This window comes from Tamandua tetradactyla, chromosome 3 (assembly GCF_023851605.1).
Source record: "Tamandua tetradactyla isolate mTamTet1 chromosome 3, mTamTet1.pri, whole genome shotgun sequence".
NCBI classification, from domain to species: domain Eukaryota; kingdom Metazoa; phylum Chordata; class Mammalia; order Pilosa; family Myrmecophagidae; genus Tamandua; species Tamandua tetradactyla.
In genome coordinates this window covers 193548614-193682980 of record NC_135329.1, presented here as the reverse complement: position 1 = coordinate 193682980, position 134367 = coordinate 193548614, and the positions used below count along the sequence as shown (strand labels likewise).

The following is a 134367-nucleotide window of genomic DNA, read 5'->3' as shown; positions in this document are numbered from 1 at the left end:
GGTGTGGTGGTGCCCCAAGGGACCAAGGCAGATGCATATGTTGTTTTCTGCCCTCGGGCTGCAGCAGTTTTCCTGCTGGCTTCTATTAGAAGACTTAAAGAAACAGTATGTGACTTAGGCTGCTATGACAAATACCACACATCGGGTTGGCTTAAACAACAGAAATTTATCGTCTCACTGTTTGGAAGCTAGAAGTCCAACATAAAGGTATTGACAGGGTTTGCTTTTTCCCAGAAGCTATGGCATTCCAGCAATCCCTTGTCATATGGTGGTCTCTCTTTCTCTCCTCATGTCCGTTCCTCTAGTTTTCACTAACTTCTAGCTTCTTCTGATTTCTTCCTGTGTCTTTCTCTGACTGACAGCATCCAAATTTCCTTTCTTCATTAGGCGTCCAGTCATAAAAATTAAGGCCCACTTTGACTCAGTTTGATCACCTCTTAAATAATAACTTGTTCAAAAGGTCCTACTGACAAATGGTTTCACAACCACAGGAATGCAGATTAAAATTTGAACATGACTTTCGGGAAGATGTGATTCAATCTGCAACAGTGTGCCCTCCCGCCCCCTCTTTTGGAAGCAGATGTATCAGAAAATCTTGGTCAGATCGCAGAGATAATGAAACAGACACTTCAGTGATCACACCCAAAAAGGAATATTTGTCTTGGAAAAATAGTTGGGAAAGTCACAAATGAACAGCTCTGGCCCTCAACAAGCAAAAATCTGTAATCACTGAGGAATGGGAGAGTTACCACATTTTATCGCAGAATTTCCAGTTCTCAATAACAAAAAAATTACAAAACATGCAAAGAAACAGGACAGTATGGCCTATTCACAGGAGAAATGAATTTGACAGAAACCATCCCTGAGGAAGCTGAGAAATTGGAATTACTAATCAGAGATGTCAAATCAACTGTCTCAAATAGGTCAATAAGCTAGTAGAAAACATGGGCAATTAAATAAATGAAATTAAGAAAACAATGTATGAACAAACTGAGAATATCAAGAAAGAGATAGGAATTATAAAATGGAACAAAAAAGGAAATTCTGGAGCTGAAAATACAAAAATTGAAATGAAAAATTCACTAGAGATTTTCAATGGCAGATTTGACTAGGCAGAATAAAGCACCAGTGAACTTGAAGATAGGACAATGGAAAATTATCCATTCTGAGGAGCAGAAAGCAAAAAAAAAAGGAATGAAGAAAAATGAACAGAGCTAACTACAATAATCAAAACAGCATGGTACTGGTACAAGGACAGACATACAGACTAGTGGAATTGAATCGAGAGTTCAGGTATCAACCCTCACACCTTTGGCCAAATGACGGTTGTGTGGTCCGGGAATTGAACTTGGATCTCCCGTATGGAAGGTGAGCATTCTACCACTAAACCACCCGTGCACCCATCAAATGATCTTTGACAAGGGTGCCAAGTCCACTCAGTGGGGAAAGAATAGTCTCTTTAACAAATGGAAAGCCATATGCAAAAGAATGAAGGTGGATCTCTCCCTCATATCATATATAAGACCTTAAAATGGATCAAAGACCTAAACATAAGAACGAAACTATATAAAAACTTCTAGAAGAAAGTATAGGGAAACATCTTTAGGACATTTTGTTAGGCGGTGGTTTCTTAAACTACACCAAAAGCACAACCAACAACAAAAAAATAGATAAATTGGAACTTCCTCAAAATTACAAACTTTTACACATCAAAGGACTTCATCAAAAAAAGTAAAAACACAACATATAGAATATGAGAAAATATTTGGAAACCATAAATCCAATAATGGTTTAATATGCAGAATATATAAAGAACTCCCACAACTCAATAAAAAAAAAGACAAGTAAAAAAAATGACAGAAAGATGTGAACAGACGTTTCTCCAAAGAAGATGTACAAATGGCCAATAAATACATGAAAAGGTGCTCATTAACCATCAGGGAAGTGCAAATCAAAACTACAATGAAATACCATTTCGTATCCACTTGAATGACTATTACTTTAAAAGTGCTGGAGAGGATGTGGAGAAATAGGAACACTCATACGTTATTGGTGGAAATGGAAAATGGTGCAACCACAGTGGAAACAGTTTGGCAATGCCTCAGAAAGTTAAGCATAGAGTTATCATGTGACTTGGCAATCCCACTTCTAGGCATATACCCCAAAGAACTGAAAGCGGGGACTGAACAGATACTTGCACACTGATGTTCATAGCAGCATTTTTCACAATTTGCCAAAAGGTAAAAGTAATTCGAGTGTCCATCAAGAGATAAACAAAATGAGGTATATACGTATAATGCAATATTATTTGCCCTTAGAAAGGAATGAAGTTGTGATATATGTGACAACATCGGTGAGTCTTGAGGACATCATGTTGAGTGAAATATGCTGATACAACAGGACAAGTATTGTATGACTCCACTTACATGAGGTGTGTGGAATAGGAAGTTTCATAGACAGAAAGTAAAATACAGTTTACCAGGATTGGAGGGGGAGGCAATGGGGACTTACTGCTTACTGGATATAAAGATTCTTTTTGGGATGATGAAAAAGTTACGGAAATAGTGATGATGGTTACACAGTATTATGAATGTACTTAATGCCACTGAATTGTACACTTAAAATGGTTAAAGTGATACATTTTAAGTTATGTACCTTTAACTACACACACACACACACACACACACACAAGCACCAGGAAAATATGGGCTCTGAGCATGGTTTGTTCAAGACTCTGGTTGTATTTCTTTGTAATTCTCTGAGTTCTGCCCTCTGTTGTGAATTAGTGTTTGTTCTTGAGCTGGCAAAACGGTGGCCTACAGTCGCTGAACAAGCATCCCAACTTTCGCTCTGATTGGCTCCTCTTATGTCCCATACTTATCCCCTGAACCAATCACTGCAGCAATGACAATGATCACCAGGGACAGGGTAAATTCTCTCCTTTACCCCTTTGCTTCTACTTTAGTCCCCAATTGCAAGTGGATTCTCTTGGAGGACTGTGAAGAGATGCCGATTCTAGCGGCAAGGGATAAAATAGATATTCTTACAGCCATTTTGTGCTGTACATGTTCTTGCATAGCATCCATGTCTACAACAGAGTCTTAAGAGTTGTGTCACCCCAAAGAGTCTCCTGCATTTTGCCAGTTGACTGGCATTAAGTCTGCCCTTGTCACAACAGACTTTGTGGCTTTGAATATTCTGCATGGAATGGAAAAATGTTTTCCCATTAGGATCACTTTTTTTTGTGATCCTTAAAATGATCACTTAAAATCATTTTAAGAGAGAGAAGTTATCAAAGGGATGTGAGGTAGTAGCAGATATGTTGGGGAGGTCGACTCATTGGAACAGTCTCAAGTGGACAAAATTTTATTCCAAGCTCCTCTATAAATACCGTTCCCCCTCCTTCAGTGATGCAGTCTTTCCTAATATGAAGTGAGACATTGTTTTCAGCTCTTGTACTCTAGATCCACCTTCCCATTGGAGATAATAGCAATCGCTGCCATCACCACCATGTTCTTCCATAGGGACTGCTTCCCCTTTACTCCTCAAGCACAAGGGCAGACCAGACCTTTCTCTAGTATATCTGTGATTGTCTGGAATGTTGACCTGGCCTGACTGAGGGCTTAGCAAAAGTGGAAGGGAATTATACCCAGAGAGGAACTCGAAACTAGGTATTAGACACGGCTGCTCTTGGTTCTGGTCTTTCTCACTGGGTCATTTGCAGGAGCCTCCCTGTCCAGTGACTGTAAGATAGCAGGAGCCATCTTTCCCCATCCCCTCAGCTTGCTTTTGCAGTTAGACCCCAGAGTGTCCCTTTTCTACCCTGTCTCCTCAGGCACCATGTTTTGCCCTAGGAGCTGCCTTTTCCTGGATGATTAATAGGGGGGATGTCCATTCTTTTCAATGACTATCCCATCTACTAATCCTTTCAAGTCTAGGCATCTTCTAGCCTCATCAGACCATACTAGACCAACAGCAGTAAAAGCAATGCAGGGCAATTGAGTCCTTACCCTCTCCTGCTATTACTTAAAAATGATATGAGAACCCAGGAAGGGAGCATTACTTAGCTTAAAGAATCTGCTTACCAGGTGGAATTGTAGGCATGAGTGACATGATTGGTCTGGCATTTATGGTAGAGGAAGGGCTTAGAGTTCCACAGATGGGTACTAATTTCAAACAACAGAGGATGGTTGGGAAAACAACAACGTGCAACAGACCAGCCTGGCTGTGTGGGAGTGAAATTTTCAGACATACCTTAGGTATGAGTGTGTGGCTGAAATTGATAGACGCTCTGAATTGTGGCAGTGTCTGTAAATCCTAGGAGATATGTCTAACGTCATTTATTCCACAACCATTGCTTGAGCAATTACTGTGTTCCTTGGCAGAGGCTACAAAGATGAATCATTAATGTCCCTGCTCTCTAGCAGCTCATGGTGAAGTGGGAAAGACTTGGAAATACATCATTACAGGACAGTAGTGTTCATGCCGTAGTGGACAAATGGTTAAAGTGTCAGAAGAGCAATGCCAGAGACCAGTCATTAGCTGCTGGGAGCAACTGAGGCAGTTTCTCAGAGAAGCTGCCCTTCATTCCTGAGAGGGGAGCCACAGAGGCTGTTAACCCCCAGCTGTCCCATTCACTCATTGTCCCAGCTCAAGGGGTCTCCCAGCCAGACTCCAGGGATGATCTCATGCCCCCAGCCTCAGGGCCATTCTAATCATCCGGTCATTGTCAGAAGTAGAACCAAGGAGTGGCTGGAGGGGAAGGAAGAGATTTAGTCCTCCCTCTAAATCCTCACCAACATCTCCACCAGGTCCAAAACCACCCCCAAAGAAGCCTACAATATAAGTAAAAATTATATGCTTCTGTCCACAGCTTAAGTGCACCATTCCACCTGCTCTCCACCAGATTGCCCCAAGTCCCTCCTGCATTGATATTCTGAAGTTCCCACTATATGAAGTTAAGTCCTTTTTCCTTTATTCATGTCAGGCAAATTGGAAGCTTTCAAAGATGCTCTATTAGAGAATTTAAGGGCTAAACAAATGGAAATAAATGCAAGAATAGGAAAAGAATAAAAATAATTGTCCATAAGAGTGGAGAATTCAGATAATGGACCCTTACCTCCAGTCTCACGCCTGGCACCCCTGCCTTGGACAGACAGACCCCAGGCATATCTAATGTCCTGTGGGCTCTTGGCTTAATTTGTTCTTCTGTAAATGAAGACATGGGTGGGGCCCAGGGTGGAGGTGTGGTGTGACTGGTTTCCCTATTTCCCTTTGTTCATCAAGTTCCCTCTGTTAAGTCTCTTCTGATCTCTGAACCACAAGCTCTTACGGTTGGACACTCCTGGCCTCAGGTAGGAGCCATCTCTGTTTGCTAACACTTTTTTGGGGGCAGAGGGGCTTGGTTTGACAGTATTTTAGGAAATGCATCCATATCTGTAGGACCTGGGGATTTCTGTTACATCGCTGGCATCCTGCCTTCTCGTTGGTAGTCCATGAATTCTTTGACCTCCTTCATGGCTGCAGTGGGCAATAGCCTCCCCTTTATACCTTTCCTTTCTGTGGGGCAGAGGCTTACAGTTCCCCAATTAGATATTTATTGCTTTGCTCTAAGACTTTGTCATCTGTGAAAATGCAAATACTGGCAGGGAGTAAATGTATGTAAACATATGAATCCGAATGAATTTGTCGTGGAACCTTAGGCCTGGAAACAATTTAGAAGTTATCTACTCCATCCCCCTTCAACTTGCAGATAAAGAATGTGAAATCTATCAAGGTAAAGGGACACACCTAAGATCACACAGCTTATTAATGACAGAATCAGGACTGGATACTAGGCGTCCTTTTTTCAAATCTGGGGATCTTTACAAAGGTTTTCAGACTGTTCCTTGGGGAGCCCTGAGAGTTTTGGGGAGCCTTCTCAGAGGCTGCCTGGATAGAAAGAGCAGCATGTTGTCCCCCATAGCAACTGAGCTTTTATCTGTTTTTTCATATTGAACTTCTGGTAGGATTTTGTTTCAACAAAATGTTTCACAACAGGAAAAAAAAGGTTTGAAATCTGCTGAATTATTTTGCGGATGTTTAAGACATGATTCTAGAAGCCAAGATCATAACTTCAGCCTCTCAAATGCTTAAAATTCCTTTTGACAGAGAACCGAGATTTTTATTGCTCATTATAAGCACTTAAACTATGCTTATAATGGGATTTGTTATAATCACTTCCCTTTCCTAGAAGGTTTTAAGAAGGGGATAAAAAAAAAGACTCGGGGGAGAACAGAAGGGGGAGATAACATAGAAAGGGAAGACTGGGAATGGATTTGCCTTCTTCCATCTGGCCTACTGCTGACCCTCGCCTGAATAGGTAAGCTGACTGAGTGCCCCCATTTGCATGCCCAGCCATGCCTGAGGATGGAGAAAGCTAACGGGGGCACTGAAGTAGAGTTGAGGCAGTATGTAGGGCCAACCAAGGGCAAAGGCTTTCTCTATATTCCTTCCAACCTCATATATTCAGAAGGCCTCAAGGCTACAGAAGGTTGGCAATACCCTCTTAAGAAGCCCAAGTTTGGGGTGGCGGTAGGAAGAGGGGATGTTCTCTGGGTGCCAAATCAATAGAGAAGTGAAAATATCCCAGCAACCATTTTCACATCCATGATGAGAGTGACTTGAATCGGAGTTACTAAAGCACATTTCTTTCCTTCTAATCTTTCAACTAGACCAAACCATGACTATTATCATGGAAAACGTATGGAATATTACTGATCTGTGGACGTATTTTGATGAAGAATTTCTGAATGGCACTGGCATACCAATTATAGATTCCAGCCCTTGTAGGACAGAAACAGAGATACTCAATAAGTATGCTGTGACTGTCATCTATGCCCTGGTGTTCCTGCTGAGTCTGCTGGGAAACTCCCTGGTGATGGTGGTCATCCTATACAACCGTGTCGGCCGCTCTGTCACAGATGTCTACCTGCTGAACCTAGCTATTGCCGACCTGCTCTTTGCCCTGACACTGCCCATGTGGGCCACCTCCAAGGTGAAGGGCTGGGTTTTTGGCACGCCCCTGTGTAAGCTGGTCTCGTTGCTGAAAGAAGTCAACTTCTACAGTGGCATCCTGCTGCTGGCCTGCATCAGCGTGGACCGCTACCTGGCGATTGTCCACGCCACCCGCACACTGACCCAGAAGCGCCACCTGGTCAAGTTTGTATGTCTGGGCATCTGGGGACTGTCTCTGCTCCTGTCCCTGCCTGTCTTCCTCTTCCGCGAAGCCTATGACCCTCCCTTTTCCAGCCCGGTCTGCTATGAGATCCTGGGTAACAACACAGAAAAATGGCGGATGGTGCTGCGGATCCTGCCCCAGACCTTCGGCTTCGTCCTGCCGCTGCTGGTCATGGTGTTCTGCTACGGGTTCACCCTGCGCACGCTGTTTGAGGCCCACATGGGGCAGAAGCACCGGGCCATGCGGGTCATCTTTGCTGTGGTGCTCGTCTTCCTACTCTGTTGGCTGCCCTACAACCTGGTCCTGGTCGCAGACACCCTCATGAGGACCCGCATGATCCAGGAGACCTGTGAGCGCCGCAACGACATCGACCGGGCCCTGGACGCCACCGAGATTCTGGGCTTCTTCCATAGCTGCCTCAACCCCATCATCTATGCCTTCATTGGCCAGAAGTTTCGCCATGGACTCTTCAAGATCCTGGCCATCCATGGCCTCATCAGCAAGGAGTACTTGGCACACTATCACATTACCTCTCACACTTCTTCCTCTGTCAGTGTCTCTGCAAACCGCTGAAACCATCAACGGAAGACTAACCCATCCTCACAGCCTGAAGTGTGGGGGATGTCTGACTGTGGACAGATATTATCTGGGTTTGGGAGGAAAGCTATAGAATGTGGAGAAGTTAGGGATTGATGTTTTTAGGGGCCATGCCTGCCTTTTGAGTAAGTGCTGAGATACCTCCAAGGAAGGACAGACTTCCACACTTTCATATAAAGGAAGCATCATCATTTCTACTGAATTCCTGTAATTTTGACCCACATATTCAGTAATTAACATGGCCACATCTTTCAGTCTGAATTTGACATTAGAGCAAAGAATTTAGGGCTGAAGATGTTTTCTTTTGTGGGTTGGACTTTCTTGTTGATCCTCTCAAGATCATCGTGTCAGCCACTGAGCATCTTCTAACCAGGCTGCTTGGCAACTCCTTGGGCTCTGGTCAGTGCTAATGGAGCTGTTTTCACATCTTGAGTATGTTTTGGGGTCTGCTAGGGATAGTGTGACAAGCATGGCCTAAACATCAAATCATCAAATAACCCTGTGATGGAGCTGGGAAACATTTTCCCCATATGTGTGATGGGTGAACAAGAGCTGAGAGAGATTGGGAAACTAGGCCTTTTGCATGAGAGTCTCTTTTACCCCATGACCAACATCATAGAACATGTTGGGTGTCATTTCTGCTTGAGGCCCTGGTGGGCCTCATTTGGATGGAGATTAGCAGTTTTAGCCCTTGCCTTCTTGGTGCTTCCAATCTGACATGGGCTATTGGAACCATTAGCCGTACAGTCAGACTTTTCTAATAAAATTTTTTGTCCCATGTTTGCCCCTGTGGAAGTATCTTTGGTGTGACATTGAGGACAATGGTTGTATGGCATTGTTGGCTGTTCCTGCAGTAGAATGGCCATCTCTCTGGGTTGACGGGCAGTTTCCTGGGCTTTAGCTCCTGCTAGGATAGTCTCTTGGGGCACAGAAACTAGTTCATTCCCATTTACCCCAGGCTGAGAGGGATCCCTTTGTCCCTAAGTAATGAGATGTTATTCGTCATCTTAACCTAAACATCTCCTGATTAGGCCTTTCCCAGCTACTTCTAACTACATTAGCTATCTCCCTGCCTCCATGCTCTCACAGTACCCTGCACTTTTACTTTTGCAATCCTCATCACACTTGATCAGAGTTATTTCTTTGTCTGGTTTTTTTTTTCCTTGAAGGCAAGAACCCTGTCTATTTTGTTCACCCATATCCCAGTGCCTAACACATTGCCTGGAGCCTATTAATTGCTCAGCAAATATTTATCAAATGAATAAATGACTGCTAAAAAAAAACTCAGACTGATTTACACATTATCAACCAAAAGTATCCTTTTATCTGTGTTGCCCAGCACTCTCACCCTCCTGCTATATTTGGAAACATAGATCACTAATCAGGTTGGCCTTTGTAGTTAACCAGATTTTTATCTATTTAAAAATGTTGCAAATAAGTATTGAAGATGTCTGGGCTCTTTTTGATTGCAAATGACAGAAAACGAAATAAACAAAACTGAGACTGTGTTGATTTAAATAGGATGGGGAGGTATCAGGGATGGCTTGAAGTTGGGAATGGGATCAGGCTGAGAGGGGAGATTTAGACCAAGGGTGATTCTGGGATCAGGAATTGAGTTTGGGGTCAAAGATGAGATAGGGGGACAGTTTGAGATAATGGGGGGGGGTCAGAGAAGGATGAATGTCAGGAATAGGGGGAGACTTGGGGATGGGATGAGTGAGATTTAGGGATGCAATGATGGGTCAGAGATGGGGAGATTCCAGAAGGGTTGGAACGAGGAATTGAGGTTTAGGAATGGGATGAGTGGGGGCGGGTGTTGGCGAGTCCCAGGGAAGGGACGTCGGAAATGGAGTGAATGTCTGGGATGAGATGGTGGCTACAGTGCTGGAGGAAAAAGACACTACTGGTAGGGCCACCTTCTTTCCTGCAGCATTATCTAAGATGTTCTTTCAGGACTCAGGACCAGGGTGTCTTGACCTGTCCAGCTTAAGGGTCTTCAGGTAGGGTGATAGGGAAAGGTGTGAAGGGCTCAAGTCCTAAGAGATGAACCTGTTTCTAGAGAAAAGACAGAAGAATGCGGAGAGAATCCAGACATGGGAAGGCAGGCTGTGAACTGGGCTTGCGACACTCACTCTCCTCTCCTTTCCTTCCCTCCCCTACTCTCTCCTTCACCTCCTTTCCTATTTACCTTAATATCCATCTTTCTTCACCCTGGGCTACCTCAAGACAGACTTCTCCCATTGGGTCTGGGAGAAATACAAATGACTGAAAAATTTAAGAGGAGATGCTCAGCCTCACTAGCAACCTGGGTAATGAGAATCAAATGGCAATAATTTGGGATATTATTGGCAATATTTTTGGGTATTATCCCAAAAAACTGGGAGTGTTTTAAACAGGAAGGAGTATAGTCAGAAGTCCTTTCAAACAGGTGCAGCACTGCTCAATAAGCTATTTTAATGCAATGTATAATTCTCTAGGTATGGCTCTAAGGCATAAGTAATTTGGATTTCAGACTTTTTAAAATGCCAGTGTTTTGGTATTAAATAACATGGCATTTTGGAGTGTTAAAATTTGGCATTTTAATCACTAGCTAGGCTGAGGATTGTATGTCTGGTAAACGTCAAGGAAACGGTTCATCTCAGAGAGAGACTCACGGTCTATTATGGGCCTGGAATCCGATGGAGGGTGAATCTTAGGAGAGGAGAAGGTTCAGAAATGGGAGGGGTTTGGGGGTAGGATTGGGGTCAGGTAAGGGGTGGACACCAGGGATCAGGTGCGGGACAGGAGTTGGGATGAGAATATAGGTTTTGCACAATACTTTGCTGATTTAAAATCTTTTAAATTTGTTTTGTAGTCTTGGTTAAAATGTTCCAACATCCAAGTAGTTATGTCAAAATCTATCATTTTTCCCTATATAAGTTCCCCTTCTGAAGAACCACAGCCTCCTGACGGGACTCTGCCCCCTTTCCCAGTGGCCTATTACTTGTTAATTCCAGCAAAAAAAAGGACTTGATACCCCAGATTTTACTCCATAGGGGTTTAAGATTGTCCCTTTCCCAGCAACGTACTTTTTAATAATCTTTCAGAGGCGGAAAAGCCTTCTTTCTTGGAGATCTCCTTCCTGGAATCTTCATTCTTTTGCTCCAATCTGGACAAGTTATTCTCATAGACTCACACAAAATAAAATGACTGTCTGCTTTTTTGGCATAAAGCTGTGTCTTTGAAGTCAGTTGAAATGACCACTTACCAAGAGTTCTGGTGCTATTTCCATGCTGAGGTTTGAAGCCCCAGAGATTTCTGGGCTGGACCCAGAAAGCCAAGTGGGTCTAACAGCTAAAGTCTCACTGTCACTGTTTTGATCCATTCCGCTGTTCTGTTTTCAAACCCAAGATCTTTCTTCCATTCCTGGAAGTAGAAATAAAGAAATAAAACTAGCTAAATAAAAAGATAAACAGAATATGTTAACTCAGACTTTTTAAAATGAGTTTTTCTTTTTTTTATCTATGTATTGCTCAGGCACTATTTTAAAAAATGCAATAATTTTATAAAGCTTACTATGAAAACCAGTAGCCTTCCTGCTCCACACTCCTCAAGCAGAGGCCACAACCTTCAACTCTCATAGCAGTTTAATCTAATAGTGGTCTACATATTTCTATATACCGCGCTTATTCTGCTAGTTCTTGATTTTTTTTTCTCCAGTATTGAATATTACTGATTGACTTTCTAATTTGGCTTATGAGGATTTAATGATCTCTCAACTTCCTCCCTGCTTTCATGCCTGCCCAAGAAGACATAAATAATGTCTCCCCCACTCTCCTAGGATACAAATACCACACTTTTTGTTTAAAACAGCATTCAGTGTTTTCATTATAATAAGTATTAAACATTATTCACAGTTCTGTATAACATTTACATTTCTTTCTTTGGATACATTTTCTTTTCTTTGAAATTAATTAATCTGGAAATGTGGATTCTGGGAAATTTTCTTATATTATTTATTTGACACTTTTCTGTTGCTCATTTTCCTTGTTCTCTTTTTTAAAGGATTCCTTTATTCAGGTTAATTCTCTAATTTTCTTACCACTTTTGCCTATTTTTCAATATCTTTCTACTTTCCAGAAAGTTATCATCAATTTTATCTCCCAACATTTTCATTGGAATTAAAAATTTTTACTGTCATATTTTAAATTTTCAATAGCATTGTTTTTTTTTTTTTTTTGGTTTCTTGATGTTCTCTTTTACAACACCCCATTCTTGCCTCTTAGATGTAATATTTCTTCTTATCTTTTTGAGGATATTATGGTTTTTTGGGGGGGCAGGGGGAGATTTCTTCAGCTCCTTTCATTGTCTTTTCTCCCCTTTGTTCTGGTCTCTATTTTTCATTTTCAAGACTTCCTTAAAAAATCCGGTGGTCCTTTGATGTATGTTCACATTTAAAGTAAAGTACTTTAGAAAGAGATTCCTCGATGTGTACGTGGTTGGAGCTTGTTGATTGACAGCCTTCACTGCAGGAGTCATTCGGGGAACTGCATTTTGTTGAGTGGGCCTTAGCATTGGTATCTGTAGAGCTTTTTCAGTTTCCTAGAACTGGAATCCTCCAGTTTTTTCTCAGGGAGTTTTAAGCCTGGCTTGCCAGGTTTCTTGACGCCAAGGAGAGGATAGCTACTCAGTCACAGCCATTATAGGGTTGTACGGCACAAACCAGTGCATCTCTTGCCTTCTGCCATAGCTACTCAGCTTTCAGCCAGGGAGTGGCAAACTGTAGTCCTTGAGTCAAATCGGGCCTACCATCTACAATTGTAAATAAAGTGGTATTGGAACAAGCCAAGCACATACATTGACTTATTGTCTATGTCTGTTTTCATGCTACAATGATAGAAGTGAGTAGTTGCAATAGAAACACATGCCTCACAAAGTCTTAATGGTTTACCACTTATCCATCTACTTTCTGACTTCCACTCAAAATATCTCTCATCTGTTATTTTCTTTATCCTTGAATTTTGTGGGATTATAACCTTAAAATTCCCTTTAGTATAATATTCAGTGGATTTTTGAGAAGGGGCAGATATACAGATGTACACGCATTCAACCAATCCTTTATTTTTGAAATGAAGTTCTACTAGATATTTTAAACCTACTTATTTAAAAGTGACTTCAGACTGCTCTCTTTTCTCTAGTTCCTCAGGTGTGAATTCTACCATTTGCTATGTTGGCTGACTGTTGATTATAGTGGTTATTAGTGCTTTGCAAAGTTTGACTGTGAATTCCATCTTTTGAAGAACATTTTAAAATGAGAATCTCACCTGCGCCTGAATTATGAAGTCTGCAAAGGGGCCTTGCTGGGGCTCTGCAGGGTTGCACGGTTCAGATCAGTGTTGTCGCTGTTGTCATTTCCTAACCCTGAGTTCCTACACCACACCAAAGGACAGATTTGGTTCCTCACCATTTGCTGCTCAAGCTTGAAATTCTGGATTGACTCTGAACATGTACCCTTTTTCCTCCATGGCCTAAGGCAGAAAGCTCACACTGTGGCACATCTCAGAGCTGGCAGATGTTTTCTCTATCCCCATTCAAGGGTGGGCCAGTTCTTTCATAGTTTCTGACTTTTTGCAGGAAACCCAATTCCAGCATTCCTGTGGGGGCAGACTATTTTTGGGTGGGACCTTTTTTCTCATGGACAGGCACCGGGAATCAAACCCGGGTCTCCAGCATGGCAGGCAAGAACTCTGCCACTGAGCCACAGTGGCCCCCCCTGGGTGGGATCTTTTGATTAGGTTGTTTCCATGGAGATTTGATCCTGTTCATTCAAGGTGGGCCATAATCCGCTTGCTGGAGTCCTTTAAAGGAGAGACATTTTGGAGAGAGCTCAGAGAAGCTGAGAGGGAAAGAAAAGCCCCCAGGAGAAGCCAGAGAGACTCACAGGAGCTGACAGAACCATCCTGAAACCAACCCAGGAGAGAAGGGCCAGAAGACTTCACCATGTGCCTTCCCATGTGACTGATGATCGCTGGTCTTTCTTCAGTGAAGGTATCCTCTTGTTGATGCCTCAGTTTGGACATTTTATGGCCTTAGAATTGTAACTGGTAACTTAATAAATCCTCTTTGTAAGAGTCAGTCCATTTCTGGTACATTGCATTTCAGCAGCTTTAGCAAATGGAAACACTTCCCATGTCTGTTCAGTCCACTATCATGAGTAGCAATCAGCAAAAATTCAAATAGCATATAAAACAAAACACAAAGCTTCCCTTCCTTTCCTTTATTTCCTTTCCTCAAGGAAAATCATTTTAAAAATTTTCTGCCAGTGAATTTTAATTACCAATCTGGAGGATACATGGACCAGATTTCTAGTTAACTCACTGTGTGTGTGTATGTATTAGAGGTGAATGACCCTATGTTTCCAGAATTATTACCCCCTTCTCTTAACCAGACTCAAGTCTGGGGGATGGGAGAAGTGAGACATAGAAGGTACATGGGAAGGAGCCTGTGAAGAAATCCAGTCACTTTCTACACGGGAAAGAAATTGAGTTGCCCAACAGAAACCTAAGAGGCCACATCCGTGTGTTTCTTGGTTCCCATACTGTAAACAACAAGGTTGTCTTCCTGAAAGAGCTGGCTTTGTTCCAGCTTTGAAAGTGTTGAAGGGGTCGGGGAGACAAAGCAGGTAAAGGGCAATGGGCCATGCAGGGCTCCCCATTTTGCCGTTTTCCTGGAGTATTTCTCTTCGCTGGGATCCTGCAATACTCAGCATGTACTGTCCCCTGTGCCCATTTGCCAAGGCATTTAGAAAACACATGTTAATAAGTATGAACCAAGTACCAATTTACCTCATTATATATCTAACACTCATTATGTATCCAGCTTTGTGCTCGATCCTTAAAACAAGGGCTTGTACTGTAGAAAGAACCTGAAGGGGACAAGGAAAACTTGTAAACAGAGGCTGTGTGAGGAGTACATTAAACTTTCTGTAGGATCAAGGTGACTGGAACAAAGAGACCTTATCTGGGGGTCCTAGTGTGCCACAAGCTGAATCCAAAGATTTGGAAAATGCCTCTAGAAAATGAAAAAGAAAGAAAAGAAAGATTTAGTAGCTTTCTGATCTTGAGCGCTCACTTAAACTTTCTGAACCTCAGTTTCCTCTTCAGTGAAGTAAGGTTTGATTAGGCAAGCCCCTTCCAGTTCTAAGAAGACAACATGCTCTGATCCTAAGAGCCTATGGGATGTATAGATAGTACCATAGCTCTGAGTGAGCGTGATATGAAACCTCTATATTTCCTCAGATTGTGATCATTAGTAAACAAATCCTTCATAGAAGCCCAATTCTTAGTATATGCATTTCTAGGTAGCTGGCGACAAAGTCTGATGCAAGGAGTTCCTCCCCACCCGCATTTCAAAAGCTCTCTCCCTGGTCTGTGGGCAATTCATTCTTTTGGAGTAGGCATGCCCCTTGGAAAAAAGGCAAATGCCCCTAGGTTGAGGAAACACTTTTCTTTCAGTCATTACGCTTGGAAGGGAAATGGGTTTTTGGAATCATTCTCTCACACAGAATAACCTCTCTGAGCCTTCAAAGTCATGAACAGACCTGCCTGCCATAACTGGACACATCAGCTTGGCCTCTCGCTAACTAGGGCATCCCTGTGCACTTACAGGGTGACACTCTGGGCTTTGGAGCAGCCTCTTAGAATGTAACACTGAAGTTTAGAGGAGTTTTGAAAGATCAGGAGAGGGAGGCAACGTGGGATTCCTGAGCACTCTGGGGAAAGGGAAGAAAAAAAAGAACTGATTCTTTGGATTCACTTTCCCCCAAATCTTCACTTCCATCTGAGTTCTATTTTAAATTCTACAACATAAGAGAAGCCCTTATCTATACCATTATATGTGTAATGTTTTTTACAGCATATATATCACACTTCCCCACAGGAGCAATGAAACCTTTCTCTGAAGCCTCCCAGCAGATATGTCCTCCCACCTCATTGCATAGCACAGGGTCTATCCAGTGGCCAGAGGAATGGATTGCTATGCAGGCCTTAGGCCAGCGCCGTTCAGCAGAAACAAATTGCGGGCCATGCATGCGAGCCATGTGTAATTTTCAGTTTTCTAGTAGCCACATTAAAAAACATTGTATTTAACTCACTATATTCCATATATTATCACTTCGACATGTACTTGGTATAAAAATTGTTAGTGAGATATTTTAACTTGGTTTAATTCATACAAAGTCTTTGGAATCCAATTTTATACGTGTATCATCTAAGTAGAGCGCATCTCGATTTGGACTAGTGACATTTCAAGTGTTCGGTGAACCAAATGCGGCTAGTGGCTGCCGTATCGGACAGTGCAGGATTCATCAGTTGGAGTGGAATGGATGGGCATTGGGAAGACAACCTCAAAGAAGCCCAGGTGACCTTCTATTCAGGTACAGCCCCTCCGCTGTCCCTGGATCCATCCCCTCCCTCCCCCTTTTCTACTCAATGTCGGTCTTGCTCTGCTTTTGCTCCCCTCTCATTCCACCCTGTGTCATCATCTCCCAGTCATCCAGCTCCTTCCTCCAACCTATGCACTTGGGATTTTTGAACAACACTTCCTCTCTGTAGCACTTGATGCTATTCAGATCATTTCTTCAGTTTTTAAAAATTATTTTTTAAATTATTGAGCCATTTCTACATGCTAGGCCCTCTTCCAGTGCTTGAAAGGGAGCAGGAGCAAAGCATTCATAAATCCTTGTCCTTATAGAGCTTAAATTCACATCTCTCTTCTTTTTAGAGATTATAAATAATAAGGCTTATTGTAAAAAAAAAAGATAATTTATTTTATAAAAAATTAGAAACTTCAGATAAACATGATAATAAATACTTGATGCTGCCACTCAGGGATAGCCACTAGTTATCAGAGCAGATAACATCTATGACAGATAACATTGAATTGCGTATCCTCCAGTATCTTGTTCTATGCATAAAAAGCTTTGCTTTTCATTATTTTTTTTAGAAAAATGAGAATATGGTATTTCATAGCCTGAGTTGTTTTTCACTCAATACAATTTGTTTTGTTCTAACACCATAGTTAAACTCCTAAGAAATTCCACTATTTCAAAATTGTCTGAAAGGAGACAAAAAAGGTTTTATAAGTAAGAGAGTTCAAATTTACAATAACAGTTTTATCCACTGGGTAGGTTCATCATGATAACTATTGAAAATAGTTAAGTCTATGATTATAAACCCTTAACATCACTGGGCATCTCCAGAGTTGATTAGGTTGATTCTTTGTTCAAAAGGATGGCTTTCTCTCCCTTATCACTTGTTCCTGGCCCTGTAATTGAAACAGACCTTCTTTTTTTTTCAACTTTTTTTTTTATTGTGTAGTATAACATATATACAAAGCAAAAAAATAAAAGAGCAATAGTTTTCAAAGCACTCTTCAACAAGTAGTTACAGAACAGACCCCAGAGTTTGTCATGGGCTACCATATAATCCTCTCATATTTTTCCTTTTAGCTGCTCCAGAATATAGGAGGCTAGAAGGCTTAAGTATTTTCTTATCATCACAATCGACTTCTTCCCCCTTTTTTTTGTGAAAAATCGCACATATAAAAAAGTTATAAATTTCAAAGCACAGCACCACAATTAGTTGTAGAAAATATTTCAGAGTTTGACATGGGTTACAATTTCACAATTTTAGATTTTTACTTGTAGGTGTTCTAAAATACTGGAGACTAAAAGAGGTATCATTACATTGAATCGTTATTCAGTATTCATATTCATTTGTTAAATCCTATCTTCTCTGTATAACTCCACCATCACTTTGATCTTTCCATACCTCTCTTTGGGGTTGTTTGGGCTATGGCAATTCTAAATTTTTCATATTGGAAGGGTCTGTCCCTAATATGGGGTAGGGAGATGGAACTATCTGATGGAACAGACCTTCTTATGTGCTCCTGTCTCTTTTAACACCCATCTGTTCTGAAGAACAAGGGATTGGGGATTGTGGCAGGCAAGAGTTTCTTGCTTTGATGGGGTTATACTTTAAATTCTATCTTATATCCAACTCATGCTGGAGGAGAAACACCTGCTCATTGTAAAGTCCTTTTCATGTTAATAGATATTTATCTGCAGCTGTGTTTACAGCCATGCGGTATTCAGTTATTTCACTGAATAACTGAATGATAGATGGACCATCTATCATTGAACCAATCTACTCTTATAAACAACAATGCAGTGAATATCCTTATACTGAAAACCTTCTGAATAACTATAATTGTTTTATTAGGACAAATACTTAGCAGTAGTATCTGAGTGAAAAGATGTACATGTTTTAAGCTTTGGATGCTTATTACCAAATTCATTCATTCAACAAATATTTAATGAGCACTATTTGCCTGGCCCTGACATAGGTAGTGGGGATACAGCAGTGGTCCAAGCAGATAGGGACCCTGCCCTTCTGAAGCTTACATTCTTGTGTGTGTGTGTGTGTGTGTGTGTGTGTGTGCACGCGCACGCATGTGTGTGTGTGGGGGCGAGCATGAGGGATGATGGGAAGTCAGCAAACAAATAAGCACAAATATAATGTCAGTTCTTTGACTAAAGTAAAGCAGAGCAAGGGGGTGGGGAGTGATGGGAGCTAGATGAGGCAGAGAGGGAAGACTTCATTGGTAGGGTGGCATTTGAGCAGAGACAGGAAGGAGGTGAAATATCTGGGAACAGATCCTATCAGGCAGATGGTCCAGGCGGTGCAAAGGCCCTGAAGCAAGACTGCTCTTGGCATGTTTGCAGAATGAGGAGGCTGGTGTGGCTGGAATGTTGCCATTGGGAGAAGCAGAGGTAACTCTGGGTCACACAGGACTTCTAGGCCAAGGATGGAGAACTACGAGAGTTTTGATCAACCTGGCTGCTGGGTAGAGAACATGGGCAAGGGAGACTAGTTAGAAGGCCATTTTAGTTGTTCTGGGGAAGAGATGATGGTGTCTGGAACTGAGGTGATAGTGGAGGAGGTGGTCAGGTTTCCACTTCCACCCGTAGCTGAGTTAGAGTGTCATTTCCCCAAACACCACACTTCCTCCTTCTTGAAGTTCTATTTTCCCCAGCCTCCTGTTTTCCTTTGGTGTCTTTGGCTTCTTCTTTTCAATCTCTTTTGAAGATCCCACTTCCTCTTTTTGTCCCTTAGTGTTGGGGCATTCTTCAAGATCCTGTTCTCTCTGAATTCCTGTTCTTTCTCTGTTATTCGACTTCCATGGGTGATGTCATTTACTTCTGCAGCTTCAAATGCCGTCTTTGTGAGAAAGAGCTTCAAAAATATGTTTCTAGACTAGCCATTTATCCTGGGCTTCAGATTTTCCAATGCATATTGACATATCTACTTGCACCATCACTTTCACACTGTCCAAATGGAAGCCAGTTGCAGTTATGCTTCTACCCACCCCTGTTCTCCTTCAAGCCATTTGTCTAAGCTATGAGTTGAGGAATCATATCTTATTCCATCCCTATTTTTCAACTCCCTCCCATATATCCAAATGATGGTCAAGTGCTATTAGTTTTCCTTTACGAATCTCTTAAACTCTCCCTGTCATCTTCTTCCCCACTGCCATTACTTTGGGTCTTTCCCCCTTTCAGTACCTCTGAATACCAGCTCAAGGGAGCAGTCTGATTTCATTATTTATCTGCTTAAAGCCAAAGCTCTTGGGATAAACTTCAAATGTTTTAGCACAGTGCTTCTGGCTGGTTGTGTGTCTGGTTTGACCTTACCCACTGGCTTAACCCCGTGTCCTATCTATCTCATCCCACATCTAGAACGACCTTTGTTTTGGATATACTTGATTCCTTAAATTTTTTCTAATACATCATGATGCATGCCTTAGTCTAGATTCCTTTGGTTCTAAGTAACAAAAGGAACAAAAATATGCTTTAAAGAGCCTGAAGCCAAAATGGAATTTTGTGGAGGGATCCAGAGTTATCTAGATCCCCAGGTTAAAAGATTCTAACAGTGACCAGAATCAAAAGCAGGAAAGTGGCTTTGTTCTCAGGCTCTCTGTCTTTGGAGCCACTGATTTCTCCTCTCTACTTCAGTTAGCAGATCTGTCTCACTCCTCTTTCTAGGCAGACCAGCTTTCTCTACTTCTTTTTACTCCAGGATCCTCCACACTACTTGAGTTTACATCACTTCAGTACAATTAAAGAAGTAACAACCCAGCCTCCAAATTCTGGAAAAGCTATTCCTGTTGGCCCAGCTATGGCCAGGGAGTCAGCATCATGCAGAACAAATATAGCTTAGGGAAGGGAGGTCTGCAGTACTTCCAAAGAAGTCTCTAAACTCTCACCACTGAGCCTTTGCAAAGACCTCTCTTTCCTGGATTCCCATGGCTGCATCTTAATTGGGCTAAATTCTATTCATTCCTCAAGAATTAGACCCTCCCGAAACCCTCTCCAGGCTGTTAAGGGCTCCATTCTTTGTTCTCATAACACCAATGCATAACTTAATTCTAAAATCACATTAGGTTATGTTAATTGATTTCTTTCTTTCTCCCCATTTGAAATTGGGGACAGACACTGAGTCTGTTCACCTACCCCCCCCCCCCCCATTTTTTCTAGAGTCAGGAGAAGAGACAGGTCTAACATGGGGATAGATTCAACTTTTGAATGAATGAATGCAACAGCTCATTAGTCTCCAGCCAGCAGATGAAGGTGTTTTTCTGGACGATATTTAAGGATATGATGGGAAAGGAAAAAATATTCCAGCTGGCTGATTCTGAGGTAGCATGACCCTCACTTTTCATCTGAACCCTCAGTAAACTGAACAGTTTAGGATTAATTTTCTACAAGTTTATAGGGTCCTTTGTGACTGCCTAGATGAAGACTGCCTGATCTGACTTACGAACCAGTGTAAAAACAAAAATGGCAACGGCAGGGCAGGGCAGGTTTTAGCATAGCGATTTTATAAATATCACTACCTCTGTATGGCAAGTAAGTTGATGGAAGCTATGTGCATTTAGTATTAGCATTAATGGTGAGATAGTCATTTGAACTTTTAATTGCTATGATGGAGTTTAGCCTGAATGACTATGTCTGTGAACAAAATAACCTATGGAATATAATTAAATATTTAAATAAATATTAATAGCTAACCTTTATTGAGAGCATGCTGTATTCTAGTTACTGGTCTAAGTGCTTTATATGTATTAACTAACTCATTTAATCCTTAAAACTACCCTGTGAGGTGGGTTCTATAATTAGTTCATTTTACAAAGGAGGAGATTGAGGCATGAGAGATTAAGTAACTTGAGTTGGGATGCGCATGTAGGGAGGGATCTGGTCCCAGCCTACACTCTTAACCAATCACCCATCTAGGAGTATAGCCTGGTATCTCTCTCCCAATACTTCCTTGTTAGTGGTTGCTATTGAAGTTATACCTCATTTCACTGTTGTTTTTATAGAGCTTTTTTTTTTTTTTAATAATCCTTTGTGTTCCTATGTTCTTGGGTAAAAAAAAATAAGAGGAAGCTCTTATCATGCCCATGTTTACTATGAATCCAGCTCCACATGTTCCAAGTGTTTCCCTGCCTCCAATGATGGATGGAAAGACATGAAGGAGTAGCTTCTGAACCTCCCTTGGAACCTCTACTCCTGGGGATTCTTTCCTCCTGAAAATTTATTTCTAGGCATAGAAGGAAAAGGTCATTGGCCAGTCCTATAGGCTTAGGTTTCCCCGTGACTTGAGAGGGGGTTTCCTTGTTATAGCGAAGAGGGTAACGAATGCGGAACCTGGAGACCATGGGACAGTGCTGTTCTGCCACTCACACTGCACAACCTTTGGCAATTGTCCAACAGCTCTGGGCCTCAAGTTGCTCATCTGTCAAAAGCAGCCAGTCTAGAAGTGGACCTCCAAACTCCCTTCCACCCAGACAGTTTAGATTTCGCTAATTGATTCACCACTCACAGAGGCTCAGGTTTTACACTGTACAATTCTAGGGAGTGCCGTTTGCATAGGGTATGGTGTGAATAATATACTCATTATGTGTTTATGTCCTAAATTGAATTAGCAGAATCTTCCAACAGAGAGCTTTTGTGCAACTCTGAGCCTTGCAGAAACTGCCTAGGAGACACACTTATGCATTTATGGGAATTGTGTTGGGCATCTGGGTGACCATGGAGTTGGGCAGGGGTCAGCAGAGATAGCCAGAGTGTCATAGCCAGTTGTGAGGTCTAGCATAGTAAGTCCTTTAGTGTAGCGATGGATATCAACATAAGTCTTCTAGAAATGCTAACTTTACTTTTACTGTAGTCGAAGAAAGAAGAAAAAAACATGGGGCAGACCACCTTGTGAGAATCAAATGTTTGGTCCCTGCTCTTGGTGAGCTTGGTACAGAGTCAGCTTTGATGGGAAACTGACCCTGCTATTTAGGGTCAGGGATCAGGGGAACATGTCTGGCATCAGACTTTGCAAAGCTCTGTTGGGAAATCAGTGATCTGTCTGTCTTCTCCGGGAAGGTACCTTGTACGTGTCTTTGCGGGGGGGGGAAGGGCTTTGAGTTTGGGTAGTGATCTCTTCTCCTCCCCACTTCCTCTCTCAAACCTCACATCTTCTCTACCTTGGGCAGACAGAATAGTCAGAAGAAGTCTCCAATGCAAGGCCACCTTCCTTTGGGCCATGACTAGGGGCAAGCAGGAGTTGGGGGTCTTGGAGAATAGAAGTATACAGAAAGAGAGAGAAGAAGTAGGACAATACATTTATGGGAAAGAATCACAATTCTAATTCCCAGAGGGTATTCTTTATCTCCAGTTTGGCTAGATCTGCCACCATTCCTTCCATCTTCTGGGTCAGTGGGGTTTAAACTTGAGCCTCTATCAGAGTCACTTAGGGATCCAGATTTCCAGGACCCCTCCTCAGCTATTCAGATTAACCCTCATCCTTACCCTCACCTTAAGCTGGGATGGGGAATTGGATATCTTACATCTGTCCCTCTAGATCTACTCTCTACATTTCTCTCCTTTGTGTTCTGGGATGCTGACCTATATAGAGTAGCTCATTGGGCCCACTTACCCTCTGGTTTCTGAGCTCAGCTTATGGGAATCCTGCTAAGAGATTGTTGACTGGAGGGTGTTCTCTGTGATCTGTCCCCACTGATTCCTGTGGTTGATGACTTCTGTTAGGCAGCCCTCATCACACAGCTCTCTCTGGGTTCCTGTAATGGATTCCTCACCTTAGAACTTTAGTAAGGATAGTAACTGTTCCCTATTGTTATTGGCCTTGGGGTAACGCACTATTTATTATTATTTTTTATTACTTTCCCAAACCCTTCCCAGGTGCTTATTAAAGGTACACTTCTTGAACTCTCACTGAGCTTACTAAAACTCTCTCCCCTTGCCCAGGTCAAGCTTGCCTTCTGGCTCCTTCCAGGACCCTGATGGATTCACGGGTTGCCGGAAAATCTACATTTTAAGGAGGGAGTCCATTTTAAACAAGGAGAACTTTTAGAAATGCTGATCCATGGCTTCAATACTGCCCAGGTTTTTTTTCTCCCCACTATTGTCAACAAGCCCCTTTGTTGCTTAATCCATCTAAGATCATGGTGATGTTTTCAAAAAGCAACTTCTTCACTAGGAAATGAAGGCTACAATAGAATAAAGCTCTTCAATGGGAGGATATTAAGGCATAGAAATGGACAGGCTCGTATAGCCCAGCTTCCTTGTCTGCAAGAAGGTTGCATCCACTGGCCTGGCAGATACTACCACCCAAGCGGTCAGATTCAACAACTTCAATTTTGGAAAAATCCTTCCCTAACCAAAGAAATTGAAACAGCGAAAAACTGTACAAATTAGCATGACTGTCACCTCACCATTCAATTCCTTTCTCCATTGAGTTCTTTCTCTTTTTTTCTTTTTAAGCAAGCAGGCAGAAAACTTGAGAACTTATGTAAGAGAACATGTGATCACTCTCGCAAAGACAGAGGCAAGGGAGGCCAGAGGCCCCATCGACTTCTAACTCTTGTTAATAGCTTGGTAAAGGTCTTCCCAGACACTTTTCTAAACATTTACAGACCCACATATATTATTATTTTTTTTACACAAGTAGGTAAGCCATTTACTACATATGCTGTTCCACTTTCTTTTTACTTTCAACATTATTTTTAAAGATCTTTCCATATCCATTTAAACAACTACCTTATTATTTTGATTGTTTTGAAAACAGCTTATTGAGCTGTAATTTCCCTACCCTAAAATTTTAGAAATTTTTCAAGTAAATTTAAATTTTCAAGTAAATTTAGAAAACTGTGCAACCATCACCACAATCCAGGCTTGGAATATCTCCATTAACCTTAAAAGAAATTCCATGCCCATTTGCAGTCACTCCTGGCCCCCCCCCCCCAATCCCATGCAACCACTCATCTGCTTTCTGTTGTATGGATTTGCCTTTTCTGGATATTTCATGGAAATAGAATTATACAAGATGTATTTTCTGTGTCTGGCTTCCTCCACTTTGCATAGTGTTTTTAGCCTTGCTGTTTTTTAACTGCTGCATTGAATATATTCCCTGGTGTGGATGCACTGTCATAATCTATCTAATCAATTCTTTATTGATGAACATTTAGGTTGCTTCTAAGCTTTGATTTTTATAAATAATGCTGCAATGAATATCCTGTGTATGCTTATAAAGTATTTCTATAGGATAGACACAGGCTGTCTACCTACATGGATATTTCTGTAAGCTAGAGTTCTAGAAGTGTAATTCCTGGATCAGAGCCTGTGTGCATTAAAGCTGATTTGATCAAATTGCCCTCTTTAAAGGTTGTACAATTTACTCTCCTTCCAGTAGCGGATGATGACATCTAATCCAGTGTTTTCTGATCTCAAAACCATAGGATGAGAAAGCCTCCACTTGACACCCTATAGTGGCTGCTCAAAATGACTGGAATTCTCCTTTTATTCGGTTTAACTTTCTCTTTTTATATTTCCTTATTTTAACGATTAAAGCACTTTTATTGTGAAATAGAACATACATCCTAAATATTGTAGAAAACTTATGTTCATAGCTTGAAGAACAATAATACAATGAATCCCAGTTATCCATTGTCTCTGTTAAGAAAGAGAACATTATCAGCACCCTCCTAAGTCCCACTGAGCTCCTCCCTGATTGACTGTAACCCCTCCCTTCCCCCAGACTTAAATAAACATCATTCAAACCTTTGTGGGGTATCATTTCTTTGCTTTTCTTTAGAGTCTGCACCTATGTTTGTGCAGAGGATTTGCACTGAGTCAACTTAGCTAAGCTGGAACTTTGACCTTCGAATTCTTTTCCCTGCATAGTTCCAGGTTAGCAGGGACCAGAACAGAATTTCACTGTGGGATTTGGAAGGTAAGTCAAGGCACCAGACACTGATGCCCTCTATTGCTTACCTGAGGGCTCATCTTGTTGGCCTGAGTGGCAGCTGGGTCTGCAGCCCTCCAGCTCTTGAGGCAGGTGTGTGCTTAACTTCAAGATTCAAGGCCCCCTTCTTGACCAAAAAGGGGAAGAGAGATATGGGACAAAACAGTTTCTGTGGCAGAGAGATTTCAAACAGAGTCGAGAGGTTTTCCTGGAGGTTATTCTTACGCATTATATAGCTATCCCTTTTTAGTTGATGGTTGGAATGACTGGAAGGAAGTACCTGAAACTGTTGAGCTGTGTTCCAGCAGCCCAGATTCCTGAAGACAATTGGATGAAGATACAACTTTTATAATGTAACTATGTGATTGTGAAAAGCTTGTGTCTGATGCTCCTTATATCCAAGGTATGGACAGATGAGTAAAAAATATGGATAATAAATAAATAAATAACAGGTGGATATGGGTTAAAATAAATTGGGTAGATGGGAATACTAGTGGTCAATGAGAAGGAGGAGTAAGGTGTATGGTATGTATGAGCTTTTTCTTTTTTCTTTTTATTTCTTTTTCTGGAGTGACACAAATGTTCTAAAAAACGATCATGGTAATGAATATATAACTATGTGATTGTAATGTGAGCCATCGATTATTGATTGTACATGTGCCAGTTTGAAAGGATTATGTACCCTAGAAAAGCCACGTTTTAATCCTGATCCGTCTTGTGGAGGCAGCTGTTTCTTTAAATCCCTATTCAGTACTGTAGGTTGGGAACTTGATTAGATTGTCTCTGCAGAGATGTGACTCACCCAATTGTGGGTATTAATCTTTGATTAGAAGGAGATGTGACCCTACCCCGTCCAGGTGGGTCTTGATTTATTCACTGGAATCCTTTGAAAGAGGAAACATTTTGGAAAAAGCTTGAGAGTCTCAAGAACCATGAGAGCCCATGCATCCAGAGACTTTTGGAGATGAAGAAGGAAAATGCCCCTGAGGGAGCTTCATGAAACAAGAAGCCTGAAGAGAAAGTGCACAGACATTGCCATGTTTGCCATGTGCCTTTCCAGTTGAGAGAGAAACCCTGAACTTCATCGGCCTTTCTTGAGTGAAGGTAACCTCTTATCAGTGCCTTAATTTGGACATTTTTATAGCCTTGTTTTAATTTGGACATTTTCATGGCCTTAGAACTGTAAACTTGCAACTTAATAAATTCCCCTTTTAAAAGTCATTCTGCAAATCTTAAAATAAATTGAGTAGAGGGAAATATTGGTGGTCAATGGGAGGGAGGAGTGGGGGTATGGTATGTATGAGTTTCTTCTTTTTTCTTTTTATTTCTTTTTCTGGACTGATGCAGACATTCTGGGAAATGATCATGGTAATGAATATACAACTATGTGATGATATTGTGAACCATTGATTGCACACCAAGTATGGAATGTTCATATGTTAAGAATTTTTGTGTTTGTATGTTGTTTGATTTTGTCAATAAAAAATAAATCAGAAAGCCATTCTGTTCCTGGTATATTGCATTCTGGCAGCTAGCAAACTAGAACAGTATACCATGCATAGAATGTGTGAAGATTTCTCAATTAAAAAAAAAAAGAGACAAGGTCCCAGTTTTTCTTTCTGGCCACCTACAACTGATTGGGCTTGTCTAGCTGGTCCACGCAGGTTCCAGCTTGTCCTTGCTCTTCCCTACTTCATGTCCCTCTTCCCTTCCTGATTGCCTGTCCTGCCAGCTTCTGATCCCACTACCAGAAACAAGTAAACTATTAGCTTGACAAAGGCTGTCTAACCAGCTCTCACAATTGTGTAAGGTAAAATCCCTACAACAAATTCCTCTTCCTGGTGGTTTTGTTTCTTTGATTGCACCCTGACTGATACAGCCTGTGTCCTCAGTAGAGGTTTTGTTTTGTCTGTCTTTAGCCTTTATGGTGGATTTTGACTGTCTGTCTCTTTAACTGTTCTACTTGTCAGCTCAGAATAGGGACAGCTCAGAATAGGCTGGGTCCCTAAACCTTAACCTGTCCCCACCTCTATCAGGATAATCAAGACTCCAATAACCCCAGCACCAGGCACAAATGAGTTTAAACACTGAAGAAGTGGACTGGTCTTAATTGTGTGAGTGGGATGCTCTGAGAAAGTGATATGTATTTTCCCACCTACCTGTCACGTGCCTGAAATGTCACCATTAGAAGCAAAATAATTGGCAAAAAATGAACTGAACTAGGAATTTTTATTCTAGCTGTGCCACTATACAACCATGAGATTTTGGCCAAATTGCTTTGCTCAAGCCTCAGTTTGCCCATTTAAGTATTGGAAGGGTTGGCTGGGGGAGTCTCTGGGTGGCTTCCAGCTGTCCTATTGCATGGTGGCATGGTTCCTCATGAGCTTAAATGGGACATTTAAGCAGGGGTAGTTCTTGATACCACCTGGAGGCTGTCTTGACCTAACGCATTGAGGGAACCCATTCTGCAGGCGCTTGGGAGGGACTGTGGTACTGAGAGAAGTCATAACATTGGGGGACAGAAAAAAAAGGATAGCTGGTGTTAGTTATGGAGGAAAAGAAATAGGTAGAGGAGAGCATCTCGAAGCAGGAAGGGTTATCTCAAATAAGCAGGCAGATCTAGGCAGGAATAGCTGAGCCCTGAGGCATTGGGACTCAGACTGGAAAACATCTGAGAGAAGAAAGAAATCAGATCTCAAAGGCAAGTTCTGGATTTGTGTGATCCTAATGGTAACTTTGTTGGTAAATTAATTTGTGCTGAGACTTGTCCTTATGACAGAAAGTAAGTCAGAGAGACAGATCTTAACAGAGTTCATCACCTAAGTACGATTCGGTCTCTGACTCATTTCTTCCGGCTTTTTACCTCTTCTCTTTTCTCCTTGGAGAACCAGCTTTCCTCCAGCCCTTGTTAGAGGAAAGAACAGTGTCTGAAACCAAAAGGAAACTTCATGTGGTCTCCTCCCAATGAGAAGTCATTCCAGGGAGTCATCTGGTTGGGCCACCTACTCAGACAGCACATCTCCCTTCCCTCTGGCAACTCAGCTGTTTGGGAAATACACATTCCCTTGCCTTTCCCTCCTGCTGAATCAGAAGCTGTTCTGAAGGTTTGGCCACAGCAGTAGAATCATGCCTGATCCTGAGCTTAATACAGAGCCCGGCATAGAATGAGCATGGAGCAAGGGGCTCTGTTGGATTAATCCTGACTGCATAACGGAAAGCACTTTCATGAGCTATGAGTGAGAGCTACTTGTCCCCTTCAGCCCTTCAACTTAGCTATTTCTTCTCGCCTCTCTGGAGAGTCCTCTGTATAGCCATGACTGGAAAAATGATTTCCATAATTGAATGGTCAAATAGTTGTTATAATGAAGGGGACTGGAACTTGGTCAAAGTTTGGTAACTGTCAAGTTCAGTTCTTCTTGCCATCTTACTTCTTTAGCAGACCAGTCAGGACTAGAGCCCCTCCTGACAGTGACCTTCAAAGCAGGCCCTAGGAATGTGAGCTCTGCCAGGTTCTTTGTTTTGCTCATCACTATGTCCCAAACCCTCGATAAATATTGTTGAAGACATCGTTCAAATCCTTTGATTCTCTAGGTGACATAATATAAATCATTTCCCCGTTCTGCACTAGCCCTCTCTTGTCAAACTCTGAATGATGGGGGTGTGTGTTTTGGAAGTGGAGAGGAGAGAGTGAAGAGAGACTGAAAGTGGTAGTTGGTGGATGAACTCAGGAGAGGTCTTTCCTTATCCTACCTAATCCAGCTGATTTAACAAATATACTCAACTCTTCTGTGTCTTTTAAGTCCCATCTTTGACACTACTGATGTCTGTTTCACCCAAGAACATGAGAAATACTAGATGACTCCAGAACACATTTCCTTCCATGGTACAGGGTCAGCAACAAGAGGCTTGGGCTGGGGATGGGACTGGGGTAGGGGGCTGGAGGTGGAAAGGCTAGCTCTCCTCTCCATTCTAATTCTTCTCTCTATGAACTTCATAAATAGCAAAGGGATTTACTTATTGTTTATTAAAAAAAGCAACAACACCTCATTCCAGACCTCTGCTCACCCTTTCTCGACCTCTTTGTAGAAATTTGTATGTTTCTGGTTGCAAATAACAAAATAACCAACTACAAGTGTTTTCTAAAAAAGAAAAAACACATTTAATTATCTTAGTTAACGAGAAGGTATAGGTAGGCAGTTCCAGGATTGGTTTAGTGGCTCAAGTTCGCATTTTTTGACTCAGGTTTTTTAATGCTTTGGCTCCATCAGCCTAAGTGTCTAAAAAAAAAGCATAAGCACTTTTTGCCTCATTGTCACAAAGTGGCTGCCTTAGTTCAATATATTATATATATGATCATATTCAAAGTCAGGAAGCAGGGATGTGGCCAAGGTGGAAAAGAGCTCTCCATGTGTGCATTTCTTCTCACTCTTTTTAATCAGGATGACTTTCTAGAAGTCCCCTGATCCCAGCAGAGTTTCTTTTAAACAGTGTGCTAAAGCCAGCTTTTTACTGATCATGAAAGCAGATTATTATAATTTCAGGAATTTTGTGAGCTGGTTGCTAAACACAACCATCCTTGAAATTGGCTATAGCGGGAGCACTGGCAACATGAAAAGTAGCAAATGTTACAAATCAGGACATTTTCCATCCCCCCCCCCCCAAGAGCTGTCTACCAGCATGCATTATCTTTAGATCTTACTAATCAATATTGTGGCCACTTCTAGCATAAGGGGGTCTTAGAAAGTGAGTACTGTCATTTTCAGCCTCTCTCAAGGGAAACGGACTTTGCTAGCAAGGAAGGAAGGGAAAAGGAATGACCACTGGGAAGCAACAAATGGCCTTGGTCCTTAATGGTCCAAATGGTGGGTACCTCTTATAGTCACTTACAAGAACATCTTTAAGATGTCTCAGAAAACAGAGTACTGTGGGCCCAGTGGCAGAGTGGACAGACTTCTAGCAGTTGGAATGGTAACTGGTGTAAGGGGTGGGGCACTAAGGCGACTTTCTGAATAAGGAGATAGAGACCTGGTAAACACATAGCCTCAGCTCTTTCCTATAACCACAAGAAGGGGTTACCTGGACACAGGGGCATGGAACAATCAGTGGACATGAGGTTTGGATGGGAGGCTTGGAATGGGATGTGACAGGGGTAGAAGGTCTTAGAGGGTAGTAGAAGTGTTCCCTGAAGAAGAGCCAACAAATGAAGGCCTGCTTTCCTTGGCCAAGTACTCCTTGCTGATGAGGCCATGGATGGCCAGGATCTTGAGGAGTCCATGGCGAAACTTCTGGCCAATGAAGGCATAGATGATGGGGTTGAGGCAGCTATGGAAGAAGCCCAGAATCTCGGTGGCGTCCAGGGCCCGGTCGATGTCGTTGCGGCGCTCACAGGTCTCCTGGATCATGCGGGTCCTCATGAGGGTGTCTGCGACCAGGACCAGGTTGTAGGGCAGCCAACAGAGTAGGAAGACGAGCACCACAGCAAAGATGACCCGCATGGCCCGGTGCTTCTGCCCCATGTGGGCCTCAAACAGCGTGCGCAGGGTGAACCCGTAGCAGAACACCATGACCAGCAGCGGCAGGACGAAGCCGAAGGTCTGGGGCAGGATCCGCAGCAACATCCGCCAGTTTGCTGTGTTGTTACCCAGGATCTCATAGCAGACTGGGCTGGAAAGGGGAGGGTCATAGGCTTCACGGAAGAGGAAGACAGGCAGGGACAGGAGCAGAGACAGTCCCCAGATGCCCAGACATACAAACTTGACCAAGTGGCGCTTCTGGGTCAGTGTGCGGGTGGCGTGGACAATCGCCAGGTAGCGGTCCACGCTGATGCAGGCCAGCAGCAAGATGCCACTGTAGAAGTTGACTTCTTTCAGCAACGAGACCAGCTTACACAGGGGCGTGCCAAAAACCCAGCCCTTCACCTTGGAGGTGCCCCAGATGGGCAGTGTCAGGGCAAAGAGCAGGTCGGCAATAGCCAGGTTCAGCAGGTAGACATCTGTGACAGAGCGGCCAACCCGGTTGTATAGGATGACCACCATCACCAGGGAGTTTCCCAGCAGACTCAGCAGGAACACCAGGGCATAGATGACAGTCACAGCATACTTATTGAGTAACATGGTTTCTGGCCGGCATGGGGCAGAATCTGGTAGGAGAGCAGGCAGGCCAGTGCTGTAGCTGTAATTGCCAAAATATTCATTGAAGAGTTCTTCAGTCAAGGCATCATCCCAGTTAATTTCTTGCATTTTGGAGGTAGCTGTATATCCTGGCCTATAGAAGAGAGACGAGAGTTATTGCACAGTAAAGTTCCCATAGATTCTAGCCTATCCCCCGCCCAAGAGTATGGGATAGGATTATTTGCACTGGCTTGCATATTACATGGAAGTGACTTCCACTTCAAGTGTGTAAATATGATGATCTAAAGTTATGAGACAAATTGGATGATAAACAGCACATCTCACCAAAAAACCATAGTTCCTTTCAAAATTGGATGTTCTTACCCTTCCATCATCCTAAAACACTGTAGAAATGACCCTTGGATGATCTCTACAGAACATGTTGTTCTATCACCTCAGTGGTGCGCATTTGGCTCAACTGTCATGCAGTTGTCAATCTGGTTCATTAAGGGCAGAATGCAGTTGGGTTGTGTCCAGAGAAAAAGGTCAAGGTTTGACTATAAAACCAAGGGATGAATCACTAGGCCCAACTTTCAGAAGGTCATTTTAAAGTGTGTTCTGGAAAACAGCTTGAGTGATGGTGGCACAGAATTTCAGAATGTTTAAGAGAAGATCCTTTAGTAAGTCAATACAGCTCAGCCCAGGGTTTTTATATCAGGAAGGAGGACTGCTTGGGGAGTATTTGGTTTGGAAACTGTATTAAAAATGATAAGTAGGGGCGGGCCGCGGTGGCTCAGCGGGCAAGAGTGCTTGCCGGCCGTGCCGGAGGACCCCGGTTCGATTCCCGGCCCCAGCCCATGTAACAAACAAACAAAACAAAAACAAAATATAATAAAACAAGAAAATGTTTAAAAATGTTTCCCTTTCTTCCTCCCTTCCTTCCTTCTCTGTCTTTCCTTCCTTTCCTCCCTCTCTCTTTAAAAAAAAAAAAAAAAAAAAAAATGATAAGTAGTTCCCGGTGCTTGCCCATGCAAAAAAAAAAAAGAGAGCTAAGCAGATAGCTGACTGACTGATTTTCCAAGTAGGTAGGAACCTAATGGTTATTTTGAAAGCTCTGAGCTGCCACGCAGCGGTAAGTATACCTGAAAGAAGCCAGTAGCCCTGCAGGCAAGCCCGTGGTCAAGAGCAAATAGGTTCAGAGGCTTGGGGTTATGTCCAGTGAAGCCATGAGGTTGGGGAGGGGGGGTCCTCTCTAGGAGCATATGGTCAGAGATGCTCTAGGAGAAGGCCCACCCTGGACAGTGGATGCAGGGCACATTAGGTGCAGACAGGGTGTAGTGCCCCAAAGTGAGCATAGCCATTCATTTCTGAGCATTGACTGGGGCAAGGCAGGGTGGGGCCAGCTGTAGAAATTGCATTAGCAGGAAAAGCAGCAGCAGCAGAACATGTGCACAGGTGGCCCAGCAAGTCCTCATTCCGGAGAGTCCATTGCTCAACTATGCAGGGGCGGGCTTGGGACCCCACCCCCAAGCATGAGGGATATGGGCTGGAGATTCCAGAGGGAGGCCATGCCAGTCAGGAATAGAAGACTGAGAACTCAGAAAGGAGAACCAGGATAGGGCTGTGACCGCCAGCCATGGTGGGAGGGTGGGGAGTGGGGTGGGAAGTGATTTTTGGTTGTTTGTTTGCTTGTTTGTTTGTTTAGCAGTCTCCAGAGAGGATGATGGGTTGTTGGTTGCAGGGAGAAACCAAAGGCAGGGAAAGGACTTTTCTGAGTTCATCTGCTTTGGGCCAGGCAAGGACATGGTCCCTCTCATTTATTACAAACAGATATTATCAGCCCCCATTTACAGGTCTGAAGACTGAGACTCAGGGAGGTTCAGCAACCAGTCTGTGGTCCCAAGTGGAGCCAGGATTCCGACTAGGTGACAATGGTTCCACATATCACGTTATTTCATTGTGTAGCCTTGCTTCTTAAAAAGCCACACCTCCCTGTATGAAATATATTTGCAAGCTAAGTGGTTGAGATAGTTTTGTCAACTATTCATGGTTCACTCACATCCTCGAATGCCCTGTGCATTTCTTTCTCTGGCTATTCCCAGAATGAAAGTACCACCCTGGCAGCCTTGAACTGGCTGCCTCCTCCTGACCATTCAATCAAGTTCTCAGTACCAAGGAGGTACTGAGATTGAATGAAACTGCCAATCCCACAGTGACACAAAATAGTTGAGAAACTACACAGGTGGGATGAATTCTAATGTATTGCATGGAAATGCTATAGAACTGGACATTCACAAGATCTCATATATTTAAGACAAGCTCTTAACAATAAAAATGGGTTTTTTTGCATGATCATTTCAATATAAATCCAATGGTCTTTCTCCCATAATTATAATCCACAAATACTGGCATTTATCCCAGGGCAGGAGGATCAGCAGTGGCTGGCCCACTCTGCAGACCCAATCCTAGCCAAGGTGGGGAGAGTTGACTGGGGTCTGGGAAGCTACAGGGTCAGGGGAAGAGAGTTGGCAGTGAGTGGTCCTGAGTGGTTGTCAGAGTGGGGTATAATGAAGAAGGCAGAAGTTCTCCTTTCGGGGACAGGGAGACCTGACCAATGAGGATGGAGAGACTGAGGGGTTGGGGCACCCTCTGGGGTGGAGATCGATGCCTGGTATCAATATTGGCTGGGTGTCAAGGGGGATGGAGACCAGAGACACCCTGGGTGGTGGGAGAGGTGGGTGCTCTAGGACTTACCACGATGCTGGGCTTTCCTCCTGCACGGCACCTCCAGGAGGGCAGATGTGACGAATAAAAGGGTGGCAGTGCTGTGGAAACAGAGTGCAGGAAGTTAAGTGGTGGATTAGATTGCTCAAGTCAGGGGTGGAGCTCCTGAGGGTGTGGGAGACTTTTTATAACCCTGAATAATTAATTATCAGGTCAATTCTTTGATAGATAGTAATTTTATGGACATACAGCATTCATATTGGGTAGGGACCTTCAGGATTTTCCAGCCAGTCCTTCCATTACATAGATGGGGCAACTGAGGCCCAGCAAAGGACTTGGTTTGTCCAGGACTGCATAGTTTCTCTCATCTTTGACCTGATCTCAGCAGTTCTGGCCCCTTCACCTGACCTCTGACTCTTCACACTCCAGCTGCCTTGGGCTTCCCCGTGCTTATCATTCAGTAGCATCTGTTGCTTTCCCATCTCTTGAGGGACTTAACTCATTAAGAGAACAGAAATGTTACATAAGCTTCTGATAAGGCTGGTAGCTTTCCTCCTTAGCCCTAATGCCTTTATCTTCCATGCTGCCCCTGGGGAACCCTCAGTGCCTCCCTCCCAGATTTCTTTTTCATGCCTTATCACTTTGGAATCCTACTCCCAGGTGGGGGTCTTCATTCTTATCTTTCCTTGTCTTTCACTTTCCCAATCATCCGCCCTGACCACCTGCCCCTCTTAGGGCCTTGCTATTCTTTCATGGGATTGGGTTTGAGGACCAGTACTCTGCAGCAGCCACCATCCTTGGTGACTAGACCATCGAGTTTGGAAAGGAAGCCCTCTGGTAAAAGCTAAAATTCAACCCAAATCCAAACACATTTTAGAAAACAGTGTTGGGTGATAATTAAGATTATATTTTGCCACATCTGCTGTTGATCACAAATGAAAGGATACATTGGGTAGAGCATTGAATACGAACTCACAGCCCCTTCTACTGCCCTGCCCTGGCTAACAAGGCATCAACCCTCACAATTTCTCACCCTCTCTTGCTCAATGCATCCCAGAGCCCAGAGAGTCCTAAATGCCTTTGGCAAACTCACTAAAGTCTTCTACCTCCGCTCTCCCCTCCTCCCCGAGGAAAGGATTTTTGAGCCCAACTCTTTTGCCAACATTCATGTCAGTTAATTGACACCACTCTCTTTTCTAGGTGGGGAAACAATACACTGACTCCTGGCCAGTTGATAAAACCAGAAAAGGCTCACAACCCATAGAGAGAGGAAGTTAAGAACAGTGGTTAAGAACTTTGCTAACTGAGCAGCTATAACACAAGTTACTTACCCTTTCTGAGCCTCAGTTTACTCATCTATAAAATGGGGCCTATTCCAGAATCCAACTCATTGGGTTATGGAGAGAATAAAATGAAGGACTACCGGAAAAGCACTCAGGATGCACTTAAAGCACAATGTTAGCTTTCACTGCTGTGATTATTATTGTTAAAATAGTCAGTGAACAACATGATGCCTCTCTCATGGCATCCCCAATCAAAGGAAAGTAGTGAGTCTGCCTTTCTTTCCTCACATTATTTTTCCTTTCTTTCTTGCTGACTTTTGAGGCTAACTTTGATTGCTCTTATCTGGATAACAACAATCACATTAGCCATAATACTGAGTGCCTGGACAAGGTGCTTTTCAGAATTTGTATCATTGAAACCTTCAAAACAATTCCATGAAATAGGCCCTTTCTGGATGAGGAAACTTTAAGACTCAGGAGGTTAAGCAACTTACTGTGGTGACGCAGCTGAACTGGGTTTTAACCGTTTTCTCCCCTCCTAATCTTAAATTTTATATTCTGTCCACAGGAACAAGGGGCCCGGACCCCAGCCTCCATGCAGGTTCTTGAGTCCTGATAGGTACAGGCTTTGTCCCACATGGCCACATACAGTGGGTGCGGGAAGGGGAGCTGAGATTTGACATTTCCCCATCCACCTCTTGATTTTCATTAGGTTGATTTAATTTCCACTAGGGCCAACAAATGCATACGGATGGTGGTGTGAATCAGAAACTGGCTTTCAATCCTAGTTCTGCTGTTAATGGTCAGGGTGAACTTGGACAAGCCATTTCTTTTTGGACTTTAGTGTGCTGGCAGTGAAGAAACTGTTCTAGGTCTGGGCTGTCCAGTATGGGAGTCACTTGTGGCTAGTTTGATTTAAATGAATTCAAACAATATAATAAAAGTTCAAGACCTCAACCACACCGGTCACATTTTAAGTGCCCTGTAACCAGATGTGGCTATGGTTAACTTACTGTAATTACTACTTTAACCACTACTATTACTATTACTTCTACTGTTCTGTTAAATAGTCTCTGCTTCAAGTCTTATTCCCCCTTCGATATAGAGCAGATAGAGAAAACTTCCATTATTCCAGAAAGTTCTGTGGGACAGCACTATCTAGGTGAAGACAGCTGTCTTCAGCTCTAAGGTTCTACGGTCCACCCCCCCAGTCCCCAGGGGATGCAGAGGATGGGGCTGCAGTTTCCAAGTCTCTCCCATCAGAAATCTGTCCCAAGCAGTACAAAGACTCAACGTCTTACCTGCTGTAGCTGCTGCAGCTGCTGTAGCTCTAACTGAGGTTGCCGCTGATACCTCTGCTGTGACTCAGACTCTGGTAAAGACCAGGGCTGTTAGGAAAAAAGTGAAGCAGACTTTATAGGGAAACTTCTGACCCTGGGCTGCAAAGGGGGAAATCCAGGAGGCCCACCAGGAAAGGTGTTCCCACAGAGGAATAGTGAGGTCCGTCCTGGGTCTCTGACTCCAGTCAAGGCCCCGCCTGCTGATCCTGGGATGAGTGCTGGGGATGGCCACACCTCTCCCCTAAGGGCTCCTACAGGAACCTGCCCACCTTCTGCCTCTGAGCATTTTGACCCTGCATCTCCTCCTTCACAGGGAAGATGTAGGCAACCTTAGCCCTCTGGAAACTGATTTACCTTAATCTGCACACACAGTTTCTTCCTTCCTTCCAGTGTCAACAGGAAATGTCTCCCTCCATCTGTTTGCCGCGAACTCCTTCACTTGGCTCTGGGATCCATTACCTCTCAGCCTTGAAGATCCTGACTCCTGTCCACTTTGTCCCTTCACTGGTTCTTTCCTGTTAGCCCTGAACTTACTTATGTCTTCCTTGCCCTCCCTCTGTCCTAGGACCCCTTTAACTACTACTCACCAGTGTCTTCCTTTTCACTGGCAAATGTCTTGCTGAAGTAGTTAGCAGTTGCTGTCTTCACTTCCTCACCTTCTGCTTGCTTCTCAACCCACTGCAATCAGGCTTCTTCCCCCACCGTTCCTCTGAAACAGCTCTTGCCAAGATTTCTAATGATCTTCTGGTTGGTAAATCCAATAAACCCTTTTCCTAAATAAAAACTTTTTTAAAACTTTAAAAATGAAGCATTCACTGTGTAAAGCATACAAGCAATATGAAAATCATAGCGAGTAAAATCTGAAAGACCGTCTTTCACCCCCCAATATCTTTCCTTAGAGGTCTACAGCTTGACAGATACATTTTCCCAGACTTTTCCCCATGCATAAACAAACATTTTATTTTCTTTCCTTAATAAGAGTGAAGTTTTTCTAGTTACATTGCACTGTACTTTATTGGGGACCTACTCCACATCGGTGCCTGTAGATACAGCTTACTCTTTTCAATGGCTACATAGTATTCCATGGTCTGGATAATTACCTGAAAGATGAATATTTAGGTTATTGCTATGAGCATCCTTGGATGTAAGTCTTTGGAACTTGTACAAGTGTTTCGGTGGCTTAAGTATAATTTGGTTGGGCCATATTTATGCATGTTTAAAGTTTTGTTAAATCTTACTAAACTGAATTTCAAAAAGACTGTGCCAGTGTACTCTCCCACCTTCATTTTATAAAGGATCTGTTTCCCTGTATAATCGCTACTAATGTTGTATATGCTCAATTATGTTTTTTCAAATAGGTAGGAAATGATGTTCCTTGTTTAATTTTCTTGATTATTGATTGAGTGTCAAGAAGGAGTATCTTTTCTTATCTCTATTTGTATTTTTTTCTTATTTCCCCCTTTAACTGGATTGCCATTTGTCATCGATATGTAGGCACTCTTTATATAATTCGGGGATAAATTTTGAATATTTTTCAGTTGTGTTAAAATATTTTCCTCTAGGCTGCTGTATGCTTTGAAACGGCTACTTTTCAGTCTTATCTTCCCTGATAACTGTATCATTTCATTCCACTGATTCCATCTCTTATTTTCCCCTAACCAATCTTGGTCTTATTTGCTGCTTTATTTCTCAATCCATGCCTCAGATATTGGTGTTTCTCAGGGTTCTGCCTCGGTCCTCTTCTCTTCTGACTGGACCCTCTCTCCCTCGGTGAGCCCACCTGCCTTGATGGCTTCAGCGACCCCCTGATGTGCAGTGTCTCCCACACCCAGAGTTCACAGCAGCCTTCTTGCCTAAGCTCCAAGCTCTTACATGCAATTACTTCCTGAAATCCCCCTAAAGTCCTGCAGATGCTTCAAACTCAATATGTAGAAAACCATGACAAAGGTGAGTTTTCTCTGGAGTTTCCTTTCATTCTTTCCTTTGCCAGAGCTAGAAACACAGAACCTCCTAGCTCTGCCTCACTCTGCCTCTGCACAGAGGTATCTCCTTAATCTCTTTCTCCCTTCTTGTTTTGACTATAGATAAATTGTTTCTTCCCTAGGAGCTCTGGTCTCTTTCCTCATCTGATTTTTTTTTTTTTTAAATTAGAGAAGTTGTAGGTTTACAGAAAAATCATGCAGAAAATACAAAGTTCCCTGATACCCGCCCTCCCCCCCCAATACCAACACTTCGCTTTAGTTAACCTCTCTCTAGACTGTATTCTTGCTCTCTTCATGGAACAGTTCATTCTCTTTCACCTAATCTACTGTATGCAGTAGCCATGTAATAGTTGTGGGTTCTGTAACTGGGTTGCCTAGTTAGGATCCCAGCTATGCCACTTATTGCCTGTGGACTTGGACAAGTTATTTCATCTCACTGGGTCTCAGTTTGATCATTTGTAAAATGAGGATAATAAAAGCATCTACTGCACAGAGATGTTATCTAGCTTAAATGAGTTTATAAAGCACTTAGAACAGAATTGGCATTGTCAGCAGCAGCTGCCGTTGCTACTATAACTACTATTATTACTACTATTATGTCTACTATTTTCTTAAATGGTCTCTGTCTCAAGTTTTTTCCCCCTTTGATCCACCTTCTACTCTGCCGCCAAAGGGATGTTCCTAAAGTGTGAATTTGATCATGTTCTTCTCCTCTTAACCTTCAGAAGCCCCTGTTGTCCTGAGGTCAAGTCAAATTCCTGAAGTAAGCAACCTGCTGCCCCTCGGTATGACCCCTATTTACTTCTCCAGTCTCATCTCAGGCCCTGCTCCTGACCCTTAACTCCAGCTGCAGGGAACCACTTGCAGTTCCCCAAGAAGTTGTTCTGGTTCCCCTTCCTGGCCTTGCCAGGCATTTCCCCTTTCCTGGGAAAACCCTCCCCCACTTCTTGGTCTGGCCCACTCTCCTTTCTCCTTCCACAACCAGCTCAGTCTTCACCTCCATGCACTGCACCTCCGTGCGCTCTCTGTGCCCCTCCGCACTCCAGGTTTACCTCTCTAATGGCTTTACCCACTGGGTTTTTTTTTTTGGGGGGGGGGGCGGTGGTGCATGGTCTGGGAGTCAAATTCGGTTCTATCACACTGGAGGCGAGCATTCTACCACGAACCACTTGTGCACCCTACTCACAGGGTTTTGAAAGCGTCTGTTTGACTGCTTCTCCTCCCCATCCTGAGACTTTTTTTTTTTTGCATGGTCAGGCACTGGGAATCAGATCCAGGTCTCCGGCATGGCAGGTGAGAACTCTGCCTGCTGAGCAGAGTTCTCCCTGCTCAGATTCTTGAAAGCAGGGATTAAATTTATCTCTGTATCCCCAAACTAATCATAACGTCTGGCATATTACAGGTGCTTCAGACATTTTTGTTGGGCACTGAATGAACCAGCAAAATGTGGGAAACTGATGTTATACTAGGGGCATCTGAGTGACATCTGCTTTAGAGAAATAATTATGTTGCCTGAGTTTCCTGTGCACTCTCAGGCTATAAGCACAAATGAAGTCATCAATAACTCAAATTGCCCTGGGTAGACCCCACCTGCTCCTGCAGGGCTTCAGTTCCCTGAATGGTGCCCCTCAGGGCTTTGGGAAAATTTGTTGGTGGGTGTTTCCTACATGCTTCTTTTGGGCACCCTACTATTTGCTGTCACTAGGCATGTGCCCTGGAGTCACCACGGAGGAACTGGTTCCCTTGCTGTACCACAACTCTGAAGACGTCTATGGAGATGTTTGTGGTACCAGCTACTAAAGGGTCCCCTGAATCTTAGGAGCGTTTCCAATTTCTCTTTAGAGTTCCACTGCATCTAATGGGCTTGGTGGGCACTCTTTGAGTTTTAAGTTGGCCAGGGGCACTGCTGACCACAGCAGTGGCCTTCCACCCCCTACCCAATAAGGGGAGAAGGTTAAGCTCCCCCATTGCTGGCCCCTGACTCCTTTAGGATGATTTCTCTCCCAAGAGCATCCTGTCTCCTCTTTGAAAACAGGCTTCTGCTAGGCCTAGTCATCAGTTCATCAGTTAGATCTTGAACTCCATGATGAAACTCCTGCCAGAAGATGATTTCTTCAGCTATCATAAGAACTCTGCTCTAAAAGAATCTGGCATGTCTGACTTCAAGAAAGGAGCTGCTGTCCTTTGTGGCAGGGGCGATTCTACTGTCCTGATTGCTCTGGAAGCTCCAGCTCGGTCCTCCACTCCCTCTTGGTGACTTTGCTAGGGAGAAGTTCTCATCTACCCTCCAGGGCAACAGCTGCTGTTGTGAAACTCTTGCTCCATATAATGGCAGCGGGATGCAATTCTGGGAGGGGTCCTAACACCGAGAGGCTGTGGACTGGCAGTTTAGGTGGTGCAACTGATGGGTCGTCCAACCGATGCTGAGGCTGCGGGCAGTGCATGTGAAGCCAAGGGCGGAGGGGACACTGTGAACACCTGCTGGTGCCCTAAAGTCTGCCCTTGAGCATGGGTAGGGCAGCTAATTGCTTTGTCATGGAGTGGGGCCCACAGAACTTGCACATCTTCTGAAATAATGTTCTCAGAAGCACCACAATTGGGTGTCCAGTGTATTTATATCTAACTTGCATGTGGTGGCATATGACACCACAGAGCCATGTTAGTTCTCATAACTATCTTTTAAAACTCTAGCTGAGCAAGCACTGAGCAGAGAGTAACCTAGACTCAGCGCCTCCCTCCAGCTCTCAACTTGAGACCAACAAGTCATGGTAGTGTTTGGAAGAGAAAGACAGAGGCATAAGCCTTCTCTCTCCTGCCCATCAGATACGGATATCTTGGGGACCATGTATAGCATTCACATGCTGCTGGTGGGAGGGTAAAAGTTAAAACTTTTTGTGGGTGGGCCATGGTGGCTCAGCAGGCAGAGTTCTTTCTTGCCTGCCATGCAGGAGACATGGGTTCGATTTCCAGTGCCTGCCCATGCAAAAAAAAAAAAGTTACAACCTTTTTGGAAAATAGTTTGGCAGCTTGTTTTTTTCCTTGTTTCTTTTTAATTATTTATTTTTTATTGATACATATTATATATTCACATACCATGTAATCATCCAAAGTGTACAATCAATGGTTCACAACATCATCATATAGCTGCACATTTAACATCATAATCGGCTTTATTTTTTGTGTGCGTGAAAAATAACATATATACAAAAAAGCAATAAATTTCAAAGCACATTGCTACAATTAGTTGTAGAACAGATTTCAGAGTTTGGTGTGGGTTACAATTCCACAATTTTAGGTTTTTACTTCTAGCTGCTCTAAGATACTGGAAACTAAAAGAAATATCAATATAATGATTCAGCAATCATACTCATTTGTTATCTTACCTTCTCTGTATAACTCCACCATCCCCTTAGATCTTTCTCCCACTCTTCAGGGTTATTTGGGCTACGCCCATTTTAACTTTTTCATGTTGGAAGGGGCTGTCAAAAATATGGGGTAGGGGATGGAACTATTTGAAGTTCTGGAGAAGCTGGCCCCTTTACATTTCAGGAATTACCTGGTCCAGGGACCCATCTGGAGGTTGTAGGTTTCTGGAAAGTTATCCTAGTGCATGGAACCTTTGTAGAATCTTATGTATTGCCTTAGGTGCTCTTTAGGATTGGCTGGGATGGTTTTGCTTGTGGTTTGGCAAGTGATAGGTAGCAATGTCTAACTGAAGCATGTAAGAGTGACCTCCAGAGTAGTCTCTTGATTCTATTTGAACTCTCTCAGCCAAGGATACCTTTTTTGTTACATTGCTTTTCCCCCTTTTGGTCAGGATGGTATTGTCAATCCCACAGTGCTGGGGCCGGATTCATCCCTGGTAGTCCTCTCCCACGGCGCCAGGGAGACTTTTACCCCTGGATGTCATGTCCCACGTAGAGGGGAGGGCAATGCTTTCATTTGCAGAATTGGTAGTTTGGCAGTTTCTTAAAAGTTAAACATTCACCTGCCAAATGTCCCCAGCAGGGACAAATCTCAAAATAATTATAGAGTGAAAGAAGACATCAAAAAACAGTACCTACTGTATGAATTAGTTTATATAAAATTATAGAAAATGCAAACTAATCCTTAGTGGTAGACAGCAGATCAACGGTTGCCTGGGGATAGGAGGAGGGGGAGTAAGGTGGGATTAGAAAGGGCACAAGGAGACTTTGGGGTGCTAGATGTCTCTTATACTGAATATGGAGATGGCTTCACACGTGTTCATAAAAGTCAAAGTTCAACAGGTTGTACAATTAATGTGAAGTTTATCATATGTCAGAGGTTCTCCAACAAAGCTGTTAAAAACAAACAGAAACAGGGTGGTGCAACAGTGGCTCAGTGGCAGAATTCTTGCCTGCTGTGCTGGAGACCCGGGTTCGATTCCCAGAGCCTGCCCGTGCAAAAACAAAAGCAAATAATCTCCAAAGAAGATTCCAGGCAGGAAGTTACTTTAGTGCCCAAGACCATGGAGACTACGCTTCTTGTGACTCATGAAGGGAGGCCCCAAGGCAGGGGAGATAGGGGACAGAAGAGAAATGTTGGGACCCTGGGGACTTACTCGCGGTCATGGATTTGCTGAGCGTGAAGGGACTTTAAAGATCAAGGAACCCGACTCCCTAATTTTAGAGAAGGCGTCCTGAAGATTGGAACTTTCCTGACTTCCAGTCCAGTGCTCCTCTACCCCATCCCATTCCACGGACTTGTCCACACAAGGGCTGTCTGCCTTCGACCCCACTTCCAGAAGGTAGGACGGGACAGTCCAGAGGCCTGGGAGGGCGAAGGGAAAGGAGCAAGTCGGGTGGGGAGGGTGGGGGCTGCTGGGGATGGTCATGGTCAGGTGACCTGGGCCCCCTCTCTCTGGGCGCAGGGTGGGCAGCAGCGGCCTCTCCTCCTGTAGTCCGCAGAGCAGCTGTGGCAGACGAGGCATCCACAGAGCCTGGGGAGCAGAGGCAGGAAAACTGGGGAAGCTGGTGGGTAGATGTGGGGTGTCGGAGAGGTTGAGCATCTCCAAGTGCCACCCATCTGAGTGACCCTGGGTTGTCTCTTTTCCTGATTCCCCAGCCCCTCCAGAATCCTCTCACTCCAAATGGCCGTTTCTCCTGGTGGTTCGCTTTTCTCTCTCCTGCTGCTTGTCCCACAATTGTGTTTGCCGAGGAAGGTGAGGGGACGCATGTCCTCTATACAGGGACTCTCGTCCCAGAGAAGCCCATGAATCTGTCTACTCTTTGAAGGGCATCCACAAGCCCACCTTCCAAGATCTGATTCCTTGTCTGACCCCTTTCCACTGTTTTGTTCCTGTTTCTGTTTAGCTGGAGACCCACTGGACGTCAGATGGGATAAAATGAGTGACCACCTTTAAGAAGCTTTTTGTAAACGCCCAGTTCCTGTGTCCCTCCCTTCCCTAAGGCAGGGAAGAGGGCTGTGGGATGGGGGAAACTGGGTGGTCCCAAAGGAAGGATTCTTGCCCATCCCACTTACCTGCAAGGATACCGCCGAGAGAGTCGGTGGAAGATCTTGTTACAGCTGACACAACACCCAGGGGCCACAGAAGAGAGAAACTGGACCTTCTGCCACAGGTTGTCCTTCTCTCTGATGTGGGGATGGAGGTGGAGAGAGACACACACAGAGACAGAGAGAGACAGAAAGACAGGAATATGGAAATGGATCCAGATTAAGGGACACAGAGAGAAAGAAAGACAGAAACAAAAAGGAAGAGAGAGAAACACAAAGAGGATGACAGTGAGTCACACACATACACAGAGACACAGAGGGAAAGAAGTAGAGAGGTACCGAAAGAGTCACGTTCACTCAGAGATAGAAGTCAGAGAGTTGGAGTGAATGACAGAGAGACAGAGAAGTAGATAGGGAGATAAATGTAGAGGGAGAGAGGAAGACGGAGACAAAGACAAGAGAGGAGACATTGGGACAGAGACAGACAGAGAGGAATGAAGAGACAGACCATGAGAGACAAACGCACCTAGTGGTGGCTTAATGTCTAGGATTTTGAGAAGACAGATAGTGACACCAAGCTCCTTCTCACCCAACATGACTATGACCCGTTATTTCAGAACTTGTTCACATCCCACCCCCCTCCAAGGAGGGCTCCCTGATCAGAGAAGGTCTTGGGGTCTCTTGCTCCACACTTCCATAACACTAATGCTTATTACCTTTTATTTGACATTTTGTAAAAACTGCTTTGTACTTAAGCATGTTGATGTCCACGCAAAACTATCTTCACCGTTACTCTTAAGATTGCTTAGGAATAGGGGTTAAGTTTGTTGTAAAATTTTATCAAAATAATATATGCACATGGTTTAAAAACTGAACAGTACAGGAGGGCTTATATCCAAAGATGGTGAACACCCTTTTCACGTTTCCCATTCTCAGTGGTAAATTACTTCTTACATATTTTTAGTTTTTTCTTCATGGTATTACTTCCATATCTAAGTAATATGCTTATATACTTCCTTCTTGATTTATCAGTAGAGAATATTTTCTATAGATTTCCTTCCCTTGGTATTGGAGGATATAGTTCATTTATTGCTATCCTCCCGACCACATCCTCCTCCTTCCCAGTGTAGTTGTACTTTTTCCTCTGTTGTAATTTTACAGGATACATTGATATGCAATTATGTAATTTTACATGATATACTTACAAACTTATTTCTTGTTCTGTAAACTGTAGACAGCATATTTTGACTCTCATTCTGTGATTTGATGACAGCATCCCATCCCTTCAGCTCCCACCTTCTCCTACCTCCTTATTTGTCATCTATACTTGCAGTATTCAGTACGGTAGCCAGTAGCCACATGGGGCTATGTAAATTTAAATTAATTAAAAGAAACACTTCAGTTCCTTAGTAGCACCAGTCATACTTCCAGTATCAATGCCTACATGCAACTAGTAACTGCTATACTGGACAAGCCAAATATAGAACTTTTCCATCTTCACAGAAAATTCCATTGGATTCTTATTCTCTATTTTGTGTTGTTGAAGTTACTAATTACATTCTATTTTATAATCCTCTTCTGTGCTTTGTCTTTGGGTTGATTCTTACATAGAAAAAAATAAATAAATAGTATTTACATTATTAGATTAGCATATATATATATATATATATATATATATACATACATATATGTTACCTGCAGAACTAAGATGTGTTCAGTGATCACATTTCCCTTCCTGAAAAGCTTTTGTTTTTCTGTTAATTTTTTTTTTCTCTCTGCATTCCTTGCCTTTAACATAGCCTATTTATTTCCTTCCAAAGTCTTCATCATATAAGATATTTATTGATTTCTTTCTTTTTTTTTGCTTTGGCTATTCGGGGCCCATTATCTTTCCATAAAAATTTAATGATTGGCTTTTCCATTTTAGCAAAGAAAGTTGTTGGAATTTTGATTGGGATTACATTGAATCTGTAAACCACTTTGGGTGAAGTTGACATCTTCACACTATTTAGTCTTCCAAACCATGAACATGGAACGTCCCTCCATTTGTTTAGGTCTGCTCTGATTTCATTTAGCAATGTTTTGCAGTTTCCTGTGTACAAGTCTTTTACATCCTTGCTTAAATTTATTTCTATATATTTGATTCTTTTAGTTGCTATTGTAAATGACTTTGATTTCTTCTTGAGATTCTTTATACTAGTATGTAGAAACACTACTGACTTATTTTTTTATATTTTTATTCACAAAACATAACAACATACAAACATAAACATTCTTAACATATGAACATTCCATTCTTGGTATATAATCAGTGACTCACAGTATCACCACACAGTTGTATATTCATCACCATGATCACTTCTTAGAACACTTGCATCTATTGATTTCTGTTCTCCCCAGAAACCTTCTTCCTGGACCCTGGATACTTCCACTACAGTCTGGGCTGGCTGATTCCTGGATCTGCTGCCCACTTGTTTTCTTAGGAATTCCTTTTTCTTCTCTCTGAGACCGGAGTTACTATTCCCTAAGCTTGACATCTTCTTTCTTGGCTTACTTCCTTATTTTTCTGGAGTACATTCTTAACTAACTTCCTAAGAATGGTTGTGTGGGAGGTAGATTTTCTTGAGACTTGTCTGTCTGAAAATATCTTTATCACTTCCACTTGATCTATAGTTTGACTGGACCTGGAATTCTAGGACAAAGGTCAGTTTTTCTTAGAACTTGATAAGTATTATCCATTGACTCCTGACATTTGCTGGGTTCTCTTCCCTTTATAGGTGAGTTGTCCTTTCCTCTAGATAATTTAAGGAAATTCTCCAAGTCTCTCTTTTTTTTTATTTTTGAAATTACACAATAATTTATTTAGGTGTAGATCTTTTTATTATCATTATTTTATTGTGCTAGTCACTTAGCGAAAACTTTAAATCTGAAGATATGTTCATAAGAGCTGAGAAATTCTCTAATATTTTTATTTGATAACTTGCTTTCTTTTATACTCTCCTCTTTTGGAACTCCTGTCAGTTGGAGAGTCTATTGGAACTCCTGAATTGATTTTTTGTATTTTTTATTATTTCTCTCATTTGTGCTTTTTATTCTACTTTTTGAGAGACTGCCTCATCTTTCTCTTCCAATATTTCTAGTGAATTGTAAACATTCAGTGATCATATTTTGAATTTCCAAGAACTGTTTTACCTGCTGACAGTTGCTTTTCATGGCATCTTGTTTCAAGAGGACCAACTTGTCTTTAATCTCACAATCTTTTGGGGAATATTAGATTTTTAAAAAATTTATTTTTGTCTTTTAGATGATAATTATTTCTCCTTGGATATTTTTTTGTTTTCCTATTTATCTTTATCTTTCCCTTTATGATCTAGACTCTTCTCCAATGTCTAAGGATCCTTGGTTGTCATTTCATGAATAAGAAAGAGGCATTTGACACTTTTAAGTCATCATTCCCATTCTAACAGCAAGAAAAAAGCTGAATAACAACAACAAAAAGCTGAAAAACAACTCTTCTTAGATCTATTAGAGAATTGAGGTCAAACAAAGGAAAGAATTGCAAGGCTCAGACCTCATTTAAGAAAAACTCTCTACAAAACACAAAGACAGTAGAGAGATAAAGTAAAGGCACCAGAGGAAGTTTTAGCCTCTGACTTCTACTGCTTTAGCAAGCAATATGCACAGCCTAATTCTCTGTGAGAGAAAATAAAACTTCACACTAAAGGTCTATTTACCTCAGTTCCTTTTACCGTATATCATGTCTGGCTTATTGTAAAAAATTACAAGGCATACTAAAGGGCAGAAACATAGTCTCAAGAAACACAGCAAGCATCAGAACCAGACTCAGATAGAGATGATGGAGTTATTAGACTGGGAGTTTATAATAACTATGATTAACATGCTAGAGCTCTACTGGAAAAAGTGGACAATAAGCAAGAAAAGGTAGGTAATGTGAGCAGAAAGTCAGAAACTCTAAGAAAGAATCAATAGTAAAACTTGAAACAAAAACATAATACAAACGAAGAATGTCTTTGATGGGCTTATCAGTAGACTAGGCACAGTCAAGGGAAGAATCAGTGAACTTGAAGATATGGCACTAGAAATTTCCAAAATGGAAACGTAAAAAGAAAAAAAGAATGAGAAAGATAGAACAGAATATCCAAGAATTGTGGGACAGTTATAAAAGGTATAATATACCCATATTGGTAGTATCAGAAAGAGAAGAAAGAAAGAAAGAAATAGAAGAAATATTTGAAGTAATAATGGCTGAAATTTTTCTAAAATTAATGACAGACACCAAACCACAGGTCCAAGAATTTCTGAGAACCCAAAACAGGACAAATACCAAGAAAAAAAAAAAGAAAAAAAACCACAAACTATTCCTAGGCATATTATATTCAAGCTGCAGAAGATCAGAAAAAGAGAAAATCTTGAAAGAAGTCAGAATGAAAAAGTCTTACCTAGTAAAACAAGGATAAGAATTTCATTGGAATTCACTTCAGAAACTATGCAAACATGAGGAGAGTGGAGTGAAATAGTTAATGTGTTGAAAGAAAAAAACACCAACTTAAAATTCTGAATCAAGTGAGACAATCTTTTTTCTGGGGGTCAGTGATTATAAGGGGAAATTTTAGGGTGTGTATATATATTACTAAAATAAAACAAAAACAGAGAGAGAGAATAACAATTAAATACAATACATGATTGTAACATAACAATGTTTTTGCATTTTCCAATATCCTCCAACTCTTCCAACTTTGTCAGCAATTATGCACATTCCTGCACGGACTCGCTTAGTTAGCTCTGTGCTTTCTTTATCTTTCCCCATGGTTAACTCCATGGGAATTTGCACCCAGAAATACAAACATTAAGAAACAGTTAACCTTGTTAGCAACAAAATTGCACTCTCTTGGCTCTGTGCCTTCTTTGTCTATGTCCACTATAAAACCCTGTTTTCCCCCCTGATCAATGTGGATTGCTTTCACATGGAGCTTTGAATAGACCACCCTCAGAGCAACCAGACTCATTTCCTGTATATTAGTCCCCTAATAAAAATCATGTCTCAATCAGTGCCTAGCATTTTCTTTAGTCTCCCAGCTGGACAGGCTCCTGCAAGCTGGAACAACTGGAGAGCCAGCCAGGAGATAAAGAAGCCCCAGCTACTGACAATACGAGTATGGGGAAGGGAGACTCCTTGGGAGGAAACCCAAGTGGGGGCTGCAATATCTATGTGGGGAAAGGTGGCTACCCTCATAGATGAATGGGAACTGCAGAGGGAGTACAGAAATGCTTATAATTCCATGACTGGACAAATAGCCCTCCTGCAACAGGCTGCAGGACTGTTATGATCTGTGGGAGTCATTGCAGAGTGACCTGTTTCTTTTATGGGAGGTTTGGACACTTGCTTGGCATTTCAGTCAGTTGGCTGTTGTTGTGTGTGGTACAGCCAGCTACAGGAGACTGTCTCAAAGAAGACAGAGAAATCTGCAAGTTGAAGGAAGAGTTGCAGTTAGAAATAAATAGACTGACTTCCACCTCTGCTTTAGTAACAGGACTTTCAGAGCAATTATATAAAAGAAATGATGATATAAAAGTGCTGGCCCGTCAGTTTTTAAAATTAGGAGGCTGGTAAAAAAAAAAAAAAAAGGCCCAGCCAAAGGTTAGAGCTATGTTATCTACAAAGGTTTGGAGTCCAAAAACCCGGAGTCCCTAGGAGGACAAGAAATAACTGATACAATGAAAGAATTGTCAGAACTGGTACAAAGGACTTCTAACAACCCTGTTTGGCCAATAAATGAAACTATGTTTATGAAGGAATACTCTGCCAGATAATTAATTAAATTGAGAAACCTTTTCCTCCAGTAACAAAAGAGCAAATGCTTTAGCCTATGTCTGCCTAATATGTCTCACAGCTGTTGAGGAAGCTGCTTTATGATTACAAAAAGAAAGGGTGGGGATAAAGGAGCAGTGACAGGGTGGCAAATGGTAAAAGCATTAAAAATCCTCTCAAGTACTCTTTGATAACAGTTATACAAGATTGTGAAGCTTGTTCTTGGCTTCACCCTTGTTCGGTGCCCCTAAGGATTTAACCAAACTGCAAAGACAAAATGCCTACATGTGCCATTAATTTTTATTAAAGATTGTACATTACTGCTTCAAAAAATGCATTGACTAAAGGGTTTTAAGTATTTAGCATTATTCTGACAAGTTTGATTTTAATGGTAATTGTATTATGAGATGTTTGCTTGAAGACAGTTTCCAAAATTATTTTGGTACCTTAAGTATGAAGGATATAAAGGATGCATTTTTTATTAAAAGGTAAAAGAGGGTAGATTTTTTCCTAAGATAAAATGATACAGTTGTTGCAGAATGAGGAAAATTTGGGACAAAACCTGAATAGATGTAATAAGCTGCAGCAAGTTCACAGAAAAGGAAATTATGGTCAAAGTTGAGTACAATCTAACGAGTCTATCTATAAAACTTTTTAGTCTTAGTATTAAATAATATATTGATACAAACTACAATTAAGTTTTCTCTCTATTAAAGTAACAAAGTATCCTTAAACTATTGGTCTGTTTTTAGTAAAAAGTTATATAAGTTTTCCTGAATAATCAGTGCAAAATGCAAAAAGTCTATGTTCTATCAGAATAACTTCTTGTACTTAAATTTATCATGTCGTTAGTTGTTTAAGAATATCAAGTCCTCTCACTTTTAAAAGAGCTGGATTTTTCTTTTGGCTTTAGTTAAATAAAAAAACAAATATTGTTTCAAACCTGACAACTTTTAACATTTTACTTTCTCTGTTCAAGCTCCAAAGGATATCTTTTTATTCCAAACAGTCGCAAAGGATTTTTCTCTCATCTTGAAAGAAAATGAAGTGGTAAAAATAGTTAAGTTTATTTGATATGTTCTAAGTTGCATAAAACAAGTGTTTATACAATGTTATAGAAATTAAAAGGATTTTCTAACCTTCTGTTACTGATTTTCAAAATATTAGACAACAATAGAATGCTGCTGGCTATGATTTTAGTTATTTTAAAGATGTTATTTGTCACAAAAACATCCCAATTTCCTTGTCAACTACATTGTTTTACTCTGATACTTCTCAAAAAGTGCTTACAATCAGCTAGCTACCAGTCAGATATTCATCTTGCAACTGTTTGGAATAAAAAGGTATCTTTTTGGAGCTTGACCCAGAGAAAGCAAAATGTTAAAAGTCATCAGGTTTGAAACAATATTTGTTTTTTTATTTAACTTCAACTAAAGATACTTTTTTAAAAAAGCAAGGCAAATATATGAATTATATTCTACCTGTTAACTGACATAAGCCTAGCAAAAATATATAAATAAATTGGACCTCTATTTTAACTAAAGTGCTTACACGTTTAAACCAGGTCCTAGTGCCGTGTATGATGTCTCCCCATTTGTGTTATTAGCACAGCCAGTTTCTATGGCCTCCACAACTATAAAAGTATCAGCCACACCTTCTGGTCTTGACCCAGAAGTGGATGGAAACACCTTACTACCATGGACACCTGTGGCTCTGCCTGCTGGAAAAGACTCCATCCCTTGGTTCTTCAGTGGACACTGCCTGCAGACTGGCTCTGCTGCATAGAGCCAGGGTGTGCTATGAGACAGGCTCATGGAACCCTGGAGCCCAGCTTTCTATTCTCGAGAGGACCAACCATGCTGCAATATAAAAAATGCATCAGAGATATATCCACCAGGGAAATAATGGCCAACGCGATGTGGTTATTAACCTAAATAAGAGGTGGCGAACTGCTGTACTCTGTAACCGGGACTAAAGGCTGCCCCTCTGGAAGGGCAGTATGTGCAGTATAGTAAGCCTGGCACCTGCCAAGTGGTGGCCAATGTTCTGAGGTCAATGAGAGTGAACTCCACAGTAATTTTACTCATAGGAGAAAACCTTACCATCTGTGTACCCATTAAACATCTATGTTTGAGCCTTAGGCTTCTTTCCTGCTTCATCTAAGTTCATCGTCTTCCTTGATTAAGCCACAGCCACAGCAGCATTCCACAACCAGACTGACTGCTGTGTATGCAATAAGTTGCCATCATCTGGCGCCACAGGCTCCTGTGACTGTCACGCCCACCGAGGGAACAATGTGAGACCCAATGCTAATGTAACAGGACACCCGCTGGCAGCAAATTTGAAAAATTTCTTCTCTTTCTCTTCATCATCAAAGACTTGACCTTCCTAAACTGAGTCTTATCCCTATATTTATTCTCTAGTCCAGGAGCAAGTCAAGAAGTCCCTGCATGCACTTTGGTTTTCAGTGTTTGATGGATTAGGAAGGCTTACTGCTAAAACTATAACTATGGACAAAGTGGCTCCAATTTGCAAGGAGCATGATGAAGGATATAAAAATATGAGGTGGCTACCTGCTGAACTTTTAATACAACCACTCATTTGCACAATGTTAGCCATTTTCAATGGCAAAATGTGAGGAGCAAAAGTGGAGCCTCCCCCCCGTCCCCCAAGGGGTGCTCTGGACCTGAGGACAAAAAGGCTAGTCCTACCTGCCTTATAACTGGATTGAACGATGTACATGGGGGCAATGCCATATGTCTGCTACCATTTATGACACTTTACCACACAAATCCAGTAACTGGGAAATGATAAAAATTAAATATGGAATAAAGTGAACCTCATGGTAGTTTTATTCTTTAGCTATATTTGTTCCAGGTGGTGCTGTAATAGTAACTAAGAAACATGTAGCTTCTCTAACCAACCACACTGCACACCCACTTAATAAATAAAAATTAGCTATATTTTTATGAAATGATGAAACTACACAATTTAGAAAAGTAGTCTTGCAAAATAGTATGGCTTTAAATATGCTCATTGCCACTCAAGGTGGTACTGTGCCATGACTGACACTGCTTGCTGTTCATATAAACAGACAAATGCCACCAATGCCTTAGCACACTTACAAAGATCTATAAACCATATCCGAAAGTTAGGGTTTGCAGTGAATGGAGGTGGCTGCAAATGATGGTGTATACATATGATTGAATATGGTGCAGCTACAAAAAGGAATGAAGCTGTGAGGTATGCAACATAGTGAATGAAACAGTGGGACATTTGGTGAGGCAAAATAAGTCAGAAACAAAAGAACAAATATTGTAAGTTCTCACTTAGAAAATGCTTATAAGAAAACAGGGGCCTAGATTGTAAGCTCTTACACAATCATATTTAGTCCAGAGTGTTAATTGTTATTTCTAGATTTTGAGAGACTGTTTTATTTATGTATAATCTGGTATTTAGAGATAGGAATGAAGCCAATTAGGGATTCATAAGGTAATTCAGAATACAGGGGTAAGGAAGACATTGTCTGTATATTAGAACCTCATCTACTCTTTGACACCAAAGGAAGACAGGTTTATTTTGTCCAGAACCTAAATTTTCTGTAGCACATAATTAACTCAACCTGTCTGGATAGATGGATAGATCATTTAAACAAACCAAACACAGGGAGCCCAGAATAAGAACGAGTGCCTTTAATCTTTTATATCTTAATGTAATGTCTGGATACATCCCAGAGTATATTAAGCAGATAATCAAAAAGTATTAGCAAAGTCCTTTGAAGGATGGGAGAAAAAACGCGAAAGTATTAAACTTTACCACCAGGGAATGCCCTGATACTGTGTCAAACTTTAGGGACACCCACATCAACATGCCAAGCCTTTGAGCTTGAGGCTTGCTCTGGTGAAGCTTATGTACGTAGCAAAGAAGCTTAGCCTACCTACAGTTATGTCTAAGAGTTACTTCCGGAGGACCTCTTTTGTTGCTCAGATGTGGCCTCTCTCTAAGCACAACTCTGTAAGTGAAACAATTGCCCTCCCCGTACATGGGACATGACATCCAGGGGTGAAAATCTCCTTGGTGCCATGGGAGATGACTCTCAGGTTAAGCCTGGCTCAGTGGGATCAGCAATACCATCCTGAACAAAATGGGGAAAAGAAGTGTAACAAATAAAGTATCAATGGCTGAGAGAGTTCAAATAGAGTCGAGAGGCTACTCTAGAGGTCATTCTTATGCATGCTTCAATTAGACACTGCTACTTAGCATAACTTGCCAAACCCCAACCAAAACCATTCCTGCCAATCCTAAAGAACACCTAAGGCAATATATAAGATTCTATAAAGGTTCCACACACAAGGGTAACTTTCCAGAAACCTACAACCTCCAGATGGGTCCCTGGATTAGGTAAGTCTTGTAATGCAGAGGGGCCAGCCTCTCCAGAACATCAACTAGCTCCATCCCCCTATTCCATATTATCCACAGCCCCTTCCAACATGAAAAAGTTAGAATGGGCATAGCCCAAATACCCCTAAAGAGTGGGAGAAAGATCAAAGGTGATGGTGGAGTTATACAGAGAAGGTAGGGTTTACTAAATGAGTATGATTGTTGAATCATTATACTGACATATCTTTTAGTCTCCAGTATCTTAGAGATAGACGTAAAAACCTAAAATTGTGGAATTGTAAACTATACCAGTTTAGAATTAGTTCTACAACTAATTATTGTGATGTGGCTTTGAAATTTACTGCTTTTTTGTATACATGTTATTTTTCACCAAAAAGGAAAAAAAGTCAATTGTATTTTTAAATGGTGATTTAGATTATATGATTTATATATAAATAAGTCTGTTAATTTAAAATACCTCCACTTTTGATTTTTTTTTTTTTTAACATGGGCAGGCACTGAGAATCGAACCCGGGTCTCCAGCATGGCAGGTGAGAATTCTGCTACTGAACTACTGTCGCACTGCACAAAAATACCACTTGTAAAGGCAAAAAACAAAACAAAACGTAAGGCTTGTAGATTCATTTTTCTCTTGGCTCACTTACCTACTCTTTTATTTTTTTGCTTTACCTACTCTTGAATTAGAGTTATACCCTTCTTGTTAGCACACTGGCAGTATTAATTATTTGTTTATTTTGTTGCTATTTATATTGTAGTTATAGCTTCATTTCTAAACATTTCAGGCCGTAAACTTTAACCTCCCCTTCCCACACTCAGAGACTTATGGGGAAGAGGTGGCAAAAAGATTGTACGAGTTGTGGGACAGGTTGTATTGTAACATAACAGTGTTTTTGCATTTTCCAATATCCTCCAACTCTCTCAACTTTATCAGCAATTACGCACATTCCTGCACGTATTCTCTCAGTTTCTGTACCTTCCTTATCTTTCCCCAAGGTTAACGCCATAGGAAGTTGTGCCTAAAGAGACAACAAACATTAAGAAATAATTGACTTTGTTAGCAATATGTCCATGCACTCTCTTGGCTCTCTGCCTTCTTTGTTTATGCCCACTATAAACCTGCTTCCCCCTCTCATCAATGTGAATTGCTTTCACATGGAGCTGTGAATCGACCGACTTCAGAGCAACTAAACTCAGCTTTCATATGTAAGACCCCAAATAAAATTCGTGTCTCAATCAGTGTCTTTCAGCTGGACAGGCTCCTGCAAGCCAAAATGATTCTACACCAGAACTCATAATGGAGGGGAAAAGACCTTAAAGGACATTATTGGGACATACGAAAAAACTGGAATATAGACTTTAAGCTTTATATCAATGTTAAATTGCTTAAACTTGATAACTGTATTTAAGGTGATTGCGTAAGTGAATAACTTTGTTCTTTGGAGATATACATAGAAGTATTAAGTGTTTAAGGGGCATGATGTTTAGAAAGTAGAGAGGTAGATAAATCAATTGATCTGTAGATAGGTGATGGACAGATGGATAGATAGAATGATATGGTAGATAGAATGATATGGAAATGTGGCAATATGTTGAATGTTGGTGGATCTGGATATCTAGGTGAAAGGTATGTTGGAGTTCTCTGTGTGCTGCATGGGCTTGTATTATTTTTGCAACTGACCTGTAAGGCTGAAATCATTTCAAACTAAAATTAAAAAAATCTTTGTTTGCAGATGAATAGATAAGTAAGATGTGATATATATATATATGATGTATATATACATACATACACAGTGGAATATGTTTACAATTCTAAAGACTCTATTAATACTTTCATTAGTAGTAATTACTAATAATTACTAATTGTAATTATTTTTGTAACTAAAAGTTAATTATAGGAATGTTACAGGACACAAAGTTAATAAACAAAAGTCAATGCAGGGTGCACTGGTGGTTCAGTGGTAGAAGTGCTCGCCTTTCATGTGGGAGACCCAGGTTTGATTACGGGACCATGCACTCCCTCCCCCCCTCCCCCCAAAATGTCAATGCTTGGTAGCCCGCAGCTTCCTCAGATTGCTTGGCAATTTCCCTCATGCCTTGAAGCAATGTGCTGACTTTGAGTGTAGCAACCTTCCCAGGCATCGCTTTTCCCAGGTGTCCAGAGAACTGAGTCATTTGGGAACTAATGCATGGGAGATAGCCTGGAGCTGCACTGAATAACTGTTCATTTGACACCTGTTCTTTGCAATCTCATCATACAGTAGAACATCTATTTGCCCAGTAAATTTAAATTTAAAAAGTAAAACAGAGACTTCTGGGAAGATGGCAGAGTGCAGTAGACTGCATTCACCCCTGCTCTGTGGGACAAGACAAGGGACAAGGAAAGAATGATCAGGACTGCAGTCCGAGGGGTGACTGATCAAAGAGAGTCTTCAGCCTTTCTTTGGGAGGAGAGAGATGGGGGGATTGGGATGGGAAAAAAGGGGTGGGTCTGATCAACCATGACCCCCACCAGAGGTGGGTAGCAGTGTGCAAGGAAGTGCAGATCTGAGGGAAGTGACTGTCCCTCAGCTCCAGCCTGTCCCAGCTCATGGCTGGGGGGACCTCCCCGAGTGGCACTGAAGCTAGTGGTGCCCACAGGGAGCCTGGAGGTATGCCTGGCTGCCCACCACAAAGAGCTGTGCTCCAGGCGCTGGGGGCAGTCACTTGGCTGAGCAACACAAGGGGTTGTCCTGTTAGATGCAGAGTCGCACTGGATCCACCAGATATGGGGTGCTGCGGATTGACTGTTTCCCTGGGTGCTGTGGTCAGCAAACCCATCCTGCACACCATGACCAGCCATCCTGCCACTTAACAACCCACGCCTCCATCCCTGCCCCACCATGCAGACCACCTTTTCAGCAGGCTATTGTAGTCGGGGAGGGGTGGGCCTGAGGGTAGGTGTCTCAAGATTGCCACCTGCTGGTGAGAAGCTATAAGTGCAGTCAGGCAAACTACCTGCCCAGGGTTTTTAAAATATATTTTTCTATATATAATAATACTTATTATTTATATTTTAATTAATTACTCCCATTACTCAACTAATTAATTAATTATCTCTCCCTTCTGTGGGTACCAGTCTGAGTTCATTCCCAATAGATCCTGGGATGTCTCCTGATTTGGGGGCCTACTACTGCTGAGGTGTGTTTTTAATTTTTTTCCTTTTTTTTTTTTTTATAAATTAACGGAAAAAAAGAAATTAACCCAACATTTAGAAATCATACCATTCTACATATGCAATCAGTAATTCTTAACATCATCACATAGATGCATGATCATCGTTTCTTAGTACATTTGCATCGGTTTAGAAGAACTAGCAACACAACAGAAAAAGATATAGAATGTTAACATAGAGAAAAGAAATAAAAGTAATAATAATAGTAAAAAAAAAACAAACCTATAGCTCAGATGCAGCTTCATTCAGTGTTTTAACATGATTACTTTACAATTAGGTATTATTGTGCTGTCCATTTTTGAGTTTTTGTATCTAGTCCTGTTGCACAGTCTGTATCCCTTCAGCTCCAATTACCCATTATCTTACCCTGTTTCTAACTTCTGCTGGACTCTGTTACCAATGACATATTCCAAGTTTATTCTCGAATGTCCGTTCACATCAGTGGGACCATACAGTATTTGTTCTTTAGTTTTTGGCTAGACTCACTCAGCATAATGTTCTCTAGGTCCATCCATGTTATTACATGCTTCATAAGTTTATCCTGTCTTAAAGCTGCATAATATTCCATCGTATGTATATACCACAGTTTGTTTAGCCACTCGTCTGTTGATGGACATTTTGGCTGTTTCCATCTCTTTGCAATTGTAAATAACGCTGCTATAAACATTGGTGTGCAAATGTCCGTTTGTGTCTTTGCCCTTAAGTCCTTTGAGTAGATACCTAGCAATGGTATTGCTGGGTCGTATGGCAATTCTATATTCAGCTTTTTGAGGAACCGCCAAACTGCCTTCCACAGTGGTTGCACCCTTTGACATTCCCACCAACAGTGGATAAGTGTGCCTCTTTCTCCGCATCCTCTCCAGCACTTGTCATTTTCTGTTTTGTTGATAATGGCCATTCTGGTGGGTGTGAGATGATATCTCATTGTGGTTTTGATTTGCATTTCTCTAATGGCCAGGGACATTGAGCATCTCTTCATGTGCCTTTTGGCCATTTGTATTTCCTCTTCTGAGAGGTGTCTATTCAAGTCTTTTTCCCATTTTGTAATTGGGTTGGCTGTCTTTTTGTTGTTGAGTTGAACAATCTCTTTATAAATTCTGGATACTAGACCTTTATCTGATATGTCATTTCCAAATATTGTCTCCCATTGTGTAGGCTGTCTTTCTACTTTCTTGATGAAGTTCTTTGATGCACAAAAGTGTTTAATTTTGAGGAGCTCCCATTTATTTATTTCTTTCTTCAGTGCTCTTGCTTTAGTTTTAAGGTCCATAAAACCGCCTCCAGTTAAAGATTCATAAGATATCTCGCTACATTTTCCTCTAACTGTTTTATGGTCTTAGACCTAATGTTTAGATCTTTGATCCATTTTGAGTTAACTTTTGTATAGGGTGTGAGAGATGGGTCTTCTTTCATTCTTTTGCATATGGATATCCAGTTCTCTAGGCACCATTTGTTGAAGAGACTGTTCTGTCCCAGGTGAGTTGGCTTGACTGCCTTATCAAAGATCAAATGTCCATAGATGAGAGGGTCTATATCTGAGCACTCTATTTGATTCCATTGGTCGATATATCTATCTTTATGCCAATACCATGCTGTTTTGACCACTGTGGCTTCATAATATGCCTTAAAGTCAGGCAGCGTGAGACCTCCAGCTTCGTTTTTTTTCCTCAAGATGTTTTTAGCAATTCGGGGCACCCTGCCCTTCCAGATAAATTTGCTTATTGGTTTTTCTATTTCTGGAAAATAAGTTGTTGGGATTTTGATTGGTATTGCATTGAATCTGTAAATCAATTTAGGTAGGATTGACATCTTAACTATATTTAGTCTTCCAATCCATGAACACGGTATGCCCTTCCATTTTTTTGGTTTTCTGTGATTTCTTTTAACAGTTTTTTGTAGTTTTCTTTATATAGGTTTTTTGTCTTTTTAGTTAAATTTATTCCTAGGTATTTTATTCTTTTAGTTGCAATTGTAAATGGGATTTGTTTCTTGATTTCCCCCTCAGCTTGTTCATTACTAGTGTATAGAAATGCTACAGATTTTTGAATGTTGATCTTGTAACCTGCTACTTTGCTGTACTCATTTATTAGCTCTAGTAGTTTTGTTGTGGATTTTTCCGGGTTTTCGACGTATAGTATCATATCGTCTGAAAACAGTGATAGTTTTACTTCTTCCTTTCCAATTTTGATGCCTTGTATTTCTTTTTCTTGTCTAATTGCTCTGGCTAGAACCTCCAACACAATGTTGAATAATAGTGGTGATAGTGGACATCCTTGTCTTGTTCCTGATCTTAGGGGGAAAGTTTTCAATTTTTCCCCATTGAGGATGATATTAGCTGTGGGTTTTTCATATATTCCCTCTATTATTTTAAGGAAGTTCCCTTGTATTCCTATCTTTTGAAGTGTTTTCAACAGGAAAGGATGTTGAATCTTGTCAAATGCCTTTTCTGCATCAATTGAGATGATCATGTGATTTTTCTGCTTTGATTTGTTGATATGGTGTATTACATTAATTGATTTTCTTATGTTGAACCATCCTTGCATACCTGGGATGAATCCTACTTGGTCATGATGTTTAATTCTTTTAATGTGTTGTTGGATACGATTTGCTAGAATTTTATTGAGGATTTTTGCATCTATATTCATTAGAGAGATTGGTCTGTAGTTTTCTTTTTTGTAATATCTTTGCCTGGTTTTGGTATGAGAGTGATGTTGGCTTCATAGAATGAATTAGGTAGTTTTCCCTCCACTTCGATTTTTTTGAAGAGTTTGAGGAGAGTTGGTACTAATTCTTTCTGGAATGTTTGATAGAATTCACATGTGAAGCCGTCTGGTCCTGGACTTTTCTTTTTAGGAAGCTTTTGAATGACTGATTCGATTTCTTTACTTGTGATTGGTTTGTTGAGGTCATCTATGTCTTCTTGAGTCAAAGTTGGTTGTTCATGTCTTTCCAGGAACCCGTTCATTTCATCTAAATTGTTGTATTTATTAGCGTAAAGTTGTTCATAGTATCCTGTTATTACCTCCTTTATTTCTGTGAGGTCAGTAGTTATGTCTCCTCTTCCATTTCTGATCTTATTTATTTGCATCCTCTCTCCTTCTTTTTATCAATCTTGCTAAGGGCCCATCAATCTTATTGATTTTCTCATAGAACCAACTTCTGGTCTTATTGATTTTCTCTATTGTTTTTCATGTTTTCAATTTCATTTATTTCTGCTCTGATCTTTGTTATTTCTTTCCTTTTGCTTGCTTTGGGATTAGTTTGCTGTTCTTTCTCCAGTTCTTCCAAGTGGACAGTTAATTCCTGCATTTTTGCCTTTTCTTCTTTTCTGATATAGGCATTTAGGGCAATAAATTTCCCTCTTAGCACTGCCTTTGCTGCATCCCATAAGTTTTGATATGTTGTGTTTTCATTTTCATTCGCCTCGAGGTATTTACTAATTTCTCTTGCAATTTCTTCTTTGACCCACTTGTTGTTTAAGAGTGTGTTGTTGAGCCTCCACGTATTTGTGAATTTTCTGGCACTGCGCCTATTATTGATTTCCAACTTCATTCCTTTATGATCCAAGAAAGTGTTGTGTATGATTTCAATCTTTTTAAATTTGTTAAGACTTGCTTTGTGACCCAGCATATGGTCTATCTTTGAGAATGATCCATGAGCACTTGAGAAAAAGGTGTATCCTGCTGTTGTGGGATGTAATGTCCTATAAATGTCTGTTAAGTCTAGCTCATTTATAGTAATATTCAGATTCTCTATTTCTTTATTGATCTTCTGTCTAGATGTTCTATCCATTGAAGAGAGTGGGGAATTGAAGTCTCCAACTATTATGGTATATGTGTCTATTTCCCTTTTCAGTGTTTGCAGTGTATTCCTCACGTATTTTGGGGCATTCTGGTTTGGGGCGTAAATATTTATGATTGTTATGTCTTCTTGTTTAATTGTTCCTTTTATTAGTATATAGTGTCCTTCTTTGTCTCTTTTAACTGTTTTACATTTGAAGTCTAATTTGTTGGATATTAGTGTAGCCACTCCTGCTCTTTTCTGGTTGTTATTTGCATGAAATATCTTTTCCCAACCTTTCATTTTCAATCTATGTTTATCTTTGGGTCTAAGATGTGTTTCCTGTAGATAGCATATAGAAGGATCCTGTTTTTAAATCCATTCTGCCAGTCTATGTCTTTTGATTGGGGAATTCAATCCATTAACATTTAGTGTTATTACTGTTTGGATAATATTTTCCTCTACCATTTTGCCTTTTGTATTATATATATCATCTGACTTTCCTTCTTTCTACACTCTTCTCCATACCTCTCTCTTCTCTCTTTTCGTATCTGACTCTAGTGCTCCCTTTAGTATTTCTTGCAGAGCTGGTCTCTTGGTCACAAATTCTCTCAGTGACTTTTTGTCTGAGAATGTTTTAATTTCTCCCTCATTTTTGAAGGACAATTTTGCTGGACATAGGAGTCTTGGTTGGCAGTTTTTCTCTTTTAGTAATTTAAATATATCATCCCACTGTCTTCTAGCTTCCATGGTTTCTGCTGAGAAATCTACACATAATCTGATTGGGTTTCCCTTGTATGTGATGGATTGTTTTTCTCTTGCTGCTTTCAAGATCCTCTCTTTCTCTTTGACCTCTGACATTCTAACTAGTAAGTGTCTTGGAGAACGCCTATTTGGGTCTAATCTCTTTGGGGTGTGCTACACTTCTTGGATCTGTAATTTTAGGTCTTTCATAAGAGTTGGGAAATTTTCAGTGATAATTTCTTCCATTAGTTTTTCTCCTTCTTTTCCCTTCTCTTCTCCTTCTGGGACACCCACAACACGTATATTTGTGCGCTTCATATTGTCCTTGAGTTCCTTGATACCCTGTACAAATTTTTCCATTCTTTTCCCGATAGTTTCTGTTTCTTTTTGGAATTCAGATGTTCCATCCTCCAAATCACTAATTCTATCTTCTGTCTCTTTAAATCTATCATTGTAGGTATCCATTGTTTTTTCCAACTTTTCTACTTTATCCTTCACTTCCATAAGCTCTGTGATTTGTTTTTTTCAATTTTTCTATTTCTTCTTTATGTTCAGCCCATGTCTTCTTCATGTCCTCCCTCAATTTATCAATTTCGTTTTTGAAGAGGTTTTCCATTTCTGTTCGTATATTCAGCATTAGTTGTCTCAGCTCCTGTATCTCATTTGAACTATTGGTTTGTTCCTTTGACTGGGCCATATTTTCAATTTTCTGAGCGTGATCCATTATCTTCTGCTGGCGCCTGGGCATTTAGTCAGATTTCCCTGGGTGTTGGACCCAACAGGTTGAAAGATTTTTCTGTGAAATCTCTTGGTTCTGTTTTTCTTATCCTGCCCAGTAGATGGTGCTCGTGGCACACGTTTGTCTGCGGGTCCCACCAGTAAAAGGTGCTGTGGGTCCTTTACCTTTGGAAAACTCTCGCCATGGGGGAGGTTCGCCAGCCGAAGCGGCTTGGAAGAGTGCCAGCTGGCCCGGAGGTCCAAACGCGGGGAGGGTCGCTGGCTGCTGCAGCCCGGGAGAGCACCCGTCCGAATTTCCTAGTCGGCCCGGGGCGCCAAGTGTGGCGGGAGGGCGCCAGTCGCCGCAGCCCGGGAGAGCACACCATTCCCAGCCAGACCGGGAAGTCACGTGTTTGGAAGGGACCCCCCCGGTCACCGTTCTCCATGGTCTGGGGATTTCCGATCCAATTCTCTCAGTTGGTCCTGGGGGCCTCGCGTGGCTGGGGCACTAGCCGCCGCAGCTTGAGGGGACCGCCTGCCCAATTCTGCCAGCTGGCCCGGGAAGGAGGAAGGGAGGGACTCCAGCCGCTTGCCACCCCGCCCGGGAAAGCCCGCGCCCCTCGGCGATCTCACTGGAGCTGGTTCTCCCAGACAGTCAGCCGTTTCAGGATGGGGTACGCTGTCTTTTTGATCTCTGTCATGGCTCTGGGAGCTGTTCTGTATCGTTTCTACTCCCCTAGTAGCTGTTTGATTTTATCTTTCCAAGGAAATATACAAAATTCACCTAAGTGCAGATTCAGAGTTTAAATTTTCTACAGGAGAAATTTAGTTTCAGTGAACACATATTGCACGTGGCCCAAGTCCTCCACGAGCTATTGGCGCCTCCTCCGTGGGTCCCACAGGAAGAAATTCTGAGTTGTGTTTTTCATATTACTTTATTATTATTATTTCTTTTTGGGAAGTGCATGGACTGGGGATTGACCCTAGGTCTGTTGTATGCCAGCGAGCATTCTGCCACTGAGCTACCCATGCACCCCTGCCTCGCTTTTCTAGAACTGTACCCCCTATGTGAGATCTGGGCCTTGGTTTGACAGAAAATTACTAACAAACCAAGTGCAAAAGGGAACCTTCAACGCAACACCAAGTAATACAAAACTTTAGATGAGTGAAGGAAACCAACTTCCAAAATAACCTTATTAAGATAATCACATACCCTGAACACAGCAGAAAATCACAAAGCACATGAAGATATAAGCAGAAACGGCCCCGCCAAACAACCAAATCAAAATACTGGAGGTAACACAAATAAAGACTGAGAGGACTAGTAAACAAGAGACCTGCCCTACAAGCAATACTAAAGGGAGTCTTGTCAGCTGAAAAAGAAAGACAAGAGATGGAGGTCTGGAGGAGGGCAAAGAATTGAAGACTACCAGTAAGGGTAATTTAAAGGATAAAGAGAGAGAGAGGGAAAAAGAATATGTAGATCTGACAAATAAAACTAAAAATTAAAGGATAAGATGGTAGATTGAAGAACTGCTTTTACAGTAATACCTTTGATCACTGACAGACTAAATCACCAATTAAAAGATAAAGACTAAATCATAATAGGGGGAACAAACGTTAAAATAAATCTAGTAGATTGAAACGCTAGTGATCAGTGAAAGGGAGGGGTAAGGGGTAAGGTGCGTATGAATTTTTTTTCTGTTGTCTTTTTATTTCTTTTTCTGAATTGATGCAAGTGTTCTAAGAAATGATCAAGATGATGAATATACAACTATGTGATGATATTGTGAATTACTGATTATATATGTAGAGCAGAATGATCATATGTTAGGGAATGTTTGAGTTTGTTTGTTGTTATGTATTTTTTAAAAAATTTAAAAATCAAAAAAGAAAAAAAGATAAAGATTGAGGGTGCACAGGTGGTTCAGTGATAGAATGCTTGCCTTCCATGTAGGAGACCCGGGTTCAGTTCCCGGAGCATGCACCTCCCACTGCAAAAAAAAAAAAGGAAAAAAAAGGTAGAGATTGACAGAATGGATTAAAAAATATAATCCATTTATATGATGTTTAGAATAGATGCAAGAACACAATAGATTGAAAGTGAAAGGATGGAAAAAGATGTTCTATGCAAGCTATAACCAAAAAAAAAAAAAAAGCAGTAGATATACTAATACCAGATAAAATAGACTTTTAATGTAAAGCTGTCATAAGAGACAAAGAAGGACACTAAATATTAATAAAAGGAACAATTTACCAGTAGGAAATAACAATCATAAAAATGTTTATCTTCCCAATCAAGGAGCGCCAAAGCACATGAGGCAAACATTGGCAAAACTGAAGGGAACTAGAGATATTTCAACAGTGGGAGACTTTAATACACCACTCTTCACTACAGATAGAACAACCAGAGAGAGGATTAACAAAGAAACAGAGAACCCAAACAATGTGATACATGAATTAGACCTATTAGGCATAGATAGATCACTACACACCAAAACACCAATATACATTCTTCTCTAGCACACATGGAATGTTCTCCAGGATAGGGCATATGTTAGGACCAAAATAAGTCTTTATAAACTTAATAAGATTGAAGTTATCCAAAGTACTTTCTCTGACCACAACGGAATGAAGGTGGAAATTAATAACCACCAAAGAACCAGGGTTTTCACAAATATCTGGAGATTAAACAACACACTCATAAATAATTAGTGAGTCAAAGAAAAAATTGCTGGAGAAATTGGTAGATATCTGGAGATGACTGATAATGAGAACACAACATAGGAGAACTTATGGGATGCAGCAAAAGCAGTGCTGTGAAGGAAATTTATGGCCCTAAATGCCTATAATAAAAAACAAGAATGAGGGGGAGGAGCCAAGATGGCAGCCTAGAGAGGTGTGGGATTTAGTTCGTCCTCCAGAGCAGTCAATAAATAGCCAGAAACAGTACAGAACAACTGTTGGGGCCGTGACACACAGTGTGACATGAGTCACAGCGTGACCGGACACACAGCATACCCCAATCTGGACCAGCTGGACCGGCTGTGAGCCCTCCCAGAACCGTGAGTTCCCCAAGCCGCAGCGGCTGGCGCACCTCGCCCACAGGCTGCTTCCCAGAGGGGAAAGGAAAGAGACTTTAATAGCAGCAGGGGCTGAGCCTAACCAAACACCAATTGTGGAATTAATTAACAAATTCTGACTACTAAAAATAGGCCCCCACAACACAGCATGCAAACTCACCACCCTCCCCCTGTCTATGTGGGACATGACTCCCAGGGGTGTGGATATTCCTGGCAATGTGGGACAGAAATCCAAGAATGAGCTGAGATTCAGCATCAAGGGATTGACAAAAACTCTAGAAAGAGCTGAGACCCAGCATCAAGGGATTGAGAAAACCTTCGACCAAAAGGGGGAAGAGTAACATGAGATAAAGTGTCAATGGTTGAGAGATTCCAAACAGAGTCGAGAGGTTATCCTGGAGGTTATTCTTACACATTAAGTAGATATCACCTTGTTAACCAAGATGTAACTACCTGAAAATGTAGAGCTGTGTTCCAGTAGCCATGTTTCTTGATGATGATTGTATGAAGATATAGCTTTCACAATGTGACTGTGTGATTGTGAAAACCTTATGTCTGATGCTCCTTTTATCTACCTTGTCAACAGATGAGTAGAACATATGGAATAAAAATAAATAATAGGGGGAACAAATGCTAAAATTAAATTTAGTTTGAAATGCTAGTGATCAATGAAAGGAAGGGGTAAGGGGTATAGTATGTAAACATTTTTTTTTCTGTTTTTGCTTTATTTTTCTGTTGTCATTTAATTCCTTTTTCTGAATTGATGAAAATGTTCTGGGAAATGATCATGATGATGAATATGCAACTATGTGACGATATTGTGAATTGCTGAGTGTATGTGTTGGGAATGTTTGTGTTTCTCTTGTGTAATTTTTTTAATTAATAAAAAATTTAAAAAAAAAAAAAGGCCCCCAGCTCAACTGAACCTTGAGTAAAAGTGGAGGTCACTGGTTTTTGCCCCAGTGCAGAGGGAGCAGGGCTGACGGAAAAAGAAAAAAAGGAAAAAAAAAAAGGTTTTTTTGGATCTGAAAAGGTCTGGGCTCTGCAGGAACGGAGGGGGCACAAGAACCTGGAGATACATAGAGCAATGTACCAACTTAAGCTCGTGATTGGCAAACCTGAGGAATGGGGTCTTGCTCTGAAAATGATTTTTCTTTTTCTCTTTTGTGGCTGTGTTTCTATGGATTGATTACTCTTTGGATACAGCTGCAAGGCTTCTCGGGCTCCACTGCCCCAGGCATAGGCAGAAACAGGCTTGTTTGAGAGCTTGTCTGGAGCCTGTGCCATCCCCAGGAGAGGGGTGGGGCCCAGCTCAGGTGGAATTCCTCCTTCAAGGAATTCAGACACCAGTGTCTGGAAAAGGGAAGCAATTAAAACCAGATTACAACCTCTCCTCTGTCTCCACCATGCCCCCAGCAGGGAGAGTCTGCAGAAGTTAAAGGTACCACATGACCTTATGCTGGTGGGACCTGCAGGCAGAAAAGTGCCACATACTGGGCAGGGAAGGAAAAACGCAGAGTCCAGAGAATACATAGGAAAACCTTTTAATGTGCTGGGTCTCACCCTGAGGGAAAACTGATGCGGATGACTCTTTCCTCCTGAGAAGAGACCAGTTTGATCTGTGAAAATCCGACTGGGGTCTATAATACCTAACTAGCCCCTCCTAAAGGGTGGGAGAAAGGCAACATACAGGCAAGGCAAGAAACAAACAAACAAACAAAAAAAACAAGAACTGAAAAATTCTGATCTATTAAACAAAATCTAAGCTAGAGGACTAGAATAAGCTGAGCTGAACATCAAAGAACAGACGGACAACAAAGTCATCCAGCAAAAAAATACTAGGGAAAAAAAAGTGAAAACAATCTCCAGAATAAACTAATTAAGGTAATTAAATGCCCAGACGCCAGCAAAAAATAATGAATCACACTAGGAAAATTGAAGAAATGGCCCAGTCAAAGGAACACATCAACAATTCAAATGAGATACAAGAGTTGAAACAATTAGTTCAGAATGTTCGAAAGACAAGGAAAACCTCATTAAAAATCAAATCAATGTAATACAGCACATCAACAAATCAAAGCAGAAAAATCACATGATCATCTCAATTGATGCAGAGAAGGCATTTGACAAGATTCAACATCCTTTCCTGTTGAAAACACTTCAAAAGATAGGAATACAAGGGAACTTCCTTAAAATAATAGAGGGAATATATGAAAAACCCACAGCTAATATCATCCGCAATGGGGAAAAATTGAAAACTTTCCCCCTAAGATCAGGAACAAGACAAGGATGTCCACTATCACCACTATTATTCAACATTGTGTTAGAAGTTCTAGCCAAAGCAATTAGGCAAGAAAAAGAAATACAAGGCATCAAAATTGGAAAGGAAGAAGTAAAACTATCATTGTTTGCAGACGATATGATACTATACGTCAAAAATCCGGAAAAATCCACAAAAAAACTACTACAGCTAATAAATGAGTACAGCAAAGTAGCAGGTTACAAGATCAACATTCAAAAATCTGTAGCATTTCTATACACTAGTAATGAACAAGCTGAGGGGGAAATCAAGAAACGAATCCCATTTACAATTGCAACTAAAAGAATAAAATACCTAGGAATAAATTTAACCAAAGAGACAAAAAACCTATATAAAGAAAACTACAAAAAACTGCTAAAAGAAATCACAGAAGGCCTAAATAGATGGAAGGGCATACCGTGTTCATGGATTGGAAGACTAAATATAATTAAGATGTCAATCCTACCTAAATTGATTTACAGATTCAATGCAATACCAATCAAAATCCCAACAACTTATTTTTCAGAAACAGAAAAAACAATAAGCAAATTTATCTGGAAGGGCAGGGTGCCCCGAATTGCTAAAAACATCTTGAGGAAAAAAAACGAAGCTGGAGGTCTCGCGCTGCCTGACTTTAAGGCATATTATGAAGCCACAGTGGTCAAAACAGCATGGTATTGGCATAAAGATAGATATATCGACCAATGGAATCGAATAGAGTGCTCAGATATAGACCCTCTCATCTATGGACATTTGATCTTTGATAAGGCAGTCAAGCCAACTCACCTGGGACAGAGCAGTCTCTTCAATAAATGGTGCCTAGAGAACTGGATATCCATATGGAAAAGAATGAAAAAAGACCCATCTCTCACACCCTATACAAAAGTTAACTCAAAATGGATCAAAGATCTAAACATTAGGTCTAAGATCATAAAACAGTTAGAGGAAAATGTTGGGAGATATCTTATGAATCTTACAATTGGAGGCGGTTTTATGGACCTTAAACCTAAAGCAAGAACACTGAAGAACGAAATAAACAAATGGGAGCTCCTCAAAATTAAACACTTTTGTGCATCAAAGAACTTCATCAAGAAAGTAGAAAGACAGCCTACACAATGGGAGACAATATTTGGAAATGACATATCAGATAAAGGTCTAGTATCCAGAATTTATAAAGAGATTGTTCAACTCAACAACAAAAAGACAGCCAACCCAGTTACAAAATGGGGAAAAGACTTGAACAGACACCTCTCAGAAGAGGAAATACAAATGGCCAAAAGGCACATGAAGAGATGCTCAATGTCCCTGGCCATTAGAGAAATGCAAATCAAAACCACAATGAGATATCATCTCACACCCACCAGAATGGCCATTATCAACAAAACAGAAAATGACAAGTGCTGGAGAGGATGCAGAGAAAGAGGCACACTTATCCACTGCTGGTGGGAATGTCAAATGGTGCAACCACTGTGGAAGGCAGTTTGGCGGTTCCTCAAAAAGCTGAATATAGAATTGCCATACGACCCAGCAATACCATTGCTAGGTATCTACTCAAAGGACTTAAGGGCAAAGACACAAACGGACATTTGCACACCAATGTTTATAGCAGCGTTATTCACAATTGCAAAGAGATCGAAACAGCCAAAATGTCCATCAACAGAAGAGTGGCTAAATAAACTGTGGTATATACGTACGATGGAATATTAGGCAGCTTTAAGACAAGATAAACTTATGAGGCATGTAATAACATGGATGGACCTAGAGAATATTATGCTGAGTGAGTCCAACCAAAAACTAAATGACAAATACTGTATGGTCCCACTGATGTGAACGGACATTCGAGAATAAACTTGAAATATGTCATTGGTAACAGAGTCCAGCAGGATTTAGAAACAGGGTAAGATAATGGGTAATTGGAGCGGAAGGGATACAGACTGTGCAACAGGACTAGATACAAAAACTCAAAAATGGACAGCACAATAATACCTAATTGTAAAGTAATCATGTTAAAACACTGAATGAAGCTGCATCTGAGCTATAGGGTTTTTTCGTTGTTGTTTTTTACTATCATTACTACTTTTATTTCTTTTCTCTATATTAACATTTTATATCTTTTTCTGTTGTGTTGCTAGTTCCTCTAAACCGATGCAAATGTACTAAGAAACGATGATCATGCATCTATGTGATGATGTTAAGAATTACTGAGTACATATGTAGAACGGTATGATTTCTAAATGTTGTGTTAATTTCTTTTTTTTCTTTTTTTTTTCTTTTTTTCTTTCTTTCCGTTAATAAAAAAAAAATTAAAAAAAAAAAATCAAATCAGTGGACTTCCGGAGAAGATGGCGGCTTAGTAAGACGCGCTGATCTTCGTTTCTCCTCCGGGACAGCTACTAGGGAAGTAGAAACGATACAGAAAAGCTCCCAAAGCCACGACAAAGATAAAAAGGACAGCGTACCCCATCCTGGAAAGGCTGGCTGGCTGAGAGAACCCGCTCTGGTGAGATCGCCGAGGGGCGCGGGCTTCACCGGGCGGGGCCGCAAGCGGCCAGAGTCACTCCCTTCCCCCTCCCCGGGCTGGCTGGGAGAATTGGACAGGCGGTCCCCTCAAACCGCGGCGGCTGGCGCCCACACCAGCACGGCCTCCCGGACCAACTGAGAGAATTGGATCAGAAATCTCCAGGCCGCGGAGAATGGTGACGGGGGGGGGCCCTTCCAAACCCGTGACTCCCCGGGAACGTGCACTTTCCCGGGCGGGCCGCTGCGGCTGGCGCCCTCCCGTCACGCTTGGTGCCCCGGGCTGACTAGGAAATTCGGACGGGCGCTTTCCCGGGCTGCGGCGGCCAGCGACCCTCCCCACGTTCGGACCCCGGGCCGGCTGGCACTCTTCCAAGCCGCTTCGGCTAGCGAACCTCCCGGACGGCGAGAGTTTTCCAAAGTTAAAGGACTCACAGCACCTTTTACTGGTAGGACCCGCAGACAAACGTGTGCCACGAGCGCCACCTACTGGGCAGGATAAGAAAAACAGAACCCAGAGATTCCACAGAAAAATCTTCCAAACTTTTGGATCCAACACCCAGGGAAATCTGTCTAAATGCGCAGACGTCAGCAGAAGATAACGGATCACGCTCAAAAAGTTGAAAATATGGCCCAGTCAAAGGAACAAACCAATAGTTCAAATGAGATACAGGAGCTGAGACAACTAATGCTGAATATACGAACAGAAATGGAAAACCTCTTCAAAAACGAAATCGATAAATTGAGGGAGGACATGAAGAAGACATGGGCTGAACATAAAGAAGAAATAGAAAAACTGAAAAAACAAATCACAGAACTTATGGAAGTGAAGGACAAAGTAGAAAAGATGGAAAAAACAATGGATACCTACAATGATAGATTCAAAGAGACAGAAGATAGAATTAGTGATTTGGAGGATGGAACATCTGAATTCCAAAAAGAACCAGAAACTATCGGGAAAAGAATGGAAAAACTTGAACAGGGTATCAGGGAACTCAAGGACAATATGAAGCGCACAAATATACGTGTTGTGGGTGTCCCAGAAGGAGAAGAGAAGGGAAAAGGAGGAGAAAAACTAATGGAAGAAATTATCACTGAAAATTTCCCAACTCTTATGAAAGACCTAAAATTACAGATCCAAGAAGTGCAGCACACCCCAAAGAGATTAAACCCAAACAGGCATTCTCCAAGACACTTACTAGTTAGAATGTCAGAGGTCAAAGAGAAAGAGAGGATCTTGAAAGCAGCAAGAGAAAAACAATCCATCACATACAAGGGAAACCCAATCAGACTATGTGTAGATTTCTCAGCAGAAACCATGGAGGCTAGAAGACAGTGGGATGATATATTTAAATTACTAAAAGAGAAAAACTGCCAACCAAGACTCCTATATCCAGCAAAATTGTCCTTCAAAAATGAGGGAGAAATTAAAACATTCTCAGACAAAAAGTCACTGAGAGAATTTGTGACCAAGAGACCAGCTCTGCAAGAAATACTAAAGGGAGCACTAGAGTCAGAAACGAAAAGACAGAAGAGAGAGGTATGGAGAAGAGTGTAGAAAGAAGGAAAGTCAGATATGATATATATAATACAAAAGGCAAAATGGTAGAGGAAAATATTATCCAAACAGTAATAACACTTAATGTTAATGGACTGAATTCCCCAATCAAAAGACATAGATTGGCAGAATGGATTAAAACACAGGATCCTTCTATATGCTGTCAACAGGAAACAGATCTTAGACCCAAAGATAAACATAGGTTGAAAGTGAAAGGTTGGGAAAAGATATTTCATGCAAATAACAACCAGAAAATACCAGGAGTGGCTATACTAATATCCAACAAGTTAGACTTCAAATGTAAAACAGTTAAAAGACACAAAGAAGGACACTATATACTAATAAAAGGAACAATTAAACAAGAAGACATAACAATCATAAATATTTATGCACCGAACCAGAAAGCCCCAAAATACATGAGGAATACACTGCAAACACTGAAAAGGGAAATAGACACAAATACCATAATAGTTGGAGACTTCAATTCCCCACTCTCTTCAATGGACAGAACATCTAGACAGAGGATCAATAAAGAAATAGAGAATCTGAATATTACTATAAATGAGCTAGACTTAACAGAGATTTATAGGACATTACATTCCACAACAGCAGGATACACCTTTTTCTCAAGTGCTCATGGATCACTCTCAAAGATAGACTATATGCTGGGTCACAAAGCAAGTCTTAACAAATTTAAAAAGATTGAAATCATACACAACACTTTCTCCGATCATAAAGGAATGAAGTTGGAAATCAATAATAGGCACAGTGCCAGAAAATTCACAAATACGTGGAGGCTCAACAACACACTCTTAAACAATGAGTGGGTCAAAGAAGAAATTGCAAGAGAAATTAGTAAATACCTCGAGGCGAATGAAAATGAAAACACAACATATCAAAACTTATGGGATGCAGCAAAGGCAGTGCTAAGAGAGAAATTTATTGCCCTAAATGCCTATATTAGAAAAGAAGAAAAGGCAAAAATGCAGGAATTAACTGTTCACTTGGAAGAACTGGAGAAAGAACAGCAAACTAATCCCAAAGCAAGCAAAAGGAAAGAAATAACAAAGATCAGAGCAGAAATAAATGAAATTGAAAACATGAAAAACAATAGAGAAAATCAATAAGACCAGAAGTTGGTTCTATGAGAAAATCAATAAGATTGATGGGCCCTTAGCAAGATTGACAAAAAGAAGGAGAGAGGATGCAAATAAATAAGATCAGAAATGGAAGAGGAGACATAACTACTGACCTCACAGAAATAAAGGAGGTAATAACAGGATACTATGAACAACTTTACGCTAATAAATACAACAATTTAGATGAAATGGACGGGTTCCTGGAAAGACATGAACAACCAACTTTGACTCAAGAAAACATAGATGACCTCAACAAACCAATCACAAGTAAAGAAATTGAATCAGTCATTCAAAAGCTTCCTAAAAAGAAAAGTCCAGGACCAGACGGCTTCACATGTGAATTCTATCAAACATTCCAGAAAGAATTAGTACCAACTCTCCTCAAACTCTTCAAAAAAATCGAAGTGGAGGGAAAACTACCTAATTCATTCTATGAAGCCAACATCACTCTCATACCAAAACCAGGCAAAGATATTACAAAAAAGAAAACTACAGACCAATCTCTCTAATGAATATAGATGCAAAAATCCTCAATAAAATTCTAGCAAACCGTATCCAACAACACATTAAAAGAATTAAACATCATGACCATGTAGGATTCATCCCAGGTATGCAAGGATGGTTCAACATAAGAAAATCAATTAATGTAATACACCATATCAACAAATCAAAGCAGAAAAATCACATGATCATCTCAATTGATGCAGAGAAGGCATTTGACAAGATTCAACATCCTTTCCTGTTGAAAACACTTCAAAAGATAGGAATACAAGGGAACTTCCTTAAAATGATAGAGGGAATATATGAAAAACCCACAGCTAATATCATCCTCAGTAGGGAAAAATTGAAAACTTTCCCCCTAAGATCAGGAACAAGACAAGGATGTCCACTATCACCACTATTATTCAACATTGTGTTGGAGGTTCTAGCCAGAGCAATTAGACAAGAAAAAGAAATACAAGGCATCAAAATTGGAAAGGAAGAAGTAAAACTATCACTGTTTGCAGACGATATGATACTATACATCGAAAATCCGGAAAAATCCACAACAAAACTACTAAAGCTAATAAATGAGTACAGCAAAGTAGCAGGTTACAAGATCAACATTCAAAAAATCTGTAGCATTTGTATACACTAGCAATGAACAAGCTGAGGGGGAAATCAAGAAACGAATCCCATTTACAATTGCAACTAAAAGAATAAAATACCTAGGAATAAATTTAACTAAAGAGACAAAAAACCTATATAAAGAAAGCTACAAAAAACTGTTAAAAGAAATCACAGAGGGAGCCGCCCGCCCTCCTCCTCCCCTCTCTTTCTCCGCCGGCCCGCCGCGCGGCGCCCACGCCCCGCAGCAGCCGAGCCGCCCGCCCTCCTCCTCCTCTCTCCTCCCCCTCCCGCTCCGGCTGCGCTCCAACCACCACGGTGCCCTCTTCCCCCGCCTTCACCGTGCTCCTCCGCCACCAGCCTCGACAGCCTTGCCGCCCTCACCTTTCCTCCTCCAGAACAGCTACTGGGGGAGTGGAGAGAATACAGAGCAGCTCCTGGAACCACGAGGGAGATCAAAGGGACAGCGTACCCCATCCTGGAACGGCTGACTATCTGGGAGAACCAGCTCCGGTGAGATCACCAAGGGGCACGGGCTTTCCTGGGTGGGAGGGCAAGAGACCGGAGTCCCTCCCTTCCACCTTCCTGGGCCAGCTGGTAGAATTGGACAGGCGGTCCCTTTAGGCCGCGGCGGCTGGTGCCCCCACCACACGAGGCCCCCCGGAACAACTGAGATAGTTGGGTCGGAAATCCCCAGACTGCGGAGAACAGTGACCGGGGGATCCCTTCCAAACACGTGACTCCCCCGTCGGCTGGGAACAGTGTACTCTCCCGGGCTGCGACAGCTGGCGCCCTCCCGCCACGCTTGGTGCCCCGGGCCGACTGGCTAATTTGGCCGGACGCTCTCCTGTGCTGTGACGGCCGGCGACCTTCCCCGCGTTTGGAACCCCGGGCCGACTGGCATTCTTCCAAGACGCTTCGGTTGCCGAACCTCCCCTACGGCGAGAGTTTTCCAGAGTTGAGGGACCCACAGCAACTTTCGCTGGTGGAACCCACAGACAGGCGTGTGCCACGAGCGCCACCTACTGGGCAGGATAGGAAGAACAGAACCCAGAGATTGCACAGAAAAATCTTTCAACCTGTGGGGTCGAACACCCGGGGAAATCTGACTAAATGCCCAGACGCCAGCAGAAGATAACGGATCACGCTCAGAAATTTGAACATATGGCCCAGTCAAACGAAGAAACCAATAGTTCAAATGAGATACAGGAGCTGAAACAACTAATGCTGAATATACGAACAGAAATGGAAAACCTCTTCAAAAACGAAATCGATAAATTGAGGGAGGACATGAAGAAGACATGGGCTGAACATAAAGAAGAAATAGAAAAACTGAAAAAACAAATCACAGAACTTATGGAAGTGAAAGATAAAGTAGAAAAGATGGAAAAAACAATGGATACCTACAATGACAGATTTAAAGAAACAGAAGATAGAATTAGTGATTTGGAGGATGAAACATCTGAATTCCAAGAAGAAACAGAAACTATCCGGAAAAGAATGGAAAAATTTGAACAAGGTATCAGGGAACTCAAGGACAATGTGAACCGTACAAATATACGTGTAGTGGGTATCCCAGAAGGAGAAGAGAAGGGAAAAGGAGGAGAAAAACTAATGGAAGAAATTATCACTGAAAATTTCCCAACTCTTATGAAAGACCTAAAATTACAGATCCAAGAAGTGCAGCGCACCCCAAAGAGATTAGACACAAATAGGCGTTCCCCAAGACACTTACTAGTTAGAATGTCAGAGGTCAAAGAGAAAGAGAGGATCTTGAAGGCAGCGAGAGAAAAACAATCCGTCACATACAAGGGAAACCCAATAAGACTATGTGTAGATTTCTCAGCAGAAACCATGGAAGCTAGAAGACAGTGGGATGATATATTTAAATTACTAAAAGAGAAAAACTGCCAACCAAGACTCCTATATCCAGCAAAATTGTCCTTCAAAAATGAGGGAGAAATTAAAACATTCTCAGACAAAAAGTCACTGAGAGAATTTGTGACCAAGAGACCAGCTCTGCAAGAAATACTAAAGGGAGCACTAGAGTCAGAAACGAAAAGACAGAAGAGAGAGGTATGGAGAAGAGTGTAGAAAGAAGGAAAGTCAGATATGATATATATAATACAAAAGGCAAAATGGTAGAGGAAAATATTATCCAAACAGTAATAACACTTAATGTTAATGGACTGAATTCCCCAATCAAAAGACATAGATTGGCAGAATGGATTAAAACACAGGATCCTTCTATATGCTGTCAACAGGAAACAGATCTTAGACCCAAAGATAAACATAGGTTGAAAGTGAAAGGTTGGGAAAAGATATTTCATGCAAATAACAACCAGAAAATACCAGGAGTGGCTATACTAATATCCAACAAGTTAGACTTCAAATGTAAAACAGTTAAAAGACACAAAGAAGGACACTATATACTAATAAAAGGAACAATTAAACAAGAAGACATAACAATCATAAATATTTATGCACCGAACCAGAAAGCCCCAAAATACATGAGGAATACACTGCAAACACTGAAAAGGGAAATAGACACAAATACCATAATAGTTGGAGACTTCAATTCCCCACTCTCTTCAATGGACAGAACATCTAGACAGAGGATCAATAAAGAAATAGAGAATCTGAATATTACTATAAATGAGCTAGACTTAACAGAGATTTATAGGACATTACATTCCACAACAGCAGGATACACCTTTTTCTCAAGTGCTCATGGATCACTCTCAAAGATAGACTATATGCTGGGTCACAAAGCAAGTCTTAACAAATTTAAAAAGATTGAAATCATACACAACACTTTCTCCGATCATAAAGGAATGAAGTTGGAAATCAATAATAGGCACAGTGCCAGAAAATTCACAAATACGTGGAGGCTCAACAACACACTCTTAAACAATGAGTGGGTCAAAGAAGAAATTGCAAGAGAAATTAGTAAATACCTCGAGGCGAATGAAAATGAAAACACAACATATCAAAACTTATGGGATGCAGCAAAGGCAGTGCTAAGAGGGAAATTTATTGCCCTAAATGCCTATATTAGAAAAGAAGAAAAGGCAAAAATGCAGGAATTAACTGTTCACTTGGAAGAACTGGAGAAAGAACAGCAAACTAATCCCAAAGCAAGCAAAAGGAAAGAAATAACAAAGATCAGAGCAGAAATAAATGAAATTGAAAACATGAAAAACAATAGAGAAAATCAATAAGACCAGAAGTTGGTTCTATGAGAAAATCAATAAGATTGATGGGCCCTTAGCAAGATTGACAAAAAGAAGGAGAGAGGATGCAAATAAATAAGATCAGAAATGGAAGAGGAGACATAACTACTGACCTCACAGAAATAAAGGAGGTAATAACAGGATACTATGAACAACTTTACGCTAATAAATACAACAATTTAGATGAAATGGACGGGTTCCTGGAAAGACATGAACAACCAACTTTGACTCAAGAAAACATAGATGACCTCAACAAACCAATCACAAGTAAAGAAATTGAATCAGTCATTCAAAAGCTTCCTAAAAAGAAAAGTCCAGGACCAGACGGCTTCACATGTGAATTCTATCAAACATTCCAGAAAGAATTAGTACCAACTCTCCTCAAACTCTTCAAAAAAATCGAAGTGGAGGGAAAACTACCTAATTCATTCTATGAAGCCAACATCACTCTCATACCAAAACCAGGCAAAGATATTACAAAAAAGAAAACTACAGACCAATCTCTCTAATGAATATAGATGCAAAAATCCTCAATAAAATTCTAGCAAACCGTATCCAACAACACATTAAAAGAATTAAACATCATGACCAAGTAGGATTCATCCCAGGTATGCAAGGATGGTTCAACATAAGAAAATCAATTAATGTAATACACCATATCAACAAATCAAAGCAGAAAAATCACATGATCATCTCAATTGATGCAGAGAAGGCATTTGACAAGATTCAACATCCTTTCCTGTTGAAAACACTTCAAAAGATAGGAATACAAGGGAACTTCCTTAAAATGATAGAGGGAATATATGAAAAACCCACAGCTAATATCATCCTCAGTAGGGAAAAATTGAAAACTTTCCCCCTAAGATCAGGAACAAGACAAGGATGTCCACTATCACCACTATTATTCAACATTGTGTTGGAGGTTCTAGCCAGAGCAATTAGACAAGAAAAAGAAATACAAGGCATCAAAATTGGAAAGGAAGAAGTAAAACTATCACTGTTTGCAGACGATATGATACTATACATCGAAAATCCGGAAAAATCCACAACAAAACTACTAAAGCTAATAAATGAGTACAGCAAAGTAGCAGGTTACAAGATCAACATTCAAAAAATCTGTAGCATTTGTATACACTAGCAATGAACAAGCTGAGGGGGAAATCAAGAAACGAATCCCATTTACAATTGCAACTAAAAGAATAAAATACCTAGGAATAAATTTAACTAAAGAGACAAAAAACCTATATAAAGAAAACTACAAAAAACTGTTAAAAGAAATCACAGAGGGAGCCGCCCGCCCTCCTCCTCCCCTCTCTTTCTCCGCCGGCCCGCCGCGCGGCGCCCACGCCCCGCAGCAGCCGAGCCGCCCGCCCTCCTCCTCCCCTCTCCTCCCCCTCCCGCTCCGGCTGCGCTCCAACCACCACGGTGCCCTCTTCCCCCGCCTTCACCGTGCTCCTCCGCCACCAGCCTCGACAGCCTTGCCGCCCTCACCTTTCCTCCTCCAGAACAGCTACTGGGGGAGTGGAGAGAATACAGAGCAGCTCCTGGAACCACGAGGGAGATCAAAGGGACAGCGTACCCCATCCTGGAACGGCTGACTATCTGGGAGAACCAGCTCCGGTGAGATCACCAAGGGGCACGGGCTTTCCTGGGTGGGAGGGCAAGAGACCGGAGTCCCTCCCTTCCACCTTCCTGGGCCAGCTGGTAGAATTGGACAGGCGGTCCCTTTAGGCCGCGGCGGCTGGTGCCCCCACCACACGAGGCCCCCCCGGAACAACTGAGATAGTTGGGTCGGAAATCCCCAGACTGCGGAGAACAGTGACCGGGGGATCCCTTCCAAACACGTGACTCCCCCGTCGGCTGGGAACAGTGTACTCTCCCGGGCTGCGACAGCTGGCGCCCTCCCGCCACGCTTGGTGCCCCGGGCCGACTGGCTAATTTGGCCGGACGCTCTCCTGTGCTGTGACGGCCGGCGACCTTCCCCGCGTTTGGAACCCCGGGCCGACTGGCATTCTTCCAAGACGCTTCGGTTGCCGAACCTCCCCTACGGCGAGAGTTTTCCAGAGTTGAGGGACCCACAGCAACTTTCGCTGGTGGAACCCACAGACAGGCGTGTGCCACGAGCGCCACCTACTGGGCAGGATAGGAAGAACAGAACCCAGAGATTGCACAGAAAAATCTTTCAACCTGTGGGGTCGAACACCCGGGGAAATCTGACTAAATGCCCAGACGCCAGCAGAAGATAACGGATCACGCTCAGAAATTTGAACATATGGCCCAGTCAAACGAAGAAACCAATAGTTCAAATGAGATACAGGAGCTGAAACAACTAATGCTGAATATACGAACAGAAATGGAAAACCTCTTCAAAAACGAAATCGATAAATTGAGGGAGGACATGAAGAAGACATGGGCTGAACATAAAGAAGAAATAGAAAAACTGAAAAAACAAATCACAGAACTTATGGAAGTGAAAGATAAAGTAGAAAAGATGGAAAAAACAATGGATACCTACAATGACAGATTTAAAGAAACAGAAGATAGAATTAGTGATTTGGAGGATGAAACATCTGAATTCCAAGAAGAAACAGAAACTATCCGGAAAAGAATGGAAAAATTTGAACAAGGTATCAGGGAACTCAAGGACAATGTGAACCGTACAAATATACGTGTAGTGGGTATCCCAGAAGGAGAAGAGAAGGGAAAAGGAGGAGAAAAACTAATGGAAGAAATTATCACTGAAAATTTCCCAACTCTTATGAAAGACCTAAAATTACAGATCCAAGAAGTGCAGCGCACCCCAAAGAGATTAGACACAAATAGGCGTTCCCCAAGACACTTACTAGTTAGAATGTCAGAGGTCAAAGAGAAAGAGAGGATCTTGAAGGCAGCGAGAGAAAAACAATCCGTCACATACAAGGGAAACCCAATAAGACTATGTGTAGATTTCTCAGCAGAAACCATGGAAGCTAGAAGACAGTGGGATGATATATTTAAGTTACTAAAAGAGAAAAACTGCCAGCCAAGACTCCTATATCCAGCAAAATTGTCCTTCAAAAATGAGGGAGAAATTAAAACATTCTCAGACAAATAGTCACTAAGAGAATTCGTGACCAAGAGACCAGCTCTGCAAGAAATACTAAAGGAAGCACTAGAGTCAGATACAAAAAGACAGAAGAGAGAGACATGGAGAAAAGTGTAGAAAGAAGGAAAGTCAGATATGATATATATAATACAAAAGGGAAAATGGTAGAGGAAAATATTATCCAAACAGTAATAACTCTAAATGTCAATGGACTGAATTCCCCAATTAAAAGACATAGACTGGCAGAATGGATTAAAAAACAGGATCCTTCTATATGCTGTCTACAGGAAACACATCTTAGACCCAAAGATAAATATAGGTTGAAAGTGAAAGGTTGGGAAAAGATATTTCATGCAAACAACAACCAGAAAAGAGCAGGAGTGGCTATACTAATATCCAACAAATTAGACTTCAAATGTAAAACAGTTAAAAGAGACAAAGAAGGACACTATATACTATTAAAAGGAACAATTAAGCAAGAAGACATAACAATCATAAATATTTATGCACCGAACCAGAATGCCCCAAAATACGTGAGGAATACACTGCAAACACTGAAGAGGGAAATAGACACATATACCATAATAGTTGGAGACTTCAATTCACCACTCTCATCAATGGACAGAACATCTACACAGAGGATCAATAAAGAAATAGAGAACCTGAATATTACTATAAATGAACTTGACTTAACAGACATTTATAGGACATTACATCCCACAACAGCAGGATACACCTTTTTTTCAAGTGCTCATGGATCATTCTCAAAGATAGACCATATGCTTGGTCACAAAGCAAGTCTTAACAAATTTAAAAATATTGAAATCATACACAACACTTTCTCGGATCATAAAGGAATGAAGTTGGAAATCAATAATAGGCGGAGGGCCAGAAAATTCATAAATACATGGAGGCTCAACAACACACTCTTAAACAACAAGTGGGTCAAAGAAGAAATTGCAAGAGAAATTAGTAAATACCTAGAGGCAAATGAAGATGAAGACACAACATATCAAAACTTATGGGATGCAGCAAAGGCAGTGCTAAGAGGGAAATTTATTGCCCTAAATGCCTTTATCAGAAAAGAAGAAAAGGCAAAAATGCAGGAATTAACTGTCCACTTGGAAGAACTGGAGAAAGAACAGCAAACTAATCCCAAAGCAAGCAAAAGGAAAGAAATAACAAAGATTAGAGCAGAAATAAATGAAATTGAAAACATGAAAACAATAGAGAAAATCAATAAGACCAGAAGTTGGTTCTATGAGAAAATCAACAAGATTGATGGGCCCTTAGCAAGATTGACAAAAAGAAGAAGAGAGAGGATGCAAATAAATAAGATTAGAAATGAAAGAGGAGACATAACTACTGACCTCACAGAAATAAAGGAGGTAATAACAGGATACTATGAACAACTTTACGCTAATAAATACAACAATTTAGAAGAAATGGACAGGTTCCTGGAAAGACATGAACAACCAACTTTGACTCAAGAAGAAATAGACGACCTCAACAAACCAATCACAAGTAAAGAGATTGAATTAGTTATTCAAAAGCTCCCTAAAAAGAAAAGTCCAGGACCAGACGGCTTCACATGTGAATTCTATCAAACATTCCAGAAAGAATTAGTACCTACTCTCCTCAAACTCTTCAACATAATCGAAGTGGAGGGAAAACTACCTAATTCATTCTATGAAGCCAACATCACCCTTATACCAAAACCAGGCAAAGATATTACAAAAAAAGAAAACTACAGACCAATCTCTCTAATGAATACAGATGCAAAAATCCTCAATAAAATTCTAGCAAATCGTATCCAACAACACATTAAAAGAATTATACATCATGACCAAGTAGGATTCATCCCAGGTATGCAAGGATGGTTCAACATAAGAAAATCAATTAATGTAATACACCATATCAACAAATCAAAGCAGAAAAATCACATGATCATCTCAATTGATGCAGAGAAGGCATTTGACAAGATTCAACATCCTTTCCTGCTGAAAACACTTCAAAAGATAGGAATACAAGGACACTTCCTTAAAATGATAGAGGGAATATATGAAAAACCCACAGCTAATATCATCCTCAATGGGGAAAAATTGAAAACTTTCCCCCTAAGATCAGGAACAAGACAAGGATGTCCACTATCACCACTATTATTCAACATTGTCTTGGAAGTTCTAGCCAGAGCAATTAGGCAAGAAAAAGAAATACAAGGCATCAAAATTGGAAAGGAAGAAGTAAAACTATCACTGTTTGCAGACGATATGATACTATATGTAGAAAACCCAGAAAAATCCACAACAAAATTACTAGAGCTAATAAATGAGTACAGCAAAGTAGCAGGCTACAAGATCAACATTCAAAAATCTGTAGCTTTTCTATACACTAGTAATGAACAAGCTGAGGCGGAAATCAAGAAACGAATCCCATTTACAATCGCAACTAAAAGAATAAAATACCTAGGAATAAATTTAACCAAAGAGACAAAAAACCTATATAAAGAAAACTACAAAAAACTGTTAAAAGAAATCACAGAAGACCTAAATAGATGGAAGGGCATACCGTGTTCATGGATTGGAAGACTAAATATAGTTAAGATGTCAATCCTACCTAAATTGATTTACAGATTCAATGCAATACCAATCAAAATCCCAACAACTTATTTTTCAGAAACAGAAAAAACAATAAGCAAATTTATCTGGAAGGGCAGGGTGCCCCGAATTGCTAAAAACATCTTGAGGAAAAAAAACGAAGCTGGAGGTCTCGCGCTGCCTGACTTTAAGGCATATTATGAAGCCACAGTGGTCAAAACAGCATGGTATTGGCATAAAGATAGATATATCGACCAATGGAATCGAATAGAGTGCTCAGATATAGACCCTCTCATCTATGGACATTTGATCTTTGATAAGGCAGTCAAGCCAACTCACCTGGGACAGAGCAGTCTCTTCAATAAATGGTGCCTAGAGAACTGGATATCCATATGGAAAAGAATGAAAAAAGACCCATCTCTCACACCCTATACAAAAGTTAACTCAAAATGGATCAAAGATCTAAACATTAGGTCTAAGATCATAAAACAGTTAGAGGAAAATGTTGGGAGATATCTTATGGATCTTACAATTGGAGGCGGTTTTATGGACCTTAAACCTAAAGCAAGAACACTGAAGAACGAAATAAACAAATGGGAGCTCCTCAAAATTAAACACTTTTGTGCATCAAAGAACTTCATCAAGAAAGTAGAAAGACAGCCTACACAATGGGAGACAATATTTGGAAATGACATATCAGATAAAGGTCTAGTATCCAGAATTTATAAAGAGATTGTTCAACTCAACAACAAAAAGACAGCCAACCCAGTTACAAAATGGGGAAAAGACTTGAACAGACACCTCTCAGAAGAGGAAATACAAATGGCCAAAAGGCACATGAAGAGATGCTCAATGTCCCTGGCCATTAGAGAAATGCAAATCAAAACCACAATGAGATATCATCTCACACCCACCAGAATGGCCATTATCAACAAAACAGAAAATGACAAGTGCTGGAGAGGATGCGGAGAAAGAGGCACACTTATCCACTGCTGGTGGGAATGTCAAATGGTGCAACCACTGTGGAAGGCAGTTTGGCGGTTCCTCAAAAAGCTGAATATAGAATTGCCATACGACCCAGCAATACCATTGCTAGGTATCTACTCAAAGGACTTAAGGGCAAAGACACAAACGGACATTTGCACACCAATGTTTATAGCAGCGTTATTCACAATTGCAAAGAGATCGAAACAGCCAAAATGTCCATCAACAGAAGAGTGGCTAAATAAACTGTGGTATATACGTACGATGGAATATTAGGCAGCTTTAAGACAAGATAAACTTATGAGGCATGTAATAACATGGATGGACCTAGAGAATATTATGCTGAGTGAGTCCAACCAAAAACTAAATGACAAATACTGTATGGTCCCACTGATGTGAACGGACATTCGAGAATAAACTTGAAATATGTCATTGGTAACAGAGTCCAGCAGGATTTAGAAACAGGGTAAGATAATGGGTAATTGGAGCAACAGTCCTGTGCAACAGGACTAGATACAAAAACTCAAAAATGGACAGCACAATAATACCTAATTGTAAAGTAATCATGTTAAAACACTGAATGAAGCTGCATCTGAGCTATAGGGTTTTTTCGTTGTTGTTTTTTACTATCATTACTACTTTTATTTCTTTTCTCTATATTAACATTTTATATCTTTTTCTGTTGTGTTGCTAGTTCCTCTAAACCGATGCAAATGTACTAAGAAACGATGATCATGCATCTATGTGATGATGTTAAGAATTACTGAGTACATATGTAGAACGGTATGATTTCTAAATGTTGTGTTAATTTCTTTTTTTTCTTTTTTTTTTTCTTTTTTTCTTTCTTTCCGTTAATAAAAAAAAAATAAAAAAAAATTAAAAAAAAAAATCAAATCAGTGGACTTCCGGAGAAGATGGCGGCTTAGTAAGACGCGCTGATCTTCGTTTCTCCTCCGGGACAGCTACTAGGGAAGTAGAAACGATACAGAAAAGCTCCCAAAGCCACGACAAAGATAAAAAGGACAGCGTACCCCATCCTGGAAAGGCTGGCTGGCTGAGAGAACCCGCTCTGGTGAGATCGCTGAGGGGCGCGGGCTTCACCGGGCGGGGCCGCAAGCGGCCAGAGTCACTCCCTTCCCCCTCCCCGGGCTGGCTGGGAGAATTGGACAGGCGGTCCCCTCAAACCGCGGCGGCTGGCGCCCACACCAGCACGGCCTCCCGGACCAACTGAGAGAATTGGATCAGAAATCTCCAGGCCGCGGAGAATGGTGACGGGGGGGGGGCCCTTCCAAACCCGTGACTCCCCGGGAACGTGCACTTTCCCGGGCGGGCCGCTGCGGCTGGCGCCCTCCCGTCACGCTTGGTGCCCCGGGCTGACTAGGAAATTCGGACGGGCGCTTTCCCGGGCTGCGGCGGCCAGCGACCCTCCCCACGTTCGGACCCCGGGCCGGCTGGCACTCTTCCAAGCCGCTTCGGCTAGCGAACCTCCCGGACGGCGAGAGTTTTCCAAAGTTAAAGGACTCACAGCACCTTTTACTGGTAGGACCCGCAGACAAACGTGTGCCACGAGCGCCACCTACTGGGCAGGATAAGAAAAACAGAACCCAGAGATTCCACAGAAAAATCTTCCAAACTTTTGGATCCAACACCCAGGGAAATCTGTCTAAATGCGCAGACGTCAGCAGAAGATAACGGATCACGCTCAAAAAGTTGAAAATATGGCCCAGTCAAAGGAACAAACCAATAGTTCAAATGAGATACAGGAGCTGAGACAACTAATGCTGAATATACGAACAGAAATGGAAAACCTCTTCAAAAACGAAATCGATAAATTGAGGGAGGACATGAAGAAGACATGGGCTGAACATAAAGAAGAAATAGAAAAACTGAAAAAACAAATCACAGAACTTATGGAAGTGAAGGACAAAGTAGAAAAGATGGAAAAAACAATGGATACCTACAATGATAGATTCAAAGAGACAGAAGATAGAATTAGTGATTTGGAGGATGGAACATCTGAATTCCAAAAAGAACCAGAAACTATCGGGAAAAGAATGGAAAAACTTGAACAGGGTATCAGGGAACTCAAGGACAATATGAAGCGCACAAATATACGTGTTGTGGGTGTCCCAGAAGGAGAAGAGAAGGGAAAAGGAGGAGAAAAACTAATGGAAGAAATTATCACTGAAAATTTCCCAACTCTTATGAAAGACCTAAAATTACAGATCCAAGAAGTGCAGCACACCCCAAAGAGATTAAACCCAAACAGGCATTCTCCAAGACACTTACTAGTTAGAATGTCAGAGGTCAAAGAGAAAGAGAGGATCTTGAAGGCAGCGAGAGAAAAACAATCCATCACATACAAGGGAAACCCAATCAGACTATGTGTAGATTTCTCAGCAGAAACCATGGAGGCTAGAAGACAGTGGGATGATATATTTAAATTACTAAAAGAGAAAAACTGCCAACCAAGACTCCTATATCCAGCAAAATTGTCCTTCAAAAATGAGGGAGAAATTAAAACATTCTCAGACAAAAAGTCACTGAGAGAATTTGTGACCAAGAGACCAGCTCTGCAAGAAATACTAAAGGGAGCACTAGAGTCAGAAACGAAAAGACAGAAGAGAGAGGTATGGAGAAGAGTGTAGAAAGAAGGAAAGTCAGATATGATATATATAATACAAAAGGCAAAATGGTAGAGGAAAATATTATCCAAACAGTAATAACACTTAATGTTAATGGACTGAATTCCCCAATCAAAAGACATAGATTGGCAGAATGGATTAAAACACAGGATCCTTCTATATGCTGTCAACAGGAAACAGATCTTAGACCCAAAGATAAACATAGGTTGAAAGTGAAAGGTTGGGAAAAGATATTTCATGCAAATAACAACCAGAAAATACCAGGAGTGGCTATACTAATATCCAACAAGTTAGACTTCAAATGTAAAACAGTTAAAAGACACAAAGAAGGACACTATATACTAATAAAAGGAACAATTAAACAAGAAGACATAACAATCATAAATATTTATGCACCGAACCAGAAAGCCCCAAAATACATGAGGAATACACTGCAAACACTGAAAAGGGAAATAGACACAAATACCATAATAGTTGGAGACTTCAATTCCCCACTCTCTTCAATGGACAGAACATCTAGACAGAGGATCAATAAAGAAATAGAGAATCTGAATATTACTATAAATGAGCTAGACTTAACAGAGATTTATAGGACATTACATTCCACAACAGCAGGATACACCTTTTTCTCAAGTGCTCATGGATCACTCTCAAAGATAGACTATATGCTGGGTCACAAAGCAAGTCTTAACAAATTTAAAAAGATTGAAATCATACACAACACTTTCTCCGATCATAAAGGAATGAAGTTGGAAATCAATAATAGGCACAGTGCCAGAAAATTCACAAATACGTGGAGGCTCAACAACACACTCTTAAACAATGAGTGGGTCAAAGAAGAAATTGCAAGAGAAATTAGTAAATACCTCGAGGCGAATGAAAATGAAAACACAACATATCAAAACTTATGGGATGCAGCAAAGGCAGTGCTAAGAGGGAAATTTATTGCCCTAAATGCCTATATTAGAAAAGAAGAAAAGGCAAAAATGCAGGAATTAACTGTTCACTTGGAAGAACTGGAGAAAGAACAGCAAACTAATCCCAAAGCAAGCAAAAGGAAAGAAATAACAAAGATCAGAGCAGAAATAAATGAAATTGAAAACATGAAAAACAATAGAGAAAATCAATAAGACCAGAAGTTGGTTCTATGAGAAAATCAATAAGATTGATGGGCCCTTAGCAAGATTGACAAAAAGAAGGAGAGAGGATGCAAATAAATAAGATCAGAAATGGAAGAGGAGACATAACTACTGACCTCACAGAAATAAAGGAGGTAATAACAGGATACTATGAACAACTTTACGCTAATAAATACAACAATTTAGATGAAATGGACGGGTTCCTGGAAAGACATGAACAACCAACTTTGACTCAAGAAAACATAGATGACCTCAACAAACCAATCACAAGTAAAGAAATTGAATCAGTCATTCAAAAGCTTCCTAAAAAGAAAAGTCCAGGACCAGACGGCTTCACATGTGAATTCTATCAAACATTCCAGAAAGAATTAGTACCAACTCTCCTCAAACTCTTCAAAAAAATCAAAGTGGAGGGAAAACTACCTAATTCATTCTATGAAGCCAACATCACTCTCATACCAAAACCAGGCAAAGATATTACAAAAAAGAAAACTACAGACCAATCTCTCTAATGAATATAGATGCAAAAATCCTCAATAAAATTCTAGCAAACCGTATCCAACAACACATTAAAAGAATTAAACATCATGACCAAGTAGGATTCATCCCAGGTATGCAAGGATGGTTCAACATAAGAAAATCAATTAATGTAATACACCATATCAACAAATCAAAGCAGAAAAATCACATGATCATCTCAATTGATGCAGAGAAGGCATTTGACAAGATTCAACATCATTTCCTGTTGAAAACACTTCAAAAGATAGGAATACAAGGGAACTTCCTTAAAATGATAGAGGGAATATATGAAAAACCCACAGCTAATATCATCCTCAGTAGGGAAAAATTGAAAACTTTCCCCCTAAGATCAGGAACAAGACAAGGATGTCCACTATCACCACTATTATTCAACATTGTGTTGGAGGTTCTAGCCAGAGCAATTAGACAAGAAAAAGAAATACAAGGCATCAAAATTGGAAAGGAAGAAGTAAAACTATCACTGTTTGCAGACGATATGATACTATACATCGAAAATCCGGAAAAATCCACAACAAAACTACTAAAGCTAATAAATGAGTACAGCAAAGTAGCAGGTTACAAGATCAACATTCAAAAAATCTGTAGCATTTGTATACACTAGCAATGAACAAGCTGAGGGGGAAATCAAGAAACGAATCCCATTTACAATTGCAACTAAAAGAATAAAATACCTAGGAATAAATTTAACTAAAGAGACAAAAAACCTATATAAAGAAAACTACAAAAAACTGTTAAAAGAAATCACAGAGGGAGCCGCCCGCCCTCCTCCTCCCCTCTCTTTCTCCGCCGGCCCGCCGCGCGGCGCCCACGCCCCGCAGCAGCCGAGCCGCCCGCCCTCCTCCTCCCCTCTCCTCCCCCTCCCGCTCCGGCTGCGCTCCAACCACCACGGTGCCCTCTTCCCCCGCCTTCACCGTGCTCCTCCGCCACCAGCCTCGACAGCCTTGCCGCCCTCACCTTTCCTCCTCCAGAACAGCTACTGGGGGAGTGGAGAGAATACAGAGCAGCTCCTGGAACCACGAGGGAGATCAAAGGGACAGCGTACCCCATCCTGGAACGGCTGACTATCTGGGAGAACCAGCTCCGGTGAGATCACCAAGGGGCACGGGCTTTCCTGGGTGGGAGGGCAAGAGACCGGAGTCCCTCCCTTCCACCTTCCTGGGCCAGCTGGTAGAATTGGACAGGCGGTCCCTTTAGGCCGCGGCGGCTGGTGCCCCCACCACACGAGGCCCCCCGGAACAACTGAGATAGTTGGGTCGGAAATCCCCAGACTGCGGAGAACAGTGACCGGGGGATCCCTTCCAAACACGTGACTCCCCCGTCGGCTGGGAACAGTGTACTCTCCCGGGCTGCGACAGCTGGCGCCCTCCCGCCACGCTTGGTGCCCCGGGCCGACTGGCTAATTTGGCCGGACGCTCTCCTGTGCTGTGACGGCCGGCGACCTTCCCCGCGTTTGGAACCCCGGGCCGACTGGCATTCTTCCAAGACGCTTCGGTTGCCGAACCTCCCCTACGGCGAGAGTTTTCCAGAGTTGAGGGACCCACAGCAACTTTCGCTGGTGGAACCCACAGACAGGCGTGTGCCACGAGCGCCACCTACTGGGCAGGATAGGAAGAACAGAACCCAGAGATTGCACAGAAAAATCTTTCAACCTGTGGGGTCGAACACCCGGGGAAATCTGACTAAATGCCCAGACGCCAGCAGAAGATAACGGATCACGCTCAGAAATTTGAACATATGGCCCAGTCAAACGAAGAAACCAATAGTTCAAATGAGATACAGGAGCTGAAACAACTAATGCTGAATATACGAACAGAAATGGAAAACCTCTTCAAAAACGAAATCGATAAATTGAGGGAGGACATGAAGAAGACATGGGCTGAACATAAAGAAGAAATAGAAAAACTGAAAAAACAAATCACAGAACTTATGGAAGTGAAAGATAAAGTAGAAAAGATGGAAAAAACAATGGATACCTACAATGACAGATTTAAAGAAACAGAAGATAGAATTAGTGATTTGGAGGATGAAACATCTGAATTCCAAAAAGAAACAGAAACTATCCGGAAAAGAATGGAAAAATTTGAACAAGGTATCAGGGAACTCAAGGACAATGTGAACCGTACAAATATACGTGTAGTGGGTATCCCAGAAGGAGAAGAGAAGGGAAAAGGAGGAGAAAAACTAATGGAAGAAATTATCACTGAAAATTTCCCAACTCTTATGAAAGACCTAAAATTACAGATCCAAGAAGTGCAGCGCACCCCAAAGAGATTAGACACAAATAGGCGTTCCCCAAGACACTTACTAGTTAGAATGTCAGAGGTCAAAGAGAAAGAGAGGATCTTGAAGGCAGCGAGAGAAAAACAATCTGTCACATACAAGGGAAACCCAATAAGACTATGTGTAGATTTCTCAGCAGAAACCATGGAAGCTAGAAGACAGTGGGATGATATATTTAAGTTACTAAAAGAGAAAAACTGCCAGCCAAGACTCCTATATCCAGCAAAATTGTCCTTCAAAAATGAGGGAGAAATTAAAACATTCTCAGACAAAAAGTCACTAAGAGAATTTGTGACCAAGAGACCAGCTCTGCAAGAAATACTAAAGGAAGCACTAGAGTCAGATACAAAAAGACAGAAGAGAGAGACATGGAGAAAAGTGTAGAAAGAAGGAAAGTCAGATATGATATATATAATACAAAAGGGAAAATGGTAGAGGAAAATATTATCCAAACAGTAATAACTCTAAATGTCAATGGACTGAATTCCCCAATTAAAAGACATAGACTGGCAGAATGGATTAAAAAACAGGATCCTTCTATATGCTGTCTACAGGAAACACATCTTAGACCCAAAGATAAATATAGGTTGAAAGTGAAAGGTTGGGAAAAGATATTTCATGCAAACAACAACCAGAAAAGAGCAGGAGTGGCTATACTAATATCCAACAAATTAGACTTCAAATGTAAAACAGTTAAAAGAGACAAAGAAGGACACTATATACTATTAAAAGGAACAATTAAGCAAGAAGACATAACAATCATAAATATTTATGCACCGAACCAGAATGCCCCAAAATACGTGAGGAATACACTGCAAACACTGAAGAGGGAAATAGACACATATACCATAATAGTTGGAGACTTCAATTCACCACTCTCATCAATGGACAGAACATCTACACAGAGGATCAATAAAGAAATAGAGAACCTGAATATTACTATAAATGAACTTGACTTAACAGACATTTATAGGACATTACATCCCACAACAGCAGGATACACCTTTTTTTCAAGTGCTCATGGATCATTCTCAAAGATAGACCATATGCTTGGTCACAAAGCAAGTCTTAACAAATTTAAAAATATTGAAATCATACACAACACTTTCTCGGATCATAAAGGAATGAAGTTGGAAATCAATAATAGGCGGAGGGCCAGAAAATTCATAAATACATGGAGGCTCAACAACACACTCTTAAACAACAAGTGGGTCAAAGAAGAAATTGCAAGAGAAATTAGTAAATACCTAGAGGCAAATGAAGATGAAGACACAACATATCAAAACTTATGGGATGCAGCAAAGGCAGTGCTAAGAGGGAAATTTATTGCCCTAAATGCCTTTATCAGAAAAGAAGAAAAGGCAAAAATGCAGGAATTAACTGTCCACTTGGAAGAACTGGAGAAAGAACAGCAAACTAATCCCAAAGCAAGCAAAAGGAAAGAAATAACAAAGATTAGAGCAGAAATAAATGAAATTGAAAACATGAAAACAATAGAGAAAATCAATAAGACCAGAAGTTGGTTCTATGAGAAAATCAACAAGATTGATGGGCCCTTAGCAAGATTGACAAAAAGAAGAAGAGAGAGGATGCAAATAAATAAGATTAGAAATGAAAGAGGAGACATAACTACTGACCTCACAGAAATAAAGGAGGTAATAACAGGATACTATGAACAACTTTACGCTAATAAATACAACAATTTAGAAGAAATGGACAGGTTCCTGGAAAGACATGAACAACCAACTTTGACTCAAGAAGAAATAGACGACCTCAACAAACCAATCACAAGTAAAGAGATTGAATTAGTTATTCAAAAGCTCCCTAAAAAGAAAAGTCCAGGACCAGACGGCTTCACATGTGAATTCTATCAAACATTCCAGAAAGAATTAGTACCTACTCTCCTCAAACTCTTCAACATAATCGAAGTGGAGGGAAAACTACCTAATTCATTCTATGAAGCCAACATCACCCTTATACCAAAACCAGGCAAAGATATTACAAAAAAAGAAAACTACAGACCAATCTCTCTAATGAATACAGATGCAAAAATCCTCAATAAAATTCTAGCAAATCGTATCCAACAACACATTAAAAGAATTATACATCATGACCAAGTAGGATTCATCCCAGGTATGCAAGGATGGTTCAACATAAGAAAATCAATTAATGTAATACACCATATCAACAAATCAAAGCAGAAAAATCACATGATCATCTCAATTGATGCAGAGAAGGCATTTGACAAGATTCAACATCCTTTCCTGCTGAAAACACTTCAAAAGATAGGAATACAAGGACACTTCCTTAAAATGATAGAGGGAATATATGAAAAACCCACAGCTAATATCATCCTCAATGGGGAAAAATTGAAAACTTTCCCCCTAAGATCAGGAACAAGACAAGGATGTCCACTATCACCACTATTATTCAACATTGTCTTGGAAGTTCTAGCCAGAGCAATTAGGCAAGAAAAAGAAATACAAGGCATCAAAATTGGAAAGGAAGAAGTAAAACTATCACTGTTTGCAGACGATATGATACTATATGTAGAAAACCCAGAAAAATCCACAACAAAATTACTAGAGCTAATAAATGAGTACAGCAAAGTAGCAGGCTACAAGATCAACATTCAAAAATCTGTAGCTTTTCTATACACTAGTAATGAACAAGCTGAGGCGGAAATCAAGAAACGAATCCCATTTACAATCGCAACTAAAAGAATAAAATACCTAGGAATAAATTTAACCAAAGAGACAAAAAACCTATATAAAGAAAACTACAAAAAACTGTTAAAAGAAATCACAGAAGACCTAAATAGATGGAAGGGCATACCGTGTTCATGGATTGGAAGACTAAATATAGTTAAGATGTCAATCCTACCTAAATTGATTTACAGATTCAATGCAATACCAATCAAAATCCCAACAACTTATTTTTCAGAAACAGAAAAAACAATAAGCAAATTTATCTGGAAGGGCAGGGTGCCCCGAATTGCTAAAAACATCTTGAGGAAAAAAAACGAAGCTGGAGGTCTCGCGCTGCCTGACTTTAAGGCATATTATGAAGCCACAGTGGTCAAAACAGCATGGTATTGGCATAAAGATAGATATATCGACCAATGGAATCGAATAGAGTGCTCAGATATAGACCCTCTCATCTATGGACATTTGATCTTTGATAAGGCAGTCAAGCCAACTCACCTGGGACAGAGCAGTCTCTTCAATAAATGGTGCCTAGAGAACTGGATATCCATATGGAAAAGAATGAAAAAAGACCCATCTCTCACACCCTATACAAAAGTTAACTCAAAATGGATCAAAGATCTAAACATTAGGTCTAAGACCATAAAACAGATAGAGGAAAATGTTGGGAGATATCTTATGGATCTTACAACTGGAGGTGGTTTTATGGACCTTAAACCTAAAGCAAGAACACTGAAGAAGGAAATAAATAAATGGGAGCTCCTCAAAATTAAACACTTTTGTGCATCAGAGAACTTCATCAAGAAAGTAGAAAGACAGCCTACACAATGGGAGACAATATTTGGAAACGACATATCAGATAAAGGTCTAGTATCCAGAATTTATAAAGAGATTATTCAACTCAACAACAAAAAGACAGCCAACTCAATTACAAAATGGGAAAAAGACTTAAACAGACACCTACCAGAAGAAGAAATACGGATGGCCAAGAGGCACATGAAGAGATGCTCAATGTCCCTGGCCATTAGAGAAATGCAAATCAAAACCACAATGAGATATCATCTCACACCCACCAGAATGGCCATTATCAACAAAACAGAAAATGACAAGTGCTGGAGAGGATGCGGAGAAAGAGGCACACTTATCCACTGTTGGTGGGAATGTCAAATGGTGCAACCACTGTGGAAGGCAGTTTGGCGGTTCCTCAAAAAGCTGAATATAGAATTGCCATACGACCCAGCAATACCATTGCTGGGAATCTACTCAAAGGACTTAAGGGCAAAGACACAAACGGACATTTGCACACCAATGTTTATAGCAGCGTTATTTACAATTGCAAAGAGATCGAAACAGCCAAAATCTCCATCAACAGAAGAATGGCTAAACAAACTGTGGTATATACATTTGATGGAATATTATGCACCTTTAAGACAGGATAAACTTATGAAGCATGTAATAACATGGATGGACCTAGAGAACATTATGCTGAGTGAGTGTAGCCAAAAACTAAAGGACAAATACTGTATGGTCCCACTGATGTGAACAACCATTCGAGAATAAATGTGGAATATGTCATCGGTAACAGAGTCCAACAGGAGGTAGAAACAGGGTAAGATAATGGGCAATTGGAGATGAAGGGATACAGACTGTGCAACAGGACTAGATACAAAAACTCAAAAATAGACAGCACAATAATACCTAATTGAAAAGTAATCATGTTAAAACACTGAATGAAGCTGCATCTGAGCTAAAGGTTTTTGTTTTGTTTTGTTTTGTTTTTACTATTATTACTTTTATTTCTTTTCTCTATGTTAACATTCTATATCTTTTTCTGTTGTGTTGCTAGTTCTTCTAAACCGATGCAAATGTACTAAGAAACGATGATCATGCATCTATGTGATGATGTTAAGAATTACTGATTGCATATGTAGAATGGTATGATTTCTAAATGTTGGGTTAATTTCTTTTTTTCTGGTAATTAAAAAAAAAAAAAGAGAAGGGGTAATTGGAGCTGAAGGGATACAAACTGTGCAACAGGACTGGATATAAAAACTCAGAAATGGACAGCACAATACTACCTAATTGTAATGCAATTATGTTAAAACATTGAATGAAGCTGCATGTGAGGTATAGGGTTTTTTTTCTCTCTATTTTCGTTTTAATTCTTAAACTGTTGTGTTTTTATTTCTTTTTCTAAATCGATGCAAATGTACTAAGAATTGATGAATATGCAACTATGTGATGATATTAAGAATTACTGATTGTACATGTAGAAATGAATGATTTCTAAATGTTTTGTTAATTTTTTTTAATTAATAAAAAAATAAAATAAAAAAATATTAAAAAAATCAAATCAGTGAACTGAGGGAGGATATAAAGATGGCAAGGAATGAACAAAAAGAAGAAATTGAAAGTCTGAAAAAACATATCACAGAAGTTATGGGCATGAAAGGCACAGTAGAAGAGATGAAGAAAACAATGGAAATCTACAACGTCAGATTACATGAGGCAGAAGATAGGATTAGTGAACTGGAAGACGGAACATCTGAAATCCTACAAGCAAAAGAAAATATAGGGGAAAGAATGGAAAAATATGAGCAGGGACTCAGCGAATTGAATGACAATATGAAATGCACCAATATACGTGTTATGGGTGTCCCAGAAGGAGAAGAGAAGAGAAAAGGAGGAGAAAAACTACTGGAGGAAATTATCACTGAAAATTTCCCAACTCTTATGAAAGACTTAAAATTACAGATACAAGAAGTGCAGCATACCCCAAAGAGAATAGATCCAAGTACATGTACTCCAAGACACTTACTAATCAAAATGTCAGAGGTCAAAGAGAAAGAGAGAATCTTGAAAGCAGCAAGAGAAAAACAACCCATCACATACAAGGGAAGCCCAATAAGACTATGTGTATATCTCTCAGCAGAAACCATGGAGGTGAGAAGACAGTGGAATGATATATTTAAGATACTAAATGAGAAAAACTGCCAACCAAGAATTCTATATCCAGCAAAACTGTCCTTCAAAAATGAGGGGGAAATTAAAACATTTGCAGATAAAAATTCACTGAGAGAATCTGTGACCAAGAGACAAGCTCTTCAAGAAATACTAAAGAGAGCACTAGAGACAGATAAGAAAAGACAAGAGAGAAAGATGTGGAGAAGAGCATAGAAATGAAGACCATCAGTAAAGGTAAAAAGAAGAAAAATGAGACATGACATATAAAATCCAAAAAGCAAAATGGTAGAAGAAAGTACTGCCCATACAGTAATAACACTAAATGTTAATGGATTAAACTCCCCAACAAAAGACACAGACTGGCAGAATGGATTGAAAAACAGGACCCATCTATATGCTGTCTACAGGAAACGCATCTTAGACCCAAGGATAAACATAGGTTGAAAGTGAAAGGTTGGGAAAAGATATTCCATGCAAATAACAATCAGAAAAGAGCAGGAGTAGCTATACTAATATCCAATAAATTAGACTTCAAATGTAAAACAGTTAAAAGAGACAAAGAAGAACACTATGTATTAATAAAAGGAACAATTCAACAAGAAGACATAACAATCATAAATATTTATGTACTGAACCAGAATGCTCCAAAATACATGAGGTAAACACTGAAAAGAGAAATAGACACATCTATCATTAATAGTCAATTCCTCACTCTCATCAATAGACAGAACATCTAGACAGAGGATCAATAAAGAAACAGAGAATTTGAATAATACAATAAATGAGCTAGACTTAACAGACATATATAGAACATTACACCCCACAATTGCAGGATACACCTTTTTCTCAAGTGCTCATGGATCATTCTCGAGGATAGACCATATGCTGGGTCACAAAGCAAGTCTCAGTAAATTTGAAAAGACTGAAATCATACAAAACACTTTCTCAGATCATGAAGGAATGAAGCTGGAAATCAAAAATAGGCAGAGCACCAGAAAATTCACAAATATATGGAGGCTCAACAACACACTCTTAAACAATCAGTGGGTCAAGGAAGAAATTACAAGAGAAATCAGTAAATATCTAGAGGCAAATGAAAATGAAACCATAACATATCAAAATTTGTTGGATGCAGCAAAGGCAGTGCTAAGAGGGAAATTTATTGCCCTAAAATTCCAAATCAAAAAAGAAGAAAGAGCAAAAATCAAGGAATTAACCGTTCACTTGGAAGAACTAGAGAAAGAACAGCAGAATAACCCCAAAGCAAGCAAAAGGAAAGAAATAACAAAGATTAGAGCAGAAATAAATGAAATTGAGAAAATGAAAACAATCAAGAAAATCAACAAAATCAGAAGTTGATTCTATGAGAAAATCAATAAGATTGATGGGCCCTTAGCGAGGTTGACAAAAAGAAGAAGAGAGAGGATGCAAATAAATAAAATCAGAAATGGAAGAGGAGACATAACCACTGACCCCACAGAAATAAAGCAAGTAATGAGAGGATACTATGAACAACTTTATGCTAATAAATTCGACAATGTAGATGAAAGGGACAACTTCCTAGAAAGGCATGAACAACCAACATTGACTCGAGAAGAAATAGACGACCTCAACAAACCAATCACAAGTAAAGAAATTGAATCAGTCATGAAGAAGTTCCCCCCCAAAAAAAGTTCAGGACCAGATAGCTTCACATGTGATTTCTACCAAACATTCAAGAAATAATTAGTACCAATCCTGCTCAAACTCTTCCAAAAAATTGAAGAGGAGGGAAAGCTACCTAACGCATTCTATGAAGCCAACATCACCCTCATACCAAAGCCAGACAAAGATATTACAAGAAAAGAAAACTACAGGCCAATCTCTCTAATGAATATAGATGCAAAAATCCTCAACAAAATTATTGCAAATCGAATCCAGCAACACATTAAAAAAATTATACACCATGACCAAGTAGGATTCATCCCAGGTATGAAAGGATGGTTCAACATAAGAAAATCAATTAATGTAATACACCATATCAACAAATCAATGCAGAAAACCACATGATCATCTCAATGCAGAAAATGCATTTGACAAAATCAAACATCCTTTCTTGTTGAAAACACTTCAAAGGTTAGGAATAGAAGGGAACTTCCTCAACATAATAAAAGTAATATATGAAAAGCCCACAGCTAACATCATCCTCAATGGGGAAAAACTGAACACTTACCCCCTAAGATCAGGAACAAGACAAGGATGTCCACTATCACCATTGTTATTCAACATTGTGCTGGAAGTTCTAGCCAGAGCAAGTAGACAAAAAAAGAAATACAATACATCAAAACAAGAAAGGGAATAAAAGAACTAAAAAACAAAAACAAAAAAAAGATAAAACAGGAAAGGAAGAAGTAAAATTCTCACTGTTTGCAGATAATATGATACTATATGTCAAAAACCTTGAAAAATCCACAGCAAAACTACTAGAGCTAATAAATGAGTACAGCAAAGTGGCAGGTCACAAGATCAACACTCCAAAATATGTAGTGTTTCTATACACTAGTAATGAACAATCTGAGGGGGAAATCAAGAAAAAAATTCCATTTACAATTGCAACCAAAAGAATAAAATATTTAGGAATAAACTTAACTAAAGATACAAAAGACGTATACAAAGAAAACTATAAGAAATTGCCAAAAGAAATCACAGAAGACCTAAATAAATGGAAGGGCATACCATGTTCATGGACTGGAAGACTAAATATAATTAAGATGTCAATTCTACCTAAATTGATTTACAGATTCAATGCAATGATAAAGTAAAATCCAAAAAACTTACTTTTCAGAACTAGAAAAGCCAATAACCAAATTTATCTGGAGGGGCAGGGTGCCCTGAATAGCTAAAAACATCCTGAGAAAGAAAAATGAAGTTGGAAGCCTCATGCTACCTGACTTTAATGCATATTATGAAGCTACGGTCATCAAAACAACATGGTACTGGCATAAAGATAGATCTACTGACCAACGGAGTCAAATAGAGTGTTCAGATAAAGACCCTCTCATTTATGGACAATGATCTTTGATAAGGCAGTCAAGCCAACTCACCTGGGACAGAACAGTCTCTTCAATAAACAGTGCCTGGAGAATTGGATATCCATATGCAAAAGAATGAAAGAGAATCCATATCTCACACCCTATACAAAAATTAACTCAATATGGATCAAAGACCTAAATATTAGATCTAAGACCATAAAACTGTTAGAAGAAAATGTAAGGAGATATGTTACAAATCTTATAATAGGAGGCAGTTTCCTAGACCTTACACTCAAAGCACAAGCACTGAAGAAATAAATAAATAAATGGGAACTCCTCAAAATTAAACACTTTGTGCATCAAAGAACTTCATCAAGAAAGTAAAATGAAAGCCTTCACAATGGGAGACAGTATTTGGAAACGATATATCAGATAAAGACCTAGTATCCAGAATTTATAAAGAGATTGTTCAACTCAACAACAAAAAGACAGCCAACCCAATTACAAAATGGGCAAAAGACTTGAAAAGACACTTCTCAGAAGAGGAAATACAAATGGCCAAAAGGCACATGAAAAGATGTTCAACTTCCCTGCCTATTAGGGAAATGCAAATCAAAACCACATGAGATATCATCTCACACCCACCAGAATGGCCATTATCAATAAAACAGAAAATGACAAATGCTGGAGAGGATGTGGACAAAGAGGCACACCTTTCCATTGTTGGTGGGAATGTGAAATGGTACAACTGCTATTGAAGGCAGTTTGGTGGTTCCTCAAAAAGCTAAATATAGAAGTGCCATATGACCCAGCAATACCATTGTTACCAATGTTTATAGCAGCATTATTTACAACTGCAAAGAGATGGAAACAGCCAAAATGTCCATCGACAGACGGGTGGCTAAACAAACTGTGGTATATACATATGATGGAATATTATGCAGTCATAAGACAGAATAAAGTTATGAAGTATGCAACAACGTGAATGGACCTTAAGGACATTATGCTGAGTGAGATTAGCCAGAAACAAAAGGACAAATACTGTATGGTCTCACTGATATGTACTGACATTAGTGAATAAACTTGGAGAATTTCACTGGTAACAGAGACCATCAGGAGACAGAAATAGGGTAAGCTATTGGGTAATTGGAGCTGAAGGGATACAGATTGTGCAACAGGACTGATTGTAAAAACTCAGAAGTGGATAGCATAATACTACCTAACTGTAACACAATTCTGTTAGAACACTGAATGAAGCTGAATGTGAGAATGATAGAGGGAGGAGGGCTGGGGGTACAAATGAAATCAGAAAGAAAGATAGACAATAAAGACTGAGATGGTATAATCTAGGAATGCCTAGAGTGTAAAATGATGGTGACTAAATGCACAAATTTTAAAAATTGTTTTTGCATGAGGAAGAACATAGGAATGTCATTATTGCAGAGGGTTTAAAATTGATAGTAATTAATATTTAAAAATTTTAACTTATATGTGAGACTAAAACAAAAAAGTTTTGGTACAAAATTTAAATTTTGACCAGTGCATTTCCTAATATAACTTATGTAGACAGCTTAACTGAACACCATAAGTATATGGAGCTTTGAGTAGGGCATGAGATTTTGTTGGTTTGTCCAGAGTGATGCCCTGATAAATCCCAGAGTGATTTGAACACGAAGAACCTATACCGATTCAAGAAGAAACAGAAGATCTCAACAAACCAATTACAAGTAAAGAGAGTCAATCAGTCATAAAAAATCTTCCTACAAAGAAAACCACAGGCTTCATAGGAGCATTTTATCAAACATTCCAAAAAGGACCAACACCAATCCTGCTCAAACTCTTCCAAAAAACTGAGGAAAAAGGACCGCTACCAATTGATTTTATGAAACTAACATCACTCTAATACCAAAACCGGATAAAGATGCTGTTAGAAAGGAAAACTACAGACCAAATTCCTTAATGAACATAGATGCAACAATTCTCAACAAAATACTAGCAAATTGAATCCAATGACATATTAAAAGGATTATACTTCATGACCAAGTGGTGTTTATACCAGGAATGCAAGAGTGGTTCAACACAAGAAACCAATCAACATAGTACAGCACATTAACAAACTGAAAGGGAAAAATAGCATGACCATACTGATTGATGCTGAAAAAGCATTTGACAAAATTTAGCATCCTTTCCTGATAAAAACACTTCAAAAGGTAGGAATAAAAGAAAACTTCCTTAAATTCATAAAGGACATATATGAAAAGCCCATAGCCAGCATCATATTTAATGGTGAGAAACTGAAAGCTTTCCCTCTAAGATTGGGAACAAGACAAGGATGCACATTGTCACTATTATTCAATTGTACTAGAAGTCACAGCTGGAGCAATTAGACAGGAGAAAGAAATAAAAGGCATCTAAATTGGAAAGGAAGAAGGAAACCTTGCATTATTTGCAGGTGATGTGATCCTACACTTTGAAAACCCTGAGAAATCTATGACAAAGCTACTTGAGCTAATAAATTCAGCAAAGTGGCAGGATCCAAGATTAATGCACAAAGATTGCAATGTTTCTATACACAAGTAATGACTCACCTGAGGAGACAATTAAGGAAAAAAATCCACTCAAAGAAGTGACTAAAAGAATCAGGTATCTAGGAATAAGCCTAACCAGGGATGTCAAGGACTTGTACACACAAAACTACAAAATACTGCTAAAAGAAATAAAAAGTGACCTAAATAGATGGAAAGACATTCCATGCTCATGGATAGGGAGGTTGAATGTCATTAAAATGTCAATTCTACCCAAATTGATCTACAGATTTAAGGCAATACCAATCAAAATCCCAACAGCCTACTTTGAAGGCTTGGAAAAGCTAGTTATCAAATTTATTTGGAAGGGAAAGAGACCCTGAATAGCTAAAGATATCCTACAAAAGAGGACCGAAGTGGGAAGACTAATACTTTCTGACTTTAAAGCGTACTATAAAGCCACAGTGGTCAAAATAGCATGGTGCTGGACTTCCAGGCCAAGTTAGCAGCTTAACAATGTGCACATTTTAGTTCATCCTCCAGAACAACTACTAAACAAACAGAAACAGTACAGAAGAGCTCCTGGGGCCATGTCAGTGACCAGACACACAGCGTACCTCAGTCTGGAGCAGCTGGACTGGCTGTGAGCCCCGCCCAGAACCAAGAGTTCCCCAAACTGTGGTGGCTAGCGCCCCTTCCCCACAGGCTGCTTCCCAGAGGGGAAAGGAAAGAGACTTTACCAGCAGCAGGGACTGAGCACAATCAAAAGCCAATTGTGGAATTAATTAACAAATTCTGACTACTAAAATAGGCCCCCAGTTCAGGTGAACCTGGTCAAAGCGGTGATCACTCATTTTTGCCCCAGTGCCAAGGGGGCAGGGCTGATGGAAAAAGAAAAAGAAAAAAAAAAGAAGGAAACAGAGGTTTTTGTGACTGTTTCTACAAAGGCTTGACTGCCTGTGGATACAGTGGCAGGGCTTCTCAGGCTGCAAATGCCCCAGGCATAGGCAGAAACGAGCTTGTTTGTGGGCTTGTCTGGAGCCTGTACCTTCCCCAGGGGAGCAGTGAAGCCCAACTCAGGTGGAATCCCTCCCTCAAGGAATTCAGACACCAGGGCTTGGTAATTTGAAGCCATTAAAACCAGCCTACAACCTCTCCTCTGTCTCCACCACACCCACAGCAGGGAGAGTCTGCCAAAGTTAAAGCTACTGCATCATCTTATGCTGGTGGGACCTGCAGACAGACAAGCGCCACGTACTGGGCAGGATAAGAAAAACAGAGCCCAGAGACTTCACAGAAAAGTCTTTCAACCTGCTGGGTCTCACCCTCCAGGAAAACTGATGCAGGTGACTCTTTTCTCCTGAAAGGAGGCCAGTTTGGTCTGGGAAAATCTGGCTGGGGTCTATAATACCTAAGTAGACCCTCCTAAGTGTGTGTGGTGGGGGAAGGCACCAGCAAGCAGGGCAAGAAACAAGAAAACAAGAACTGAAAAATTCTCCTCTGTTAAACAAAACCTAAGCTAGAGGTCCAGATAAAGCTGAACTGAATGTCAAAGAACAGATAGACAACAAATTCATCCAGCAAGAAAACCCTAGGTAAAAGAAGTGAAAGTAATCTCTAGAATAAACTAATTAAGGTAATAAAATGCCTAGACACCAGCAAAAAATAACAAATCACACTAGGAAAAATAAAGATATGGCCCAGTCAAAGAAACAAACCAACAATTCAAATGAGATACAGGAGCTGAAACAATTAATTCAAAATATATGGACAGACATGGAAAACCTCATCAAAAAACAAATCAATGAACTGAGGGAGGATATAAAGAAGGCAAGGAATGAGCAAAAACAAGAAATCGAAAGTTTGAAAAAACAAATCACAGTAATGAACAAACTGAGGGAGAAATCAAGAAACAAATCCCATTTACAATTGCAACTAAAAGAATGAAATACCTAGGAACAAATTTAACTAAAGAGACAAAAAACATATATAAAGAAAACTACAAAAAACTGTTAAAAGAAATCACAGAAGACCTAAATAGATGGAAGGGCATACCGTGTTCATGGATTGGAAGACTAAATATAGTTAAGATATCAATCCTACCTAAATTGATTTACAGATTCAATGCAATACCAATCAAAATCCCAACAACTTATTTTTCAGAAATAGAAAAACCAATAAGCAAATTTATCTGGAAGGGCAGGGTGCCCCGAATTGCTAAAAACATCTTGAGGAAAAAAAACGAAGCTGGAGGTCTCGCACTGCCTGACTTCAAGGCATATTATAAAGCCACAGTGGTCAAAACAGCATGGTATTGGCATAAAGATAGATATATTGACCAATGGAATCGAATAGAGTGCTCAGATATAGACCCTCTCATCTATGGACATTTGATCTTTGATAAGGCAGTCAAGCCAACTCACCTGGGACAGAACAGTCTCTTCAACAAATGGTGCCTAGAGAACTGGATATCCATATGCAAAAGAATGAAAGAAGACCCATATCTCACACCCTATACAAAAGTTAACTCAAAATGCATCAAAGATCTAAACATTAGGTCTAAGACCATAAAACAGTTAGAGGAAAATGTAGGGAGATATCTTATGAATCTTACAATTGGAGGCGGTTTCATGGACCTTAAACCTAAAGCAAGAGCACTGAAGAAGGAAATAAATAAATGGGAACTCCTCAAAATTAAACACTTTTGTGCATCAAAGAACTTCATCAAGAAAGTAGAAAGACAGCCTACACAATGGGAGACAATATTTGGAAATGACATATCAGATAAAGGTCTAGTATCCAGAATTTATAAAGAGATTGTTCAACTCAACAACAAAAAGACAGCCAACCCAATTACAAAATGGGAAAAAGACTTGAACAGACACCTCTCAGAAGAGGAAATACAAATGGCCAAAAAGCACATGAAGAGATGCTCAATGTCCCTGGCCATTAGAGAAATGCAAATCAAAACCACAATGAGATATCATCTCACACCCACCAGAATGGCCATTATCAACAAAACAGAAAATGACAAGTGCTGGAGAGGATGCGGAGAAAGAGGCACACTTATCCACTGTTGGTGGGAATGTCAAAGGGTGCAACCACTGTGGAAGGCAGTTTGGCGGTTCTTCAAAAAGCTGAATATAGAATTGCCATATGACCCAGCAATACCATTGCTGGGAATCTATTCAAAGGAATTAAGGGCAAAAACTCAAACGGACATTTGCACACCAATGTTTATAGCAGCGTTATTTACAATTGCAAAGAGATGGAAACAGCCAAAATGTCCATCAACAGACGAGTGGCTAAACAAACTGTGGTATATACATACGATGGAATATTATGCAGCTTTAAGACAGGATAAACTTATGAAGCATGTAATAACATGGATGGACCTGGAGAACATTATGCTGAGTGAGTCTAGCCAAAACCTAAACGACAAATACTGTATGGTCCCAATGAGGTGAATCGACATTCGAGAATAAACTTGGAATATGTCATTGGTAACACAGTCCAACAGGAGTTAGAAACAGGGTAAGATAATGGGTAATTGGAGCTGAAGGGATACAGACTGTGCAACAGGACTAGATACAAAAACTCAAAAATGGACAGCACAATAATACCTAATTGTAAAGTAATCATGTTAAAACACTGAATGAAGCTGCATCCGAGCTATTAAAAAAAAACAAAAACAAATCACAGAAGTTATGGGAATGAAAGACATGGTAGAAGAGATGAAGAAAACAATGGAAACCTACAATGGTATATTTTGAGAGACAGAACAGAGGATTAGTGAGCTGGAGGATGGAACACCCGGAATCTGGCAAGATAAAGAAAATATAGGGAAAAAATGGAAAAATATGAGCAGGGACTCAGGGAATTGAAAGACAATATGAAGCACACGAATATATGTGTTGTGGGTGTCCCAGAAGGAGAAGAGAAGGGAAAAGGAGGAGAAAAACTAATGGAGGAAATTATCACTAAAAATTTCCCAACTCTTATGAAAGACTTAAAATTACAGATCCAAGTAGTGCAGCATACCCCAAAGAGAATAGATCCAAATAGACGTACTCTAAGACATTTATTAATCAGAGTGTCAGAGGTCAAAGAGAAAGAGAGGATCTTGAAAGCAGCAAGAGAAAAGCAATCCATCACATACAAGGGAAGCCCATTAAGACTATGCATAGATCTCTCAGCAGAATCCATGGAGGTGAGAAGACAGTGGGATGATATATTTAAATTATTAAATGAGAAAAACTGCCAACCAAGAATTCTATACCCAGAAAAATTGTCCTTCAAAAATGAGGGAGAAATTAAAACATTTTCAGACAAAAAAATCACTGAGAGAATTTGTGACCAAGAGATCTGCTCTGCAAGAAATACTAAAGGGAGCACTAGAGACAGATACAAAAAGAGAGAAAAGAGAGAGGTGTGGAGAAGGGTGTAGAAAGGAAGACTATGAGTAAAGGTAAAAAGAAGGAAAATTAGATATGACATATAAAATCCAGAAGGCAAAATAGTAGAAGAAAGTATTACCCATGCAGTAATAACACTAAATGTTAATGGATTAAACCCCCCAATCAAAAGACATAGACTGGCAGAATGGATTAAAAAATAGGACCTATCTATATGCTGTCTCTACTCAAAGGACATGAGGGCAAGGACACAAATGGACATTTGCACACCAATGTTTATAGCAGCATTATTTACAATTACCAAGAGATGGAAACAGTCAAAATGTCCATCAACAGAAGGGTGGCTAAACAAACTGTGGTATATACATACGGTGGAATATTATGTAGCCACAAGACAGAATAAAGTTATGAAGTATGTAACAACATGGATGGACCTTAAGGACATTATGCTGAATGTGATTAGCCAGAAACAAAAGCACAAATACTGTATGGTTTCACTGATATGAACTGACATTAGTGAATAAACTTGGAATATTTCCTTGGTAACAGAGACCATCAGGAGACAGAAATAGGGTAAGATATTGGGTAATTAGAGCTGAAGGGATACAGATTGTGCAACAGGACTGAAAATAAAAACTCAGAAATGGACAGCACATTATTACCTAATTGCAATACAATTATATTAAAACACTGAATGAAGCTGCATGTGAGAATGAAATCACAAAGAAAGATAGATGATAAAGATTGAGATGGTATAATCTAGGGATGCCTAGAGTAAATATTGATAGTGACTAAATGTACAAATTTAAAAAATGTTTTTGCATGAGGAAGTACAAAGGAATGTCATTACTGCAGGGTGCTGAAAATAGATGGTAATTAATATTTTTAAATTTCAACTTATGTGTGAGACTAAAGCAAAAAATGTTTATTTGGTACAAAATTTATATTTTGACTAGTGCATCTCCTAATATAACTTATGTAGATAGTTGGTTGAACACCATAAGTACTTGGAAACTTGGGTAGGACATGAGATTTTGTTGATTTGCCCAGGTGATGCCCCGATAAATCCCAGAGTGATTTGATCAGTGAATGGAAAAGTATTTGCAAAGTTCCCTTCAGGGAATGGTCAGAACAGGGGAAGATCCAGCCTCACCAAGTTGAATTCTTGATATTCTCACAAGCAGTGTGGACAACCAAAGATATAGGTTGAGCCCCCAGTCTTGGGGTTTGTTCATATGAAACTTAACCCCACAAAGGATAGGTCAAGCCTACTTAAGGTTGGGCCTAAGAGTCACCCCCAAGAGAACCTCTTTTGTTGCTCAGATGTGGCTTCTCTCTCCAGCCAACACAACAAGCAAACTCACTGCCCTCCCCCTGTCTACATGGGACATGACTCCCAGGGTGTGGACCTTCCTGGCAACATGGGACAGAAATCCTAGAATGAGTTGATATTCAGCATCAAGGGATTGAGAAAAACTCTAGAATGAGCAGAGACTCAGCATCAAAGGATTCAGAAACCTTCTCGACCAAAAGGGGGAAGAGTGAAATGAGACAAAGTGTCAATGGCTGAGAGATGCCAAACAGAGTCAAGAGGTTATTCTGGAGGTTATTCTTTTTTTTTTTTTTTTTTTTTAACATGGGCAGGCACCAGGAATCGAACCTGGGTTCTTGGGCATGGCAGGCAAGCATTCCTACCTGCTGAGCCATCGTGGCCCGCCCTCTGGAGGTTATTCTTATGCATTAAGTATATCACTTTGTTATTCAAGATGTAATGGAGAGGCTGGAGGGAACTGCCTGAAAATGTAGAGCCGTGTTCCAGTAGCCATGTTTCTTGATGATGACTGTATAATGATATAGCTTTCACAATGTGACTGTGTGATTGTGAAAACCTTGTGTCTGATGATCCCTTTATCTACCTTGTCATCTGAGTAGAACATATGGAATAAAAATAAATAATAGGGGGAAGAAATGTTAAAATAAATTTAGTTTGAAATGCTAGTGATCAATGAAAGGGAGGGGTAAGGGGTATGGTATGTAAAATTTTTTTTTTTCTGTTTTCGTTTTATTTTTCTGTTGTCTCTTTATTTCTTTTTCTGAATTGATGCAAATGTTCTAACAAATGATCATGATGATGAATATGCAACTATGTGATGATATTGTGAATTACTGATTATATATGTAGAATGGAATGAGCATATATGAAGAATGTTTGTGTTTCTTTCTTGTAATTTTTTTTAAATTGATAAAAAGTTTAAAAAAATAGCATGGTGCTGGCACAAATATAGAAATATTGACCAATGGAATCAAATTGACAGTGCGGAGATAGGTCACCAAATCTACGGATAATTGATGTTCGATAAAGTCCCCAAATCCACTCAACTGTGACAGAATATTCTTTTCAATAAATGGGCCTGGGAGAACTGGATATCAATCGCCAAAAGAATTAATGAGGACCCCTACTTTATACCCTATGCAAAAATTAATTCAAAATGGATTAAAGACCTAAATGTAAGAGCCAGCACCATAAAAATTCTAGAAGAAAATGCAGGGAAACAGCCTCACGATCTTTTAAAAGGAGGTAGCTTCTTAAACTTTGCACGTAAAGTGCAAGTAGCAAAAGAAGAAATAGGTAAATGGGAATTCCTTAAATCAAGAGCTTCTGTGCCTCAAGGACTTTGTCATAAAGGTGAAGAAGCAGCCAACTGAATGGGAGAAATATGTGATTTGGAAACCACATATCGGATAAAGGCTCGATATCCTGTGTACATAAAGAAATTATACAGTTCAAAACAAAGGAGCAAACAACCCTAAATGGGCAGAGGATACAAATAAACACTTTTCTAAAGAATAAATACAAATGGCTAAAAGCACATGAAGAGATGCTCATTATGATTAGCTATAAGGGAAATGCAAATCAAGACGACAATGAGCTATCACCTCATATAAGAATGGCTGCTATTAAACAAACAGAAAACTACAAATGTTGGAGTGGATGTAGAGGAATTGGAGCACTTATTCACTGTTGGTGGGAATGTATATTGATGCAACCACTGTGGAAAACAGTTTGGTGATCCCTCAGAAAACTAGATATCTGGTTGTCCTATGACCTGACAATACCAAAATTGGTATATACCCAGAAGAGCTGAAAGCATTAACACGAACAGACATTTGCACACCAATGTTCATAGTGGCACTATTCACAATTGCCAAAACACATAAACAATACAAGTGCCTGTCAACAGACAAGTGGATGAACAAAATGTGGTATATATATATATACACACACGATGGATTATGCAGCAGTAAGATGAAATGAGGGCCTGAAGCATATGACAAAGTGGACGAACTAGGAGGATATGATGCTGAGTGAAACAAGTCAGACATAAAAGGGAAGATATTATACGATTTTGCTATCCTGACTCTGGTAAATGTGATTTCAGAGGTACACTATAGAATATAGTAGACCTAGAGGGATACAAGAGCTAGAGAAAGGGAAAGGCTACCCAATGATGTTGGGCTTAAATGTGAGGGAATGGATAGAAGTGATGGTAACTAACTAGAAGGGTTATAAGTAACATTACCATATCAAAGGTGAATATGATTGAAAGGGGATGTAGAGTGCCATGTATCCCACTGATTAAATGTAAAATTATAAATAAGTTCTTGCATGAACTATTTCAAAGGTTTGATATTGGACAAAGAGTCAACAGTAGAGGGGTGGGGGTGGATTAAAAATGCATGCTATGAGCAATAGTTAACAGGAAGACATCAATGGTATTACCCAGCACTACCAGGGGCAACTAATTGGGGGGGGGGACAAGTGATAAGGGGTAGTTTTTATTTGATATTTGGTGAGGCTGTGTTTGTCGGTTCTTTGTCTCTGTGGACCAACGAGAATTGTCTGAAATTGAGAGTGCTGACTTTAAGACATGGTTTGTTCATTTTGGACATTATTCAAGGTGCCCATTAGATGGACGGAGCCGGAGGCACAGTGACTGAGAAGCAGAATGGTGAACTGCAGTACATTATATGATGGAATATGGTGTGGCTACAAAAAGGAAGGACATTGAGAGGCATGCAACAAACTGAATAAACCTTGGGGACAATGTGCTGTGCAAAATAAGCCAGAAATAAAAGAACAAATATGCTAAGGTCTCATTCACAAAATACTTATATTAAAATTGGAGCCTAGATTGTAAGCCCTTCTGGTACCCACACTTAGTCTGAAGTGGTACGTGTATTTCTAGATTTGGAGACACTGAGCTATATGTTATCAGCTGGTGTTTCCCTGGGATTTTGAGTAAATCTGTGGCACCTAAGACCCAGAAATGGAGTACTGCAGCCCTGAAAGTTAGCATAGCTGTATACAATAACAGTTAAAGTAACTGAAAAAGAGATCAGGCCTCAATTAGGGATGAAAATGAAGCCAATTTGGGCTGGGACTAAGGTAAATCAGGATACAGGGTAAAAGATGAAAGTGTATGTAATCTAGACCTCCACCTACTGTATAAGACTAAAGACAGAGAGATTTATTCTGTCTAGAGCCTAATTTTCTGTAACAAACAATCTAAATCAACCTGCCTGGATAGCTCAGTTAAACAATCCAAACTCTTGGACTCTAGAACGGAAACAAAGCCTTGTAATTCTGCATCACTTAATGTAATACCTGGATACATCTCAGACTATGATACTTAAAAAGTATTGGTAGAGTCCCTTGAGGGTCTGAAGTAAAAATAAAAAATAAATAAAAAAGAGAGAATGACTAAAATTCCTCATCAGGATAAAAAAAAATTCCCATCTGGGAAACCGTGGGCATTCTTTCAGCCTTTGGGGGCTTCCAAGAAAATACGCAAAGCCCTGGATTTTGAGGCTTTGCTCATGAAACTTATTTCCGTAGTGGAGAAGCTAAGACTACCCATAATGAGGCCTAAGAGTTGCTTCCAGGAAGCCTCTTTGTTGCTCATATGTGGCCTCATCTCTCTAAGCCCAACTCGGCAAGGAAAATCATTACCCTCCCCCCTACATGGTACAAGCCATCCAGGGGTGAAAGTCTCCCTCACAATGTGGGGCATGACTCCCAGGGATGAGTCTAGCCCTGGCACCGTGGGATCAACCACACCTTCCTGACCAAAAAAGAGAAAAAAGAAGTGTAGTAAAATAAGGTATTAGTGACCAAGAGAGATCAATGGAGTCAAGAGACTATTCTAGAGGCTACTCTTATGCAAACTTCAGTTAAACAGTGCTAATTGCCATGGTTTGCTAACCCAATCAACATCACTTCTGTTGACTCTTAAGAACACCGAGGGCTCGAAATGAGACTCTATAAAGATTTCATGCACTAGGTTTGCCTTCCTGGAACATATAATTCCCAGAGGGTTCCTAGGTCAGATAAATCCTGGAATTCAGAGGCACCAGCCTGTCTAAGATTATCAATTAATTTCATCCCCTTATCTTTTAATGTGGACACCTCTTCTCAACAAGAATAGTCAGAGCAGGCATTGCCTAAAGATCCCTATGGATCAGGAGAAGGATTAAAGGAGAGGGAGGAGAAATAACAGAGAAAATGGGATTTAACAAGTGAGTATGGCTGCTGAATCACCCTATTAATATTCCTTCTAGCCTCCAGGGTTTTGGAGCAGCTAGAAGGAAAATCTGAGGTTGTGGAATGGTAACCCGTAACAAATTTTGAAATCTGTTCTGTAACTACATTGAATTATACTTTGAAAATTATTGTTTTTTCTTCCTTTTCTTTGTATATATGTTATAATTCGCAATAAAAAGTTTAAAAAGTCTTTGGGGACTCCTAAGAAAATATGGCAAGCCCTGGATAATAAGGATAGTTTTGTCAACAAATAGTACTGGAACAACTGGATATACACATGCAAAAAATGAATCCAGACACAGAAAGGTAAAATAAAAGTTTATGGGAAGCTCTGAGTATGAACAGGGCTGGTTGACTAGTGGCCTTTCCTTTCGGGATGTTGGGCATGGGCACCTGTCATGCTAGGCTCCAAATGCCAATGTACACTGGTTTTCTATTTGGGACGTGTACATTTCTTTTAGCGACGGTTTTTTTTTTTTTTTTAATTTGGGGCTTCTAAATTTCATCTGATTATTTGTCTGAAAGATTCTTGCCTGCTGGGTGTTTTGCAGGTGGGGAGGCAAACAGGAGTCAGGAGGTGTTGACTGCTCTTTCTAATTACTTTATCAGTTAATTGTCTTGATTTGTGCCCTTCATGTCACTCCTACTCTCTGCATATGCGGCATCCTTAGATCCTGATGCTCCGCAGGGCTGGTGAGCTCTGCAACTCTCCTTGCCTATTTCTAACTTGGACTTCCTCAGTATCTACTTCTCTACCTACTGCCCAGCTTCTGGAAATTTGCAGAAATCTCTCATCTGTGCTTAGTTCCTCCCTATTTCCCTGCATTGTAAATTTTATTCTTCTACAATCACCTTAGTTAGGTCAGGAGAAAGGTGACATGTGGTCAGCCTACCATCTTGACTCCGAAGACAACCTCTGTGACTCTTTTTGTTTTTGCCCACATCACATCTTCCACAAAATGTCTGCCAGAGACAGTGTACTGTGTAATTCAAGGTTCCCTGCCTGAGGGCCCAGGTGATTAATGTCATTAGCATCAGGAAAAACATTTGTCTTTCTTGATGAACTGGTGTATTTCCTTGGAATAGAGAGTGAGATGTGGACAACTTGTAGTATTTCCATTTTTGATCCCACCCCCAAGACGCTCAGAGCTGAATTCTAACCCTAACTCAAATCCTAACACTTCTGGGATATATATATATGTTCATATATATATTTTTCTTCTTCTATTATATCTTCCATTGCTCTACTATTTGCTTTAATAATCACATTGTATATAGCTTCTCTTGTGAGCTGCCTTAAATTATTTTGTGATATAAATAACTAATTTTTATGTCTCCTTTTCTTCCAATTGATAGTTCCTTGGAGGAAATAATTCCTTACAGTCTTGGTTCTTTCAAGTTGATCTCTCCTTTTTATCACCTTTAATATCACTCAGATTTTGTGCAAAATGATTTAGTCCTAGATGATCTCTCAGGACCCTTCCAATTTAATGGAACCTGAGTCTAGTGTCTCCACTTCCTGAACTATATATATGAAAGAATAACATATATATGTGAATTATCTTCCCCAATAAACTGAAGGGCAGAAACCATGCTTTATACATCACCTCCATTCTTCGGTGAATACAGGGATCCTACTGAGCTTGGCCTCTAGGACCTAGGACAGGTTGACAGGCCTGGTGGTCTGAAAAAGTTGAGGGTGCAGGTAGGCGTAGGACATGGAGTTACTCCTTTGTTAACCTCTGAGACTTTTTCCTCCTTCATCTCCAATTCCTTCTCAACTCAGTAGTCCCTTTCCCTTCTCCTACCCCTAGTAGGTGTGTGCATATGTGTGGGTGGGGAGTGGACATGTGTTAGAGTCAGAGGATGCTAGGCAATTTACAAGCTGTGTGTCCTTGGTGGCCAAGTTTTTGACCCTCAGTTTCCTCAACAGTAAAATGGGAATGACAGTAGGGACTGGTGAAAAGAAGGAAATGAGTTAGCATACATAAAAGTTCCAGAACCCTGCTTGGTAATTGTTAGTAGACTGAAATTTCCATAACTCGGTTTCCGCATTCCAAACCATCCCCCTTTCGGCCTCCCCCACGCACTGTGCCGGCTCTTACTGGATCAGTTCCAGCACCCGCCGCTTCATGGCCTGGACCAGGTCCTGCTGCCCTCCAAGCTTCTCCTCATACGTGGCGTCCCTTCTCGCAGCCTCCTCTTGCTTCTGCTCCAGCTCGTGCTGCAGCTGGGCCTTCTCTTCCTGACACCTGGACACAGAATGATGACAAAAGACTGAAGGAAGAGGCACCTGGCTGGCTTTCAGGACTGAGCTAGGCTGGGCCTTGCCTGACAAGAAGCCCCTGGGAGAAGCTGGTGGTGCCGCTCTAGCCAAAGTCCATGTATGCACGCACATACACACACACAGGCACATCGCAAACTGAGCACTATGTGCGGCCTGACACCTGTTCAGAGAAATGAAGTCTGGGCCTCACCTTGCCTGTTACTTTACAGGGGATGAACCAACATTTCACTTTAAGATTTAATTTATCTAGACGCCAACAGCTTCTCGCCACCTCCATCCCTACTAGCTGATCTGAAACAGCATCAGCTCTCCCCTGGCTGACGGAATAGCCTCTTCTTGGCTTCCCTGTTTCCATCCTTGCTTTCTTAAGATCCAGCCCCACAAAGCGGTGAGTCAGTCTAGTATAGGCAAGTTTACAGAGACAAAGTGAAGTAGTGGTTGTCTAGGGCTGGGGGTTTGGAGGGCAATGGGGAGTCACTACTAATGGGTATAGGGTTTCTTTTGGGGGTGATGAAAAGGTCCAGAAATGATTGTGGTGATAGATGCATAATTCAGTGATTATACTAAAAAACATTAATTTTTTTAAAAGAAGCAAGTAAACACATTTTTGACACTCAAAACAAATAAACAAACATAGATCAATTCCACCCTCTGCTCAGAGCCCTCAATGGCTCCCATCTCGCTCTGAATTAAAGCCAACGTCCTTCTACTGGCCTTCTAGGCTCTCCCTAACCTGCCCCTGTTGCCATTTGACTTTTTCCTACATCCTTTCCCTCCTTCATGCCACTGGGGCCACAGTGGCCTCCCTGACGTTCCTAGAACCTTCCAGGCACGTTCCTACCTCAGGGACTTTGCATTTGCTGCTCCCTCTGTCTGGAACATTTTCTTACTATGGATCTAAAGGACTCACTCCTCACTTCCTTTGGGTCTTTACTCAAACGTCACCTTTCTAGGAAATCATTCCCTGGCCTCATCATCTTTATTTAACCTACTCCCTGACAATTTTCGATCCTCTTCCCTGCTTTATTTTTCCCCCTGAGAACTTGCCACATTCTAATATTCTCTATATTTTACTTGCTTATCATATTCATCAACTGTCTCCATGACTAGAATGCAAGCTCCATGAGGACCGGACTTTTGTCTGCTGTCTCCATAAGTGCATTTCTGGAGTGTCTGAGGAGTGACTGAATGGCTGGAGGAATGGCAGGTGGCAGGCTGGGGTTGGGCTGGCACCTCCAGCAGAGGCAGGCAGCAGATCGAGGAACAGAGACCAAGGGAGAGAGACACCAAAAGACTGAGTCCGCAAAGGAAGTCTGTTTCACGGCAGAGATATTTTACAAAACAAACTATGTAAGAGAAATTTAATCACTGAGAGATCAAGCGGGGAGAAGTAGAGACATTAACTCTTGAGATTAACGTGATGAGAAGATGAAGATGCTGATGGATGGTGGGGGATACTGAGGGACGAGACAGAGAGGCTGAAATATAAGCACTCAAAACATTGACCGAGTGTCCGGGTGAAGGCCGCTGGCACTGGAATCAGCCACCTGGGTTGGAATGGCGGCTTCTCTCTTAACTAGCCGACACGGGGTGAATTGTGGAACATCTTTAAGCTTCAGTTTTCTCACCTATAAAATGGAAATACCTGTAGACCTCTCATAAGGTCATGAGAAAGCACTTAGAGCAGTGCCAGGGGTCACAGTAAATGCTGAGTAAATGACAGTTACGACAATGACTGTGATGAATAGGAAGGTGAAAGAGACTGAACAAGAGGAACAAGAAAATGAGAGATAAAAGAGGGAGATGACAATAATGTGGGAGGCAGAGTGGACTGATAAAGAGAAGAGACCCAGAAGAGGCAACAGAGGAGGAAAGGATGAGTTGGGGGGGGCGGTGCAGGACATGAGTATCTCTCTCGGGAGTTAGAGGGGGAGGCCAGTGAGGGAGGGGCTGACAAAGGGGAGGGGTGGCTGGGGAGACTGGGAAAGCAGGAAAAATTCCCTGTATTCTTCAGTGTCCTAAAGTCGGGCCCAGCCCACATCCTGGCACAGGGGAGATGTTTGAAGGATGCTTGCTTGTTAGACTGTGATTGACAGCAGGAGCCAGGAAGCACCTTAGCTCCCTCTGGCCCCATTTCTTGTGCTCATTCTTGGTGGCTGCCAAGGTTACCTGCTGAGCTGCTCCTGCAGTGCCTTCAGCGCCCCCTTTTGCTCATTCAGCAGCTCCTCCTGGTGCTCAGCCTGCTCCTGGGCCTTCTGGAGCCCATGTCTGAGGCTCTGGGAGGGTGGATGGAGGGGAAAGGAAAGCTGAATGAAGAGGAGGGCAGAGACCCCATTTTGGGGACTGACCTGATGCATCCCACGAGACCCCAGACAATACAAGGCCAGCCTTTGGGTAGCAGGCAGGACTGGCGACAGTGCTGGGAGCTGGGACACCTGGCTCTGTTCTAGACTCTACCTCAGGTGAGTGTAGGGCCATCATTTCTTCCTTCACTGAAGGATGGAAGCTACAAAACCCAAGGACCTGGAAGAAATCTGGCCACAGAGAAGGCTGATGGAAGGCTTCATAGTAATCTTGAATGAACGCCAGGGGAAGTATCTACAACAACAGCAACTAAGGGAGGGTCTGCAGCAGCAGGGCAGAATCCTGCTAATAAGGAGGGAATTGGAACTTGAGAACAAATGACTGCCCCAAAGAGTGATTAGGAAGGGATCTCAAACTTGAATGCCTTCAGGGACTAGACAGGTAATATTTAATTTATAAATACAGTGGGCCTGGTATGAGGCAACAGGGAGGGGTGAAGACTGTGGTGAACTGAGGATACATGGCTTTCAAAAGGCATCCCTCAAATTGTACTAATCCTACAATCCTTCACACTGATTCTGTGAAGACCAAGAGAAGCACTTCTGTGGGCTGGAGGGGCCCCAGTCTGTCTTTAGAGACTTCTATCTCTGGGCCAGGTTAGAGAGGGGAGATAGACAGGTCTAGAGCTCAAGTGCTCTCACCTTGACCACCTCCTGCAGGGATGCCTCTGCTTGCTCCTCTCTCCTGGCCACACTGGCCACTCCTGTTTGCTCCTGTGGCTTCTCTGTAGTGGAGCCTACCTTTGTTCCCAGGCCCTGAAGGACCCAGGGCTCCACAAGGATGCTAGGCATCTCCCACTCTGGTCTGTTCCCTGATGTTGCTTTCTCCATCATCCCTCTGTGGCTGGAGACCCCACTCTGGACATGACCCCACCCGACTTCCCCTTCATGCATCCTCTCTGCTGTCCTCTGATCCTCTGTCCCTATCACCTCCTTAGGAACCCCACAGGCCCTGTCCCCGTGGCCCTGGGCATTATACGTGTTCTTCAGGCAGATCCCATTCTTTGGGGTCCCCTCCTCCTGGTATTGCTGAAGTTCTTCCCTTGCTGTTTCCCACATGTTCTGGGCAGGCCTGAAGCTGCTGGATAAGTTTCTCTTTTTTTCCAAAAAGGGAGGAAGATGCTGAGATAAGGTGAATCCCTCCAAGCAGACTTCCTTGGGGGCATCTGCCCGACAGCCAGCTTGGCTGGTATGTGGCTCCTCCATCTGAACTCCTTTCGGGTCTCCACGTGCGGCTATGATCTGCAGAGAAGCCCCCAAACCCATTATTCCTCTTGGTAACAATTCGGGGATCTGGTGCATGGGAGAGTCTGCAGCTCTAATTCAACGGGCTTGCCAAATTCTCAGGCCCACCCCCCTGGAAATTTTGACTCAGTAGATCTGGGGTAGGGCCCAGGAATCGGAATTTAAGCCAACACCCAGGTGATCTGAGACCTACACATTGATCTGCTGAGGGAACAGCAGTGCTTCTCAATGCCCTTCCCTTATTGCCTCCAGCTTGTATTCTTTTCCCTCCTTTCCCTCGCTCTTCTGCATTGATCTATTTTCCCCCAAGTTCCTCCCATCCCTCTCCTTTGAGACTTCCTGCTGGATTAAATTTCTTTGTGCTTCAGTATCTTCACCTGCAAAAATGGGAAAAGTCAAAACTACTTTGTAGGGTTGTGATGAGAGCATCAGCAGACCAAGATCCAGCTGAAAGGCCCTTTCTGTGCTCCCATGTTCTCTGTGCACGTTTGTGTTGCTACATTTAACATGCTGTATTGCAATGTGTTCCTTCAGGTGTCAAACTCCCCAAGCAGACCATTAGTTCCCTGAGGTCAGAGACTGAGTCCTAATAGTATCTGTACCTGAAGCCTGGGAGCTGGTGGGGGTGCAACACATGCTTGTGGAAGGATGACAATGCTGAGAGACACCACTTACTGAGAACATGGCCTGGGGCTATACGTGGGTTGTCTCAATGTATCCTCACAATCACCCTGTGAGGCAGGACAAATAACTTGTCCAAGCATCATGGTTAGGAAGGGGTGGAGATGGGATCTGAACCAAGAAACCAGGTTCTTAATTGTTCCCCATGCTGAACTGAGGTATTTGTAAATAGTTCAGTGCAGGGGACTCAGCAGAGTTGGCTCCATCTGTTTTCTGCAGTCACCCTCCTAGCACATCCTCCTCCCTTTGCCCCAGTGGTTCCTTCAGATGGTGCTAGTGTGTCCTTTCTCTCCCTGCTATCCACACCACCTTAAGAATACAAGCTCTCTCTTCCCCTCTGGCTCCCTAGGCCCCAGGGCCACATATTAGCCTTTCTATTTGTTAGGACTCAATTACTGCTCAACCTGGGGGTCCCCCCAGAGACAGAGAAGAGGCGACAGAGGCACCTTCTTTGGGGAATCTTTGATTCTTCTAGGTCTTCTTCCCTGAGTCTGGCTGGCATTGGAGCAGCGTGACCTGAAAGTGAAAGGGGCGGGGGAACCCTAGGCCTCTTCCCAGTGGTGGGCTTGGTCCCCAGATACAAGATCTGTCTAACCACCCATTCATCAACCACCCTTCCCACCTTCTCACTCATCCATCCCACCATCCAATCATCCACCCATCCATTTCATTTCAATATCCAACTGCCCTTCCAACCCTCCAACAACTCTTTAGTGAGTGTGTACTTTAAGCATCATTCCCAGGGTAGCACGAGATTACACAGGGAAAGCAGAAAGCTAAGAAAGTGGAGGATCAAGGAGCCAGGGAGCAGGAAGGAGGGAGAGATGATGGGGTTGAGGCTGAGAGCTTGTCTGAGAGGGCTGGTGGTAATGGGGGCAGGCACTGAAAAGAAAAGTCTTCTCTCCATAGAGGACTCACTCACTCTGAGAACATTGGCCAGGCCTCATCCAGGTCTGGCCGTTGCAGATCCAAGTCGAAGGTCACCCCATTGAGAGCATAGAGAGAGTCCAGGATATCTTCCTGGAGTTCAGGGCACACCAGAGGGCTCCGGTGCCCATACCATTCCCTGTGGAGACAGTGCCCTCAGTCTTTGACCCTGGTGCTATCGCCACTCCTGACCTCAGAGAATCAGCCTCCACTGCACAGCAAGGGTTGAGGCCCTTTGAGAGTAGGGTCCCAGCACCATGGTCCTACCAGGGCCCTAATCTCACTTTAAATGTCCTTGATGTTAAATCATCCCCTGGGGGTAAAGGAAGGATCTTTATGAAGAAGGGAAAATAAGCTCATATAGTATCTGTGGGAGGATGTCAGGAAGAACTTTCCAGCAGCCCCACCTGGTCATCTGTGGGTCCTGGAGGCAGAGCTGCAGGAGCTCGGCCAGCTGTCCGTGGGCGAGGCAGAAGCGGATGAAAGCACGACCTCTCCCCAGTGGGGTCTTCAACTGCAGAGCCCGTAGGAGTCAGAATAGGATGAGGACAGAGAAGGATGGGGACAGAATTAGAATAGACAGGGATCGGGTGATGGGGTCTGTGGTCTGTGAGAAAGGGGCCCCTGCAGGCCTATGTTTCCTCCCTCCATCCTCTCCTGAGGATGGCCCCACTCCTGAGGCCAGCGTCCCGCCACCTGGCCCTGGATACCTTGTCCTGTGAGCGGACGAAGCGGGCCGGCTCTGTATCCCCACGCTGCTGCCATAGGGCAGTGCAGACGAAGTCCCAGTAATCCTTCCGAGGCCTCAGGAAGCTCCTGTGCTCTTTCTGGTCAAACTGGGACCAAGCATGAGGGAAAAACAGTGTGGAAATGCTTTCTACCAGAACCCACCTTAGGTGTGGCAGAGAGGGACATCTCGTGCAGGCGGACCCGACTACAGGTCCTGACTCTGCCTCTGCTGGCCATATGCCCAGGGAAAAGCTGTTTGACTTCTCTGAGCCTCAGTGCTCTCATTTCTCGTTCAAAAATACCCAATGGGAGCTTAGTGGGCGTCAAGACCTGCCCTAGGTCCAAGGGATATGAAATGAGCAAACTGACTGCAGAGAGCTGACATCTTGGTAGAGGAGAAAGACAATGAACAGCCTAAATAAGTAAAACATATAGTAGGTTAGATAGTGATAAAGTCGGAAAAGGGAACAGAGGGTGCATGTATGCATGTACATGTGTGTGTGTATATGGTATGTGTGTTGTGTGTGTGTGTGTGAGTACGTGTGCATGTGTATGGTACTGCATGTGGTATATGTGTGATGTGTGTGTTGACAATTTAGATTAGGGTGGGCAGAGAAGGCCTCACTGAGGAGGTGACATTCGAGTCCAGACTTGAAGGAAATAAAGTGAGTCATGCAAATGCCCAAGGGAAGAGCATTCCAGGGATGGCAAGTGCAAAGGCCCAAAAGCAGCAGCTTGCCCAGTGTGCTACAGGATCAGGGAAGTCAGTGTTGCTGGAGTGCAGCAGATGAGAGGCAGACCAGAAGGAGATGAAGTCAGAGAAGTGGGAAGGGTGTGTGTGCGGTGTCAGGTTGTCAAGGCTCTATAGGATTAGAGTGAGAATCAAAGAAGGTGGTACTCTATGAATGGTTTAGTTTGGCCCATGGTAAGTGCTCAATGCAAGCTAATGATCCTTATGATTGGGACTCTAAACAGTCCCAGGAAAGGCTCCGAGGATGCTCATGCCTCTGAAGCTTTAACCCCCCCAGCCCCTGACCCCACCCCACTCTGGCCTTTTCCCACCCCCACTTTTCAGGCTGAAATAACAGTGAATGAGGTTAGATGCCAGGTAGGGCTTGCAGACTCAGAAGGGAATGAGCCAGGGAATGGAACAAAGGGAGTCAGGGACTCTTCCCTCAGTCTCTGGAAAGGCCTTCCCCATTATCTGGGTCTGGGACCACGGGGTGGGGAGGGGCACCCACCTGCAGCAGCAGCTCAAAGCAGCCGCACAGTCTGTGCAGCTCAGCACTGGCATCTGTCACCGGTTGCTGCCGGTCTGCGTAGCCCCGGAGGATGGCAGACACAGCAGCTGCGGGGAGGATGGCAGATATCTGACATCAGCAAGAGAGGATGCTGTGGGAGAAGCTCCCCAAGACCTCTTCCCTTCTCCCCAAACTCAATCCCAGCATATCTCAGGACACACTCACCTTTCAGGTCCCTGGTGACCTTGAGGACAGTCTCCTCTTCTGCCATGGTTACTTAGAAATGAAGTGATTCCTTGTGACTCGGGCTGTCCTGGCTCTGGACAGGAGATGACTCAGAATGTAGAAGGGCAGAATGACTTAGCTAGGGTCACACAGCGAGGTAACAAACAGGGTGAAGAAACTCAACCTTTCTTGTGAGCCGGTGTGTGAAGCTGATGGAGTGGTCTCCTTTCACCAAGCAGTTCCTGGGTGCCAGGCACCATGCTGGGTGCTCTACATGCCTTGTCTCATTTCTGGCTCTTAGGCTATTAACTCCATTTTACTCAAGTGCAACTGGGGCACAGAGAGGGTCAAGCCTATCATCCAAGCTCACCAAGTGGCACGTGGTAAAACCAGAACTTGAACTCGGCCTGGGTGTCCACAAGGCCCATATTCTCAGTCTCAACATGAGGCAAGCGGCCGAATGAGTGTATGTGTGAAGCTGGGCTGAGGGACGGCCCCCCCACTTCCCCATGGGGAAGCTTCAGCCTTGCCAAAGAGTCATCATCCTTGAGACACCGTTTCATCCTTTCCTGGGCTCCAGCTGAGTGGAAAATGTGAATTCTTCAAGGAGTGGGAGGCAGAAGGAGTGGGGATTGGGTCAGAGGGCCTGGTGTGTGGTGAGCCTGCCACTGCCTTCCAGGGGGAATCTCAGCCCGTTCTCCTCCCAAAAAGTCCTGGGGCCCAGAGAGGGCCATTGTGGCCCCGAGGCCAGGAGGGCTTATTCTAAGAGCCTGGAGTCTGGGGCAGACATGGGGTGGGAAGCCTAAGTGTCCTGCCTGGCAGGCGGCTGGGGTTTGAAAGTGGAAAGGGATAGAGTGGAGAAGAGAGAAGGCAATGAAGGTAAGTGAGGGAGCAGGGTAGGGGATGGGGTAAAGGGAGCACTGGGCTGGGAGTCAAGAGACCTGGGTCTCCATCCTGGCCCTGCTACTAATTTACTGTGTGACCTCAGGCAGGCCACTTGCCTTCCCTGGGCCTCAGTTTCCCCATCTGTAGACCAAGGGGTTGGACAAGGGTTTCTGCAGCCCCCAACAGCCCAGATTCTCTATAAAACCCATGGACACAAAAATGTGCTCTCTGGCCATCCCTTAACTCTACCCAGGATTCCTCTGCCCCTTGTTCCTGGCATCAGTCCTTCCCCCAGCCACCCCTGAGCCCCAGGTGTCTCCCGGCGGCGACTCACCTGGGAAGGCCTGGGCTGGTGGGACATGGAGAGCAGGGTGCCGCAGCCTGGCCCCGTCACTTGTGACTGTGGGTTCCGCACAGCCTTTCCCGGGGTTTGCCGCTTGGGAAGTGACTCAGGCCCAGCCCAGCATCTTGGAGGAGGAAACTCAACTCAGTGGGCAGGAGCAGAAGACCCTGCAGAGGAGAAGTGGTAGTGGCAGGATCAAGTCACCAGGACAGAGGAGGTGAGATGGGGGATAGTTCCCCTTAGGCAGACCTGGGGTAGATGCACTTGTGGGCCAAACATGACTCATCCTTGGTGGTAGCAGCAATAGTTCTAATTCAAGTTTCTTCCTCCTTTTTATCCCTCGCACTTGCTCTTGTCTTCTTCCTCATCACCGCCAGGTGGCACAAAGAGGCTGTGATGCTGCCTGTCCCCGTATTCCTGTGCCAGTCTCTACACCATTTGGTTGGAACGTGGTGAGGTGGGGAGGGCAGGGGAGGGTCCCACCATGTGTCCCTTACACACCCCCTTCTCAGTCTGCTAACGAGGCCCTGTGAGCGTTGGTCATTAGTGCCATCCTCCCTGCTTTGGTACCCATTCCCAAAAGGGTGGGAGGGAGACCACCGTCCAGGAAGGACCACAGGGAGGTCTGGTCCTTCCCAGTGGACCACCCAACCGTGCTCTGGTTCTTTGGGAATAGGGTCTTCCCGCCGGGGTCTCTCCTTTTTCTGAGTTGCTAGAACTGAGCAGCTGTTTTCACCGCGCTCCCCGCCTCCCAACGTAAACACCAGCACACTGCCTTGCCCAAGCCTGTGGTTTCCCCAATCCCCCAATTCCCCGCCGGCCTCTCACCCTCTCTGGGTCTTGGTCTCCCGCGTGCAGAGCTCGGTTCCCGCGTCGCTGTCCCCCTGGGTCCCGGTCTCCCGGTGTCTGCCTCTCTCCTTACTCTCCCTAATCAGCTTCCTGCTTCTCCCGACGCGCCCTCGGGGTCTTTCTCGCTCTCTCCGAGTCGGTCGGACGGCCGCCCTCGTCCTCGGGACCCCGCCGGCATCCCTCCCCGCGCCCCCCGCGCCCCCGGGTCTCCCTCCGGCACGGCGGCGTTCGGGCGCCCGTGTCGCCGCCCCTCATCAGCCCCGCACTCTCCAGCTTCCGGGCCGGGAAAGCGCGGGCTCCCGGCGGGGGGCGTCGCCTCTCCCCTCCCGACGTCGGAGGCGCCCTGGGCCGAGCCATCGCCGGGGGAGGGGGCGGGCCGGCTTCTGGGGCGCCCGCGTCCCCCCGCCCCCGTCCCGCCGCGCGCCGGGCCGAATGGGCTGCACCGTGAGCCTGGTGTGCTGTGAGGCGCCGGAGCCCGGGCCCCCCTGCGGGCCCCCGCCCCCCGGGAGTCCCCAGGCCCCGCGGGGGGCCGGGTGCTGGGAGCCCGGGGGCTCGGCTCGCGCCGAGAGGCGGCGGCTACTGCTTCAGGTAGGGCGGGAGGCAAGGGGGCGCTGGGCAGGACCAGGTGAGGGGACAGCAAGTTAGGCTGAGGGAGCACCTGGGCCTCTTGTGTCCTTGGGAAAGAGGGTGAGGTAAGACCTGACCCTTAAACGGGCAAAGAGCTCAGAGGAGCTTAGGGTTGAGTGCCTGGGAAAGGCAGGGAAAGGGTCCAGGGTTGACTAGTGTCCCAGGGGGGAACTGTGGCAGTGGCTGTGTAGCCAGGAGAGAGGAGGCCTTCTGCCAGAGCAAGGACTGACCCAAGGATGGTGGGGGTGGCTGGACCATTGCCCCTGTCTTCTCTGCGGGAGCTTTGCAAGTAGGGGGGAAATGGCCCAGAGGGCTGGGGCAGGCAGGAGCTGGGAGGGGGTGGAATATATGTTCTGGATGAATTGTCTGTGTGTGTGGTGGCAGACCCCGCAGGATTGGTGCAGATATGGGCCCCAGATTTCCCCCAGGAGGAGGAGGTATTGGGGGTCACTAGGGGCTGCATATGTCTGCTCTAGGCTTTCTGCATAATCTCAACCTAGCAAGGCTGCAACCTCCCCAAATTCGTTTACTGTGTTGGGGTTTGGATTTCACTAGCGTCTTCTATCCCTCCACCCGGGGAACACAGGGGATTTGGGGACATGGGTTGCTGTGAGATCCTCAGGGCAGCCAGGGGAGGCAGGTGTGTGTGTATATGTGTGTGTGTGTGTGTGTCTGCGTGTGTGCATCTGACTTGACTGGCTGCCCCCAAAGGATTGGGTCATGGTGTGTTTACTGTTACAGTCTACAGTGCTGGGCGTTTGTAAACTGAGCTCTCAGTCCTTCCTATTACCCCTGGGACCCACTGTGGTGAGGGACAAGAATGGTGGCTCATTGTTGACTGAGCCCTCAAGATAGCTGGTGTCCCAGGTACAATTCTGGTGAAAGCTTGAGCCTAATTTAAGGCCCTGGAAAGGAAAGGGTGAGGCTCAGGGATATGGGCTCGGCACCCCAGCTATCTGCTCTTGGTCTTGCCAAAGGGTCAGAGGGTCCAAAGTACGCTCCCGAGGTCACCAGGGCTCCTCGCCCAACTTAGAGCCCACGAACTCTCCTCTTCCTCAGCAGTTTTGGTGGAGGGTTTGGAGGGGAGTCTGCAGTCTCCCTCTGTCATCTGTTCCAATCGCATTCCCTTCTTGGCTAGAAAGTTCTTCCAACCTTAGTTTTTACTCCAGGCCACATGAGGGTGAACAGGGACAGGCAGTTGGGCTGAGAAAGGGGGAGGAGCTAGGAACACTGAGAGGGGACGAGGAGGGAGAGGGGCACACATGTATGGGTGTGTGGCAGTGGTAGGGACAGAGATGGGGACGAGTGTCTGTCTGCATTCGGATGAGCTGGTTTCTGAGTGGCCTCTTGAGAGAGCCTGGCGCTTGCCCATGACTCACCCCCTCCTTTATCTGCATGGATAAAGCTCCATCTCAGCCCCTGTCCCTTGGCTCTGGCTCCAGCTCGGAACACTGTTGCTGGCTGCTCTCTCCTTCTCCAGGCCCCGCTACTCCATTCCTGTTGCAACTCTCAGGGAGCTTCAGTGACCCAGGAAAGAGAAGCCATGCTGTTTTTCACCTGGGTCCTCCCTAAGGGAGGCATGATAGCCACGTTCTTGTGGTGGGTAAACATCTCCCAGGCTCCCCCTTCCCTCTCCTGCCCCCCTCCAGGCATCAGGGCTTAGAAGCTACCCAGGCATCTGGGCTCTCAGCCAGGGCCTGCCCACCAACACTCAGGGGCACACCCCTTCTCCTGCTGCAGGCCATGCCACTGCCATTCCACAGGCCATTCTGTCCCTGCGCCCCAGGCTGTGCTCCTGACTCTGGTCTCCACCCCTCCTCAACAGGACACTCTCTGACCCAGGCGCCCCACTGTGCTGCCTCCCGCTTACCTCCCTAAGCAGGCTGCCCTCTACCCAGACCACACTGCCCTCCTCTGTCTGCGGCCCCCTTATCCTGCCTGATCCGATTGCTCATACCACTCTTCTCTCCCGGGCTGTTTTGGGTCCGCCTCGTCCTCTTTGCTTTGAGGAGGGCTGCCCGCCTGGGTTCCCAAGCCTCTGAGTCCCCGCTCTGGGCTATAAGTGCCTAAGGTGTCGGCCCTGCACCTCTCAAAGGGCCTCCTCCGGGTCCCATGAATGCCCAGCGCTCTCATCCCCCCTCTCACCCCACATGCCAGCCTGCCAGCTTGGAGAGAAAGGAGGGTGGGACTTGGCACCCCTCCTGAGTGTTCCCGCCAAATCTTCTCTGACCTGGGCGCCAAGGAGCCTAGCGGGCATCTCCAGGTGCCAACCTCGCCTCCTCGCTCTCTGCCCTATCCTGAGACAAGCAGGTGCTTGTCGGATGGTGGCGGGAGCAGAGAGGAGGAGATTCCAGACTGTTTCCGTCTCCTCCCTCTCAAAGCTGGTCCCTGGGGTCCTCAAGCTTGAGGATCCTGGTGAAGAGTTGGGGCTGGCAGTGTGCGTGTGGGGGCAGCTACAGAGAAGTGGGATGGGATGTCTGCTGGCCTTTGTGCAAATTTTTGCTTCTGATCAGCTCCTCTTGGCATTTCTGCCAGTGCCCCTTCCTCAGGAACTTCTGGGTGCACCTCATCAAATTCCATTTCACCCCACTCCTCCTGCCACAGCTGAAACCGAAAGGAATCAGGGATGGTTTGTGGATCCTCAGCTCAGTCTGATGCGCCACAGGCCCCTGGGTGGTGTGGGTTCCCCAGCCGGTGGAAACTTCCAGTCCTCATTCGTCCGCCCTCTTCTCTGCTCATCTGCCTTCCCACCTATCTATTCTACCCACCCGCCATCTAGTCTTTATCCCGTCCACTCTTTCATCTTTGTCCTATCCCCCTTTCCACTCTTCCTTCCAGCCTCCTTTCCTCCTACCCCACCCTCTGCTAATACGCATGCACATAGCGTCTACTCAGTGAGCCCTGGGAGGCCTCTTGGGAGGCTCAGGTAGGGAACATGGATGTTCAAATGCATCATTCTGAGACAGGATACTGAGTGGTCCAGAAAGGTGGGTACCAGCTGTTATGAGACCCTAGGGCTTCAGGGGAGTGGCCTGTTCTGCCCGGTGAAGTCTGGGAAGCCTCCACACGGGAGGTGACATTTTTTTTTAAATGCCCTATTCAAGGTTCCATGTACTTACGGTGTTCAATTAAGGTGATGTTTTGAACTGGGTCTTAAAAGACAGGTAAGAGTTCACGGACACAAAGGGGAGGCAATCAAGCACATTTTTGTCAGGCCCAGAAGTGTGAAAATGTGTGTGGGGCACTTGGGGAGCTGGAGTTGTTAATGTGGGTGGAGGGTTGGGTGGGAGGGGAGAGGTAGGAACTGAAGCTGAAAAAGAGGCAGGAAAGCCCTTGACTGCTAAGCTGAGTTTGGACTTTAGGCCTATCATATGGATCAGAGAGAGTCATTGGAAAGTTCGACCAGGAAGGGGTCTGCATTTTAAACTATCCCTGGCACTGGGGAGGCTGGACGAAGCATGGGTGTAAGGTGACTGGAGCCAGCTGATGGGTCTCATATGGCTAGACCAAGTAGGGATACAGTGTGTGTCTGTATTGTGTGTGTCTGTGTGTGTGCGTGTGTGGTGTGTGTTTTGATGTGTTGTGTGTGTGGTGATCTGTGCGTTGTGTGTGTATTTAGGGGTTGGGGTTTAGAGTCTGCCTGAAAGTCTCTCCTTCTTGGGTGGGCCCCCTGGATGCGGATGCTAGTTCTCTTTCCTTGTCCCTGATTTGAGCTCCACCATCTCCCTCACCCACCCCCCCCCCACCCCCCACCCCCCCGCATCAAGGAACCCAAGAATTTGGGTCTGGCAGGCCAGGAGTTAAGCCACGAACTCACCTAGAGGAGGTGGGGCTGGCACTTTGCCATGTCCTTTTGGCTCAGTTTTGCCTGCTGCCCAGCCCAGACGTCACTCCCACGGAGGTTGGAAAGGGGACAGGCCTGACTTTGTTGGGGCCCTGAGACCCAGGCTAGGCCTATCAGCCCTGCCTTTGAAGGGTTGGTGTGAGGGGAAAGGGGATGAGGAATGGAGAGGGCAGGTGGGGATAGAGACTCCTTGTGCAGAGTTTCTTGGGGGAGTACCTCAGACACGTCTCCATCTCGGGCCTTGGGGGAGGCGAGTTGGGGGTGGTTAGCTAAGGATGGCAAGAAGTAGGTAGAGTCGCAGGTGCTCTTGGGTCACGTTTTCCTTCCTCTTCTGCTTCCTTTGGTTCAATACCCCAATCCTTCCCTGCCCTGTGGAGCTGCTTTTGCTTACGGGATCAGGATTCTTTGGGCTCAGAGCTGGCGCTCCCTCTGGTCTTACATGTCTCCTTTCTGCCTTCTTTCCCTCTTTGTGTCTCTCTTGCATTCTGTCCCTGTTTCTTACTGTGCGTCTATCTTGCCCATTCCTCAGGAACCTCAAGTCCCTTTTCCAACCACTTTCTCTCCCCAAAAGCCCGGAGGCAGAGAGCAATGGCATTTTTCTTCTAGGAAATAGTATGGGGAAGTGACTGTACAAGCTGGCCCCAGGGTTAAATTAAGTTCAACTTTGGACTTCGCTACTGAAGGGCTGTGTGGTCCTGGGTGTCTCAGGTAACCTCTCTGTGCCTTGCTTTCCTTGGCGGCCCCTAAAAGCATTTTGTACAATATGTGGGGCATATTGATAGCACTTAATAAAGAGTAAATCTTGTTGTTGATGATGTTGTTATTGCGATATTGTATTAGTTTGGGTCCTCCTAGAAACAAGATGGGATTAAGAATACAAGGATTTTATTAAGGGAAGATCCTGAGTGAAAGGAAATAGGGACAGAGCCAGAGAAAGCTGGGAGAGCTTTCAGACTCAGAGGCAAGTCTGGCCCTGAGTGATGAAAGGAGGGAGAAAGAGTTGGGCTGGAGCATGCTAGTCCTTTGGGCAGTTTAAGCAAAGTTCAGCAAAGCCAAAGGGCAAAGCCTAGCCCAAGTTGGCTGACAAAGAAGTCCTGCATCTCCTAGAATGGGGATTGCCACTGTACTTTGTCACTGGTAGGGGCAGCCTATGGAAGACATGGCCTTAGCAAATGCAGTTGTGGATTTCAAGGCGTGCAGTAGCTGAGACCATCAGTTCTGTTCCCTGCATCAGGAGGTCTGAGGGTACAGTCTCACGGCTTTCACAGGGTCTTGAGACAAGGAGAGAGAGAGAAGGCCTTTGGTCCTGGGGGTCTGAGGTGTGGTTAGGGTGGGGCCATTGGGGGTAACCCAAGAATGAGGAAGAAATGCAGAGCTTGGGCTCCCAGACTGTCAGGCTCCCTTCCAGGCCTGGACCTGCTTGCCAGGGCCTGGCTTCGGGCTGGTCCTTGGCTGTTGGGTTAAAATCTTTTACCCCCGTTGTGTTAGACGGTGTGGTCCTGCTTGGGGCAGAAGGCTGACTTAACCTGTTCCCCTTCCAATCTCTCCTTTCTGTTTGGAGTGCCTCAGGGCAGAGAGGGAAACTGAGGCACAGGTGTGCTGGACCAATAAGGCTCCTGAGGCAAGAGTGGTAGCATTTAGGAATCTGCATTTCACTAGCTTTCCATTCCTCTTGGACAGAGCCTCTGCCCAGAGTCCATCCAAGGGGAGAATAGGAAGCCTGACACTACCCCTGACAGTAACCTTGGGTGTCCTCTGAGCTGGCCTGGGCTAGCTGGGCTGACTGGAGAGTGGGGTAGGGGTGCAGAGAGTGGTGGCCAAGCTGCAACACCATTAGGGGAATGAAGCTGGAGCAGGAGTGAATGTTTCTGGGCACTGAGCTGCAGCCATCTGTGGGAGGTTGGGCCAGGCCCCATCCAGCCAGACTGTCCCCCACCTCCACTGCCCCATCAGCTCCTCAACCCTGCGGACTGCACTGAGCTGTGCAATCTACCCAGCCACTCAATATGCTAAGCAGGGCTAATTTATTCTCCTGCCTCTTAATGGAATTGCTGCAAAGACAGAAGGGGGGTGAGTGTGTCAGAGGTGGTGTTCTGGGGACAAGTTTCTCTGTGGTTCTCCTGCATCCTTCTGCAGGAACCCTGGGCTTCCTGTGTGACCCAACCCTACTTCTCCCAAGGCTTCATCTCAGAGAGGAAGCCATTTAGTGGAGGGAGCAAGGAGAGGTGGTGAGACAGGCGGGTGTCCTTTCTCAATAATTCCTAGCTGGGTGCTCCTGGGAAAACTATGTGGTGGTCTCTGAACCTCACCTTCCTCACCTATGTGGAGATTATAGAGCCTCCTTTTCCAGGCTGTGTGGAGAGCCAGCCTCACAGTGTATTCCAAGCTCCAGGACATGGTGGGCAGTTGGCACTGTTTGTATTTGACTCCACCCCATCTTGTGGGTCTCTCCTTTCTCTCTTTTGTCACCCTCTGCAGCCTGGAGTCTGCATCCTGAGGTCAATTAAGGATGGAGGTACAAGGGGCAGGGGCAGAGGAGGCTGTTCTGGGGGGCTCCTGTCTGGGATCTAGGGATTGGGGGTGAGGTTGGACAGAGTGCAGAACTCTTGTCAGGGCAACAGAGTGAGGAAGGGTTTGTGGTGGAAAAGCAGGGAAATCAGGGTCTGGCTGATTTGGTTGCAAATATGTGCTCTGTCACTGAGGCTTTGTGAGCCTCAGTTTCCTCTTCTGGAAGATGGGAATAATAACATCTTTCTTGAAGTTAGTCAGGGCACTGTTACAGGTAAATCCCTAGCACACAATGGACTCAGTAAATATCCATTGCTTCTCCCCCCGGAAGCGGCCTTTGTGGTCATGTGGTTTTCCCTTCACTTTTTGGTTTGATCAGGAGCTTCACCTCTCAGAAAATAGGGCTGAGTTGGGGAGGACCCTGAGCTTGGAGTCTCTGGTTGGGCAAATGCAGGTCAGAGGCCACTTAGCAGTAATGATAACAAATGCATTTAAATGGAGCCTCGCTTGAGGTGACTTGTTCACAGTCTCAACACAATTAATATAGAGTTGGGATGAGAGCCAGGTCTTAGGATTCCCAGCCCACTGCCTTTGGCCCCTCTCACGCATCTTATCCATTTTCTTTGTGCTGAGCAGAACAGCCCCTCTCAGCCTGGACCTTCAAAAGGGGTAGGTGGTGGGTGGTGGTAGGGGCAAAGGGAAGGGGTTCCTCTTGTTCTGAAAGGTCCGTCAGGAGCAAGAGGTCCTTGACCAGTTGGTCCTTCCTACCCAGGCTGGCCCATGCTCTGCCCTGAAGGTAACTCCCCATCTCTTCTTCCAGCCAGACCTAAATTAGTCTGGAGAATGGGGAGGTCTGCGGCTGCCACGTTCTTTGGGGGTGGCGTAGGGTTAGGCTTGTTGCCCCTTCATTCAGCCTGGGCAAGGAAGTCTGGTGACCCCTCTCTCAATTGCCTCCAACAGGTTGGCACTTCTGACTACCTCCTCTGGAAAGCCACTGCAGGCCCAGCTCTCTCCACTGCCCCCTGAACATGAGCCCCATCCCCCAGGCCTGTTGCCCCTTCCCCCTAAGCTCTCCAACTGCTTCTGGGCCTGTGAGAACAGCCCCCAAGTTCCTTCCCAGACCCCCTGACTGGGCTCTGGGGTCTCCTGTCTCCCCCTCCTCCCCCATTTATCTCCCCCTCTGTGAGCTAGAGGCCTTTTGTGAAGTCTTTGTGTGGATTCGAGCTCCCAAGGCCAGACAGGGGACAGAGGGACACCCTTTTACCCTCTCCATTGTCGTCTCTCTTCCCAGGAGGCTTGTGTGTGTGTGTGTGTGTGTGTGTTTATGTGTATGTGTGGTGTGTGTGTGTCCATGCTCCAATTTGGTGTCTTTTATATATAACTTGGGAGGCAGAGAAAGGGTCTTGAAGTGGATTCAGGGAAGCAGAGTGGTCCTTGGGACCCCTGTACCATGAGTGAGTAGCCCTAGTGGGAGAAAGCAGGCTGGATTTCTGGAGGGTCTCCCTCATTCTAACCCCAGCATTTGCCTTCCTTGGTGCCGCCTCCTCTGACTGAGGAGATACCCTGCAGCCCCCTCCCTGCCCTTCCCCTGAAGGAAGGCCCTTTGCCTGCTGCCTTCTCAGTATTCTAGTCTTTCCTGACCTTCTGCCCCTGCCCTGGCCCTCTGTGGCCACAGCTTCCTGCCTTCTCTCCGCTCGGGCGCCTCCCTCACACCGAAGGGCCTCCTCCCCAGATGCTTTCTCTGCAGAGCCTCAGCCTCTGCCACAGCTCACCTCTACCTCGGCCAGCCTGATGACCCCACAGTCTAGAATAACACTGAGGTGGCTGGCTGCCCGCCGGGCCCTGGCTAAAAATAGATCCATGCTTGGGATGGTTTCAGGGCAGTCTGGGATAGAGGTAGGGTGCAGCCCACAAGGTCCTTCATGGTCTTGGCTGGGGACATGCTCTGTTGGGGCCCTAGGGCCTCCCCATCACCCTTCTGCAGTCTGGTTGGAAGGTGTGGCCTCCCATGATTCCTGGGAGGAACTTTATGGTGCCAGTGGGTGCCTGGTGGGCAGAGAGAGGCAAGCTGAGGGCCTGGAGCAACCCAAGAGTCCTAGCTGGTAAAGTGTTGATGGCCAGGACTTGAACCCAAGTTCAGCTCTCAGACTGTAGGTACAGACACTCCAGGCCTGAGATGGTTTTCTTGCACTCAGGTTGGGTTAAGAGACACAGTTGATTGGAGCTCTGTACTTTTCTTGCTTTAGTTTCTGGGCAGTGGCTCAGCGTCTGTGAGTATCAGCTTTCCTACTTGTAAGATAGGAGCTTTCTGCTTTTTAGAGCTGTAGTTAGGCAAGTCTTTGCTAGGTCAGTGGTTGACAGGGTTCCAGAAGGGACCTCTCACAAGCCCCCAGACTAACTCCTCTATCTCTTTTTGGCCTCAGCCCTCGCCTCTCCATCTCTTCCTAGCTCATTGGATGCCCTCCCTGTGTCTGGGTCTCCATTTCCTCTCTGGTCTCCAGAGCATTCTAAACTTCTCCATCAGGAGCTCTAGGACTTTGAGGGGTCTGCAGAGCTTCTGAGAGAGGAACTCCTGGCCTCTATGCAGGGTGGTGAGGGGTCAGCAAAGGGGCTGGAAGGGGCGCAGTGTCTAGTGCTAGGCTCACTCTGGGCTCTGCCAGGGATTCAGAGTTTTAGAATTTTTGTTTTCTGAATACTCTTTCTATTTAGTAGCTTCCTGTTCTTGTTTCTTGGAGGTTTGTGTCTTCTCTGATCTCTCTGAGGAAATTAATAATTGTTTAGTTTGAAGTTTTCTTCTCCCTACACTGTATCTGCTACCTCCTAGGGCTTTTGTTCTTTACTCTTTATCTTGGAAGCTTTCCTCAGATGCCCAGGGAGTCTGGGCTTTCCTCTCATATTTAAAGTGGGCCACTAAAGGGCAGATTGTTTGCTGTGAACGGATCAACTGAGGGCTCTAGGGTGTCTGGCTGGGCTGCTTCATTGGGGAAACTCTTGTCAGCATCTTTGGGTCTTTCCTCTTGAGCTTGTCAGATCCCCCAGAGAAGTCTCCATTTTTTCCCTTTGGGGGTAGGTACAAGCCTGGCTGCACCTCACGTACAGGAAGTAAACCTTCACTTAACTCCGTTTTCCTATAAGTACCCTTGTCCCTCACGCCAGTCTCTGCTGTTTTACTCTCTCCAGGGAATAAACCTGTTTTCTGCTGGGGTTAGGGAGGAAAATTGGAAATAAAGCCCTTCCTTCAATGTTCTATCAATCTTCCTGTTTTTAGTTTCATTCTAATGCCCATTTCCAAAGAATCTGATGCCACCAGTCCTGAACCTTTTGGGGGTTCTGTGCTTTCTTTTTGCACATTTTGGCTTTTTCTACCCCCAGCTCAGGGTCTAGCTTTTTTGGGCTTCCATTCCCACACACCATCAACTCTCCA

At 42.5% G+C, this 134367-nt stretch overlaps 3 protein-coding genes across 5 annotated transcripts; 1 reads left to right on the top strand and 2 right to left on the bottom strand.

Annotated features, from left to right (window-relative positions):
• The first annotated feature begins 5296 nt into the window (after window positions 1–5296).
• On the top strand, window positions 5297–9454 carry LOC143676557 (C-X-C chemokine receptor type 1-like). Its single transcript, XM_077152033.1, has 2 exons — window positions 5297–5354; window positions 6714–9454. The coding sequence occupies exon 2, from the start codon at window positions 6722–6724 to the stop codon at window positions 7790–7792; it is 1071 nt and encodes a 356-aa protein (XP_077008148.1). The 5' UTR covers window positions 5297–5354; window positions 6714–6721; the 3' UTR covers window positions 7793–9454.
• A 20311-nt stretch (window positions 9455–29765) lies between these two features.
• On the bottom strand, window positions 29766–37289 carry CXCR2 (C-X-C motif chemokine receptor 2). Of its 2 annotated transcripts, none has more exons than XM_077152031.1 (4): window positions 37209–37289; window positions 36583–36669; window positions 34029–34099; window positions 29766–31428 (listed from the first exon to the last, which is right to left on the bottom strand). In XM_077152031.1, the coding sequence occupies exon 4, from the start codon at window positions 31401–31403 to the stop codon at window positions 30324–30326; it is 1080 nt and encodes a 359-aa protein (XP_077008146.1). In that variant the 5' UTR covers window positions 31404–31428; window positions 34029–34099; window positions 36583–36669; window positions 37209–37289; the 3' UTR covers window positions 29766–30323. The 2 variants fall into 2 exon arrangements, with proteins under 2 accessions (XP_077008146.1, XP_077008145.1); XM_077152030.1 differs by lacking the exon at window positions 37209–37289 and adding an exon at window positions 36976–37199.
• A 6772-nt stretch (window positions 37290–44061) lies between these two features.
• Window positions 44062–124164, bottom strand: RUFY4 (RUN and FYVE domain containing 4). 2 transcript variants are annotated; one of them, XM_077152028.1, is made up of 12 exons: window positions 123944–124164; window positions 123107–123282; window positions 121888–121981; window positions 121663–121769; window positions 120403–120528; window positions 120100–120206; window positions 119688–119831; window positions 119212–119281; window positions 117482–118081; window positions 116646–116752; window positions 114295–114441; window positions 44062–44216 (listed from the first exon to the last, which is right to left on the bottom strand). In XM_077152028.1, exons 3-12 carry the CDS (start codon window positions 121931–121933, stop codon window positions 44102–44104), a joined length of 1569 nt encoding a protein of 522 aa, XP_077008143.1. In that variant the 5' UTR covers window positions 121934–121981; window positions 123107–123282; window positions 123944–124164; the 3' UTR covers window positions 44062–44101. The 2 variants fall into 2 exon arrangements, with proteins under 2 accessions (XP_077008143.1, XP_077008144.1); XM_077152029.1 differs by lacking the exon at window positions 123944–124164 and adding an exon at window positions 123365–123511.
• Between the last annotated feature and the right edge of the window lie 10203 nt (window positions 124165–134367).

What these genes read in the sequence shown, in the direction of transcription:
- LOC143676557 (XM_077152033.1), top strand. Translation starts at nt 6,722, where the DNA reads ATGACTATTATCATGGAAAACGTATGGAATATTACTGATCTGTGGACG.
- CXCR2 (XM_077152031.1), bottom strand. Translation starts at nt 31,403, where the DNA reads ATGCAAGAAATTAACTGGGATGATGCCTTGACTGAAGAACTCTTCAAT.
- RUFY4 (XM_077152028.1), bottom strand. Translation starts at nt 121,933, where the DNA reads ATGGCAGAAGAGGAGACTGTCCTCAAGGTCACCAGGGACCTGAAAG. An exon ending in GCCTGGCCAATGTTCTCAGA is followed by an intron (nt 119,282 to 119,687) that starts GTGAGTGAGTCC and finishes TTTCACTTTCAG; the next exon opens with GTCACGCTGCTCCAATGCCA. An exon ending in TCAAAGATTCCCCAAAGAAG is followed by an intron (nt 118,082 to 119,211) that starts GTGCCTCTGTCG and finishes GCTTCTCTGCAG; the next exon opens with ATCATAGCCGCACGTGGAGA.